This window comes from Microcaecilia unicolor, chromosome 1, assembly GCF_901765095.1.
Source record: "Microcaecilia unicolor chromosome 1, aMicUni1.1, whole genome shotgun sequence".
Taxonomy (NCBI): domain Eukaryota; kingdom Metazoa; phylum Chordata; class Amphibia; order Gymnophiona; family Siphonopidae; genus Microcaecilia; species Microcaecilia unicolor.
The window spans coordinates 769,247,340-769,389,116 of record NC_044031.1 but is presented as its reverse complement, the minus strand read 5'-3'; the positions used below and the strand labels follow the sequence as shown (position 1 = coordinate 769,389,116).

Genomic DNA, 141,777 nt, shown 5'->3' with positions numbered 1-141,777 from the left:
AGCTACAATCATTTTTAAGCTGTTTTAGTGATATTTAATTTTATTCCATGATATGTATCTAGATATGGGAAGCTTTAAAATACAAAAAAAAATAATTATATATATATATATAGTCATCCACCTTTTAATGCATTGCCTATCCAACTGGAACAGACTTAGACTTTTTTTTTTACAGATAGACCAAACATAAGCAGCCCATTATTTCTAATAATCTTTTTGCTATTGTTTTTAAGAGCCTTTGCAGTTGCTTTGGGTGAGCTAAAATGGCAGCAAGATCCACCTACTGCCTGCAAATTCCACCTTCTGGCTTCAGCCCACACCAAGGAGGCTGAATAAAACAGGAGACAAGTGACGTCAACATGTTGAAACCAATTAGGTCTATCTGTGTTTCCCCTTCCACACACAGCTGTCATCGCCATACACTCAAAATAAAGAAAACCTATAAGCTGCTGCATCCATGTTGTCGTTCTTTATTGTTGGTAGCATTTTTATTTCATCTCTCTTATATTTTCAAACATGCTGGATTGTGCAGTATACAGATGTACACAGAGGAAGTATAATAACGGAATAACTGTTCATAGGTAGAGCAGTAACTTGTTATAAATCATAATCAGTGTGTCATAAATGTCATAAATAAGTAAATAAATAGAAACTTGTTATGCTGCATGCATTTGGCTATGTTATTCTCTGACCACAAAAGAAGATTAGATAGGAATCAGGAAGAGAAAATGTCTTTTATTACTCACCAGCACAGGATCAGATATCAGTAGCAAGTTGTGGAAAATAATAGCAAACGTACAAAATCTAACATTAGTAGCTTTGGTAATTATATAAAGAACAGCTAAAAAGAGACGAGGAAGAGAGATTGGGGCCAACGACAAGAAATATCACTGGTTCTAAGTTTATATAAAAGTCAGATGACAAAGAGAAGGGAAATAAAATAAAATATAAAGAGAAAGATGAAAAGTTGTCTGTTGTTGTAAATAAATAGTTCTTACCAAGAGTAAAAAAAGGAAAAAGTGTATTTCCTGGAAAATTCGCCCCTAAGCAAGGACAACACCCTTAGGACAAAAAACTCTCTTGCCAGAGGCTCATTCCAAGGGACTCTTTGTCTGCAGCGTACTTTTATAGTACTGTGATGCCCAATCACCTCTCCCCTACCCTGAACCAATCATAGGTTGGAGGAGCTGGTTCTAGGGACACCCTAGCACACGGTTTATTTGTGCAGACAGGGGTGTGCTGGTAAATTGTTAACAGGGGGCTCTCTCTCACCAGCAAAGTAAAAGAGAATTCAGGAGGGGCCCAAGCCCACATTTTGGGATCCATTTGTTAAAGTAGCCATGGAGAACCGGCTCCCAAAATTCTTAAAAACTTAATAAACGGCTCTCAAGACCCTGTGAGAGCCTGCTCCAGCACACCACTGTCAGTGCAGAGATTTTTTTCTCCTGGTAAAGGGACACTAAAACAGACATCATGTTATGAGAATCAGCTGCTCAACATTAGAGTTTGTACTGTTTTAAATAGCTCTGACTGTTGCACTGTTGTTGTTAAACGCTCGCATATTATTAGAAATACTATGGAAAAAAATGTTAATTTGGCTAAAATGTCTGTTCCTGATTACTCTTCTCCTCTTGATGCCCCTTCTTTCTAATCTTCTTCCCTCTGTTCGAGGTATCCTTCTTGGGCTCTTTGTTTTTCTAGCTTTTCTCCTTATTCTCTTTTGCTTTCTCCCGTCTCCTCTCTCTGTGTAAGAAATTGTTCTCTACACCTCTTACTACCAAAATTATGCTTAATTACATTTCTGCCCCAAATTATTCTACCTCCTCACTTCCTGTTCCCTCTTGCCACTCCCACTCCCTACCACCCTTTCCTGCTGAAGAACCTACCATCTCCTAGTCTCTGGTTTTGTCTCCCTGTTCCCTTTACTGGGAGCCAAGAGGGAAGATGTTCTGGAAATTTCTGGCCTCTTCATTTGGTTTTACTTTTTCTGTGTGTTTCTGCTAGCTTCTACGATCAGTTACATGCAGGAATGTTTACCTAACCTCAAACTCTGATAAGATCCCCGTTGTTATGGCAGCCCAATAACTTTTTCAGTTACGAGATTGCAAGGACCCTATTGCAAGTCTCCAGCATACTGAAGGGCCTATGATTGGTTCAGGGTAGGGGAGAGGGGATTGGGCATCACAGTACTATAAAAGTACGCTGCAGACAAAGAGTCCCTTGGAATGAGCCTCTCGCAAGAGAGTTTTTTGTCCTAAGGGCGTTGTCCTTGCTTAGGGGCGAATTTTCCAGGAAATACACTTTTTCCTTTTTTTACTCTTGGTAAGAACTATTTATTTACAACAACAGACAACTTTTCATCTTTCTCTTTATATTTTATTTCCCTTCTCTTTGTCATCTGACTTTTATATAAACTTAGAACCAGTGATATTTCTTGTCGTTGGCCCCAATCTCTCTTCCTCGTCTCTTTTTAGCTGTTCTTTATATAATTACCAAAGCTACTAATGTTAGATTTTGTACGTTTGCTATTATTTTCCACAACTTGCTACTGATATCTGATCCTGTGCTGGTGAGTAATAAAAGACATTTTCTCTTCCTGATTCCTATCTAATCTTCTTTTGTAGTCAGAGAATAACATAGCCAAATGCACGCAGCATAACAAGTTTCTATTTATTTACTTATTTATGACATTTATATCACACATTAAACATGAATTAGGTTGAAACCTGGGAGCATTTACATATTTTGTTTTCCTGTGCCTAGATCAAAAGAAAAAGATGGCATGTGGGAACTTGCTCCTTTTGTTTTGTGGATTGCAGTGGTATATTATAAAAAATGCACTTGATATTTGTTATTACTACTATTTAGAAACATAGAAACATGACATTGACAGCAGATAAAGGCAAAGTGGCCCATTCAGTCTGCCCATCCCCCGTAATCACTAACTCTTCCTTTTCCTAAGGGATCCCATTTGCTTGTCCCATGCTTTTTTAAATTCTGACACAGTCCTTGTCTCCACAACCTCCACCTGGAGGCCATTCAACGCTTCCACTACCCTTTCTGTGAACGGATACTTTCTTAGATTCTTCCTAAGCCTATTTCCTCTTAACGTCATCATATGCCCCCTTATTCCAGAGTTTTCCTTCATTTGAAAAAGGCTCACTTCCTGTACACTGCTGTCCCTGAGATATTTAAACGTCTCTATCATATCTCCTCTCTCCCTCCTCTCTTCCAGCATAAACATGTTGAAATTCATAAGCCTGTCCCTATATTTTTATGTCCAAGACCGCTTACCAATTTTGTAGCCACCCTCTGGACCAATTCCATCCTGTTTATATCTTTCTGTATATGTGATCTCCAGAACTGCACACAGTACTCTAAATGGGGCCTCACCAGAGACTTATACAAGGGGCACTATCACCTCTTTGTTCCTGCTGGTCATCCCTCTCCTTGTGCACCAAAGCATCCCTCTGGCTATGAACTTTGCTTTTTCTACCTGTTTGGAAACTTTAAGGTCATCAGACACAATAACCCCCCAAGTCCAGCTCTTCCTTTGTACACAGAAGCACTTCACCCCCTATATTGTACCGTTCCCTCAAATTCTTGTGACCCTAGTGCATGACTCTGCATTTTTTAGCATTAAATCTTAGTTGCCAAATATCGGACCCTTCCTCAAGCTTCGCAAGGTCTTTCCTCATGTCATCCACACTCTCGGGGTGGGGGGGTGTCCACCTTATTACACAGTTTGGTATCATCCACAAAGAGATAAATGTTACCAGACAGCCCTTCTGCAATATCAGTCACAAAGATGTTAAAAAGAGCCAGTCCCAGGACGAATCCCTATGGAATTTTTCACCGATAACATCCCTATCTCCAGAGCATGCGCCATTTACTACCACCCTCTGTTTCCTTCCATTCCACCAATTTTTAACCCAGTCAGTTACTCTAGGTCCTATACCAAGGGCACTCAGTTTATTTATGAGTCGCCTGTGCAGAACCGTATCAAAGGCTTTACTGATATCTAAGTACACCACATCTATTGCCCCTCCCACATCCAACCATTTATTTATAACATTTATACCCCGCTCTTTCCCGCTCAACAGCAGGTTCAGTGCAGCTTACAAGGTATGGTACAAAGTATCACAGAGATGACACAAGTATGGTACAAAGTATCACAGAGATATCACGAAGTATGGTACAAAGAATTAAGAGATGATCAGTTATAAAGAGTAGGGCAGTAGGGAGAGATAAGGGGGAGAGGATTGGAGTATGGGTAGTGCTAGTGTTGTGGATTAAGTTCGAGAATTAAGTTGGGTTGTTTGGGTAAGCTTGTCTGAAGAGATAAGTTTTCAGCAGCTTTCGGAAGGGTAGGTGTTAATTGGTTGTTCAGATGTGTCGAGGTATTGCGTTCCAGAGTTGGCTGCCTATAACGGAGAAGTTGGATGCATAGTAGGTTTTGTATTTGAGGCCTTTGCAATTGGGAAGATGAAGATTGAGATATGTACGAGAAGATTTGAACACGTTCCTGGCTGGAAGATCGATCAAGTTGGTCATGTAGCTTGGAGATTCACCATGGAGGATCTTGTGGATCATTGTGTGGGCTTTGAAGTTTATGCGTTCCTTGATTGGGAGCCTACCGACCCAACATAAATGCCTCAACTCTGCAACACATCAACACCTAAGATCGTATTGGACATTATCTAACCCTTCCTATCTTCAGCCCCTAATGTGCCTGAATCTTACCTACCCTATTCCACCCTAACATCTAATTGTATTTGTTCCTCTACCGTACTTGGCGAATGCCTTTGCGGTACTATGTAAGCCACATTGAGCCTGCAAATAGGTGGGAAAATGTGGGATACAAATGTAATAAATAAATAAATAAATAAAGATTTCCAGTTTTGACACAGTATAAGTCATGACACATGAGCCCCAGTGACAGGAAAGTTTAATTCTACATCCATTTAATTTAAATATATTAAAATGTCAATATATCCCATCATCTCTATAACACCAGGCTTCTCAAAGCAGATTACGATAATTAAGATGAACCATCAGGAAATCCTCACTGAAAATTGGTCATCAGTATAAAGAACAGTGTAGAAAAATGAGCACAAAATACAGAGGTTATAATTGCTGTTTCTCTACCAGCTACTATAATTTTTGAAGCTGTTTTAGTGAGAGAAACAGAAACATGATGGCAGATAAAGGCCATATGACCCATCCAGTCTGCCCATCCTCTGTAACCCCTAATTCTTCCTGTTCCTAAGCGATCCCACATGCTTATCCCATACCTTTTTAAATTCTGGAAGTCCTCGACTCCACCACCTCCACCGGGAGGCTATTTCACGCCTCCACCACCCTTTCTGTGAAATACTACTTCCTTAGGTTACTCCTAAGCCTATTCCCTCTTAACTTTGTCGTATGCCCCCTCATTCCAGAGCTCTCCTTCATTTGAAAAAGGCTCTCTTCCTGTACATAAATGCCCTTGAGATATTTAAATGTTTCTATCATGTCTCCTCTCTCCCTTCTCTCTTCCAGCATATACATGTTGAGGTTCCTAAGCCTGTCCCTACAATTTTTGCATTCAAGACCGCTTACTAATTTCGTAGCCGCCCTCTGGACCGACTCCATCCTGTTTATATCTTTCTGTAGGTGCGGTCTACAGAATGCACGCAGTACTCCAAATGAGGCCTCACCAGAGACTTATACACTGGCACTATTACCTCCTTTTTCCTGCTGGTCATGCCTCTCTTTATGCACCCAAGCATCCTTCTGGCTTTGGCCGTCGCTTTTTCTACCAGTTTTAAAGCTTTAAGGTCATCAGACACAATCACCCCCAAGTCCCGCTCTTCCTTCGCACACTGAAGCACTACACCCCCTATACTGTACCATTCCCTCGGATTTTTGCGACCCAGTTGCATGGCCCTGCATTTTTTGGGAGTTGCCAAATATCGGTCCATTCTTCTAGCTTCACTAGGTCCTTCCTCATGTCATTCACATGTCATTCCATATTTATTTAATAATATTTATATCTAGATATACTTAGTTGGATCAAGGGTTTCCTAACCACTAGAACATATCAAGTGAAATCAAGCTCAAACATATCACCACCGTGGAAAGCACACTGCGGAGTACCTCAAGGATTACCACTATCACAGATCCTTTTCAACCTAATGATAACCCCACTAGACAAAATCCTTATCCAAACAAGGCCTTAACCCTTTAATCTATGCAGACGATGTCACAATATGCATTCCTTACAAGCATGATCTGACAGAAATCAACAACGAAATCAAGCTACTACTACTACTTATCATTTCTATAGCGCTACTACATGTACGCAGCGCTGTATACTTGAACATGAAGAGACAGTCCCTGCTCGACAGAGCTTACAATCTAATTAGGACAGACAAATAGGACAAACAAGAGATAAGGGAATATTAAAGTGAGGATGATAAAACAAGGGTTATGAACAAGTAAATAAGGGTTAGGAGTTAAAAGAGCATCAAAAAGGTGGGCTTGAACATCATGGACTCATGGGCAAATGCATTTCAATTAAAACTCAACACAGAAAAAACACACTGTCTTATCCTCTCATCCCAATACAACATGAACAAACCCACAAACATAGACACACCAGATTACACCCTCCCTATCTCAGACAGCCTGAAAATTCTCGGTTACAGTCGACCATAACCTCACACTAGAGAACCAAGTGAAATCTACAACAAAGAAAATGTTCCATTCAATGTGGAAACTCAAACATGTGAAATCATTCTTCCCGAGGGAAATATTTTGCAACTTGATACAATCAATGGTACTAAGCCATGCTGACTACTGCAATGGAATTTATGCAGGCTGCAAAGAACAAATCATAAAGAAACTTCAGACCGCTCAAAACATGGCAGTCAGGCTTATATTTGGAAAAATGTGATTCGAAAGCGCGAAACCCCTCCGAGAAAAACTGCACTGGCTCCCAATTAAAGAACATATTGCTTTCAAAATCTCCACCCTGGTTATTTATTTATATATTTGTTGCATTTATACCCCGCTCTTTCCTGCTCGATAGCAGGCTCAGTGCGGCTTACATAGTATGGAATTACATAGTATCACAGAAAGAACACATCTGTAGCAATAGTAGAGGTATGATGTGGTTGTAAGGTAATAGGTTGAGATAGGTGAAATGGGCAGGGGATGTAGGCGAAGCCCCGGGATACATGACAGAGCAGAGCTCATAGACCTACCAACCAGAAACACAACAGGATCTGAGACAGCATGGGCATAATTATACATATATAAGAAATTATATTAAGTGTTAATTCTATTTAGGGTTTTAAAGTTTGGTGGTTAAATTCTCAGTTCTGTACAGTAAAGTGAAGGAATGCCAGATGGTTCAGATTATTTTGAAAGTCTGGCTTTAGCTAAGCTAAAGGTTAAAAAGGTCAAAGACAGAAACTTCTTTCACCCCTTGTGAGTGATGGAATGCTAGCTAGCACATCTGTATACCATTATGAGCCAGGCATATTGCAGGCAATTTAAAAGGATTAGGCTGAAATGCTGTTTAGTTAGAAGAAAAGAATTAGATTTTAGAAGTGCTTAATATGTAGATATTCCTGATATTTAGAATATGTCTTATAAGGGATACTGATTCTGCTTATTTTAGAATATGTTTATTCTGGGTAGTTAATATGTAGAATACCTTTTTAAATCTAATGTTTGTTCAACTCTTTGCCTTACGTTCTGAGTAGGGCTGCAGTGAAAAGGTCAGCATATGGTTTGAGTTTTCTGCAGTTCTGGCTGGTTTAATGTATGGAGCTGATAGGTGAAAAGGGTCAAGAAAAGTCTTGATTAATTATAGGTAAATGTAGGAATGGTCCTGAAAGTAATAACAAACTATAGCTGTATGCCATTAAGTAAGACTGGCCCTTGACCCTTAATGAATGCCAGAGTTGAGTGGTAGTTAGTATGAAGTTGACTAGGAATATGAGAATGTCCCTTAGTCCCTAAATGAATTCAGTTTAAGCTATAGCTGAGAAATTAATCATAATGAAAATGTAAGAGATGGGAGCCACAATGTCTAGTGTGAGAGGCCCCAGGTCATAGGTCAGTTTGAGAAATATCAAACCTATGTAACTGATATTTTTAAAGTAATGATTGGCTGAGGCAAGGTAACCAATCTATTCTTTACCATCTGGAAAGTAAGGGGGAGCTAGAGAGGGGGATAGCACTGTATTTAAGTGGGAGCAGAAGCAGCTTACGTCAGAAGGAACAGACAGAAGAAGGAGAGCTGAAGGAAGACAGACAGCAGCAGAAGAGAAGCAGCTGAGACAGAAGCCATAACATCCAGAGAGCTGAGAGAGAGAGAAGAGAGCTAGAACTGATGTCCTACTCTGTTTGCTGGCAAATAAAGAAGATTTCTCCCTCATTCTGGTGTGTGCTGCTTGACTCCTGAAGTACCACAGATTCTGCTAACAATAGGGGTAATTCATGCATCAATTCCTGCAACAATTCTTGGTGTCAGAAGTGGGATTCGAACCCACGCCTCCAACTGACTGAGGAACATTCGCCGGGTATGTATTCTGTATTCTGTATTGTAATCCTAGCTAGGAAACTGTAAACCAGCCCCTCACAAATTGAGGGAAGGGGAGTCTGATCAACTCTCAGCGAAGGCCTTAGTAGCTTTTAGTCTAGTGGAGATTAGAAGCGAAACCGCTTGAGCTTATCTGTATCTGAGAAATTTGAAATTGTTGGGTGGGATTTTCTGTATGGAATGTGTGATGCTTGAATGTTAAAAGAGTGGGGACCCCTTACTGCACTCTCAAAAACTCCCTCCCTTTTGTGTGTTGTAACTGTAAGCATTATGGGAGGGAAATCGTCTAGACAAATTGATACTCCCCTAGATTGTATGCTTAAGAATTTCAAGAAAGGATTTTTAATTAATGATTATGGACAGACTTTAAGCTCAAGTACTCTAAGAACCTTGTGTGAAGTTGAGTGGCCATCTATGGGAGTGGGGTGGCCCCCTAGTGGCAGCTTAGATATTGAAGTAATCCGGAAGGTCTACAGCATAATTGTAGGAGAACCAGAATATCTTGAACAACTCCCCTATATAGATTCCTGGGACAGCCTTGTGACTGACCCTCCCTCTTGGTTGAAAACTTATATGGGATCCCCAGTAAAATTCATGTTAGGCCGTGTTCAAAGAAAGATTAGAAAATCTAAATTGGAAGAGGGAAAGAGCCCTAGGAAGCCTACCACCCAATCGGTGGCTTCCGCCCCTACCCTGCCCGAGAAACCCATACTCTCTGATGACCCCTCAGATCTTGAGCCACCACCTTATGGCCATTGTTGGGGTTCCGTGCCACCCCCAGAGATCCACGCCGCCCAGCCCAAGCTTCTCCAGCACAGGCTTCTCCGGATAGCTCCTCTTCTGTGCAAAACCCGCCACATCCTAGGTTGGACTTTTCATCCGGCCTCTACCCTTCTGTGCCACATCCTTCCCTGCTAACCTCCGAAGACCCACTTTGGGCTCCACTCCCTGACTCCTCAACTCCTGACAGCCCAGCCTCTCCTTCTAGTACCCCTACCCACTCATTAGGGGCCCGGCATCCCTTTCAATGGACTGAATCACCTGTGACCACCTCTCAGTCTATGAGTACCCCTCCCCATCCCTCAGGGGTTCAACACACCTCCACTGAATGGGTTAGACCTGTTGCAATCACCTTTGAGCATGATAGGAGGGTAGCTCCTAGCTCTACCTCAGGTTCCATTCCTACCTCCTCGAGAGTTCTGCCCCTGCACCAGGTAACCACCACTCGACCGGATCCTAATAATGAGGGTCAGGTTATACAGGCACAGGCCTACCAGTATGTACCCTTCACAACCACCGATCTCCTGAATTGGAAGACGCATTACCCCTCTTATACTGAAAAGCCTCAGGCAGTGGTGGACCTAGTGGCTAGCATTATGGCCACCCATAACCCAACCTGGACTGATTGTCAACAACTTCTCCTGACCCTCTTCACAACTGAGGAGAGGCGGAAGATTTTACAAAATGCTGAGGCCATCACGCGAGCGTGTGCTCGTGCTCCCGAGAGGACACCGGACCTAGAGGAATGGGTTAGAACTCGGTTCCCTCGTGCAGCTCCAGCTTGGGATCCAAATAATGAGCAGCACTATGAACTGTTGTCTGGCTATTGCCGGGACTTGCTGGAAGGTATGAGGAAAGGCATAAAGAGGCCCATTAATCTGGCAAAGGTCTCTGAAATTCTTCAAGGGGCAACTGAATCCCCTGGGGCCTTTTTAGAGCGACTAATTGAAGCCTACAGAACATACACCCCATTTGACCCTGAGGCACTAGAAAACCAGAGAATGGTGAATAGTGCATTGGTGGCCCAGAGTATGCCAGATATCCGGAAGAAGTTGCAGCGTCAGGAGGGATTCGCAGGGATGAATACCACCCAGCTAATTGAGATCGCAACCAAGGTTTTCATTAATAGGGATCAGGAGGTGCGCCGAGAGGCCGACCGGAAGATGCAGAAGAAGGCCGACCTTTTAGCGGCAGCCATTACTAATTCCACCCTTAATCGAGGTCGACCTCTAGCTAATGGGAAGCCAAAGTGGGACCCTGGACCGCCAGCCAGGCCCCGAGATTCCTTCAATCAATCCCGGCCAAGGGGGGAGAATCCCAGACCAAGATTGGAGAGGGACCAGTGTGCCTATTGCAAGGAAAGAGGGCACTGGAAAGATGAATGCCCCCAGAGGCGCCAGGGACTGAGAAGGGGACCAGGAGATCGAGGAAGCCGAGGCCGAGTTCGAGAGGGAAGATATGAGCCTCCTGAATCTGACATCATTGGGATAGCCGAGATGGCAGAATGGGACGAATAGGACAGACCGGGTTCCTACAAACTGGGCTCCCAGGAACCTATGGTCAAGTTAACTATAGGGAGCCGCTCAATTCCATTCATGATTGATACAGGAGCTGAACATTCTGTTGTGACGGAGCGATTAGCGCCTGTGTCTGAAAAAACTGTCCGAGTGGTGGGAGCCACGGGGGTGCAGAACCGGAGGCCCTTTCTGACGACCCGTAGATGCCAATTAGGCTCACACACAGTCACTCATGAATTCCTCTATATGCCAGACTGTCCAATCCCTTTGTTAGGTCGAGACCTGCTGTCCAAGCTTAGGGCCCAAATTTCCTTTGACTCTGATGGCCAGACTTCAGTCTCCTTTCGGCCCCCGATATCCAGCCCTAAGGGTATATTGAGTTTCTGCTGCCCCCTTGAAGAAGAATGGCGGCTGCATCAGTCGCATGGCCAAGTTGACCTACCCCTGGCAGACAGCTTTCAGGTCAGTGGGGTATGGGCAGAAGATAATCCCCCAGGGTTGGCCCGAAATATTCCTCCTGTCCATGTAGATTTACTTCCAAGTGCCCGGCCAATCCATCTTCGCCAATACCCAATTCCCCGAAAGGCTCTGGAAGGGATTCAAGCACATCTGAATCGTTTGTTATCCCATGGAATTATTCGACCTTGTCAGTCTCCATGGAATACGCCACTGTTGCCAGTTCAGAAGCCAGGGACTGAGGACTACCGGCCAGTCCAAGACTTACGAGTGGTCAACAAATCCACTATTTCATTACACCCTGTAGTGCCTAATCCATATGTCTTGCTGGGATTGATACCTTCTGGAGCTACCCATTTCACGACACTAGACTTAAAAGATGCCTTCTTTTGTATTCGGGTGGCCCCCGCCAGTCAACTGCTTTTTGCCTTTCAATGGGAAAACCCAGTAACAGGAAGGAAGCTTCAGTATACATGGACCCGCCTGCCACAGGGGTTCAAGAACTCCCCCACCATTTTTGGGACAGCCCTAGGACAAGACCTTAAGACTTTTAAATCTGAGCCTTCCAGGCGAGTTTTACTCCAGTATGTAGATGACCTCCTGATTGCAGCAGTGACTCAGGAAGAGTGTTTTGAGGCTACCAGAGAATTGCTGGAGCTACTCTTGGATGCAGGCTATAAGGTCTCACGCTCAAAGGCCCAACTTTGTCAGTCAGAAGTGAAGTATCTGGGCTTTTGCATTTCCCAGGGAAGTTGGAGACTGGATGTCAATAGGAAGCAAGCAGTTGCTGCAATTCCCCAACCCAAGTCCAGAAGGGAAGTTAGGGAATTTCTGGGAGCAGCCGGATTCTGCAGAATTTGGATTCCAAATTTTGCATTGATGGCGAAACCCCTTTACCAGGCCACAAAGGGGGGTGAAAAGGAACCATTTGAATGGGGACCTACTGCTCAACAATCCTTCATTGCTATAAAGAAAGCCCTACTCCAAGCCCCTGCGTTAGGCCTTCCTGATGTGGAGAAACCTTTCTCATTGTATGTCCACGAGCGACAGGGGGTTGCTCTGGGTGTGCTAACCCAGATGATGGGATCCTGGCAGAGGCCTGTTGCATACCTGTCTAAACAGCTGGATGGAGTGGCTAAAGGATGGCCAGCCTGCATGAGGGCCATTGCAGCAACAGCCTTACTGGTCCAGGAAGCTGATAAGTTGACCTTGGGGCAAGAACTGGTTGTTAAAGTCCCCCACGCAGTTCTCACCCTCATGGAGTATAAGGGTAATCATTGGTTTACAAATAACCGTATGGTTAAGTACCAAGCTAGCTTGTGTGAGAATCCACGGATACACCTGGAAACAGTGGCTACATTCAATCCTCCTACTCTTTTGCCAGCATCTGAGGGACCACCGGATCATGACTGTATCCAAACCATGGATGAAGTGTACTCCAGTCGACCAGATCTTAAAGATGTTCCTTGGAGGGACGCAGATGTAATTTATTTCACAGATGGAAGCAGTTACGTGGAGAACTCCAAGCGATTGGCAGGCTATGCTGTGGTGACAGAGGACAAGGTGATAGAAGCAAGAGCCCTGCCCCAAGGAACTTCAGCCCAGAAAGCAGAACTTGTGGCCCTCATACGAGCTCTGGAGCTAGCAGCAGGACTGGTAACCAACATTTATACTGATTACAAGTATGCCTTCACAACTCTACATGCTCATGGAGCTTTGTATAAGGAAAAGGGACTCATAAATGCCGCAGGCCAACCTGTTAAGTATGGACCTGAAATACTTCAGCTGCTAGAGGCTGTTTGGGCCCCTAAAAAGGTAGCTGTCATTCACTGCAGGGGACACCAAAGGATAGATACTCCAGTGGCCCGAGGGAATCGCCATGCTGATCGAGTGGCCAAGGAAGCTGCTCGAGGACCCTTAGCAAGTACTGTGACCCCCCTGTTCCAAATTCGACTGCAAGAATGGACGCCTATGTACACCCAAATGGAAGAGAAATGGGCTCAAGAGGAAGGTGCAGTAAGGAGACCTGATGGCTGGTTACATCTCCCTGATACCAGAGTTCTGGTGCCACGCCACCTAGCTTGGCCTGTAGTGTCTCAAGCTCATGATCTGTCACACTTAGGGAAAACAGCACTAGCCCGCCTACTCAGTCGAGTAGTGGTGCTGGAAGGATTGGATAGTCTGGTTGCCACTGCCTCTGCCCGATGTACTCTCTGTGCCCAGAATAATGCTCGTCAGGGACCCCGTATTCCACCAGGAGTTCAGTCTAGAGGACTAACACCCTTTGAGTCTCTAGTTATAGACTTCACAGAAATGCCCAGGAGCGGTAGGCTCCGATACCTCTTGGTCATGGTCTGTACCTTTTCTGGGTGGGTGGAAGCATATCCTACAGTCACTGAGAAAGCCACAGAAGTAGCTCGAGCCCTCCTTAGGGATGTCATCCCCAGGTATGGACTGCCCCTTGCCATAGGTTCAGATAATGGTCCCGCCTTTGTTGAAGCTACACTTCAGGCCCTGTCCCGCGCATTGCGCATTACCTGGAAATTGCATTGTGCCTACCGTCCCCAGAGTTCAGGGCAGGTTGAGCGGGCAAACAGAACCTTGAAAAATAGCCTAGCAAAGATTTGTCAGGAAACCCAACTGAAATGGCCACAGGCACTGCCATTAGCCCTCTTCCGCCTCCGATGCACCCCAACTAAAGGAACAGCCCTCTCTCCCTTTGAAATTGTGTATGGGAAGCCCCCAGCCATTTTGCAGGGAATTAAGGGAGACATAGGGATTTTAGGGTCTGCCCAGGTGCAGGAGCAGGTAGCCCTCTTGGGCAAGATAATTTCTGAGCTTCAGTCTTACAGTGGTGGAAATAAGTATTTGATCCCTTGCTGATTTTGTAAGTTTGCCCACTGACAAAGACATGAGCAGCCCATAATTGAAGGGTAGGTTATTGGTAACAGTGAGAGATAGCACATCACAAATTAAATCCGGAAAATCACATTGTGGAAAGTATATGAATTTATTTGCATTCTGCAGAGGGAAATAAGTATTTAATCCCTCTGGCAAACAAGACCTAATACTTGGTGGCAAAACCCTTGTTGGCAAGCACAGCGGTCAGACGTCTTCTGTAGTTGATGATGAGGTTTGCACACATGTCAGGAGGAATTTTGGTCCACTCCTCTTTGCAGATCATCTCTAAATCATTAAGAGTTCTGGGCTGTCGCTTGGCAACTCGCAGCTTCAGCTCCCTCCATAAGTTTTCAATGGGATTAAGGTCTGGTGACTGGCTAGGCCACTCCATGACCCTAATGTGCTTCTTCCTGAGCCACTCCTTTGTTGCCTTGGCTGTATGTTTTGGGTCATTGTCGTGCTGGAAGACCCAGCCACGACCCATTTTTAAGGCCCTGGCAGAGGGAAGGAGGTTGTCACTCAGAATTGTACGGTACATGGCCCCATCCATTCTCCCATTGATGCGGTGAAGTAGTCCTGTGCCCTTAGCAGAGAAACACCCCCAAAACATAACATTTCCACCTCCATGCTTGACAGTGGGGACGGTGTTCTTTGGGTCATAGGCAGCATTTCTCTTCCTCCAAACACGGCGAGTTGAGTTCATGCCAAAGAGCTCAATTTTTGTCTCATCTGACCACAGCACCTTCTCCCAATCACTCTCGGCATCATCCAGGTGTTCACTGGCAAACTTCAGACGGGCCGTCACATGTGCCTTCCGGAGCAGGGGGACCTTGCGGGCACTGCAGGATTGCAATCCGTTATGTCGTAATGTGTTACCAATGGTTTTCGTGGTGACAGTGGTCCCAGCTGCCTTGAGATCATTGACAAGTTCCCCCCTTGTAGTTGTAGGCTGATTTCTAACCTTCCTCATGATCAAGGATACCCCACGAAGTGAGATTTTGCGTGGAGCCCCAGATCTTTGTCGATTGACAGTCATTTTGTACTTCTTCCATTTTCTTACTATGGCACCAACAGTTGTCTCCTTCTCGCCCAGCGTCTTACTGATGGTTTTGTAGCCCATTCCAGCCTTGTGCAGGTGTATGATCTTGTCCCTGACATCCTTAGATAGCTCCTTGCTCTTGGCCATTTTGTAGAGGTTAGAGTCTGACTGATTCACTGAGTCTGTGGACAGGTGTCTTTCATACAGGTGACCATTGCCGACAGCTGTCTGTCATGCAGGTAACGAGTTGATTTGGAGCATCTACCTGGTCTGTAGGGGCCAGATCTCTTACTGGTTGGTGGGGGATCAAATACTTATTTCCCTCTGCAGAATGCAAATAAATTCATATACTTTCCACAATGTGATTTTCCGGATTTAATTTGTGATGTGCTATCTCTCACTGTTACCAATAACCTACCCTTCAATTATGGGCTGCTCATGTCTTTGTCAGTGGGCAAACTTACAAAATCAGCAAGGGATCAAATACTTATTTCCACCACTGTATGTGAGAGAAATAAACCCTGTCCCCTTCCAGGCTCAGGTACATTCCTTCCTGCCAGGGGATAGAGTTTGGGTGAAAGACTGGAGGCTCCAGCCTTTGGGGCCCCGATGGAAAGGACCTTTTACTGTTTTGCTTTCTACCCCTACAGCTGTGAAGGTCGCAGGGATAACTCCATGGGTCCATTGGTCTCGAATCAAGTCTGCTGACCAGACTGAGCCCAGCACGGATCAGACGGAGCCTAGACAGTGGAGAGCAGAAAGTGATCCAGCGGAGCCATTGAAGTTGCGCTTGACCCGAACCAAAGAATCTACTAGCTGAAAAGAAGGGTCAACTGCATACTGCAGGAGCTGCTGAACTTCGGCTTCACACTGAGACTCTTTCTTGCCCTGATTCTGGCTTTCTTGGAATTTGAGAGCTTGATCCTTGTCAGTTGAGGGTCTATCCCAACTGGTATAAGAACTCAAAGACTGAGAACATTATATTAGAGTAATCTGTGATTAGCACAGACTGTTGAAATATTATTGCTTAATTAGTTTGCTGTATTTGTTTTAGATTAGGAAGAAAGAAAATGTTAGTAGTTTGGATGCTTTTGTTGTTTTCTACTCCTTGCCTCCTTTTTCCTAATACCCCAACTCGCTCCAATCTTTGGTTACACTCTGTCCAGGAACTAATTAGCCAGGCAAAGATTACTTCCCCTTGTATTGTGTGTTCCCGATTTTCTCCTTATACTACAGATGTCCCAGCTGTTCCTGTCCCTGTGCAGCTCCCAGCTCTTATACCTCCCTACTTTTCGAGTTCAGGCCCTTGGAGCCAGGATTATACTTGGTGGTCCTTTTATAATGCTACCTCCCCCTCTGAATCTTCTCTAAGGCCAGTCTTTACGTCTCCCTATCCAGCTTCTGGAGTGTTTTGTTTAACAAGAAGCATCTCAACTGTTCTTCCCATTCCCTGTAACTATACTAATGTTCTCCCAGAAAAAGGGGAATCTGTGTGGGTAGTCTCTCCAGGTACTCCTATGTGCCCTACTACCATACCTGCAGATTATGACCAAGGTGATTATCTGGCTCCTAACCGTACTACTGAGAAGACTATAGTGTCCCGGCCTATTTTCTACTTTCATAAGTCCCCGGGGTATGAAAGGGTTGCAACATATGAGCAGTCTGTCACAATTGGGGATTGGCACCTATGGTGTACAAAGTCTCCATTTCTTCTTAGTTCCCCCTGGGATAGGGGCTCGCATTATGGGCATCCTAATGTCCATCCTGTGCCAACATTTATTGGGAACTTTCCTCGCCCTCTCCTTGGTCATTACTGGCTCTGTGATAATGTCCTCCACATGATTCTTCCCCCCACATATGATTTTTGTGTATTGGTAACCTTGAATTATTTTCCTAAAGTTATTCCTCTCCTCAGGCCACCATCCCCGCACCGCTCTAAGCGAGAGGCCTTGTCCTTACCTTCCTCCGTTGCCACAGAGGATGAGGCAATTGAATTAGCCCTCCAGTATATTAACTCTACTTATCCTCTGACTAAAAAGAGACTTGTAGCCCTTTCTGCCACGGCCTGGATTCCAATTGGGGGTCCGGTAGCGGGTATTACTGAACTAGGCATGGCTACCCGGAGACTTCAGTCTCTACTCCATGTTTTAGTTCATGAGCTGAACGTGGTAGTCAATGCATTGCAGGATCAAATTAATGAATTAAGTATAGTTTCTCGGTATAACCGTATGGGTCTTGACTATCTCTTTGCAGCCCAGGGTGGCCTCTGCACAGTGCTAAATTCTTCAGAGTGCTGTACTATTGTCATAAATAGGACGCATGTAGTTAGGCATGCCATGGATAAAGTCCTACAGTTGGCCAGCCTTAATGTGGAGGATTACCGAGGAGGATTAGACCTTACCTCCTGGTGGTGGTCATTGACCTCCTGGATACGTCCCTTGTTCATTTCCCTAATAGTCTTAGTTTTAGCAGGGTTGTTGTTTTGTTTCCTGGCCTCATGTGCTTCGGCAGTATGCCGTCGGACCTTAACAAGTAGGGTAATGGTGATTCACAAGCCTATTCCTAGTTAGGATCACTATAATCTCCAGAGTTTGAGTTGTGAGACTTATCTCTGCATAAGCTGATTTTAGTCTCAAAGGGGGGAATGAGACAGCATGGACATAATTATTCATATATAAGAAATTATATTAAGTGTTAATTCTGTTTAGGGTTTAAAAGTTTGGTGGTTAAATTCTCAGTTCTGTACAGTAAAGTGAAGGAATGCCAGATGGTTCAGATTATTTTGAAAGTCTGGCTTTAGCTAAGCTAAAGGTTAAAAGGTCAAAGACAGAAACTTCTTTCACCCCTTGTGAGTGATGGAATGCTAGCTAGCACATCTGTATACATTATGAGCCAGGCATATTGCAGGCAATTTAAAAGGATTAGGCTGAAATGCTGTTTAGTTAGAAGAAAAGAATTAGATTTTAGAAGTGCTTAATATGTAGATATTCCTGATATTTAGAATATGTCTTATAAGGGATACTGATTCTGCTTATTTTAGAATATGTTTATTCTGGGTAGTTAATATGTAGAATACCTTTTTAAATCTAATGTTTGTTCAACTCTTTGCCTTACGTTCTGAGTAGGGCTGCAGTGAAAAGGTCAGCATATGGTTTGAGTTTTCTGCAGTTCTGGCTGGTTTAATGTAAGGAGCTGATAGGTGAAAAGGGTCAAGAAAAGTCTTGATTAATTATAGGTAAATGTAGGAATGGTCCTGAAAGTAATAACAAACTATAGCTGTATGCCATTAAGTAAGACTGGCCCTTGACCCCTTAATGAATGCCAGAGTTGAGTTGGTAGTTAGTATGAAGTTGACTAGGAATATGAGAATGTCCCTTAGTCCCTAAATGAATTCAGTTTAAGCTATAGCTGAGAAATTAATCATAATGAAAATGTAAGAGATGGGAGCCACAATGTCTAGTGTGAGAGGCCCCAGGTCATAGGTCAGTTTGAGAAATATCAAACCTATGTAACTGATATTTTTAAAGTAATGATTGGCTGAGGCAAGGTAACCAATCTATTCTTTACCATCTGGAAAGTAAGGGGGGGCTAGAGAGGGGGATAGCACTGTATTTAAGTGGGAGCAGAAGCAGCTTACGTCAGAAGGAACAGACAGAAGAAGGAGAGCTGAAGGAAGACAGACAGCAGCAGAAGAGAAGCAGCTGAGACAGAAGCCATAACATCCAGAGAGCTGAGAGAGAGAGAAGAGAGCTAGAACTGATGTCCTACTCTGTTTGCTGGCAAATAAAGAAGATTTCTCCCTCATTCTGGTGTGTGCTGCTTGACTCCTGAAGTACCACAGATTCTGCTAACAATAGGGGTAATTCATGCATCAATTCCTGCAACAGATCAACATGAACATACATAAATCTCCACTACCCAAGCTGCAAAGGACTCAAATACAAATCAACCTATGCATCCAGCTTTTCCTACATAAGCACACAACTATGGACCGCGTTACCAAAAGCTGTGAAAACAACTTATGATCACCTAAACTTCCGGAAATCATTCAAAAAGGCATACCCTACCGATCCAACTTAAATGCCTGAACCCTGCAACACAATCAAAACTAAAGAGCGTAATGGACAACACATCTCTCCAACTCTATGATTCCCTATTGTGTCTGTTACACATGAACCTTATTCTACCACAATATCACTTTCTATTTGTTCATACCGAAATTGGCGAATGCCTTTACGGTACTATGTAAGCCACATTGAGCCTGCAAATAGGTGGGAAAATGTGGGATACAAATGTAACAAATAAATAAATAGATATGGAAGCTTTCAAATAAATTAAAAAGCTTCCCAATAAGGAAAAAAAACCCTTTTCTCCTCCATCTTGCCTATCCAATTGAAACAGCTTTAGACTTGTTCTAGATGGACCAGGAATAGGCAGTCCTTCTAATCTTTTACTATTGATTTCTTGCTTTTTGCTATTGTTTTGGGTGAAGTAAAATGGCGTCAAGCTCCGCCCATTGGCTTCAGGCCGTATAATGGACTAGATAGGAACACCCCGTCTCCTGTTTTTTCGTCAACCTCTTCCGCCTTGGCCCTCACTAACCTACTCGGCCTTAGCGCTGTTTGGGTGAAGTAAAATGGCGTCAAGCTCCGCCCATTGGCTTCAGGCCGTATAATGGACTAGATAGGAACACCCCGTCTCCTGTTTTTCGTCAGCCTCTTCCGCCTTGGCCCCCACTAACCTACTCGGCCTTAGCGCATCCGCACTAGCGCGTCAGGCAAGGGAAATAGGCGGGCCTGCGCGTTGACGTAGCCACGTTCGTGGCGTTGCGTCGCGGCGGCGGTTAGAATGCGGAGACGGTCGGCTGCAGCCGCGGCGCAGAGCTCGGTATAAATGGCGCCGAAGCCTGAGCCCAGGCCTAAGTTTCAAGAGGGTAAGTGCGCTGGAAACTGAGGAGAAGGGAAGGGCGCGGGGACGGGTCCTACCGGTGGGCGACACGCTCGCTACGGCCTTCACCATTGAGCAGCATCAGGGCCACACCCCTTCCCACGACCTGCATAATATCCCCTCCCCACACCGACCACTGCCAGGAAGGAATAGCACTGACCTCTTTTACAGCACTCTTACACACAGAGAGACTGTGGACTTACGTAGGAGACACTCTTCTCCCTAGAGAGACTGTGGACTTACGTATGAGACACTCTCCTCCCTAGAGAGACTGTGAACGAACACATGAGACACTCCTCTTCCTAAGAGAGACTGTGGACTTACGTATGAGACACTCCTCTTCCTAAGAGAGACTGTGAACTTACGTAGGAGACACTCTCCTCCCTAGAGAGACTGTGAACGAACACATGAGACACTCCTCTTCCTAAGAGAGACTGTGGACTTACGTATGAGACACTCCTCTTCCTAAGAGAGACTGTGGACTTACGTAGGAGACACTCTCCTCCCTAGAGAGACTGTGGACTTACGTAGGAGACACTCTCCTCCCTAGAGAGACTGTGGACTTACGTAGGAGACACTCTCCTCCCTAGAGAGACTGCAAACGAACACATGAGACTCTTCTCCCTAGAGAGACTGTGGACTTACGTATGAGACACTCTCCTCCCTAGAGAGACTGTGGACTTACGTATGAGACACTCCTCTTCCTAAGAGAGACTGTGAACTTACGTAGGAGACACTCTCCTCCCTAGAGAGACTGTGGACTTACGTAGGAGACACTCTCCTCCCTAGAGAGACTGTGGACTTACGTAGGAGACACTCTCCTCCCTAGAGAGACTGTGGACTTACGTAGGAGACACTCTCCTCCCTAGAGAGACTGTGGACTTACGTAGGAGACACTCTCCTCCCTAGAGAGACTGAACGAACACATGAGACACTCTCCTCCCTAGAGAGACTGTGGACTTACGTATGAGACACTCCTCTTCCTAAGAGAGACTGTGAACTTACGTATGAGACACTCCCCTCCCCAGAGAGACTGCAAACGAACACATGAGACTCTTCTCCCTAGAGAGACTGTGGACTTACGTATGAGACACTCTCCTCCCTAGAGAGACTGTGGACTTACGTATGAGACACTCCTCTTCCTAAGAGAGACTGTGAACTTACGTAGGAGACACTCTCCTCCCTAGAGAGACTGTGGACTTACGTAGGAGACACTCTCCTCCCTAGAGAGACTGTGGACTTACGTAGGAGACACTCTCCTCCCTAGAGAGACTGTGGACTTACGTAGGAGACACTCTCCTCCCTAGAGAGACTGAACGAACACATGAGACACTCTCCTCCCTAGAGAGACTGTGGACTTACGTAGGAGACACTCCTCTTCCTAAGAGAGACTGTGAACTTATGTAGGAGACACTCTCCTCCCTAGAGAGACTGTGAACGAACACATGAGACACTCCTCTTCCTAAGAGAGACTGTGGACTTACGTATGAGACACTCCTCTTCCTAAGAGAGACTGTGGACTTACGTATGAGACACTCCTCTTCCTAAGAGAGACTGTGAACTTACGTATGAGACACTCCTCCCTAGAGAGACTGCAAACGAACACATGAGACACTCTCCTCCCTAGAGAGACTGTGGACTTACGTATGAGACACTCCTCTTCCTAAGAGAGACTGTGGACTTACGTAGGAGACACTCCTCTTCCTAAGAGAGACTGTGGACTTACGTATGAGACACTCTCCTCCCTAAGAGAGACTGTGAACTTACGTATGAGACACTCTCCTCCCTAGAGAGACTGCAAACGAACACATGAGACACTCTCCTCCCTAGAGAGACTGTGGACTTACGTAGGAGACACTCCTCTTCCTAAGAGAGACTGTGGACTTACGTAGGAGACACTCTTCTCCCTAAGAGAGACTGCGAACAAACACATGAGACTCCTCTCCCTAGAGAGACTGTGGACTTACGTAGGAGACACTCCTCTTCCTAAGAGAGACTGTGGACTTACGTATGAGACACTCCTCTTCCTAAGAGAGACTGTGAACTTACGTATGAGACACTCTCCTCCCTAGAGAGACTGTGGACTTACGTATGAGACACTCTTCTCCCTAAGAGAGACTGTGAACTTACGTATGAGACACTCTTACACCCAGAGAGACTGTGGACTTACGTAGGAGACACTCCTCTTCCTAAGAGAGACTGTGGACTTACGTATGAGACACTCCTCTTCCTAAGAGAGACTGTGAACTTACGTATGAGACACTCTCCTCCCTAGAGAGACTGTGGACTTACGTATGAGACACTCTTCTCCCTAAGAGAGACTGTGAACTTACGTATGAGACACTCTTACACCCAGAGAGACTGTGGACTTACGTAGGAGACACTCCTCTTCCTAAGAGAGACTGTGGACTTACGTATGAGACACTCCTCTTCCTAAGAGAGACTGTGAACTTACGTATGAGACACTCTCCTCCCTAGAGAGACTGTGGACTTACGTATGAGACACTCTTCTCCCTAAGAGAGACTGTGAACTTACGTATGAGACACTCTTACACCCAGAGAGACTGTGGACTTACGTATGAGACACTCTTCTCCCTAAGAGAGACTGTGAACTTACGTATGAGACACTCTCCTCCCTAGAGAGACTGTGGACTTACGTATGAGACACTCTTACACCCAGAGAGACTGTGGACTTACGTATGAGACACTCTTCTCCCTAAGAGAGACTGTGGACTTACGTATGAGACACTCTCCTCCCTAGAGAGACTGTGGACTTACGTATGAGACACTCCTCTTCCTAAGAGAGACTGTGGACTTACGTATGAGACACTCCTCTTCCTAAGAGAGACTGTGAACTTACGTATGAGACACTCTCCTCCCTAGAGAGACTGTGGACTTACGTATGAGACACTCTTCTCCCTAAGAGAGACTGTGAACTTACGTATGAGACACTCTTACACCCAGAGAGACTGTGGACTTACGTAGGAGACACTCCTCTTCCTAAGAGAGACTGTGGACTTACGTATGAGACACTCCTCTTCCTAAGAGAGACTGTGAACTTACGTATGAGACACTCTCCTCCCTAGAGAGACTGTGGACTTACGTATGAGACACTCTTCTCCCTAAGAGAGACTGTGAACTTACGTATGAGACACTCTTACACCCAGAGAGACTGTGGACTTACGTATGAGACACTCTTCTCCCTAAGAGAGACTGTGAACTTACGTATGAGACACTCTCCTCCCTAGAGAGACTGTGGACTTACGTATGAGACACTCTTACACCCAGAGAGACTGTGGACTTACGTATGAGACACTCTCCTCCCTAGAGAGACTGTGAACGAACACATGAGACACTCTCCTCCCTAGAGAGACTGTGGACTTACGTATGAGACACTCTCCTCCCTAGAGAGACTGTGGACTTACGTAGGAGACACTCCTCTTCCTAAGAGAGACTGTGAACTTACGTAGGAGACACTCTTCTCCCTAAGAGAGACTGTGAACTTACGTAGGAGACACTCTCCTCCCTAGAGAGACTGTGAACGAACACATAAGACACTCTCCTCCCTAGAGAGACTGTGGACTTACGTATGAGACACTCTTCTCCCTAAGAGAGACTGTGAACTTACGTATGAGACACTCTTACACCCAGAGAGACTGTGGACTTACGTATGAGACACTCTTCTCCCTAAGAGAGACTGTGAACTTACGTATGAGACACTCTCCTCCCTAGAGAGACTGTGGACTTACGTAGGAGACACTCTCCTCCCTAGAGAGACTGCAAACGAACACATGAGACACTCTCCTCCCTAGAGAGACTGTGGACTTACGTAGGAGACACTCCTCTTTCTAAGAGAGACTGTGGACTTACGTATGAGACACTCTTCTCCCTAAGAGAGACTGTGAACTTACGTAGGAGACACTCTCCTCCCTAGAGAGACTGTGAACGAACACATGAGACACTCTCCTCCCTAGAGAGACTGTGGACTTACGTATGAGACACTCCTCTTCCTAAGAGAGACTGTGGACTTACGTATGAGACACTCTTCTCCCTAAGAGAGACTGTGAACTTACGTATGAGACACTCTCCTCCCTAGAGAGACTGTGAACGAACACATGAGACACTCTCCTCCCTAGAGAGACTGTGGACTTACGTATGAGACACTCCTCTTCCTAAGAGAGACTGTGGACTTACGTATGAGACACTCTTCTCCCTAAGAGAGACTGTGAACTTACGTATGAGACACTCTCCTCCCTAGAGAGACTGTGAACGAACACATGAGACACTCCTCTTCCTAAGAGAGACTGTGGACTTACGTATGAGACACTCCTCTTCCTAAGAGAGACTGTGAACTTACGTAGGAGACACTCTTCTCCCTAAGAGAGACTGTGAACTTACGTAGGAGACACTCTCCTCCCTAGAGAGACTGTGAACGAACACATAAGACACTCTCCTCCCTAGAGAGACTGTGGACTTACGTATGAGACACTCTTCTCCCTAAGAGAGACTGTGACTTACGTATGAGACACTCTTACACCCAGAGAGACTGTGGACTTACGTATGAGACACTCTTCTCCCTAAGAGAGACTGTGAACTTACGTATGAGACACTCTCCTCCCTAGAGAGACTGTGGACTTACGTAGGAGACACTCTCCTCCCTAGAGAGACTGCAAACAAACACATGAGACACTCTCCTCCCTAGAGAGACTGTGGACTTACGTATGAGACACTCTCCTCCCTAGAGAGACTGTGGACTTACGTAGGAGACACTCCTCTTCCTAAGAGAGACTGTGAACTTACGTAGGAGACACTCCTCTTCCTAAGAGAGACTGTGAACTTACGTAGGAGACACTCTTCTCCCTAAGAGAGACTGTGAACGAACACATAAGACACTCTCCTCCCTAGAGAGACTGTGAACGAACACATAAGACACTCTCCTCCCTAGAGAGACTGTGGACTTACGTATGAGACACTCTTCTCCCTAAGAGAGACTGTGAACTTACGTATGAGACACTCTTACACCCAGAGAGACTGTGGACTTACGTATGAGACACTCTTCTTCCTAAGAGAGACTGTGAACTTACGTATGAGACACTCTCCTCCCTAGAGAGACTGTGGACTTACGTAGGAGACACTCTCCTCCCTAGAGAGACTGCAAACGAACACATGAGACACTCTCCTCCCTAGAGAGACTGTGGACTTACGTATGAGACACTCTCCTCCCTAGAGAGACTGTGGACTTACGTAGGAGACACTCCTCTTCCTAAGAGAGACTGTGAACTTACGTAGGAGACACTCTCCTCCCTAGAGAGACTGTGAACGAACACATGAGACACTCTCCTCCCTAAAGAGACTGTGGACTTACGTATGAGACACTCTTCTCCCTAAGAGAGACTGTGAACTTACGTATGAGACACTCTTACACCCAGAGAGACTGTGGACTTACGTATGAGACACTCCTCTTCCTAAGAGAGACTGTGGACTTACGTATGAGACACTCTTCTCCCTAGAGAGACTGCGAACAAACACATGAGACTCCTCTCCCTAGAGAGACTGTGGACTTACGTATGAGACACTCTTCTCCCTAAGAGAGACTGTGAACTTACGTATGAGACACTCTTACACCCAGAGAGACTGTGGACTTACGTATGAGACACTCTCCTCCCTAGAGAGACTGTGGACTTACGTATGAGACACTCTTCTCCCTAAGAGAGACTGTGAACTTACGTATGAGACACTCTTACACCCAGAGAGACTGTGGACTTACGTATGAGACACTCTTCTCCCTAAGAGAGACTGTGAACTTACGTATGAGACACTCTCCTCCCTAGAGAGACTGTGAACGAACACATGAGACACTCTCCTCCCTAGAGAGACTGTGAACGAACACATGAGACACTCTCCTCCCTAGAGAGACTGTGGACTTACGTAGGAGACACTCCTCTTCCTAAGAGAGACTGTGGACTTACGTATGAGACACTCTTCTCCCTAAGAGAGACTGTGAACTTACGTATGAGACACTCTCCTCCCTAGAGAGACTGTGAACGAACACATGAGACACTCTCCTCCCTAGAGAGACTGTGGACTTACGTATGAGACACTCCTCTTCCTAAGAGAGACTGTGGACTTACGTAGGAGACACTCCTCTTCCTAAGAGAGACTGTGGACTTACGTATGAGACACTCTCCTCCCTAAGAGAGACTGTGAACTTACGTATGAGACACTCTCCTCCCTAGAGAGACTGTGAACGAACACATGAGACACTCTCCTCCCTAGAGAGACTGTGGACTTACGTATGAGACACTCTTCTCCCTAAGAGAGACTGTGAACTTACGTATGAGACACTCTCCTCCCTAGAGAGACTGTGGACTTACGTAGGAGACACTCTCCTCCCTAGAGAGACTGTGGACTTACGTAGGAGACACTCCTCTTCCTAAGAGAGACTGTGGACTTACGTATGAGACACTCTCCTCCCTAGAGAGAGTGTGAACTTACGTATGAGACACTCTCCTCCCTAGAGAGACTGTGAACGAACACATGAGACACTCTCCTCCCTAGAGAGACTGTGGACTTACGTATGAGACACTTTTCTCCCTAAGAGAGACTGTGAACTTACGTATGAGACACTCTCCTCCCTAGAGAGACTGTGGACTTACGTAGGAGACACTCTCCTCCCTAGAGAGACTGTGGACTTACGTAGGAGACACTCCTCTTCCTAAGAGAGACTGTGGACTTACGTATGAGACACTCTCCTCCCTAGAGAGACTGTGAACGAACACATGAGACACTCTCCTCCCTAGAGAGACTGTGAACGAACACATGAGACACTCTCCTCCCTAGAGAGACTGTGGACTTACGTATGAGACACTCTTCTCCCTAAGAGAGACTGTGAACTTACGTATGAGACACTCTCCTCCCTAGAGAGACTGTGGACTTACGTAGGAGACACTCCTCTTCCTAAGAGAGACTGTGGACTTACGTATGAGACACTCTCCTCCCTAGAGAGACTGTGGACTTACGTAGGAGACACTCTCCTCCCTAGAGAGACTGTGAACGAACACATGAGACACTCTCCTCCCTAGAGAGACTGTGGACTTACGTATGAGACACTCTTCTCCCTAAGAGAGACTGTGAACTTACGTATGAGACACTCTCCTCCCTAGAGAGACTGTGGACTTACGTAGGAGACACTCTCCTCCCTAGAGAGACTGTGGACTTACGTATGAGACACTCTTCTCCCTAAGAGAGACTGCGAACGAACACATGAGACTCCTCTCCCTAGAGAGACTGTGAACTTACGTAGGAGACACTCTCCTCCCTAGAGAGACTGTGAACGAACACATGAGACTCCTCTCCCTAGAGAGACTGTGGACTTACGTATGAGACACTCTCCTCCCTAGAGAGACTGTGAACTTACGTAGGAGACACTCTCCTCCCTAGAGAGACTGTGAACTTACGTAGGAGACACTCTCCTCCCTAGAGAGACTGCGAACGAACACATGAGACTCCTCTCCCTAGAGAGACTGTGAACTTATGTAGGAGACACTCTCCTCCCTAGAGAGACTGTGAACGAACACATGAGACACTCTCCTCCCTAGAGAGACTGTGGACTTACGTAGGAGACACTCTCCTCCCTAGAGAGACTGTGGACTTACGTAGGAGACACTCCTCTTCCTAAGAGAGACTGTGAATGAACACATGAGAGACTGTGAACGTACATATGAGACACTCCTCTTCCTAAGAGAGACTGTGAACGAACACATGAGAGACTCCCCTCCCTAGAGAGACTGTAAATGTGCATATGAGAAACTCCCCTCCCCAGAGAGACTGTAAACATGCATAGGAGAGGCTCCCCTCCCTAGAGAGACTGTAAATGTACATATGAGAGACCCCTCCCTAGAGAGACTGTAAACTTACATATGAGAGACCCCTCCCTAGAGAGACTGTAAACAAGCATATTAGAGACTCCTCTTCCTATAGTCTAAATGTACATAGGAGAGACTCCCCTCCCTAGAGAGACTGTGAACGTACATAGGAGAGACTCCCCTCCCTAGAGAGACTGTAAAAGTTCATATCAGAGACTCCCTCCCTAGAGAGACTGAACGTACATAGGAGAGACTCCCCTCCCTAGAGAGACTGTAAACGTGCATATGAGAGACTCCCCTCCCTAGAGAGACTGTGAACGTGCATATGAGAGACTCCCCTCCCTAGAGAGACTGTAAACGTGCATGAGAGACTCCCCTCCTTAGAGAGACTGTAAACGTACATATGAGAGACCCCTCCCTAGAGAGACTGTAAACAAGCATATGAGAGACTTCTCTTCCTATAGTCTAAACGTACATAGGAGAGACTCCCCTCCCTACAGAGACTGTAAACGTGCATATGAGAGACTCTCCTCCCTAGAGAGACTGTAAACATACATATGAGAGTCTCCCCGCCCTAAAGAAACTGTGAACATACATAGAGACTCCTCTCCCTAGAGAAACTGTAAAAATGCATATGAGAGACTCCTCTTCCTATAGAGAGTCTAAATGTACATAGGAGAGACTCCCCTCCCTAGAGAGACTGTAAACTACTACTACTACTTGACATTTCTAAAGCACTACTAGGGTTACGCAGCGCTGTACAATTTAACATAGAAGGACAGTCCCTGCTCCACATGCACATGAGAGACTCTCCTCCCTAGAGAGACTGTAAACGTACATGTCAGGATTGCGAGAGGTCAGAATTATTGCTGGAAATACTTATATTAATATGAAACCAGCTTGACAATATTAAACCAGCTTTAACCTCTGAGAACTTCCCCCTCCCCTTCAGGAATCTGAGGATGGCAAAATGGAACAAATGGTGTTGAGCTGCCTGCTAGCCCTGTGTTTAATTACTCTTGATCAGCGTACCTTTTGTTCCATTTTGCCATCCTCAGATTCCTGAAGGGGAAGTTCTCAGAGGTCAGAAGCTGGTTTTTAATATTATGTCAAGCTGGTTTCATATTAATATAAGTATGTCCAGCAATAATTTTGACCTCCCGCAGTCCTGACAGTACACAGGAGAGACTCCCCTCCCTAAAGAAACTGTGAACATACATAGAGACTTTCCTCTCTAGAGAGACTGTAAATATGAGAGACTCTCCTCCCTAGAGAGACTATAAACGTACATAGGAGAGACTCCCCTCTCTAGAGAGACTGTAAACGTACATATGAGAGACTCCTCTCCCTAAAGAAACTGTGAATATACATAAGAGAGACTCCCCTCCCTAGAGAGACTGTAAACATGCATATGAGAGATTCCTCTTCCTATAGAGAGTGTAAATGTACATAGGAGAGACTGTAAATGTACATAGGAGAGACTCCCCTCCCTAGAGAGACTGTAAATGTACATATGAGAGACTCCCCTCCCTAGAGACTGTAAATGTACATATGAGAGACGACTCTTCCTAGAGAGAGTGTAAACGTACCTATGAGACTCCCCTCCCTAGAGAGACTGTAGACATGCATATGAGAGACTCCTCTTCCTATAGAGAGTCTAAACGTACATATGAGAGACCCCCCCTCCCTTGAGAGACTGTAAAAATGCATATGAGAGACTTCTCTTCCTATAGAGAGTCTAAATGTACATATGAGAGACTCCCCTCCCTAGAGAGAGTGTAAGCGTACCTATGAGAGATTCCCCTCCCTAAGGAGACTCTGAACGTGTATAGGAGAGACTCCCTTCTCTAGAGAGAGTGTAAACGTACATATGAGGGACTCCCCTTCTTAGGAAGACTGTAAACTATATATGAGAGACTCCCCTCCTATATAGGCTATAAACTACATGTGAGAGACTCCCTAGGAAGACTGTAAACGTACATTTGAGAGACTCCCCTCCCTAAGCAGGCTGTAAATGTACATATGAGACAGTTCCCTACCTAGGAACACTGTAAACGTACATATGAGAGACACCCCTTCCTACGTAGTCTAAACTACATATGAGAGACTCCCTAGGCAGGCTATAAACTACATTTGAGAGACTCCCCTTCCTAGGAAGACTGTAAACGTACATATGAGAGAGTCCCCTTCCAAGGCCGAGACTCCCTTTCCTAGGTCAGACTGAAAACGTAGTTATGAGACAGTTCCTTCCCTAGGCAGGCTGTACACATACATATGAGAGACAGTCCCCCCTAGGTAGGCTGTACACGTATATACGAGACAGTCTCCTCCGTAGGTAGGCTGTAGCAGACTGTAAATATACATACGAGATAGTCCCCTCTAGGCACACTGTGCACATGTTGTAGACATATAAGAGACATGCCCCTAGGCAGGCTGTATACATACTATAGACATATAATAGAGAGTCTCCTCCCTAAGCAGTCTGTGCACATACATGCAGGAGACAGTTGCTTCCCTGGGAAACTGTCTAGTCTGGTTACACAGAAAATTGGAAAAAACCCCCATTTTTTTAGCATGTGTGTACTGCCCTGAATGTGGTTAAAATCGAAAAAGCTAACATCAAAGCCAGTATTCAAGACTGAAACATAATCTTTTCCTTTCTCTTGGCATTTCCTGCTTTCTTCCTTCTTTCTTCAGAATTTGTACAACCTCCTGCCCCTGCGCACCCCCCCCCCCCCACAAGCCTAACAGCATCAAGATAATCTACCATAGCCCAAACAGGCAAGACACCTGACTCACTGTTCCAGCCAAGCTGCTCTGCTCTTTCAAGATTAGTCTGTTTTAAAGCTTCAGAGAAAGAGTAGATTTTCAAGAGATTCTGACACAAGTTACAAATATAATGATAGAATTAGATTGGCCTGATCATTTATTAAATTTCAAGAAAGGAACTTTATTCTGTAAGTAAATATTGGAAGAAGCCTGAGTACAGTTAATTAAATCTGGGATCTAGGTGGGTACAATATCTAAAGTACTTTGGGGAAGGCAATGTAACTTCAAAATACTTATTAGCAGCCATGAAAACAATGAGACTTATCCACTATGTAGGAGCTACTCCTTACCTTACCTCCTTACCACAGTAATTATGAGATTTGTTCACACAGTTCAAGGCCATGTAGCTGGTAGTACCAGTAAATTAGCTTTTGTGGGGGGTTTTTTGTTAGGGGTTTTTTTTTGCCTTTCATTATAGCTGATATCTTTCTTTTGTATTTAGCTAATTTCCTTTTCATTGGTATAGAGAAGGATGATGAAAATGATAAAAGGGAAGGGAAGATTTCCCTATGAGGAAAGCCTGAAGCGGCTAGGGCTCTTCAGCTTGGAGAAAAGGCGGCTGAGGGGGAGATATGATAGAGGTCTATAAAATAATGAGTGGAGTTGAACGGGTAGATGTGAAGCGTCTGTTCACGCTTTCTAAAAATACTAGGACTAGGAGGCATACGATGAAGCTACAATGTAGTAAATTTAAAATGAATCAGAGAAACGTTTTCTTCACACAACGTGTAATTAAACTCCGGAATTCATTGCCAGAGAATGTAGTAAAAGCAGCAGGGTTTAAAAAAGGTTTGGATGGCTTCCTAAAGGAAAAGTTCATAGACCATTATTAAAATGGACTTGGGGAAAATCCACTGCTTATTTCTAGGATAAGCAGCATAAAATGTATTGTATTTTGCCAGGTAATTGTGACCTGGATTGGCCACTGTTAGAAACAGGATGTTGGGCTTGATGGACCTTCGGTCTGTCCCAGTATGGCAATACTTATTTACTGTGTACTTATTGGTAGCTCAAGCCAAGGTGCATTTAAAGCTTGTCTCCAGAATGCTTACCAAGATTGTACCTCAGGCAGTGGAGGATGAAGTTAATTGGCCAGGATTACAAGAAACATCAGCAGGATTCAAACCCTGGCTTCCTTGGTTCTTAATCTGCTGCTTTAATGGCTCAGCTGGTCTTCTCTCCAGTCCTTGAGGGCTACCAACAAGTCAGGTTTTCAGGATATCCCTGAGAGAGTCCCATGCCTATGATCCCATTGTGTGCATATCTCTCATGTTTATTAATTTGTGATACCCTGAAAACCTGGCTGGTCAGGCCTCGAACTATGAGTGAATACGACAGCCTTAGAATAGTTATTGCAGCTTGAATAAATGATTTATTCACTGCTCTGCTGGAAGTACTTGAGACTAGGGAGCTCATTTTCTTTCTTTTTTTTTTTTTTAGGGAGCTCATTTTCAAAGCACTTAGACTTATACGGTCTGTGGCAGAGCTGGTGGTGGAAGGCGGGACTGGTGGTTGGGAGGCAAGGATAGGGCTGGCCAGACTTATACAGTCTGTGCCAGAGCTGGTGGTGGGAAGCGGGGTTGGGGGTTCTGAGGCGGGGATAGGGCTGGCCAGACTTATATGGTCTGTGCCCTGAAGAGGACAGTACAAATAAAAAAGTAGCACATATGAATTTATCTTCTTGGGCAGACTTGATGGACCGTGCAGGTCTTTTTCTGCCGTCATCTACTATGTTACTATGAGGCATATTTTCAAAGCACTTTGGGAGGCTAAGTTCCATAGGTTTCTATGTAACTTTGTAAGTCTAAGTGCTTTGAAAATATGCTTCCACATAGAGTATGTTTTACAGTCACATTTGCTTTAGCAACTTACCTTGTATTTGATGGTTTCCTTGGTTAGGAGATTAATTTATTTTATGCCAGCAATTCTCAGTAACAGTGATAGCTTCTTCTCCATAGCAGTGTAAACTACTTTCACGGGTGTAACATGATGTTTATGATGTTGAGTAAATTAAATCCATTGCCTGGAACAAAAATTATTTTCTTAATACTGTATACATACTGCAGTTTTCAGTATGATTTACCAGAAGTGTAAGATGGATGGGGGTGAGCGATTGCTGCCTTCTGAGGGAAATTTCCCAGATTGAATTCATTCTCCTGCCTGTGAGGCCTCCTTTTGAGCAGGTTGGTTTCCTGGGGTGCCACCAGGAGACCCGAGTATGTGCAAATCAGGAGCGCTGCACAGCTCCCAACCTGCCTCTTGAGTTTGAGAGTGAGTGTAACCTGAGGAGGGCCAACCCTTTGGAATGGGCATGGCCTCATGGGACCCCATTCAGGGTGCCACGCACCCCATCACCTCATTCCTTCACAATGTTTTTCTAGGGTAACCAGCATTTTCCAAAACAGGGAAGATAGGGTATTCTGATAGGTTGCAAAAGAGACCATAGCAGATTAGATGTCCTTAAATATAAATCAGACAAAAGATTGCAAATTAACAGTGTTAATTACATGAAGAAGACACTGAGCAAGATGTAAATAGGAACAACAAACAGTTTGAAATGTCTATATGCGAATGTCAGAAGCCTAAGAAATAAGATGGGAGAGTTAAAATATATTGCACTAGATGAAAAATTAGATATAATAGGCATCTCTGAGACCTAAGAGGAGAGGCTAAAGCAGCTAGGGCTGTTCAGCTTGGAGAAAACACAGCTGAGAAGAGCTATGATAGAGGTCTATAAAATAGTGAGTGGAGTGGAATGGCTTGTTTACCGTGTCCAAAAATACAAGGACTAGGGAGCACATGATGAAGCTACAAAGTAATAAATTTGAAAATGAATCGGAGAAAATAGTTCTTCATTCAACATGTAATTAAACTCTGGAATTCGTTGCCAGAGAGTGTAGTAAAAGCAGTTAGCTTAGCAGGGTTTAAAAAAAGGTTTGGATGGCTTCCTGACGGAAAAGTCCATAGACCATTATTAAAGTGGTCTTGGGGAAAATCCACTGCTTATTTCTAGGATAAGCAGCATAAAATGTATTGTACTGTTTTGGGATCTTGCCAGGTACTTGTGACCTGGATTGGCCACTGTTGGAAACAGAATTCTTGGGCTGGGCTTGATGGACCTTCGGTGTGTCCCAGTATGGCAATATTTATGTACTTATGTACTGTATTATCTCTGGCATTAGAGTAAGTGGTACAATGGCATCTTATTGAGCCTCCCTCCTGAAACCATTTCATCACGTAGGGCCTGATGCTCAAAACTATGCCAGCATTAATATGTGGTTAATGCATGTTATTGTGCGCCAAATGCTCAAATGGTTTTATTACAAGTGTTAATTTATGCCAGACTGCATTAAAATGCATGTTAATGGCAGTCATTATCCACCACACAGCCATACTAAAAAAAGAAGTTTTTCATACACATTTAGCATGGGAAACCTTTTGCCAGGTCCAGGGTAGCATAGAAGGGTTGGTTGAGAGGATAGGTGTCTAGTGCTACTCCTTCTGTCCCTCGAAACCGACCACCCTGCCTTGGACTGCTTTGTGCAGCAGCCCTGACCTACCCAAACACCCCCCCATACCCAGCTTAAAAATTCAGCCCCCCCTCAACCTGATCCCTCTTTTTTCCACAAACATTAAAAAAAAAACAACCTTCTGATCTAGTGGACCCCTAACACTCCTCTTGACCCCACCCATGTTTAAAAGGAAAAAAGCCCTGGTGATCTAGTGGACCCCTCCCCCTAGTGTTAAAAAAGCCAGAGTGGTCTAGTGAACCCCCTCCCCTAGTGTAAAAAAGCCCTGGTGAGAGGCATGTGACATCATGACTGGAGGAAGTCGCTGAAGAGAACTGCTCCGGCTCCCTGCGGATCCTCTGGCACTAAATAATATTCTAAGCCTCACGAACGCTACTCCGGAGAGAGGGAAGTCATTGTTAAACACCTTGGGAACAGGTGAGGTGACCGGTGGCGAGATATGGTGACGCGAAGTGTGCATAAAGATAAAGTCCGGGGCAGGCCTGTAGAGGACAAGATGGCGGCGCCTTCGAGCCCAGCGGGACACACAGTGTCTTTTTTTTTTTTTAATAAGAATTCAAATTTACAAGCAATAAATAACTTGCCAGAAATACAGAGAAAGTAATACACAAGAATTATTTAAATCAGGTAATTCTATACTCTTCCTTAGACCACAAAATAGGGAGAGTGAAACAAGACAATGAGATCAAACACACACAGTATCTTCCACGTGGATTGCGGAAATCACCGCGAAGATGTCTTCGGTAATGGAAGACCTACTAGAGCGTAAACTGGCGCCTATAGATACGAAGTTGGAGAGGTTACATACCCAGCTAGAAGATCTGGCGTGGGACTATGCAGCTTGTTTGACGCGCACGAGTGAGGTGGAAGACAGTGGAGGAAGAGACACAGACCTTAATTAAGAATCAGCTAATGGCACTGGAAGCAAAGGACTTAAAAAATAGGTCCCGCTGAAATAATCTCCGTTTAGTTGGCTTGCCAGAATCTATTTGTCAGGTTCTCAGGTTCAGAGCCCGCGGGGCCGGGCTCTGGAGCAAACGTGAGCCCTTGGGCTGCTGCCGAGGAGCGACAGCAGCAGGCAAAGCCCACCAACCAACACTGGGCAAGCACACCGGCAGGGACTGCAGGCACTGCCCAGCGAACCGGAACACATGGACTGGAATCCCCCGGACTGGAGGACACAGGACTGGAACCCCCCCAGACTGGAACACTGGACTGGAATTCCCCGGACTGGAGGACACAGGACTGGAGCACACCAGACTGGTCCACACAGCTTCACCTGCACTTAGCTACTAAGCCCCCCAGGAGTTGAGCTCCTGGGTTCGAGTAGCCGGCAGGACTTACTGGATACCAGATGACACAGGGACCAGGACTGGAAACAGAAGTACTCCTAAACCTAAACTGATCTACGTGCTCCCAAGCCCTAAACCAGCAGGAGTGTTCCTAACAGTAAACTGACAAAAGGACTTCCTAAGCCCTATACTAAACAGGAGCTCCTAAGCCCTGCTCAAGAAAGGGACTTCCTAAGCCCTAAACTAACAGAGCAGGGAACTAAACACAAAGCTAACACAGGTGCTACTAAGCACCAAGCTACAAGCAGAGCTCTACACTAACAAGCTACCTAAGCACTGCTCTAGCAAGCTAGATACAAAACTAACAAGGTGCTTCCTAAGCACTACTCTGGCAAGCAACCAGAAGAGCTCCTAGCACTAAAAGGGAAGACAGGGGAGCCACAAGGAAAAAGCAGGGAAGCTAACACATAAGCCAAAAGTGCTTCTAAAGCACCAAACACCATCAGCAAAGACTGCAATGCTCCCAATAGCACAAACACCAGAAGTACTTCTAACAGCAAACTCTGCAGTGTTCCTAACAACACCAAACCCTGAAGTACTTCTATCAGCAACAGAGCTTCCAAAGCCCTACACACAGCAATGCTTCCAAAACCAAGAGGGAAAAGCAGGAGAACCATAAGGGAAAAGCAGGAAAGCTAAACACACAGTCACCAGTGCACACTGCACTAACACTAACCTGGCCCTTAGCAAAAGCAAGCAGGGAAACTAGACACACAGTCAGAAGTGCACACTGCACCACCCTACCTAAAGCAAACACCACCGTTGCAAAGGCTCTGAAGGAAACAACACCACTTCCTTATCAAGGCCCTCCCTGATGATGTCACACTCCCTAGCCCCAGGCAACAGCACACTGAACCAGAGAGGCCCAACCCACACCAATGCAAAACCGTGAAGCACTTGAAGCCAGTACACCCAAAGAGAGGTAGAGTTAACTCAGTCCACTCACACAGCTGTGGTAAAGTGAAACAATTAGAGTCATGCTGCTGGAAGCTGCCAGCACAGAGAGACAGAGCCAGCTCAGAAAGGACAGACAAAAGAAACAGAAGCCAGCTAAGAAGCTGACCCTCAGGAAAGAGGTAAGTTTGAGAGGGGTTCTGACCCCAATCATAACACTATTAAGGACAATGAGCTAGTTGGTTGCTTAGAGCGCTGGCTTTCAACAGAACTTCATCTCCCAGACTTCTCGGGGCCATTGCGGATAGACCCAGCTCATCGGATGGGTCCCCGGAGAGACGAGCAGGCGAGACCTAGGGTGGTCATGATTCGTGTTCTAAACAATGTACATAAGCAGGCAATTTTGCAAGAGCTGAGAATGGGTAAAACGTTGATCTTTGAAAATCATACTGTGAAATGCTTTCAGGATTACTCCGCAGGGGTGGTGGCAAAGCGGAAAAGATTTACCCCTTTATGCTTGAAACTACACTTGCTTAAAGTTCGTTTCATCCTTCTTTACCCTGCCACCCTGAAGATTACCCATAGTGGACATACCTGAGCCTTTCATGTGGTGGAAGACACTCAGGCGTTTTTAGTGCGTATAGAGGGAGAGAGAACACCTGGGACAGCGACGGAGATTACTAAGTGATGATGGACTGGTTTATATGAATCATACATACCTGTCAGAACTAAAGAAAGGATTCTGCTTTATACTCTGGAGACTTGTACATTTGAATATGGTCCATGAGGAAAATAATGTAAGCGGGAGATAGCAGATTTAGAATCTGCAGTGAACTTGTGTGTGTTTTTTATATACTCTCTATACTTTTAGACTTAACAATGACTGATGGATTGCAATGCTAGATTTGCTGGAAACCCAGGAAGCCATAGACACTGGGGACTAAATGGAGTATTGATCTACAGAGACATCAGTGGTTTAATTTTGGCTTCCCCCTGTTGAATGGGGACCTGGGGAGCTGCGTAGACTCCCTAAGGTTTGACAGGGAGGGAGGAAGAGCATTGGTGTGGTTTTGCGGGCCTCTACCGGGCTTCCCTCCCTTTGAATACAATTAGACTGAACATGGAGCCTTTGAATTTGGGGAAAAAGGGAATTTCCTGCATCGGTGCTTTATTTGAGATTACCTGCTAAGGTAGCCAATACATTATTTGAAGTTCAAAGAGTGGGCTAACGGGCACCTGTAGTATATACAGATTTTTTTTCTCTTGTTTTGGAGAGGCTGTTCAGGACTGTGGGGTTTGAAGATTTAATACCTGTTATGATGTTGGGGGGGTTCTGCAAGGAAGACGTTATAAGTGCTAGTTCCTGTGGGGGGGGAACGAGGTCTTCTGGGTTTGAGGGAAAGGGGGGAGTATGGGTTGAGGACGGTTTGGTTTGTTGCGATGGGTTAAGGGGTATAATAGAACTGGACAGCTGGAGGTATGACAAGAAGAGCATGATTGGAAGCTGTGGGCTGGCTTGGGGACTGGGAGGCTGGGGTACTGGGGGGGATGCTCGCTGGGACATCCCTTCTGGAATTCAGATATTGATTGGGCATACAATGATATTTGATGTAACTTAATGTAATGGTGAAAGTGGTTACATGGAATGTAGGGGGGATAAATTCTCCATTCCATATCATCAAGCTGATCAATCCATAGACTGGTGGGTTGTGTCCATCTACCAGCAGGTGGAGATAGAGAGCAAACTTTTGCCTCCCTATATGTGGTCATGTGCTGCCGGAAACTCCTCAGTATGTTCTCTATCTCAGCAGGTGGTGGTCACACACAGCAGCAGCTCTGGCTAGGCCTCCAAGCCTAATTTTTAGGTTTTGTTGAGTGCCTGGGGTTGAGGGCTCTTTTGAGCAAGTGCAAACCTGGTGGTGCCAGGTCCCTCCTTTTCTCCCCCCTCCCGCTGGCTCCGTTAAAAAAAAAAAAAAAAAAATTTTGAGCGTCCTTAAAGGCGTTTATTTCGACGTTTATTTAAGCGTCTATTGCAGCTACTCACTGGGACACCAGGTCGTTACAACTCGGAGCGGACAGCAGGTAATTTTTACCTTTTTATAGCGGGCAGGGGGTTCCCCGATTCTTCTCCTCGTGGCATATGGCGTCGGAGGGCGAGGGCGCAAAGGGTCGCTCCCCGGGTCGCTTGAGCGCTTCTAGAGGGGATGCGGGGGTCTTCAAGCCTGATTCGCCCTTGTTGGGTGACAGTTTCGTGACCGATGAATGTCCCGGTCCTTCCTCCGGCGTGGCGGTTTTTCCCGCCATAAACGCCCATCCCCCGCTCCTCGCCTCCGCCATCTTGGCCGGCCACGCGGCTCGGACGGCTTCTTCTTGGGCCGCCCTTGAGGTTGGAGACATTAATGCCATGAACGCCCTTAATTTGGGCGACGGCACAGAAGCGGCTAAAGTTAAGAGCCGTTCTTCCCGCGCGGCTCCTTCGCGGAGTTTCGCGCCGGACGCCATTTTGGATGCGCAGCATGTCTCTCCCCCGCTATAGCGAGCGCCGGTTGAGGGTGCGTCTAGGGCTGTTGCCCAGACTGCGGAAGTGCACAGTCTGGGGGGTTTCTCCCCCGAGTTTGTTTTGCTGCTGCATCAGGCCTTCCTCATGCACAACGCTGCCCCTGCTCCCTCGTCTGGTAAAGAGGTTGAGGTTCCCAGAGGTAAACGCCCTCGGGTTGATTCCCAGGCCTTGGAGGAATTTGTCTCCTCCGATGTAGATGAGGGCAGCGTGTCTGAGGTCTCCAAACGGTCCTTTGCGGATTCCTTGGAGGAGACTGATCCCCGCTCGGATGGAGCGGATGACCCCTCTGCAGCGCGGCTTTTTAGCCCAGAGGATTTGCCCAACCTGTTGTTACAGGCCATGGACACTTTGAAGATTTCCTCTCCGGAGGACGTCTCTCCCTCAGCCCCTGTTGGCTCTGCCATTATGCTGGGGACGAAGCGCCCGCCTAGAACCTTCCACGTGCATGATGCCATGCACACCTTAATTTCGGCTCAATGGGATGTCCCAGAAGCGAGCCTTAAAGTGGCTAGGGCTATGTCCCGCCTCTATCCTTTGGCTGTGAGTGAACGTGAGGCCTATCTGTGGCCTACCGTGGATTCTTTAATCACTGCGGTGACTAAGAAAACGGCGTTGCCGGGGGAAGGTGGCACAGCCCTAAAGGACGCCCAAGACAGAAGATTGGAGGCGGCCTTAAGGTCGTCCTTTGAGGCGGCTGCTTTAAGTTTGCAGGCCTCAGTTTGCGGCTCCTATGTGGCCAGGGCGTGCCTGACTATGGTGCAGCGGGCTTCCCCCTCGGATCATTCCTTGAGGGCTGATTGGCCGGCCCTGGAATCGGGCTTAGCCTATTTGGCAGACTTGCTGTATGATGTCTTGAGGGCCTCAGCGAAAGGCATGGCTCAGACAATCTCTGCGCGGCGGTGGCTTTGGCTGAAACATTGGTCTGCTGACCACGCCTCTAAATCCCGCCTGGCTAGGTTGCCTTTTAAAGGCAAGCTGCTCTTTGGGGTCGAGCTGGACAAAATCGTGACCGATCTCGGCACGTCTAAGGGCAAGAAATTACCAGAGGTCAGGGCTCGGGCTAGTACTCGTCCCGGTACCTTCAGAGGACGGTTGCAGGAAGCCCGTCGGTACCGCCCGGGCAAGTCGGGCTCTGCCCCCTCTTCCTTCAAGAGGAATTTCTCCCCCAAGCAGCATTCCTTTCGCAGAGACCGCCGTCCCGGAGGTGCTCCCTCCGGTCCTCCCCCAGGGTCTCGTACCCAATGACGGGGTCTTGGTCCACGCCCCAGTGCAGATTGGAGGACGGCTGTCCTCGTTTCTGGGCGAGTGGACCACAATAACTTCAGACGCGTGGGTGCTGGAAGTCATCAGAGACGGCTACAAACTAGAGTTCTGCCGACCCTTAAAAGACGGGTTTGTACTCTCTCCCTGCAAGTCTCCGGTCAAAGCTGTGGCAGTGCAGCAGACCTTGGGCAATCTGATCCGCCTGGGCGCGGTCGTTCCGGTGCCAGGAAGTCAGCTTGGCAAGGGACGTTACTCCATTTACTTTGTGGTACCAAAGAAAGGAGGTTCTGTCCGGCCTATCCTCGACCTCAAAGGGGTCAATCGGGCCTTGAAAGTGCGGCACTTTCGCATGGAGACTCTCCGCTCTGTTATAGCGGCAGTGAAGGCAGGAGAGTTCCTGGCATCCTTGGACATCAAGGAAGCGTACCTGCATATTCCCATCTGGCCTCCTCATCAACGCTTTCTGCGTTTTGCAGTCCTGGGACGACACTTCCAGTTCAGAGCCCTCCCGTTCGGGTTGGCTACTGCTCCGCGGACCTTTTCCAAAGTAATGGTGGTCATCGCGGCCTTCCTACGAAAGGAAGGGGTACAAGTCCATCCTTATCTGGACGACTGGTTGATCCGAGCCCCCTCTTATGCAGAGTGCGGCAAAGCTGTGGACCGGGTAGTTGCTCTTTTGAGCTCCCTGGGATGGATCATCAACTGGGAGAAGAGCCAGCTGCGCCCGACTCAGTCCCTGGAGTACCTGGGAGTTCGATTCGACACCCAAGTGGGCAGAGTGTTCCTGCCAGACAATTGGATTGTCAAACTTCAGGCTCAGGTGGACCAGTTCCTAGTAGCCTCTCCCCTTCGGGCTTGGGACTATGTGCAGCTGTTGGGCTCTATGACGGCCACGATGGAAGTTGTGCCTTGGGCCAGGGCTCATATGAGACCGCTTCAACACTCTTTGCTGCAGCGCTGGACTCCGATGTCGGAGGATTATGCTGTGCGCCTTCCCTTGGACCCAGCAGTGCGCAAGGCGCTGAGCTGGTGGATGCAGACAGACAAGTTGTCTGCGGGAATGCCTCTGGTGACCCCAGAGTGGATTGTCGTCACGACGGACGCCTCGTTGTCGGGCTGGGGAGCCCACTGCTTGGGAAGGACAGCGCAGGGGCTCTGGTCTCCTGCAGAGGCAAAGTGGTCTATCAACCTCCTGGAACTCAGAGCCATTCGGTTGGCGCTTTTGGAGTTCATCCCGGTACTGGTGTTGAAGCCTGTACGGGTCCTGTCGGACAATGCCACGGCTGTGGCCTATGTCAACCGCCAGGGAGGTACCAAGAGCGCCCCTCTAGCCAAGGAGGCTATGAATCTTTGCCAGTGGGCGGAAGTGAACCTGGAGCAGCTTTCAGCGGCCCACATTGCCGGTGTCATGAATGTCAAGGCGGACTTTCTCAGTCGCCATACCTTGGAGCCCGGAGAGTGGCAGCTATCTGCTCAGGCGTTCTTGGACATCACGAAGCGCTGGGGCCAGCCGAGCCTAGATCTGATGGCGTCATCGGCCAATTGCCAAGTGCCGCGTTTTTTCAGCAGAGGACGGGACCCTCGATCCCTGGGAGTAGATGCTCTTCTCCAACAGTGGCCGACACAAGAGCTTCTCTATGTGTTCCCGCCCTGGCCCATGTTGGGCAGGGTGCTAGACCGGGTGGCAAAGCATCCCGGCAGGGTAATCCTGGTGGGTCCGGATTGGCCCAGGCGTCCCTGGTATGCGGACTTGATCAGGCTCTCAGTCGACGATCCTCTGCGGCTGTCAGTGGAGCAGGGCCTGTTACATCAGGGTCCCGTGGTGATGGAGGATCCCTCCCCCTTTGGTCTTACGGCCTGGCTATTGAGCGGCAGCGTCTGAGGAAGAAGGGCTTCTCAGACAAGGTCATCGCCACTATGCTGAGAGCGAGGAAGCGCTCTACTTCTACTGCTTACGCCAGGGTTTGGCGTATCTTTGCAGCGTGGTGTGAAGCAGGCTCACTTTCTCCCTTCATTGCTCCAATTTCTTCAGTGTTGGCGTTCCTGCAAGAAGGTCTGGAGAAAGGCCTGTCGCTCAGTTCCTTTAAAGTCCAGGTAGCGGCTCTGGCTTGCTTCAGGGGCCGCCTGAAGGGTGCTTCCCTGGCTTCGCAGCCAGATGTGGTGCGCTTTCTCAAGGGAGTTAATCACCTGCACCCTCCTCTGCACTCAGTGGTGCCTGCGTGGAATCTCAACCTGGTACTAAGAGCATTGCAGAAGCCGCCTTTTGAACCCTTGTCGAGGGCATCTCTGAAAGACCTGACGTTGAAAGCAGTCTTTTTGGTGGCTATCACTTCAGCCAGAAGAGTTTCCGAGCTCCAGGCGCTCTCATGTCGAGAGCCTTTTCTGCAGTTCACTGAGGCAGGAGTGACTATTCGCACAGTGCCTTCCTTCCTGCCCAAGATTGTTTCTCGCTTCCATGTGAATCAGCAGCTCTGTCTCCCTTCCTTTCGTAGGGAGGACTACCCAGAGGAGTACTCTGCTCTTAAATATCTGGATGTGAGACGAGTCATCATCAGATACTTGGAAGTGACCAATGATTTCCGGAAATCGGATCATCTGTTTGTCCTGTTTGCAGGTCCTCGTAAGGGTCTGCAGGCTGCTAAGCCTACAGTGGCAAGATGGGTCAAGGAAGCCATTGCAGCGGCTTATGTGGCCGCGGGGAAGGTGCCGCCTATCCAGCTGAAGGCTCACTCCATGAGAGCTCAAGCGGCCTCTATGGCAGAAGCCGGATCCGTCTCCTTGGAAGAGATATGCAAGGCGGCAACTTGGGCTTCGGCTCATACATTCTCCAAGCATTACCGTTTGACTGTGGCTGCACGGGCGGAGGCCCGGTTTGGAGCTTCAGTGTTGAGGTCAGGGATTTCAATGTCCCGCCCTGGGTGAGTACTGCTTCGGTACATCCCACCAGTCTATGGATTGATCAGCTTGATGATATGGAAGGTAAAATTATGTATAATCATACCTGATAATTTTCTTTCCATTAATCATAGCTGATCAATCCATAGCCCCTCCCAGATATCTGTACTGTTTTTATTCTGGTTGCATTTCAGGTTCAAGTTTAGTCTTCAGTTACTTCAGAAAGACTTCGTGTTCAAGTTTTTTCACTTGGATTCTTCAAGAGTTAAGACGAGTTTGTGTTACAGTGAGCTGCTGCATTCCTCTCCCCTCCGTTTTACGGGGCTGGATTGAGACTTAAAATTCTGCCGGCACTCCCTCCCGCTTCGTGCGGCTGTAGGGCAGCTTTGTACCCCTCCCGCTTCGGCGGTGTTAGGGTCAGTCAGCTCCTCCCGCGGTTGCAGGATAAGCCAGATCCCCCCGCATCGGCGGATGTGGTGTCCCTCCCCCGCTCCGCGGGGATGAGCTGGACGGATTCCCCTCCCCCACTTGTGTGGGGATGAGCTGGGTTAATTCCCCTCCCCCGTTTCGGCGGTGGTGAGCTGGGCAGAGTGTCCCTTCGTGGGTGTAATTCTCTAAGTGCTGAGTCCTGCGGATGGAGCTTTGATATCGACATACTGAGGAGTTTCCGGCAGCACATGACCACATATAGGGAGGCAAAAGTTTGCTCTCTATCTCCACCTGCTGGTAGATGGACACAACCCACCAGTCTATGGATTGATCAGCTATGATTAATGGAAAGAAAATTATCAGGTATGATTATACATAATTTTACCTTAAAGAGGTCCAAGATACTGCAGCATTTGCATAGACATGGGGTGGACATTGCTTTACTTCAGGAGACTCATCTTAATAACTTGGAACATGCTAAGTTTCAAACCTGGTGGGTTGGGCAGTGTGTGGCGGCCCTGGCCCAGAAGAAGAAAGGCGGGGTTGCTATTCTGGTTAAAAAAGGAATGGCAGGTACAGTCAAACCATTGGCAGTGGACCCACAGGGCAGGTATCTGCTGGTGGAGGCAGTCGTTAATCATCGGAAAGTGCTTATATGCAATATATACGCCCCTAATCAGTATGAAAAACAGTTTTATCAAAAGTTGTATAATCTCCTGATAAGATTTCAGCATATGGAGCTGATAGTGGGAGGTGATTTTAATGCAGTTTGGGATCCCTTTTTGGATCGATCGCTGCCCAGGCAATCTTCGCCCTACCATCTTAACGCGGGTCTGTTTCACTTGAGCCAGCTGTTAGACTTAGTGGATATTTGGCGAGTATTACACCCTTTGGACAGGGATTATACACACTGCTCGAGAGCGCATTTGACCCAGTCGCGAATAGATTATCTGTTGATCTCGAGGAGATTATTTGGTGAAGTCTCCAAGGTAGAAATTGGACCATACATTATTTCAGATCATGCCTTGGTGTGGATGGACTGGAGGGCTAACACTAGAGATACGGGCCTTAGGCATTGGATGTTTCCTTTGGACTTGTATAAGGATGTAGAACAGAGTAAAACTAATAGATGCCTGGAAAAGTTATGCACTGCAGAATGCAGAACATGAGGGAGACCCTATCCTGTTTTGGGAAGCAGCGAAAGCAGTGCTGCAGGGAGAAATTATTAGCTACTCACATCATGTTAAAGTTAGGGATAGAGACATTTTGAGACTGAGCTCACAGTTGTGCCGGGCACGGAAGCAGTTTGGCTCCACACGTGCGGAGGCTCATAAACAATGGATGATAGAATTACAGACGTCTTTAAATGAGCTTTTACATAGCCAGGCATTGAAGTCCCAGTTATACTATCGTTACCAGTTACATCACTATGGTAACAAGGCAGGAGGTTTAATGGCAAGACTTATTCGCCCTAAAGAGGACGAGCGCAGAGTTCTTACACTTAATGATGGTAAAGGAGGTCGGTTAAGGTTAGATGAAGAGATCTGTAAGGCTTTTAGGGATTATTATTGTACTCTTTGCTCTGCTCCGCAGGAAGAAGGCCTTCCCAGCCAGATGTACTTGGGGAATTTAAATTCACCTTCTTTCACGCAGTCGGCTGTTGCATGCCTTAACGCCCCAATTCAGGAAGAAGAAGTGGTGCTGGTTATAGCAAGGAGCCCCTTACAAAAAAAACACAGGCCCTGACGGCCTTCGAATGGAATTTTATGTTAATGGGTGCAAAAATAGGAGCCCCGATCACGAGGTGTTTGAATAAAATTGTGGACTAAGCGCGAATGTCACCTACTCTTGCGTCGGCGAAAATCATAGTTTTACCTAAACCCGGGAAAGACCTGGTGGAATTGGCTTCCTATCGGCCTATATCCTTGTTAAATTATGAAGCAAAGGTGCTGGCTAAGATAATGACTAACAGAATGGGGCGTTATTTACCTGGTTTAGTGCATGAATCCCAAGTTGGCTTTGTAGGTGGGCGATCAGTGGCAAAACATTTGAGACGAATTTTGACATCTTTAGAATTTGGTCGGCAGCTGCAGTCATTACTGATCAGCTTTGACACGGAAAAGGCCTTTGACCGGGTGCACTGGGATTTTCTTTTTGCCACACTGGAAGCATACGGGTTTGCAGGGCGGTTTGGCAAAGCATTGTACTCTAATCCTAAAGCCATGATTTGGGTTAATGGACTGGAATCTGAAAGCTTTCTGATACAGAGAGGAACAAGGCATGGATGTCCTTTGTCGCCACTTCTTTTTGTGTTGACTTTGGACCCTCTTGATCATGGAAAATCCCCTGATTCAGGGTGTTCAATTAGGCCATTGTTGTTTCAAGATTGCAGCCTACGCAGATGACCTTTTGGTACATCTCACAAGCCCGCAAGCCTCCCTTCAGGAGTTATTAGAGACTTTCCGGGAGTATGGAGATTATGCGGGTTTCTGGTTGAACTTGGCAAATTCGAAGGCGTTGGCTTCGTCCACGCGATTGCGAGCAGATTGGGGACGAGACTTTCCCTTTCGGTGGGCGGATAATTCTTTTAAATATCTGGGTATTTGGCTGTCTATGGATGTGATGGCATTGTATACACTCAATATCTCTGAGCTGCTTGATGCCACTAAGAAGAGCCTGGATGGATGGATGGATGACCCTTCCTTTGTCGCTGGTGAGTAGGATCAATTTGATAAGGATGGTTCTAGTTCCAAGATGGCTATATGTCCTACAAACGTTGCCTTTGAGAATTAGACAACCAGATTTAAAAAGACTTAACAGGATGCTTAGTCATTTTTGTTGGGCTGGCAAAAAAAACAAAGCTTAGGCAGGCTCTGCTGCTGGGTAGCGGGAATCAGGGAGGTGTAGGGTTTCCTAATTTGTAAGTGTACAACCAAGCTTGTCTTTTACGACATTTGGGGGATTGGTTTGGCCAGTCCGGGAAATACACACCTATAGATATGGAACGGGCGTATTATGCCCCATATGAACTATTCTCCCTGTTGCATCTTAAGCCAGATCAGGTACCCACATATCTTAGAGATAGCGTATTGTTAAAGCCAATGAGGGAGGTGTGGAAAATGTTAGTTGGGAAACTGGGGGGGGGGGGGGGGGACCCACATGCTTACTGTGAGGGAGAACATCTTGTTTCAGGCGGGGATGGACAATTCTACGTTTGTCAGTTGGGAACGGACAGGGATCGTGACACTTGAGCAATTAGTGGTGGGTGAGGGAGATATTATCTCGTTTGAGGATTTACAGCTCCGTGTGGGAGCGACCTGGGGGAATCGATTCGTTTATGCCCAGATCAAGCTTTATATAGCTTCACTGGATAGATCATTGCTGGGGATACATTTGGGGACCTGTGTTCGCAATTTTTTTTAGAAAACTTTGAATGAAGAGCTTACAGTTTCAGGCATTCATAAATCATTGATTAAGAGGACATTGTGTAAGGATTATGCTAGTATTAAAAATAGTTGGGCATGGGATATTGGAGTCCCTTTGGAGGACTGGGACGTGGCAGTTTCTTTGAGGGGCATTACAACCCTTGCGACTGATGAAAGATTGAGGGAATGTGGCTACAGAGTGATTCTACGTGCATATATGACCAAGGCTCAGTTGGCACATGTGGGAGGGCAAGGGAGCTCAGCATGTTCCAAGTGTGGGCAGAGTACTCACTCCTTTTATCATGCTATGTGGGCTTGCCCTGGGGTACGAAATTTTTGGACTCAAGTTAGAAGATTTTTAATTCACTTAGTGGGCTGTACGATCCAAGGGACAGAGGCTCAATTATTGTTAGACAAACCCAAGGCTTTTCGCCCCATGTCTAGGCAGGCCAGTGTTTTGTGTCGTAAATTGAGTTTAGTAGCACGGAAAACAGTATTGCAGTACTGGACTTCACCGGATCCTCCCACTTTTTGGCATTGGAGCATTCAGATACACCTTTTGGTCACGTGGGAGGCAAGGTTGGCGAGGGGCTCCCCGGGATGCAAGAAGACATTTTTTCAGATTTGGGACCCTTATTTCCAGTCTCTCAGTCTTTGGAGTCGCAGCTTAATAGTGAACAAAGTATAGAGTTAAGATCTTCATGAGCAAAAAGTTGTTGTCCAGTTTGGTTTGTAGCTTTCGCTATAGATGATTGGGACATTAAGGGAGGGGGGGTTTCCTCCACTTTCTATCTCAGTTTCTATCTCAGTTGATAACACCCTCATCCTCCCCGTCTCATCTGCCCGCAACCTCGGAGTCATCTTTGTCTCCTCTCTCTCCTTCTCTGTGCATATCCAGCAGATAGCTAAGACCTGTCGCTTCTTCCTCTTTAACATCAGCAAAATTCGCCCTTTCCTCTCTGAACACACCACCCGAACTCTCGTCCACGCTCTCATTACCTCTCGCCTTGACTACTGCAACTTACTCCTCACCGGCCTCCCACTTAGCCATCTATCCCCCCTTCAATCTGTTCAGAACTCTGCTGCACGTCTCATATTCCGCCAGAACCGATATACTCATATCACCCCTCTCCTCAGGTCACTTCACTGGCTTCCGATCAGATACCGCATTCAATTCAAGCTTCTCCTTCTTACCTACAAATGCACTCAGTCTGCTGCCCCTCACTATCTTTCTACCCTCATCTCCCCTTACGTTCCCGCCTGTAACCTCCGTTCACAGGATAAATCCCTCCTCTCAGTACCCTTCTCCACCACCGCCAACTCCAGGCTCCGCTCATTCTGCCTCGCCTCACCCTATGCTTGGAACAATCTTCCTGAACCCTTACGCCAAGCCCCCTCCCTGCCCGTCTTCAAGTCTTTGCTTAAAGCCCACCTCTTCAATGCTGCGTTCGGCACCTAACCCTTACCGTTCAGTGAATCCAGACTGCCCCAATTTGACTGCCCCTATCGGACCGACCGTTCACTTGTCTATTAGATTGTAAGCTCTTTGAGCAGGGACTGTCTCTCTTTGTTAAATTGTACAGCGCTGCGTAACCCTAGTAGCGCTCTAGAAATGTTAAGTAGTAGTAGTAGGGGTTTATGAGTATTTGGGAGGCCCCTTTAGTGGGAAGAGGTTTGTAAGGGGTGAGTAGGAGGGGTATCTCTCGGGGTACGGAAGGGTTGTTAAACCTGTTGAAGCGAGACCTTTGGGGAGGTACTGTTAATGGTACGTGTTGGGTGTAGAATGGTGTAATATGTTAGCATTTAAGTTGGGATCTAACCAATAAAGTTACATCAAGTAATAGGATTTATGTAATATTAAAGTTTTATCAGCATGACATTTGCAACTCGCCTGTTGTTGCAGGAATGGGTTTGTACATTCCACAACTAGAAAGGGGGGGGGGGGATGATGAAAGGATAAAGGTTTGATGACGGTTTATACTATTCAAGCTTCACTGGACACGGTTTAAGTTCGACTGTTGTGTATTGTTCGACTGATGCAATTGTTACCTTTGTACTGTCTTCAATAAAAAACGTTGAAACATAAAAAAAGCCCTGGTGCTCTAGTAGACCCCTCCCCCTAGTGTTAAAAAGAGCCCTGGTGATCTAGTAGACCCCTCCCCCTAGTGTTAAGAAAAGCCCAGATGATCTAGTGGACCCCCTTTCCCCATGGTGTTAAAAAAGCCCTGGTGATCTAGTAGACACCTTCCCCTAGTGTTAAAAAAAGCCCTGGTGGTCTAGTGGACCCCCCTCTCCTAGTGTTAAAAAATAAAGCTCAGGTGATGTAGTGGATCCCTCCCCTTAGTGTTATAAAAAAAGCCCAGGTGATCTAGTTGACCCCTTCCCCTAGTGTTAAAAAAAGCCCTGGTGGTCTAGTGAACCCCCTCCTCTAGTGTTAAAAAAAGCCTGGGTGGTCTAGTAGACCCCTCCTCCTAGTGTAAAATAAAAAAGCCCTGGTGATCTAGTAAACCCCTCCCCTTAGTGTTAAAAAAAAGTCCTGGTGATCTAGTAAACCACTCCCCTTAGTGTTAAAAAAAGGCCCTGGTGGTCTAGTGGACCCCCCTCCCCTAGTGTTAAAAAATAAAGCTCAGGTGATCTAGTGGATCCCTCCCCTAATGTTGAAAAAAAGCCCTGGTGGTCTAATGAACCCCTCCTCTAGTGTTAAAAAAAAAAGCCCTGGTGGTCTAGTGGACCCCTTCCCCTAGTGTTAAAAAATAAAGCTCAGGTGATCTAGTGGATCCCTCCCCTAATGTTAAAAAAAAGCCCTGGTGGTCTAATGAACTCCTCCTCTAGTGTTAAAAAAAAGCCCTGGTGGTCTAGTGAACCCTCTCCCCTAGTGTTAACTACTACTACTACTTAGCATTTCTATAGCGCTGCCAGGGTTACGCAGCGCTGCACAAGTTTAAACATGGGGAAGGACAGTCCCTGCTCAAGAGAGCTTACAATCTAAAGGTGACAAACTATGTAGTCAGTGTAGGTATCATGAATGGGGAAGGTGGTTAGGCGCCAAAAGCAAGGGAGAAGAGATGGGCTTTGAGTAAGGACTTGAAAATGGGCAGGGAGGGTGCATGGCGTATGGGCTCGGGAAGTCTGTTCCAGGCATAAGGTGATGCGAGGCAGAAGGGGCGGAGTCTGGAGTTAGCGGTGGTGGAGAAGGGTACAGATAGGAGTGATTTGTTCTGAGAGCGGAGGTTACGGGTGGGAACATACGGGGAGAGGAGGGTAGAGAGGTAATGGGGGGGGCTGCAGATTGAGTGCACTTGAAGGTCAATAGGAGAAGCTTGAACTGAATACGGTAGCGGATCGGGAGCCAGTGAAGCGACTTGAGGAGAGGGGTGATATGAGAGTATCGGGGCACGCGGTAGATAAGACGTGCGGCGGAATTTTGGACAGATTGAAGGGGGGGATAGGTGGCTAAGCGGGAGGCCAGCGAGGAGAAGGTTGCAATAGTCAAGACGAGAGGTAACGAGTGAGTGGACGAGGGTTCGGGTGGTTTGTTCAGAGAGGAATGGGCGAATTTTGCTAATATAGAGGAAGAAGCGACAGGTCTTAGCTGTCTGCTGGATATGGGCAGAGAAGGAGAGGGAGGAGTCGAAAATGACTCCTAGATTGCGGGCTGAAGAGGCGGGGAGGATGAGGGCGTTGTCAACAGAGACGGAAAGTGGGGGAAGAGGAGAAGAGGGTTTGGGTGGAAAGACAAGGAGCTCAGTCTTTGCCATGTTCAGTTTCAGATGCCGGTTGGACATCCAGGCAGCGATGTCTGAGAGGCAGGCCGAAACTTTGGCTCTGGTGATCTAGTGGACCCCTCCCCCCCAGTGTTAAAAAAAATCCCTGGTGATCTAGTGGACCCCTTCCCCTAGTGTTAAAAGAGAGTCATGTTGCCCCTCTCTTAGTGTTAAAAAGAAATGCCCTGTTGGTCTAGTGAATCACCATGTCTCATCTCCCCAAAATACCTGATAGTCTAATGGGACCCCCACCCACTCCAAGCCTAGGGGCACTGCTGTTGTGCAGATGGTGCCTAGAGGCAGCAGCGAGAGGACATCTCTCCTGTCTTCTTCAAGGTATGGGGGCCGGAGGTGGATGGGAGTCCCACTAGACTACCAGGGATTTTTATGGGACTTAGAGGAGGAAGGGGGTGCTGGAGTTCTATGAGACTTCCAGGTCTTTTTTTGTTAACATTAGGGGAAAGGGGTTTGTGTTGTGAGGGGGGCCAGGGGTCCACTAGACCACCCAGGATTTTTTTTTTTTTTAAATATCTAGGGGCAAGGAGGTGTCAGGTATGTGATGTTTGGGTGGGTGCTGCTAGATACCAGGGATATGTTTGGGATGGGTGGGAAGAGGTGTGTCGGGTTGGGGGTAAGGGGCTGATGCATGGCACAGCATGCATGTAGATTGTTTTGTTTGTTTTTAAATGTCAGCTTTCCTGTGAGTGCCTGAACCAATCTCCACTCAGGCACTGACAAGAAAGTTGACATTTAGTGCTGAGCCGTGTGATTTTAATGCGGCATTTATTTGCATTCTCGTTACTTTAAGCATGCCGCAGTAAAGTTTTTATGTGCACTTTTCTCAGTAGAGTGAAGACTCTACCTTGAACCTTTCAGGTGTTCTCCCCTTACTATGTTGCAGAGAACCTTAGGTGTTATGGTAGATATGAAGAAACTGAATTTTCTGTTGAACATAAGAAAAACCATGCTGACTCGGACCAAGGTCCATCAAGCCCAGTATCCAGTTCTGTCACAACTACCTTGCAGATCCCAAAAATTGCTAATTTCCAGGGGTGAGCAATGGGTCTCCCAAATCTACCTGCTTAATAATTCTTTTAGGGCTCCTTTTAGGAAGTGGCACTACCGATTAGCTTGCGCTGAATGCGAAGAAGCGCATCCGAATTGAATGGTTTTTTTCGCCTTGAGCACATGCTAATCAGTAATGCCGCTTCCTAAAAGGAGCCTGTAATGACCTTTTCCTCCAGAAACTTGCCCAAACTTCTTTTGTATTGCACTATTTTAGTCACCTTGATTGCATCTGGCAGTAGATTCCACTGCACGAAAAAAGAACTTTCAACAGCATTTCAGTCTGCTGGCCGTTAATTAATGGGGCGTCCTTTTGTTTTTGTGTTTGAGATAAGTTTGTGTTATTGAAGGTGTTTGTTATTTACAAGCCTTTCAAAATGAACAATCAGATACTACTTGTACAGCAAAACTGATGTGAGCAAGAAAAATTATTTTGAATAACAGGAAATTCTGACAAAGGATCTACCTTCCCATAACTAACTAATCTCTCAATTCCAGTTCAAGCCCACAATAAAAGGAGCCAATAGCAGTTAAAGAGAAATAAATAAATAAATTAAAGGAAAAATAAAGAAGAAAACGGAGGGGGGTGGGGGCGAGCGTTATAATTTATCTGATGCCCCTCAGTCCTTTAGCAACTAGAAAAAGTGTCCCAAAAACATATTTAACAGACTGGCAGATAATAATACACGTACAGGGGAATTTTAGGTAAAACAAAGCACCTAACTGAAGTACTTCTGGTCTTAACAAGAAAAAACTGTGTCGTTTCTGAGTTTCTTGTCATATATCAGGAAATACACAGTAGACACTTTAGCTAAATTTAAAATATCGTTTTAGAATCTTATCCCTGTCGATGCTTTTACCCAAAGTCATGATCAGTGTAGCAGATAATTGTCCAGAATGAATATCTGCTTCTTGAGTAGACTTCAAAGAATCTGCAATAATGTTGGCTAACTTCACCTGACCTCTCCTTCTCTTAGATGTATGGAATTGCGGTATCTCATCTTGAGCCAACTGAAGAACTTCCAAAAAATATTGTTCCACCATTTCCTTTGTAGAAGTCTTTTTATCCCTGGGAACATTCACAACTCGTTCGTTTACATTTCTGATATAATTTTCAGTGTTCTCTAATTTCATATTAGAAGTCTGCTTAGCTTGAACCTGCTGTAAAGTCTGCTGCATGGTAGTTATTTTTTCCTCTTCAGATTTAATTTTAGCGATATTTGTCTCACATTGTCCCAGTCTGTTCCCTAAGGGGTCCTTGCACAAAGCCGTGGCAAAACGTGGCCTTCGGTAGTGTGGTCACGTGTTTTTGGCACTTGCCGGGCCAGTTTTTACTGCATCTGGGAAAAGGGCTTTTTTTCAATGTGCCGGGAAAAGGGCCTGTGGTAAATTTGAAACCAGTGCATGCCTATATATGGCCTCAGCCCTTACCGCCACCCATCGATCTGGCAGTAAGGGCTCACGTGCTACACGTGCGGTGACCAGTCGACACACACCAACTGCTGATTAATGCTCTAAATGCGGCACACGGTAGAAAATAAATAATTTGTCCTGGCGGTATGGGCGTGCTCCAAATCCAAAATTACCACCAGGGTGACATGCTAGCCTGGCAATAGTCTAGCTTTGGCGATCGCTGCACGTGCATAAAGCCTACTGCACCTTTCTAAATGGGCCCCTAAATTAGCTGTTTTGAGAATTTAAATTTTGAATAACTGGGAGAATAACCTTGGCCTAATCTGAAAGAGCGTGCCATCTCATGTTTTATTGGTTGACTCAGAAGAATCTCTGGCAAAAAAGAAGCTGACATGCCTTCAGCAGCCAACGGCCTCAATTTCTCCCCAGCTGCTTCAGAGTCGCAGAACACACGCCCTCCTTTAGTTCACCATTGCTCTTATCTTGGCACAATTCCCAGCATAATTCTGCACCAGCAGTGCCTCTTGACCAGGAAGAATTCCTCCTCTGCCTAATTCATGTGAACATTCTTGCTCAGGACTCCGATGGTTCCCGATTGGTGGAATTACTTCATGTGGCTGGGGAGGAGGGGTCTTCCGATCTGGGCTTAGAGATGGCTCGGCACCAAGGGAGCTGTCCATCTGTCCAAAAGGGAGAGATCCCAGCGGGGTGCTTTGCACCAGATTCGTTGTGTTTGCTCCCTCGCAAATCACAAATCGATCAATTGGACCCAATGTGGGGGTAAATGTAGGCTGCACAGAATGGCTGGCCTGTTTGCCCCTCCATTTCAACATTGTAAGCCACAAAACTTATCAAAGCGGTTAGCGTCTTACTTCTGGCGCCATACTGGATCCTCATTGAAGATGTTTTGACTGTTCACTCCACTTATGATTTTTTTCAACTTTAACACATCCCCTCTCATGTTTCCGCCAAGTTGAAGAGCCCCAACCTGTGCAGTCTTTCTTAATAAGGTAATTTATTCTGTCCCTTTTATAATTGTTGTCATCCTTCTCTTTATTCTTTCTAGTTCTGTTTTGTACTTTGTGAGATGGAGTGACCAAAACACTCTAGGTTACAGTTGTACCAGGGACCTGTACAGAGAGATGATATTCTTCATTTTGTTTTCTATTCCCTTTTAAATTATCACGATTTGTGTTTTTAGCAGTGATGGCACACTGGACTGAAAATGCCATATTGTCTACAGTGACTCTTAAGATTTTTTCTCTCAGATGGTGACTCCTAACTCAGAACCCATCATTTTGCACAAGTGTTGAGACTGTTGTTTTCTAGGAACCAGCAATAGAGGACTTTTGCTGGCTCCTTGTGTCCCTCCTGTGATGCACTGTTTCCGACTTCAGAAATGGGCCTGTGGGGGGTTGGATGGGCCACCTGGGTTGCATAATAGATTCCCTGCATTGACGTATCCAGGGCCCATGGCCAGTGTTTCCACCAAGACCTTGTTGGAAGCCATGGTTCTTTCTCCTGCAGCAGGAACGGTCTGTCTCAGGGATTGGAGATGTGGGGGGGACCTGATGGAGGCCCAAACCCTTTTTGGCTTCAGAGCTTGACATAAGATGATCAAGCAAGCCCTGCAGATGGAGGCTGGGTCCCCACCTGGCAGGGGGGTCCCTCAGGTCCAGAGGGCTCTGGCTGGAGCCCTTCTGCACGGGCCAAGCAACATAGGGTATACCAGGCTGAGTGGATTGGAGTGCCTTCCTGAGGAGTTGGAGTATCAGCATTATTAGTTTATTTATTAGGATTTATTAATTGCCTTTTTGAAACAACATTTCACCCAAGGCGGAGTTGAGGGGGGGGGGGATTGTTTGTGTTGCATATATGAAAGGTTGCTAAAGAAAGAATTTAAAACAAAAAGAAGAAGTTGAACATTGGTGACAATTACAGTAGTAAAAATAATCAAATAACAGTACTTAGTATGACATAGTATGCTACTTAAATTGTCAACAATACATATAAAACATCTTTAATGGACAGTATAGGGTGTAAGCAAAGGTGGAACATATAGACAGATAAGATGGAGTAACAGAAGTTAGAAACTAAGGGGACTAATTTAAAGAGTTGCACGTGAATATAATCTCAGCTAGGGTAGGAAGTGAATAACCTATTTCAATGGAATCTGTCATTGAGTAGGCCAATCTAGTCCTGCCTGAATGCATCATTTATTTGGATTTGCGTACACCTTTTCTGTAGTAGCTCAAGATGAGTTACATTCAGGTACACTGTGTATTTAAATTTTCAAAGCTCTACCAACCTAAGTATGTTTATCAGGGCACAACCATGCATAATTTTATTTATTTACTAGTGGAACCATGCCCGTTTCCTCAACAATGAAATGGGCCCTAGGAAGGCTGTCATGTAAGCTTTTTTTTCTCTCTCCCCTGCCCTCCCCTCCATGTCCAACGATTCTTTCCTCCCCTCCATGTCCAGCGATTCTCCTCTTCCCTACCCTCCCATCTGTGTCCAGCGATTCTCCTCTTCCCTGCCTTCCCATTCGTCTCCCGCGATTCTCTCCTCTACTGTCCTCTCATCCCATCCATGTCCATCAATTCTCCTCTGCCCTCCCCTTCCCTTCCTTCCTCCCCTCAATGTCCCGTGATTCTCTCCTCTACTGTCCTCCCATCCCATCTCCTCTGCCCTGCCCTCTCCTTCCCTTCCTCCCTCCCTCCCCTCGCGATTCTTTCCTCCACTCGATTTGTACCTGAACGTTCTCTGCCTGACTGGCACTGGCTTCCCTTCCCTCTCACTGTTCCTCCCTCTGACATCATTACGTTTTGATGCGAGGGTGGGGCAATGAGTGGTTATGGATGTTACGAACCCAGGCATCCAGACGTAGAATGTTGGAGGTGCAAATTATTATATAGGATTGTTAGGATTTATTTACCACCTTTTTAAAGAAATTCACTCAAGGCGATGTACAGTAAGAATAAATCAAACATGAGCAACAGGAATTACAGCAGTAAAAATATTCAAATACAAAGTATGGCATAATATACTACTTATGTCAACACAATATGTAATAGAGCATTTTAATTGACAGTGTAGGGTATAAGCAAAGATAAAACAGGGATAAGAGAGTAAGGTGACTAATTTAAAGAAAGGTGTACATGAGGTCAGAGAGATGGTTACATATATCTGCTCGGGTAGGAGTGGAACAATAAAAAATTAACACTGCTCTAAACTGGCAAGCAGTGTAATTGAATAAGAAGTGGGATTTCTAATATTTCCCTTAAATATCAACCTTGATGTATTTTGTAGCTGTTTCAGCCTTGATAGCTATTTTACAGGTAACACCAAATATCCCTCATTCTGTAACTTGATGCCTACTATTTATGCGTGTCAGAGGAACCGCTAATTGGCATTTACGTGTGTTAAGTACTAGGCGCTGTTATGAGTGGGCCAAATGATTACATTGCATGCCACGTTTCGGTGCGCAAACTTACACTAGCCATTGACCTGTTGTAAATAGGCATGCTTAAATTTAGGCACATCAATGCAGCTTTGCACTAGGTGCATGGAAGGCATTCTAGGATTATGGCACCTACATCTTGGAGCCCCATAAGAAATTCCAGTAGTCCAGCTAGGACTGAATTAAAGCCTGCACTAAAATTCTCATGTTCCTCTGATAGGCATGTCCTTATGTGCCTCAAGAAAGCAGAATCAAGAATAACATCCAGCACTTTCAATGATAATACCAATGAGATAGAAATCCCTGTAAGATTGGGATTCACTTGGAACACAATTATATGAAAGTGTTTTTTTCAGAATTCAGTTTAAGCTCAACTTCCTTAGTGTCGGCAGTAGATACATCCAGAGACTTGTGGGTTGTGTCCACCTATCAGCAGGTGGAGATAGAGAGCACTGAATTGCACTGTCTTATAGGATGGAATACTCCTTGGTCATTGCTGGTAGAGACAGAGAGCTCTGAATTGCACTGTCCTGTAGGATGGAATGCTCCTTAGTCAGTCAGTATTCTCTGTCTCCAGCAGGCGGATTGATGGTCTCTCTCACACAAACTCCTGGTCTCATCTGTTAGCAGCTCCTGTTCTGAGTCTCTCAGTTCAGTTGAGCTAGGGGTGTGCTGCTGAGCGGTGCTGCCTTTAGGAGGTACACCTGGTCACCCCTCCATTCTTCTTCCTCACTGCAGTGATCAATTGGATTTGTCTCATGCAAAAAAGAAAAGAAAAAAAGCATTAAAACTATGTGTGGCTTCTGTAGAGATGCTGGTGCCCATAATATCAGGGCTGGAGGTGGAGAAGGTAGCTATGTGTCTCTAGCGGGCTCAGACAGCTCAAGACAGAGAGCCATGTGGATCAGCAGGCAGTCCTCCCCAGGTGAGTGTTTAATTTCTGTGCAGTTTCCTTTTTTTCTGGTTCTGTGCTGACTGCAGCAGTAGGTGCATGATGCTGCTGCTTTCCAAGGCTTGAGAGCACAGTTGTGTCTGTCTGCGGACTGTGTGGGCTCTCTTCAGTTTGCAGTGATCGTATTCGGGTTGGCCTGACCATTTTCCCGCACAAACGAAGTGCGGGATGGTCCCTTTCATGTTACTGACTGGGCTTTGACAGCCATCTTGTCAGTGTTCGAGCTGGGGTGCCTTGTTTTTTTCCGACGTCTGTTTGCCAGTTCAGCTGGTCTGGGACCATCTCCGGGAGGGGAGTGCCCTGTTCCCGTTTTTCTGCCTGCTTCAGTGTCACACTGTTTAAAAATAAACAAGCAAACAAGGGAACAGGTCCCGGACAGTATTGTTAACTGCAGATAAGGGAGCCTTGGGGGTTGTCTCTGTCTCCTCCCTATCACACAGCGGAGTCTAGGTTTATTGAGTCCGGCTCAGTTCTCACTTGCTCCTATTTTGTCACGTCTGCTGCGAGAGGCTTGGTCAGGGCAGACGGGGTCTTTCCGGCGGCAGGAGAGCTTAGAGAAAGGGGACCTCCTCCTGCATGAGCCTGGTGTTACCCAGCCACTCAGGAGTTTTTACAGCGCAGTCACCTGGGTGTTTCCCCAAGGCCCTTCCTCTGCTTGCAGCCGCCTGTTTCCTTTCCGATGCTAGGGTCAGATTGGGCTCAGAGGTGGTTCCGTCACATCTTTGTTCCATATTTGCCTCTGGGCTGGGGCTTAGCCACCGCAGTCTCCTGACTAATTATCTGATTCCTGGCATTCCTGGAACGACGCACATGCAGATGTGATGTATGCCAGACTAGTTTGTTTATATGGTCCTGTGGCTTGCGTCTCTCTGATAGGTTGTTAGGGTCTTATAGACAGAGTGCCCTGGGATGCAGTCTCAATGCTGCACCTTTGACTTTGTCAGCTTGTAATGGCATCTCTTATGGTATAAGAGGCCGCAGCTCCTGTACTTTGATGCACCTATGCGCCAGCCAGCATGAGATGCTTTCTGCTTAGTTTTGGCAGTCTCATGAGCATCAGAGCAGCTCCAAGTTTCAGTGACAAATTGACCAAACCAACCATGTTACGCACAGGGTCTTCCAGTCTCAATTCTCGGTTCTTTCATAAAACCGACAGGGCAAACATGCTTCTCAGTATATGAGAGGCTGCCTTTATAACAGGAGCACATGTTGTCTAGTTTTTCAGGGCAACATATGTTTGATTGATCTGGGTCTAGCTCATGCCTTTTTTGCTGCTTGGCTGCATATGCGTACAGCATTCTTTCCCTTTTGGGACTTCTGACTACTGTTCTGTAAGGACAAGTGTAAGTGACACAGGACTCCTCTCAGTACATGATGTTTGGAAAAAATAAAAAAACTCAAACTGTACAAAAACCAATCCGCATGCAGCTGGACTGCATTTCCTCGTGGGGCTTCCTTGATGGCAGCAGTCACCTCAGGCCCTCTGCGGGTCAGAAGTGTCTGGTGGTCGAAAAATTCTGGACGGGGGGGGGGGGGGGGGCGGAGCAAGATGGCGGCGGTACCATCAGTCTGCATCGGTAACTAGCTCTACGCTGCTGGAGATTGAAATTACTCTTGGGGTTTTTCCTTTTAAAGATTTTTTCTCTTTTATACCTGTATGATGCTGCACACCAAGAGAAAGGGGACCGTTAGACCGGTGGCCCAGTCGGCGCTAACATCAACGCCCGCCCAGCAGAAGCTTGACCAGTTCCTGATGCGACACTCCACTGTTCAGCAGATTGGAGGTCCTGCTGATATTACGGCGCTAGGAGACGCCGAAATCTTGGGTATAGACTAGAGAGCTGCACGGCTTCCGTCCCCGCGGGAATCCCGCGGAACCCGCGGGATTCCCGCGGGGACGGAGGCAGTTCCTGCGGGGTTCCCGCGGGGATGGAAGCAGTTCTGCGGGGTTCCCGCGGGGACGGAGGCAGTTCCTGCGGGGTTCCCGTGGGGATGGAACCAGTTCTGTGGGCTTCCCGTGGAAGTGTAAGCTGCACCTGCACCAGCCTCTCATCTACCGAATTCCAATTTATTTGAGTGCTGTCTCCTCCTCCTCCTCCTCTTCTTCCTTGCTTTAACAGCATAAATGTGGAAAGTCTTCCATTAAGGAGGTGGTAGAGTCACAAATGATGACGGAATTCAAAAAGGCGTGGGATGAACACAGAGGATCCCTAATTAGAAAATGGAAGTTATATAAAAGCTAACCTTAAATGGCTGCATGTGTGTGGATGTGTCAAGTGACACTTAGATGGTGACTCTGGCTGTGATGAATTAGAGCTGATACCTGGCAGACTTGTATGTTCTGTGTCTCATACATGGCAATCTGGTGTAGGATGGGCTGGAAAGGGCTTAGACAGCAACTTCAGTGGCTGGAACATGAGGACAGTGCTGGACAGACTTTTACGGTCTGCGTCCCACAAATGAGAACATGAATAGGCTGGAGTGGGCTTCGATGGCAACTCCAGCAGTTGGAACATAAGGATGGGGCCAGATAGACTTCTGTGGTCTTTGTTCCAGAAACACGAAAGAAAGACCATAATCAAGTATATAATATCACACTCGTTGATTTAATGATGAATTGATCATGAGTGTGAATATTGGCAGAGTGGATGGACCGTTCAGGTCTATTTGCTGTCACTTACTATGTTACTATTAATCCTCTTTGCTCCCAGGCTGGTGCACAGACCTCAGCTCTGACACAGGCACAAGAATCAGATGTCACCTGACCTACTGGCGCGTGCATGTGGAGGCCTCTCAGCACACACTGCCAGTGAATCAGAGACAAATCTTACATGTGTGCACCAGAGTGTTCCAAGTTCCAGCTTCCATTCCTTCCTTGCCTACAGTGCTGTGGCTCAAATCCAGAAAGAGACTGAGGGAGCTGACTGGAACTTTCTTTTATGTACTATTAAATTCTTACGGGGATGGGTGGGGATGGGTTAAATTCTTACGGGGACGGGTGGGGACGGGTTGGGATGGTTTAAATTTTTGCGGGGATGGGTGGGGATGGGTAAGATTCCAGTGGGGATGGGTGGGGACGGGTAAGATTCCAGCAGGGACGGGCGGGGATGGGTTGGATTTCTGTCCCCGTGCAACCCTCTAGTATAGACACGTCGTTGTCTCCTCCAACTCTTTGCCCACCTTTGCAACCGGCGACGCTCGACTTCGAGGGTGGATCGCCGACATCGGAAGTCGGAGTAAGCGCCCCACCGTTGGGCCAGAAAGTCGGTTTGTTTGCCGGGGCTTCCCTGCCATCGGAGCCAGAGGGCATCATTGCTCTACAGGAGAGACCAACAACATCTAAGGCCTCGAATGCAAAGGTAACGCTGGAGACGATATGGGAGGTGCTCCAGCGTTTGGATAATACGATGAAGACTTCAACTAGCAAGATTGATTTACTGACTGAAAAGGTACAGAATTTAAATACTGCATTTACTACAATGAAAACTGAAGTCAATGAACAAATAAATCTTTTGAATATTGATTCCACCAAAATGAAAGAAACAACTGTTAAGCTGATACAGGACAATACATTAATTCACAACAGGCTTGAATACTTTGAAAACTTCAACCGAAGATTGAATCTTCGATTGTTAAATTTTCCTAGGATATCAGTGTATTCACCTATGGATATTTTTAAAAGATATTTGGTGGAAAATTTATTTGGTGGAAAATTTAAAGTTTACCTCTGATAATTTTCCACCTTTGAACAAAATTTATTATTTACCATCAAAAAGAACAAACGATGAGCCACAGATTCCGCAAAGTGATTTAAATGTTTCAGAACTTTTGGAAACTTCTTTGACCTCTATAACTGATAGGCAAACCCTTTTGGTATCATTTGTGTTTCAACAGGACTTGGAGCTAGTGAGGAAACTGGCTCTAAGAAATTTGCAAAACCCCTTTTATGGGGGAAAAATCTGGGTTTTCCCAGACATCACTAAAGCTACACAAATAAAAAGAAATGAATTTTTGCTGTTTTGACATTGGGGGCTTCCTTTAATTTAAACTATCCGTGTAAATGCATTATAAAATATATGGATGTAAAATATGTTTTCTTTATACCGGATCACTTAAAACAATTTATTGCACAAAAAAATATTACGAAAACTGTTTGAAGCCAATCTGTATTAAATCTAGGGAAAGTAATGAAGATATACAATGGTAATATCCGTTAAGCCTTACTTTATTATATTACTATTACTTGTAATCTCTTCTCCTGAGTTATCGGCATACTCCCCCCGTTATGGTGGTCTAAGATAAGATGCTTTTTCTTTAATTTCTTGTAAGAAATTTTCTTTGTAAGTCAATTAATCTGTTTTTATTGCTCAAGTATAAAAGCTTGTAAAATGTTTAAAAGGATAAATAAAAGATTTAAAAAAAAAAGAAGTGTCTGGTGGTCACCCAGATGCGGGCAACGAGCCTGGCTTCCGCTTTCAGGGCAATCTGGAGGCAGGGCTTTGAATGGCTGTGACACATTGCACTCCATTTCTATACTCAGCTTCCTTTTATGCTTTTCCATGGTAGCTTGGCTCTCGGGTACGATACCCTGATGCTGGATTGGCCTATGGCTTCTCGGGCACTTGCATTACTTTTCATTGTATTGGCCAGCTTGCACTCCTTGTAGAGGTGCATCCAGGGAGTGGGCACAGAGATCCAGAGGTTGCTGATTCAGTCCCTTTACAGCTTGCTGTCAATAGGGAACTATGATGCAAACAGGCGGATTCTGGTGCTCTGGCTGGCAGTGACTCTCAGCCTTGCTAACTAGTGCCAATTGTCATCCATGCCGGCCAGTTCTAGGGCATGACCTCCCCAGCCTCTTTGTGACTCAGCAGCAAGACAGTTCTTGCTTAGGTGTCACTTCAGCAGCTCAAGCTCCCAGTTGGCAAGCTTCCTCTTGGGGGTAAGCTTTTATTCAGGGAAGATCTGGTTTGATTGGTTATGGCTCTAGAGACTCCAAGCCTTGGAAGTTGCATAGCCTGCCTCAAGCTCCTGTTATTCCTCTCAGTTTCATCTTTGCGGTGGTGAGCCCAAGTGCTCCACACCAGACAAATCTAACCTTCAGGGTTCCCTCTTCAACTCAAGCTAACCACTGTTCGGGCTGTCAGGACAGATTTGGCTTCAACTTCCAGGCCTCCCAGGGCCTTCCCTGCCTCCAAGGATGGGGTCTTGGTTGTCTCCCCTGGTTTCAGTATAGCAGATCACCTCTGCAGGTTCCATCAGGTTACGAGCTGATGAGACAGGGAGGATGAGAGTGTTATCCATAGAGACAGAGAATGGGGGAAGAGGAGAGGTTGGTTTAGGGGGAAAGATAAGAAGCTCAGTCTTAGTCATGTTTAGTTTCAGATGGCGGTGAGACATCCAGGAAGCAATGTCCGACAGGCAGGCTGATACTTCTGCCTGGATCCCTGCTTAAATTTCTGGTGTGGAGAGGTAGATCTGGGAGTCATCAGCGTAAGGTGATACTGAAAACTATGGGATGAGATCTGAGTGCCAAGTGAAGAAGTATAGATGGAGAAAAGAAGAGGTCCCAGGACAGATTCCTGAGGTACACCAACTGATAGTGGGATAGAAATGGAGGAGGATCCACCAGAGTATACACTAAAAATACGATGGGAGAGATAAGAAGCCCTGAAATCCAAGTGAGGACAGTGTTTCAAGGAGTAGGCGGTGATCAGTGTCAAAAGCAGCAGATAGATCAAGAAGGATGAGGATAGAATAGAGGCCTTTGGATTTGGCCAGGAACAGGTAATTGGAGACTTTAGCAATCGCTGATTCAGTTGGATGAAGATTTCTCTGGTTTTACACCTTGGAGGCCATTATCCTTTTATGTTCATTTCATTCAGCATTTCTACATTTTTGTTTCAGGTCCTGGTGGTGGTGACAGCCTTTTTTTGCAAGCATCAGTGGCAGGCTCGGCCATACCGACCCTTTGGCTGATTTTGCGACTCTTACCTGGATAGCTGTTTTTCTTCGATTTGTAGGTGTTGAATTTTATTTCTCTAAGAGGCGGTTGTTTCCACAGCACATCTTGGAGTGTCTGGGAGTGCTATTTTATATTTAATGTGCTGCTGGAGAGCAGTCATGTCTTCCCATTGCTGTCCAGCAGCACATTCACACCCAAGTCAAGTTCTACTTTCCCTTCCAGATCCTGGAGTCTGGGAATTTGCTCAAGGCCTGAGTGCAATGTCCTCTGTCTTTTGGCCTCTATCTTCAACATGCTTCCAGCTGCCAGATTCCACAGCAGACCACTTCTGTAGTTCCTGCTCAACTCTTAGGCTTCTCTGTTAGTCTCCCTCTACGGGACCCTCCAGCTCAGCTGCAGCTGTTAGTTCCAGCGCTCCATTCTGTAGACATTTCGGAATTATCTCTCTCTCGGTGGGCAGTTTTCTGCAGCTACTGTGTTGCTAGGGAGTGCTGTAGCTGGGTGCTACAGATTTCAGAATTCTTCCAGGACTTCGACAGTTGACACCTTCTAGTGTTGCCAGATGTAGAGTTGATGGTGGCATCTTTGGCGGATTTCTTGTATGTCTTGTTTCGGCAGCATCCAAGCAGGAGTATTTGGTGGCTCCAGCCTGTCCTGGGCTATGCTGGCGCCACTGGGCGACTGTTCCAGCCTAGCATGGTGCTTCCTTATGCTCCCTTTTACAAGCAAACTGTTATTTGAGGGCTTAGCAAAGTCGGCGAATACTCTCGGTGGCTAATCAACTCAGCATCTTTTACTGCCGAGGCTGAACGCTCTGGCTGTTGGGTTCTGCTCAACCTCATTCTAAAGATACCAGGTGCTATCGTCCGGGGCGGCCTAGTTTTAATCCCAGTGCTGGGGATCAGTCCTAGCGAGATTTTGGAGCTTGTGCCTTCATCCTGTGCTGCCAGGGTGTCGGGGCACTACATCCACTTCTCATTTTCAGAGGGGTCTGCTTTTGTTCTCAGTTGGCCTTTAATTCTTCCTGCTAGCTAGACGTTCTCTGTGTTCTTTGGCACTATTGAACAGTGACCACAAGTACTGTTGGTCATATCATTAGTTCATGCTTAGCTCAGGACCTCTAAACCTCATAGGGCTTCTGCGACCCTGCTAGCTGGGTCAAGGAGGCTATCACGTCCACGTAATTGATAGCGGGTTAAGTATTTTCGGCCAGATTCTGGGCATCTGTCTGAACTGTACCCATTTTTGGGACAGTACCATCTGTTTTTCTTAGAGAAAATGTAGGGCAGCGGTCTTGTCTTCCTTGCATACTTTCTCCAGACCCTACCCTTTGGGTATCTCTGTTCGGTCGGCTGCCTCTTTTGTAGTATCAGTACTGTCCGCAGGAGTTTTCGTACATAATGACTGCTTTGCTACATCCCGCAAGTTTCTGGATTCATCCGCTGACGCTAAGGAACAAAACATTATGTATTACCTGATAATTTTCTTTCCTTTAGTCGCAGCAGATGAATCCAGAGTCCCCACCCTGTTTGATTTTTGGCGGTTCCTATTGGTTATGGCTGTATTTCTCCATTGTTACTTTTTAGCGGGATGGTTGTAATCAATTTACATCTTCGCAGTTTTTGGCTTATCAAGTTTCCCTGTGAGGAAGGAGAAATATTATAATTCTGTTTCCTTCTGCTTTGTTATGAGAAATACTGACTGACCAAGGAACATTCCAACCTATAAGACAATGCAAATTCAGCACTCTCTATCTCCACCAGCTGGTAGATGGACACAACCACAACTCTCTGGATTCATGCTGCGACTAAAGGAAAGAAAATTATCAGGTAAGACACAATTTTTCATTAAGATGGTGGACACCTATGAAAACATCTGTTGCCATAACACTTGTTTTAATAAAAAGGAGTATGTTTGTGCCAAGGTTTCCTGAAAAGGGATGAGCACCACTATATCCACATGCATGTAACACTTAGCACCTGCATGCCCTCCCCAAAATCGAGACAGAGGGGAACCTAGAAACACCCCACAACTGATTGTTCTTTCATATTGGATGTGTAGAGTATGTTGTGTAGCTATCCATAAAAACAAACTCCTACTTTTATTCATTTTGAATTGTGTTTTTTAGACAGCAGAGCAATTTTTGCAAGTCACTGTGTAAACCCTGAACCTGTGAGCTAACTGGAAGAGGAGTCCCATCCATAATTAAATGGACATTTTGTGCTGGACTACACCTCCCCTCAGACTGGCTAACATTATCACGTAGCCAGGTAGAAACTGCTGTCAAATATTGGTTAATTCTCTGTACAGTTGTCATTTAATTTGTATAATTCATACTTCTCAACTCTTGCAGCTCACCAGTCAGACTGAGGACTTCTGCTTCTGATCTGTTTGTTTTTCTCACAGGTAGAAATCAAAACTCTCCCCCTGCTTTTGAAGGACATTTTACACCATCGCCAAGTTTTTTTTTAGTAAGGACACACCAGATTTTTCCCTGCTAGGGTTGAGAAGTATGTGGATTTAAGTTATTTTGCATTTGGGTGTCTCAGGCTGGAAGCTTGGTGGTGGGAAAGACTCATTCCTATGGGAAGTGTTGATGAAATATTTTAGCAAGAACATACAATCATGAAAATGCACATCCTGAGGATAGAGACAAGCAGGTGAAGCAGTAACAGAAGAGGGCATTGTACCTGCAGAATGAAAGTATGAAAGGTAGCTTCTTGCTCTGTTGCTCGTTTGTTAGATAGTAAGTCAAGAGATCTGGTCTATGTTCATATAAAGACTATTTTGGGTAGGGCCGTGTACGTGCAGTTTATCAGAGCCTACGAGCTCTTCTGAGCTTACCCACATAGAAACGGAGAATTGGGTGACCCATAAGGACTGGAAGATCTGTCTAGTCTGCCCAGTTCCTTTCCTGACCTCCGGCTTTCCCTTTATAGGGCATAGAGTAGAGCGCTGCCAGCATGGGAAGAGGGAAGCTCTTTTAGTAGTTCACTGAACATGTGTAACCTGAAAGCTGTAGAGCTCTTACTCGCTCCTTACATGTCACTGGAGTATGATTGGGTAGGCAGGCCGGCAATGTACTGGAGTAAGCTTACATAGATGGCCTTATAAAAAAAAGTGTTTTGTTTTTTTAACTATTCTGTGCAAATGGAAAAAAAACTTCAATGAAAGTAGCTCAGATATGTCTCAGTAAGAACACGTGAAATACAGTTAAAACAGTCAAGAGCATTTCTCTGAATTGAATATGGAGCAGTGTATGCAAATGTTTCAACTCTTTGCTGCTGGAGTTAATTTTTCCAATTTTTAATTGTTTATAAATCCTGCTGTTGGGATTTGATGTTTATTTTTCCCGAATTTGCAGCCTTTCAAGAGGACTACAGAGCATTTGAATTCTAGGGCAAAACGTATGCTGAGAATGATTTGTATTTAAAGTAGTTAGGAGCTGAGATACTCCATTTATTAGCTCAGTTTGGCAGAGGATTCATCAGCATGTTGGTTCTGAATAGTAGGGGTGCATAAAATGTTTGGTCTGCTAGTTCCCTCCTACTTTGGATTTCCAGTTCATTCATGAACCTCCATTGACAGCTACTCTGGGGATTTATCCCTAAGCCTGCCAAGTAGATGTTGCTGTGACATAATAATTGTAACACAACCTCACAGGCATGAGGAGTGGATCCTGTGCTCAGAAATCAAATATGCCATTGCCAATTAAGTTATGCGGGCACTAGTCGAGGCAGAATGCAGGCCGATGCTAGTGAGAAGCGCTGCCTGATATTAGGGGTTTTGTTTCATAGCAATATTTCCAGGAAAGACAGTAAGGATACTAAAGGATCCTCCTCTTCTGAAGAGTCAGTGATCACACTGTATCCTAGTTCATGCTCTGTGCAGCTGGAATAGGTTGCTTGTGTCCGTGCCACTTTCTTTCCCAGCTCATGCTGTACTTGTGCTGCTGAGTTTTATGCTCCTGATGATCCCAGCTTGCACTCTCTGCTTGTACTGCTGAAGTAGGTCGCTGGTGTCTTATGCCTGTGCTTACAAAGTATATCAGTGTCTTGGAAGCTACGCTTTGAAACATCAGGAAAGGAATTGCACCACAGCCCCTGTCTTTAAATTCCAGTGCCAACAAGTTTGAAAAGGCTGTCTCAGTTTCTCTGTTCTGCCTTAGCTTTTCAGTGGAAGTGTGTGTATTTCCTTTCAGCTCAACAGATTTAACTGAAAGCACCTTTTCACCTTCTCTTGCAGGTGAGCGTGTGCTGTGTTTCCACGGACCTCTCCTTTATGAAGCTAAGGTATAATTTTCTCTTTGACTCTTTCAGTTGAAAGTGGTGGTAGGAGTGAGAGAGCAGCTACTGTGCAATGCTTCCTGTAATATTCTGTATCAGGCTAGGGGCACAGTTTTCTTCCACTTGTGAATGTTGGGGTGCTTTTTATACCGGCAAAGCTCGTTCTCCTTCATGGAGCTTGGAATGCATCATCTCTGTGATATGCCCATACTTTTTTGGACAGGATAGGAAAGAATGCGTTCTTTAGCATGTGGTTTAGTATATAATTCAGTCTTACATATACATCCTTTTCTGATTTAGTGGCTCAGTTCATTGTCATTGATGTGGAATAAAGACTTGAGAACTGCCGTGTTGTCATTTTCATCAAATTTTTCATCGATAAGCGAGATTGAGTCAGGAACACTTGAGTTCACAGTTCTGAGCATGTGCGGCCTTTCCAAAGCGTGATAGTCTCCTCAGCTTCTTGGTTTGTTTTTCCTGCTCTAGTGAACAGTATGAATCAAAGCTTTCCCAACAAAACATTTACATTTAGTAGTTGACCGATTATAGATTTGTTTATGGTGGACATGGACAGTGGTTGGAATAGAGTGATGTGACACAAAAGAAATGGACACTGAAGTTGATTTTATTTTAGAAGATGAATATACAAGTGATAAGATGTTTCGGAAGAGGAGGCTTATATGACTGACATTATGAACATTGGTCTGGACTAAGTAGGGATTTTATCTTGTGAAGGTCTTTTCAACTGTTAGATTCATGTATAATTTCATGTATAATTGCTTATAAATTCCAGCTTGACAATTGAAAATGATTAAGGACGGCTGAGTTATTTTAATGTTTGTCCTACTCTTTTCACTGATTTTTGAGCATTTTGCTGCTTTGGTGAACAACAAGGAGGAACAGGCTCTCTGCCTCTGGATTGAGAGACAGCAAAAATTGGTGAATATACCATAGCCAACCATATAAACATTCAAGGGACTTATATCCCCGGAGTTCAAAACCAAATAGCTGACAAGCTTAGCAGACTCCTTCAACACACTGCTTCTCAACTCCATTTTCTAAGAATGGGAAAACATCTCAGATCATCCTTTTTGCCAGCAGAAAAACACCAAGGGGTTGATACTCAACATGGTTTACGTGTGCAGGAGATGATCTTGCCAACTAAAACCACACTGAGGCAGTTGTTGATGATCAGCAGTTCTTAACCGAACAGTGCTGCTGAATATCGGCTCTAGCCACCTCAGCAAAATCTGTCAGTGCCGTGGAGGGGTCAGGGCAGACCCAGAAGTTATGCGGGCACTAGCAGTATTCATGCTGGTACCCACATACCTAATCTGGCAGATAGGGCCACATGAAATGCAGTTTTATATTTGCCCAATTAAATATTCGAGTACCGGCTGGCACCCGTGTAACTTCAGGTTCGCAGAAGACCTGGATATTCAATGCTGGTGCCTGGATGTGGCCCATAATTAAATATCCAGGTCTAATTTAGCCGGTGGCAGTTAGCGCAAACTTTTGCTCTGTCCTTCTGTCCCCACGGACCTGCCAATCCCCTACATTGCAAAAATTCTTCACTAGTTTCAGCAGAGGGCCAGCACCATGATTCTTATTGTACCCTACAGGCTTCAGCAGAACTGGTTTTCACTTTCAAGCGGTTGGCTCTTATACCTCCACGAAGCTCAATCTATTTCCGACACTGATAAGTCAAGAAGGAGAGCTCTTCTTCATCCTAACTTGAAGTCTGTGGCCCTCAGAAGCTGGAAATTAAATAATCTCAATGTTTGGTTTACCGCAACCTGTTCAGGATATTTTGTAGCTGCCAGGAGACTATCTACTAGATGTAGCTACTCTTTCAAATGGAATTGATTTGCTACTTGGTGTTATGCTAATGGTCACAATCCTGCAAAGTGTCTACCTGCTGTTTTTCAGTATATGTATCTGCACTTCTGTTATCAGTGAGACCTTCAAACATACTCAGTAAGAAAGTAAAACCCCGGTGCGCACTCTGCCTACCATGCTCCAGTAGATAACCTCCCAGCTTCCCACTGTACTTTGTCATATTTCATGAAGTGACATCTCCATTTCAAGTCTCCTGTACAGAAGCTCCCCTCTTCATTCCTTCAGACCTTGACTGGTACTAATTTCATTAATGAAACCATCATTTGAGCCATTAGAGTCCTCTTCTTTGAATTTCTTCATCTAGGATGTGCTCTTTCATTGCAGTAACCTTGGCTAGAAGGGTGAGCAAGCTTCAATTATTGGTAACCTATGAACTCTTGACAAGGTTGCTTTTTTTAACACACCCTAAATTCTTGCCAAAGGCAGCATCACCATTCCATATCAATGAAAATAGTAGTACTTTCTTACATTTTTCCAAAATCATTTAAAACAGCAATTTCCCCTATTGCGTTGTATATGACACACTGAATGGTTTCTGATCTTGAAAAAGCAATATTACCCAAAGGGAACCTGAGTAGACACATAACATTCATTCATTTATTTAAAACTTGATAGCTGATTGCAGTGATTGCTATCAAACACTTCCCTGTAATTTGCCGTTGAGGAATCTTAGCCCACTCTCTTTGCTTCACTGCTTTAATTCAGACCCATTCTTTGGTTACCGAGCATGACCTGCTTGTTTCAGGTCTTTCCACAGCATCTCTGTTGGGTTCAAGTCAGGACTTTGACTAGGCCAATCCAGAACTTTAATTTTGTTTCTCCTCATTCATTCAGATGTAGACTTGCTTTTGTGTTTTGGATCATTGTCTTGCTGTTTAACCCAATTATACTTCCGCTTCAGCTCATGGACAGATGACCAGACATTCTCCTTCAGAATTTTCTAGGACAGTGCATAATTCACAGTTCCTTCAATAATGGCAAGTTTTCCAGGTCCTGAGGTAGGAAAGCATCCTCATACTATCACACTACCCACCACCATTTTGACAGTGGCTATGATGATCTTACTGTGGAATGCTGTGTTTGCTTTATGCCAGTTCTAATGGGGACCTGTGTTATCCAAAGAGTTCCACTTTTGACTCATCTGTCCATAGTGCAAAAGGCTTAGATATCCAGTTGTGTTTGTTACAAATTTGAGACAAGCATTGATGTTACTCTTGGATAGTGGCAGTTCCTGCCTTGCTAATCTCCCTCAGATCCAAGTTTTGCCCAGTCTCTTTCTTATTTTGGAGTCATGAACACAGACCTTAGCTGAGGCTTGCAGTGCTTTGGCTGCTCTTCTGGGATATATTGTGATTTTCCAGATGAGTCGTTGCTGCACCCGGAGTAATTTTGGCAGACCAGCCACTCCTAGGAGATTCACCTCTGTTCCAAGTCTTCTCCAATTGGAGCTAAAGGCTCTCACTGTGGTTCAGTGGAATCCCAGAGCTTTAGAAATGGCTTTGTAACCCTTTCCAGGCTGATATGAGAAATATCTCTTCTGGAATTCCCTTTGATCATGTCATAACGTTCTTGTTAAAATGTTGTGGTGGCCTGCTTCACTTTCAAATTATATATATAGAGAGGTTTACATACAACAGGGCTGCCTTGGATTTAGTTTGCCTGTGTTCAATTGGCTGAATCTAATTATGAATTAAATATGGTCAGTTGGTTGAGTAATTAAAGGAGCAGTTATTTTTTCATATGGATGATATGAGTGTTGGATAACTTTGTTCTTTAAATGAAGTAATATTTTTAAAATTTATGTATTTACTCAGCTTCCCTTTGTCTAATATTGCATTTTGATTAAAGATCAGAAACCATTCAGTGTGACATATATACAGTAATAAGGGAAATCAGGAGGGAGGTACGTAAATATTTTTTCACATCCCTGTAAAAACCCACTGAGAAAGCCCTTCACAGTGTGAATTGTAAGCACACTCTCGCGTTCTACCGTAAAAGAACTGAGTCAGTCGGAAAGTCTATGCAGTTGTTTATTTCCTTTCGATCCCAACAGGACTGGCACACCAGTCACACAAAGAACACTGGCGAACTGGCTAGCTTTGTGCATTCGACTCTTTCAACAAGTAGATGCTCCTTTCAGATATAGAGCGAAGTCACATCAGTTCAGAGCTACTGCAGCCTCTGTAACCTTGCTAAAGTCTGCATAGCTTTAGAGACTGACCGAATGTCAGTTTCAGCACCAAAACCAGCCCAAAAACTCTCCCACCCCCACCCACTATTGCTGCCATACACAGCCTCAGTTTTGCTCCTGCTTATACCAGCTCCAGTCCCAAGATGGCTGCCAAGACCTTCAGCGACAGTCTCACAAGACTGCGGCTGAAGGCCATGGTGGCCATTTTGTAACTCACTGTGAATTGCCCTTGAACTGGGTAGGCCTCTAGATGACCAGGGCACCTGAGGTAAGCTGGGGGGAGGTGGGAAGGCTGGATGTGTTGAGTGGCATGGGGTGGGGCCTGGCCGGTTTCATTTTTGGCTTCAGTTTTTGCTGAAACCGAGCGGCCAATTTCAGTTGCGGATTTGTTTTCAGCTGAAACTGAAGATCCTGGGTTTGGTTGGGCTCTACATAGCTTGTTACCATCTATCTGCAAAGCAATGCTCTCTTCATGTCTTTACTTTGCATACTGCCTGAATCAAGCTTCAGCAGCAGACAGTACCTTCAGTGAAGCTGTTCTGGCCATCTGCTACTACTACTACTCATCATTTCTATAGCGCTGCTAGACGTACGCAGCGCTGTGCATCTGAACATGAAGAGACAGTCCCTGCTCGACAGAGCTTACAGTCTAATTAGGACAGACAAACAGGACAAACAAGAGATAAGGGAATATTAAAGTGAGGATGATGAAATAAGGGTTCTTGCCTTTTGACCTAACAACTGTTGCATTCTGTCGGTGTGGGCTCTTCTTAAAACTGTGAAAAGTACAGAGAGTCCGAGTAGCCCTAAGCTTGGGAGTCACCCACTTGTGTGCCTGACTCAGTTCTGTTTGTTGATGGAAAAAGCAATGTTGCTCACAGGCAACTGTGTTCTGTGAATCAGTCCTGTTTAATCTACCTCTGTCAAACTGTTGCACAACACTCAGTGTTTCAATCATGATACCATCTGAGCACTGGCTTCCTTTCTCTGTATGCCTCAAACATAAGAATCTCACCCTCGTATTTAAAGGACTGTTCCATAATGCTCCAGATTCTGTCCAACCTACTCCACTGCTCCCAAATGCTGCTTCTGTCCTTGCTGTTTCAGCTCGCATATGGTGAAGATAGCTGATTCTCCTCTGCCTCCTTGACCTGTACTTGTTGCAATGTCCATACCTGTTCACTCTCTGCTATATTTCCCTTCCATTTGCTTAGCAGCTGAAATAAATAAAATCAGACACACAGTCTCTCTCTCTCCTTCCCAGGAGTTGCCTAATTCATTGAGTTTTGCAACTGGCTGAGGAGACCTGCTGCACATGCTTCAAACTATGAAGTTTTGAGCTATGGTAAATCTGTTCTGCCCTTGTGCCATTGGATAATGTCACCCACCCTAATCCTTTGGAAAACATCTGTTACACATGAGCAACATTACTGTGTGGCATAGTGCAGAGTTTTCCTTAGTAATGAAGGTGCAGGTTGGCCTTAGACCAGAAGCTGCACGAAAGACTGTGATTCTGAAGAAGACAGGCCTATTAAAAAGAATTCATTTAGTTCTAATAAGACATTTTTTACTGCTTTTTATATTTCAGGGCGGTGCAAAAACATCAGTAGACTCAGACATATGAAATCCTTATCAACCCCATTACTTAAAATCACCTCCCAAATCTGCAAAAGAATTACCTAATATGTCATATCACATCTCTTCACCTCAACCTAGACTACATCCAGATGCGTAGGAATTAATTCTGTATCTTAAGATTTCAGAATATAGCTGGGCCGTGGCTGTCATGTACTGTTAAGCCAGGGCTGACCAATAATAAGAGTGTAACCCCCTTACAACCCTAGTGTCAGAATTTTAACAGTACTTTACAATTGCCAGGGAGATCTGGGGATCGCTGCCTCTTACCACTGGCAACTGGGAGTGAGCAATAATGAATGAAGCTCCCCATTAGCATTTGCTGGCTACTTGCAAGTGGTCTGCATTGGCTTCTCTCACTGACCCAGAATGGCACCTCTTTTCTTCTATAAATGTCTTAGTATCTGTGATTTATGCTTAAATCAAGTCTTGACAGTGCTTTTTTCCATGAATACTTGTTTGGTCTCTGAAATGTTTCCCTGCTTTTTTCTGTAGTGTGTAAAGGTTGCCATAAAGGACAAACAAGTGAAGTACTTCATCCATTACAGTGGGTGGAATAAAAAGTGAGTATTTGGTATGTTTTTCAGCTATTAAGGTCTGATCTTATGGAACTGGTTCGGTCACTGATGATCAAGAGGTAAATGGGTTGGGTAGTGGAAGAGTTTACAGACAAAACATCGTTGGCGGAGTTTTAATAACATGTGAGAAGCTTTTAAAGAACCAAGAAACAGATGATGTCCTGATCAGACTCTCTTAACCCTAAAGAAGACCTAACTCTAGAGAGCATCTTGCAGTGACATTGCTTCACCTTCTAGCAGTGTCTTCAGTTAGCTTTTGTGCACAGAACAAATGAAGACAGGACCTAGTGGTCTCCAGCTGCATGTACTACAACAGGGCTCGACAAATCAGAAATCTGCTTCTGGCACCTGGGATTTTCAGCTGCCAGAGCTGTGGTCTTTTGAGCCACACGGAGCAAGAACTCTCAAGCTGATCTTGCGAGATATACAAATAGTTTAGTGATGCAACAAGCTCCTGCTCTTGCCGCTGCAGACAGTAGGGTGAATGGTTCTGAGAACCAGCTAGGGGAAGGAAGGAGGCTGACTGGTGTGGAGGGGAGCTAAGCGTGAGGCCTCGTTGACTGCTGACTGGTGTGTGCAGGGGGTAAAGGCTGGGGGGAATTGGAACTGGAGCGGAGTGGGCTCAGGGCCAGGTGGATTGGGCGTACTGGTATGGCTGGAGGGGGCCGATGGCTTGTGGAGATAAGGGCTTGTAGGGGTACAGATAGGGGTTGGGGGTGGGCTGGATGGCATACTGGGGTACAGGCTGGAGGAGGCTGACACTTGTGGGGGTTAAGGGCTGGGGAATAGCTGACTGGCTTTGGGGGGGGGGGGTTAGGGGTGAGATGTTGGGGCTGACTGGTTTATATGCTGGGGAATGGACTGACTTCAAGGATAAAAGCTGTTTTTTATTTTTTTTTGGGGGGGGATTGGCATGCAGGAGTAGGAGCTGGAAAGGACTGGCTGGCTTGTAGGGGTAAAAGCTGTGGGGGTTGATTGACTTGTGGGAGTAGGAGTTGTGGAATTTCTGGGTTGGTAGCTGGCTTGGGGGGATGGCTCTTTGGGGGACACCTGCCTTGCTAGGTCTTGAGATCCAGCTGGAGTGGGAGGAACTAGGTTCCTGGATGTTGAGGGCTAGCTGGAAAGAGAGGTTAAGGTGCTCGATTTCAGGAAGGAGGGAGATAGTGGGATAAGGAAAAGAGAGGTGGGATGGAGGTGGGGGGGGGGGGGGGAGAGAGAGACACTGGGTAACGATAGGGTGGGGGGGGGGGGAGTGAGACTGGGTGGGGAGGGGAACTGTTAGTTGTATATTTTTGCCATTGACCTGTATCAAGAATCTGTTTTTACTAAGCTTTCATTTTCTCACTTAGTAAATAAAACCCTAAAGGAGGAGCTGGAACTGATGAGGTCCCCAGTCCCAAACTTCAGTGATCACAGCAGGGATGGGGAGTAGAGGTTTTAGCCTGTGGTTCCTAAATCTAAAGAAAATGTCTGGAGGCCTCACAGCAGCCAGACTCCAGGGTTTGGTGTGAGGATTTGCAGCCAGGACTAAGAGCATGGTTAACACTCTGAGCTGCAGGCTGTTCAGGAACCCTTGAGTGAGCTGTTTTTACCGTTCCTTCATATAAGGGATGCTTAACATCTTTCTGTAGTCTGATGTACAAAGATCTTAACCTGTTTCCAACAAAACAATTCAGGAGATATCACAGGAAGCTAAGTTTTGCTTCTGATGGGTGGAGTGTCATATACCTAAAATGTAAAAAGAATTGATTTGACAGCTTATTAGTTAGCTTAGTACCTGCTGGCACATTGGAGTTGAGAAAGAATGGGCACAGTGTCATTCACAGACTGCCTTTGATAAGGTACTGGAGTCATGATTTCTTAAGGGAGTTAGTCCAGTAATACACCACGGTTAAGAGAAGGTCTTTTTCAGTCTGTTATTTACAGGTAGAGCAGAAACCACTAATAAACTCATAGCAAGTGACAAAATGCATTTCTACTAACTACTACTACTACTACAAGTTTGGGTGGCTGGTGGACGTGAGGATCGCCTGGTGACTTGCCTGCCTGGTGCGAAGGTGGCGGACCTCACGCGTCACCTAGATAGGATTTTATATAGTGCTGGGGAGGAGACGGCTGTCTTGGTACATGTGGGTACTAATGACATAGGAAAATGTGGGAGAGAGGTTCTGGAAGCAAAATTTAGGCTCTTAGGTAGAAAGCTGAAATCCAGATCCTCCAGGGTAGCATTTTCTGAAATGCTACCTGTGCCACGCGCAGGGCCCAAGAGACAGGCAGAGCTCCAGAGTCTCAATGCGTGGATGAGACGATGGTGCAGGGAGGAGGGCTTTAGATTTGTTAGGAACTGGGCAACATTCTGGGGAAGGGGGAGCCTATTCCGAAAAGATGGGCTCCATCTTAACCAGAGTGGGACCAGGCTGCTGGCATCGGCGTTTAAGAAGGAGATAGAGCAGCTTTTAAACTAGAAATGGGGGGAAGGCCGACAGTCGCTCAAAAGAGCATGGTTCGGGATAAGGTATCTTTCAAAGATATCACCATAACAGGGAAGATAGAGTATCCTGATAGTGAGGTTGCAAAAGAGATTGTAGTAGATCGGGTATCTTTAAATAACAATAAAAATCAGACAAAAGATTGCCAATTAATACTGTCAAGTACTAAGCATGATGTACTTAGGAACAACAAACATAGTTTGAAATGTCTATATGCGAATGCCAGGAGCCTAAGAAATAAGATGGGGGAGTTGGAATATATTGCACTAAATGAAAAATTAGATATAATAGGCATCTCTGAGACCTGGTGGAAGGAGGATAACCAGTGGGACACTGTCATACCGGGGTACAAATTATATCGTAGTGATAGGGTGAATCGGATTGGTGGAGGGGTAGCATTGTATATTAACGAGAGCCTTGAATCAAATAGATTGAAAATTCTGCAGGAAACAAAACACTCCTTGGAATCACTGTGGATTGAAATTCCATGTGCAAAGGGGAAAAGGATAGTGATAGGAGTGTACTACCGTCCGCCTGGCCAGGACGAACAGACGGATGCGGAAATGTTAAAGGAAATCAGGGACGCAAACAAACTGGGCAACACAATAATAATGGGGGATTTCAATTACCCGCATATAGACTGGGTTAATGTAACATCTGTACACGCAAGGGACATAAGATTTCTTGATGAAATCAAGGACAGCTTCATGGAACAGCTAGTTCAGGAGCCGACAAGAGAAGGAAAAATACTAGACTTAGTCCTTAGTGGTGCTCATGATCTAGTGCAGGGGGTAACGATACGAGGGCCGCTTGATAACAGTGATCATAATATGATCGGTTTTGATATTGGCATTGAAGGAAGTGAAACTAGGAAATCAAGTACGCTAGCGTTTAACTATAGAAAAGGTGATTACGACAAAATGAGAAAAATGGTGAAAAAAAGACTGAAAGGAGCAGCTCGCAGAGTAAAAAACTTGCATCAGGCGTGGATGCTGTTTAAAAACACCATCCTGGAGGTTCAGGACAAATATATTCCACGTATTAGAAAAAAGGGAAAAAAGACTAAACGTCAGCCGGCGTGGCTAAACAGTAAGATAAAGGAAATCATTAGAGCCAAAAAACAATCCTTCAGAAAGTGGAGAAGAGAACCAACTGAAAGTAACAGGATAGATCATAAGGAATGCCAAGCCAAATGCAAAGCGGAGATAAGGAGGGCAAAAAAGGACTTTGAGAAGAAATTAGCGTTGGAAGCAAAAATACATAGTAAAAATTTTTTTAGATACATTAAAAGCAGGAAACCGGCCAAAGAGTCGGTTGGGCCGCTGGACGAAAATGGTGTTAAAGGGGCGATCAAGGAGGACAAAGCCGTAGCGGAGAAATTAAATGAATTCTTTGCTTCGGTCTTCACCGAGGAGGATTTGGGGGGGACACCGGTGCCGGAAAGAATATTTGAAGCGGGGGAGTCGGAGAAACTAAACAAATTCTCTGTAACCTTGGAGGATGTAATGGGTCAGTTCAGCAAGCTGAAGAGTAGTAAATCACCGGGACCTGATGGTATTCATCCCAGAGTATTAATAGAACTAAAAAATGAACTTGCGGAGCTACTGTTAGAAATATGCAATCTGTCCCTAAAATCGAGTGTAGTACCGGAAGACTGGAGGGTAGCCAATGTTACTCCGATTTTTAAGAAGGGTTCCAGAGGAGATCCGGGAAATTATAGACCGGTGAGTCTGACGTCGGTGCCGGGCAAGATGGTGGAGGCTATTATTAAGAATAAAATTGCAGAGCATATACAAAAACATGGACTGATGAGACAAAGTCAGCACGGATTTAGTGAAGGGAAGTCTTGCCTCACCAATCTAATGCATTTTTTTGAGGGGGTAAGCAAACATGTGGACAATGGGGAGCCGGTTGATATTGTATATCTGAATTTTCAGAAGGCGTTTGACAAAGTGCCGCACGAAAGACTCCTGAAGAAATTGCAGAGTCATGGAATCGGAGGTAGGGTATTATTATGGATTAAGAACTGGTTGAAAGATAGGAAGCAGAGAGTAGGATTGCGTGGCCAGTATTCTCAGTGGAGGAGGGTAGTTAGTGGGGTCCCGCAGGGGTCTGTGCTGGGTCCGTTGCTTTTTAATGTATTTATAAATGACCTAGAGATGGGAATAACTAGTGAGGTAATTAAATTCGCCGATGACACAAAATTATTCAGGGTCGTCAAGTCGCAGGAGGAATGTGAACGATTACAGGAGGACCTTGCGAGACTGGGAGAATGGGCGTGCAAGTGGCAGATGAAGTTCAATGTTGACAAGTGCAAAGTGATGCATGTGGGTAAGAGGAACCCGAATTATAGCTACGTCTTGCAAGGTTCCGCGTTAGGAGTTACGGATCAAGAAAGGGATCTGGGTGTCGTCGTCGATGATACGCTGAAACCTTCTGCTCAGTGTGCTGCTGCGGCTAGGAAAGCGAATAGAATGTTGGGTGTTATTAGGAAGGGTATGGAGTCCAGGTGTGCGGATGTTATAATGCCGTTGTATCGCTCCATGGTGCGACCGCACCTGGAGTATTGTGTTCAGTACTGGTCTCCGTATCTCAAAAAAGATATAGTAGAATTGGAAAAGGTACAGCGAAGGGCGACGAAAATGATAGTGGGGATGGGACGACTTTCCTATGAAGAGAGGCTGAGAAGGCTAGGGCTTTTCAGCTTGGAGAAGAGACGGCTGAGGGGAGATATGATAGAAGTGTATAAAATAATGAGTGGAATGGATCGGGTGGATGTGAAGCGACTGTTCACGCTATCCAAAAATACTAGGACTAGAGGGCATGAGTTGAAGCTACAGTGTGGTAAATTTAAAACGAATCGGAGAAAATTTTTCTTCACCCAACGTGTAATTAGACTCTGGAATTCGTTGCCGGAGAACGTGGTACGGGCGGTTAGCTTGACGGAGTTTAAAAAGGGGTTAGATAGATTCCTAAAGGACAAGTCCATAGACCGCTATTAAATGGACTTGGAAAAATTCCGCATTTTTAGGTATATAACTTGTCTGGAATGTTTTTACGTTTGGGGAGCGTGCCAGGTGCCCTTGACCTGGATTGGCCACTGTCGGTGACAGGATGCTGGGCTAGATGGACCTTTGGTCTTTCCCAGTATGGCACTACTTATGTACTTATGTACTTATGTACTAATCATTTCTATAGTACTACTAGTCATATGCAGCACTGTACACATTATATACAAGTACTTTCTCTGTCCCTAGGGGGCTCACAATCAAATTTTTTAGCATTTGGTGCAATGGAAGGTTAAGTGACTTGCCCAAGGTCACAAGGAGCCGCAGTGGGAATCAAACCCAGGTTGCCAGAATCAAAGCCTGCTGCACTAACCATGAGGCCCTGGCAGCTTACGTGGTGATGGAGAGTATGACTGAAATAAAATAAATCTGGGGAGAATATCACATGCCTGGAGTCAGGATTCATTGAATAGATTACATGTAATGTGATATGTTGGATATGGTTGTTCTCTGTTTTACCTAATCTTTTTAATATGCTACATTTGTTTTATTGAGGTCCCTTTCTGGGCTAGGAAGGCAGTCTATAAATATTTGACGTTAAATAAAGCAGATGCAAACATACAGAATATCACAGCAGGTCAAGCTGGGTTTTCCTGCAGAACTCCTAGCACTTTTCTCAGGTCATGTGATGATACTCCCTAATGCTAAAGAAAATGGGCATCAGCAGTGTGTAGGCGAAGGAGAGGTATTTCCCTGCCTAAGCTGGTTTTTCTCTGCATAAGATGAGTGGTTCCTTCAAACAGGTAGTTACTCCCCAGTTCTTCTACTGCTGCTCCGCCTGAAACTAGTTCAGTGCAAGCTAAGGCACCACAGCTGTAAAATAGCCTGGAATGTCTGTTGTATTTCTGTGACCTTTGTAGCTTTGGACAAAGCTTGTGAGAGAGTATGTGCAAGAGATGGGAGCAACTCAGCATGTTTGTATCACTGCTGAATGTCTCTATTCCTGCACTGATAGCTTTTCTTCTTTTCAGCTGGGATGAGTGGGTTCCAGAGAGCAGAGTACTCAAGTACGTGGACATCAATCTGCAAAAACAGAAAGAACTCCAGAAGGCTAATCAGTGAGTACTTTTGTGATGCATGAGACTGTTTCCCCCACGCTACTTTCTTTTGCCCTGTCTGGCTTTCTCAAGAGGACAAGTTCATTAACTCTCGGGTATCTTCACAGGTATATTTACAGGTAGAGCAGACACCACTAATAAACTCATAGCAAGTGACAAAACGCATTTCTACTGTTACTAATCATTTGTATAGCGCTACTAGTCATACGCAGCACTGTTCACATTATATACAGGTACTTTCTCAGTCCCTAGGGGGCTCAAATCTAAGTTTTTTTCACCTGGGGCAATGGAGGGTTAAGTGACTTGCCCAAGGTCACAAGGAGCTGTTGTGCCCACTTCCATTGGTGAGCAGCATGAATGTGTTTTCATATTTGGTTCTGCTGGGTACAACTCCAACTCTGTAGATTGTGCCAGTCTTAAAACCAGCAGCTATCATAGCACATAATTTTTTACAACCCACCAGTAACACAGTAAATGATGGCAGATAACCCACATAATCCATCCAGTCTGCCCAACAAAGGCAAAGCTGAACGTGCCGCTCTATTCAGGTTATAGTCATTCATGCTTAAACACTGGTTGGTAATCGGCCATCACACCAACCACATATAGGTGTCACGAAACGCCTAGCCACCCGCCTGGGGTTACCCCACAGCCACTTAGAGGGTCTATCCCCAGCATAGCTCAGGTCTGCCTGCACCTGCTGCTCGTGCTCTACACTAGCACCCTCCTCCTACCGACTGGGTTATAACTGGGTGAGTCTCCCACTCTCAAATTGGCTCCAGTGATTTCTAGGTTACTGGAGCCACACTCCCAGTGATTCCACAGTTCCCAGAAAGCACTCACAGACCCAACACACAAGTTACCAAGATTATTTATCAATCCAGACAAAGAGGCGATAAACTGAAACTGTTTATTGTCTTAAAAATTGAACAGTGTACAAAAAAATATGCAATCAGCAAACAATAACAGGTAACTGAAAAATGAATCAATTATAACACTAACTAAACATTTCTTTACTTTCTAAAAAGTACCTGGGGAGATCAGGACATATAGCTGCTCACCAGCTATCAAGTATAACTGTTGTACAGGGCTTCAGCAAAGAGCTTTCTCTCTTCTCCCAGGCTGAAACTGGAGCAAAAGCCAGTACACTTCAAATGAAAATGAGCTCCTGGACCAATCAGAGCCCAGTCAACAAATAAAAAAATAAAAAAAAAAACTGGTTACATCACTATAGGCATTTCCTTTATCTGACAGCTAACTAAAAGAAAGAAAGTTCAGTTCTTTGTAACAGCTTAAAACATAACATGCACCACCTGCTGGCCAAAATAGAGAAATGGACTCCAAGAATTAATAAATGCAGTTTTAGAGGCAGATGCAGCAACCAAGCGTAAAAAAATCTAAATCGTTAAAGTCCCTAACGATTTTAAAATAACGAAGAAAAAAGTCACACATGCTGAGATCGGTATTGAAACGTACAATGTATCAAAGAATCACAATACACATCGTTAATCGGCCCCCAAATCATACGCAGAGCAGCCAAGCGTTACGTTAGCTGCTCTGCGCATGCCACAAACAGTCAAAACACAGTCAAAACACAAGCACATGGCTCCCAAATCAAAACAAAAATTAAAAAAAAAGGGTCGGGAGGGGGCAAAGGCGCTGGTCAGGAGCGTCCTGTATGGCCGTCCTTGCCCCCCCCACCCCCACCCGTGGTCGCCGTTCCCCCCGCCCCACTTCCCCCTGCATTCTAAATTAAAAAGCAAGAAGAAAAGCAAACGTTCCTTTAGCAGCCCCGGCCCCCCTCCCTTCCTCACTACTCTGTCTCCCCTCAGCTCCGCCTCCCGACATCCTCCGCCCTGTGCCCCGCCCCCTCTTGGGGCCGTCGCCGCCATTCCCCTCCTCCATCGGGCCCCCCTCCCTCTTACCGGGCCCGTGCAGCGCCTCTGTCCGAAGGCGCTGCACGGGCAAGAAGAAAGCTGATGCCTGCCTTCGCCCAGCTTCTGTCGCGTGTCTCTCTCCTCCTGGGCCCGCCCCTGTCTGACGTCGGTAACCTACGTAGGTAACTGACGTCAGACAGGGGCGGGCGCAGGAGGAGAGAGACGCGCGACAGATGCTGGGCGAAGGCAGGCATCAGCTTTCTTCTTGCCCGTGCAGCGCCTTCGGACAGAGGAGAGAGGCGCTGCACGGGCCCGGTAAGAGGGAGGGGGGCCCGATGGAGGAGGGGAATGGCGGCGACGACCCCAAGAGGGGGCGGGGCACAGGGCGGAGGATGTCGGGAGGCGGAGCTGAGGGGAGACAGAGTAGTGAGGAAGGGAGGGGGGCTGGGGCTGGTAGAATTTTGCTTTTTCGGGGGGGGGGGAGCGGCGGAAAGTGGGGAGCAGCGGGGGGGGGGGGGGCAAGGCCGTCCATACAGGACGCTCCTGATGAGCGCCCTTGCCCCCTCCCGATCCTTTTTTTATTTTTTTTATTTGATGAGTTTTCTGACGTCCTTTGGACCAATCACAGCGCTTTTAGCTCTGATAATGCGCTGGGATTGGCTCAAAGTTTGTTTATTTTTTCACTTAATGATTTTTCCTGGCACAGAGCTGTCCTAACGAGAGGTCCAGACCTCTCGTTAGATTTCCTGCCTTTTTCCTGCGTAAAGGCAATCGTAAAAGGTTAGTGCATGTCGTTTCAATGGGGTTTTCACACTAATTGCTCATCTCCATTCCGTTTTCGTTAGCTGCTGGCTTCCTCGGTAAAAGCCCTTTGATGCATGCAACGGATCAAATTTTCCTCGTTGGAGGGTCATTAAAGGCTCATTTAGCTTTAGTGCATCTGCCTCTTAAAGGCTTAAAACACAGTTAGGTAGTTAAATATGATGCAGTCTTGGGAGAATATTTTATAACCAGAAGTATTGCCTGCAGTATTTAACTTGCTAATCTCAACAGTAAAATGTTTCCCCTCCCCTTTGAGATCCATAGTATCCTTACTCGAAACTTATGATAATAAAGTGATATACAGTACACAGACTGGATCTTCATCTGTCTTTTGCTGTTTGCAGGACTCAGTGCATAGAAGTCTGTCCTGCACTGGCCTTGGATCCCTAATCCACACTTGTGTTTTGCCATTTGCAGTACTTGGACCGTAGAAGTCTGTCCAGCACTGGTCTTGGTTCCTTAATCCACATCTGTCTTTTGTATGGCACACAAACTGTAGAAGTCCGTCCAGTAGGAGGCAGGCTTCACTTTTTCAGAGAGGTGTGGCAAGCAATCATGACAGATGAGTACTTAAAATCTTATCTCAGAGTTCCATGCTAAATTCACATACTTTCTCCACCTTCTTCACCCTGCCCCCTTCAGCCACTTCAAACCATCTCTGCCATCAGCTCACTGTGCTGAAACAGAGGCTACAGTGCCTATCAGAGGTTCACACAATCAAAGAGATACCTCTTCTGGAAAGGGCCATGGCTTCTATTCCAGGTATTTTCCAATCCTCAAGAGGTAAGTGGATTCTGGCCCATATTGGATCTGGGAAAAACTCAACAACTATTTATTTTTAACAATTATCTTTATTCCGGTTGCCAACATGAAGAACAAGTCGAACTAGTTATACAATCCAATATGAAAATACAGAAAATAAATATGCAAAACAGCATTATTAAACGTTAGTGAGTAATGATTTGGCTTGCAGTGGATTCTGGTCTCCAAGCCACAGGAATATTAACAAGCCAATCAAACATACATATCAGTAAACAATAAATACTCTAACCAAATAGGCCGACCACGTCATACATACAAACAAAAAAAAATAGATGTAATATCAGGGAGAAGCTGGCATCCTCCCTGTACCACCTGAACAGCCACCCGTCAGAGAGGGCTGGAATTGAGAAGCTTCCATTCCCTCCCTGAAGCCCATCCACCCTTGTGTCTGCAGAAACCTAAAAAAAAATATACAGTAAATATAACCTTGAATTTGATATTTTCTCCCCCACCCCTTGCAGAAAGTATCCCTTCCCAAATCCCCTATGCCCAAAACCCTCACCCTGTCCTCCACCCACTTCCCCCTTATCCCATCCCCAATTCCCACTAGTCCTTAAAGAGGACCGGCACATGTAGACGCTATGTCCCCTTTCTTTTCCTACCAAAAAAAAAAAAAAATATCCCAATACTCCTCCCATCACACATTAAATATGATTCCTTGATGGTAACATCCAACTAGTTAACAATAAAGATATGGTCTTAGCCAGTGTAACAGATATTTCTCCGAGGACAAGCAGGCTGCTTGTTATCACATGTGGGTCGACGTCTGCGTCGGCCCAGGAATTGGCATTTTGCCAGCAAAATAAAAGCAAAGTTTTGCTAGAGTCTTCTAGCGTGCGAATCGCACACACCACGCATGCGCAGACGACTTCCCGCCCGTCGTGTGAGTGTGCTTCCTCAGTTCTTTTTTGTCCGCGACGAGGTGACAGGATTTTTTTCTGCTGTCCTCGTTCTTGGCCCAGAAGCAGAGTCTGACAACTATTTCTTTTATTATTTTAGTCATTTTCTTAAAAAGAAAAAGAAAAATTTCCCAGTAGTTACTTTTAGAGTTTTTTCCCTCTAATTTAAGTTTACTTTCTTTTCGATGTGGCCGGCCTTTAGACCGCATGGTCGGGTTTTCTCCCTTTTTGTGCCCTTCTCTTTTTTGGCACAATCGCGTCGTTTGATTTCACAGAAGCCGTTTTTCCTTCCATGTCATCAAAGACACCCATTGGCTTCAAGCGTTGTACGTGGTGCAACCGGACTATCTCAGGTACCAATACCCATGCCTGGTGTATCCAGTGCCTTGGGCCCGACCATAGCCCAGCTGCTTGTAGTCTGTGTCTTCATATGACGAAGCGGACCCAAGCGTCTCGAGAAGCCCAATGAGAAAACCTTTTTGGGGCTCAGTCCGGTCCATCGACATCGGTGCCGAGGTCGGCAGCGTCAGTGTCAACATCGACAGGAGCATCGACGTCGGAAAGAAAGGTACTGGCTGCTGAGAGACCAACTTGCGCTGGGAGCAGTGAGGCGTCGAGTGGATCTCCACCTTCCTTGAGGCCTCCTGTTATGCAGGCCTCCTGGGACCGACCTTCGTTGGACCCGGCCCCAAGGAGACATGATGATTCCACATCCTCCTTATTGGTACCGAGGAGTCTCGATGACGGTCGTCAAGCGAAGGCGAAGAAGCACTGTCATCGTTCTCTTTCGACACACAGTACCGGGAGCTCCGGGGCATCGAGAAAGTCGGCACCCGAGAAGCGTCTGTGCTGAGAGGATCGCTCCCCCTCGAGACAGGAGATGCCAATGCGTTGGTCTCCTAGCAGCCCAGTATCTGCTCCCGAGCCTCCACGGATTCTGACACTGCCTGTTCCACCGATGCCGCAGCCTTCTCCGATGGTGGCCCTCGACGAGTGCATCCGGCCTTGTTTCCAGAACTTCTGGAGGGACTGCTACGACAATGAACTTCGGTGTCGGAGGTGCTTGCGCCTTCTGTACCTGCTGCTGCAGCGGTGTCTGGCCCTTCGCCTGTGGCGAGGTCCCTGACAGCGATGCCGCTTGCGGCACCCACGTCGGCTGCCACCCAGGTCAACTCCCCTTCGACGTTGGTGGAGGGAGCTTCGCCACAGTCGGATCGGGCATCGGCCTCTCGACATCGTCTAGAGGACATCGTTCCTCGGCATCGAGGCAGGTTCAGTGTTGAAGCACCTTGACTTAGGTTCTATCTGATACTGAGCAGGAGCATTCGAGGGAGTCAGAAGAGGATCCCAGGTACTTCTCTCCTGATGAGTCCTTGAGATTCCCTCTGATCCTTCCCCTCCACCAAAAAGGAGACTATCTCCACCGGAGAGTCTGTCCTTTTCCTCTTTTGTCCAGGAAATTGCTACAGCTATTCCCTTCCCTGTGGAGGTTGAGGATGAGCCCAGGACTGAGATGCTCGAGGTCCTGGATTATTCTTCTTCACCTAAAAAGGCTGTGACAGTTCCTTTGCATAAGGTCCTTTTGCGAAACTGGTCAGCCATTCTGTCTGGCCTCGTGGTCTCGAAGAAAGCTGAATCCCAGTATCGGATCCACTGTGAACCTGGATTGATGAGGTCTCAGTTACCCCACAATTCCATGGTGGTGGACACCGCCCTCAAGAGAGCCAGGAGTACTAGAGATTATGCTTCGGCGCCCCCAGGCAGAGAGGCTTGAACTCTTGACTCTTTTGGGAGGAAGACGTACCAGGCTGCTGTGCTCGCCGCCAAGATCCAGTCTTACCAGCTCTTCACGAGCGTGCACTTGCGGGACTCGATACGGCAACTGTCGAGCTTGGTTGATGTGCTCCCTACGGAGCTGGCCGAGCCTTTTCGCCAGGTGGTTAAGCAGCAGAAGGTGTGTCGAAAGTTCCTGGCCAGGGGTATTTTTGACACTTTTGACATGGCATCCAGGGTTGCTGCTCAAGGTATAGTGATGCGCAGACTCTCACGGCTGCGTGTCTCTGACCTGGATCATTCTGTCCAGCAGCGAATGGCAGATGTTCCTTGCCGGAAGGATAATCTTTTTGGTGAAAAAGTAGAGGATCTAGTTGATTAGATCAAGAAGCATAATGATGCTATGGATTCTCTCTCCCACCGGACGTCTTCTGCTACTGCCTCCTCATCTAGGAGTTTTTTTGGCGGGAGGAGTAGTGCTCCCTATTCCTATTCTAGGCGTAGGTACACTCCTGCTTCTTGGCAGCCTGCCCAGGCTCAACCCCAGCATGCTCGTTCTCGTCAACAGCATGCACCTAAGGCCTCTGCGGCTCCCCAGCAAAAGCAAGGGGCGAGCTTTTGACTGGCTCCAGTTAAGCATAGCCGCAATAAAAGTGTCTGTACCGGACGACTTACCGGTTGAAGGGAGGTTGATATTTTTTCACCAACGGTGGCCTCATATAACCTCCGACTGGTGGGTTCTTCAAATAGTCTGGTTAGGATACACTCTCAATCTGGAATCTGAACCTCCAAATTGCCCACTGGGAGCTCAGTCCTACAGCTCCCAGCACAAGCAGGTACTTGCAGAGGAGCTCTCCGCCCTTCTACAGGCCCAAGCGGTGGAACCCGTTCCATCAAGGGAAGAAGGGCTGGGATTCTATTCCAGGTACTTCCTTGTGCAGAAGAAAACAGGGGGGATGCATCCTATCCTAGACCTAAGGGGCCTGAACAAATTTCTACTTCAAGAGAAGTTCAGGATGGTTTCCCTGGGCACCCTTCTTCCCATGATTCAAGAGAACGATTAGCTATGCTCTCTGGACTTAAAGGACATATCTCTGGACATATCTCAATCCTTCCAGCTCACAGGACTTATCTTCGATTTCGGCTGGGAACTCAACACTTTCAGTACTGTGTATTGCCTTTTGGTCTGGCGTCTGCGCCCAGATTGTTTACAAAGTATCTGGCGGTAGTAGCAGCGTCGCTTAGCAGACTGGGAGTGCATGTGTTCCCCTATCTCGACGATTGGCTGGTGAAGAGCACCTTGGAAGCAGGCGCTCTACAGTCCACGCGAATGACTATTCAGGTGCTAGAGCTACTGGGTTTCGTGATCAATTACTCCAAGTCCCATCTCATCCCAGTACAGAAGTTGGAATTCATTGGGGCTCTGTTGAACACAAAGACAGCTCGAGCTTATCTTCCTGACGCAAGGGCAGGCAACCTCCTGTCCCTGGTGTCCATGGTTCGAGTGTCTCAACAGATCACAGCTCGGCAGATGTTTTCTGGGGCACATGGCCTCCACAGTTCATGTAACTCCCATGGCACGTCTACATATGAGATCAGCTCAATGGACCCTAGCTTCCCAGTGGTATCAAGCTGCGGGGGATCTAGAGGATGTAATTCAACTGCCCACTTACTTTCGGAATTCCCTTCAGTGGTGGATGATTCGATCCAATTTGACCTTGGGACGTCCATTCGAAATTCCTCAGTCACAAAAAGTGCTGACAACGGATGCATCCCTCCTGGGGTGGGGAGCTCATGTAGATGGGCTTCACACTCAAGGGGCTTGGTCCTTTCAGGAAAAGGATCTTCAGATCAACCTCCTGGAACTGCGAGCGATTTGGAACGCTCTAAAGGCTTTCAGAGATAGGCTGTCAAACCAAATCATTTTAATTCAGACAATCAGGTTGCTATGTATTACACCAACAAGCAGAGGGGCACTGGATCTTGCCCTCTGTGTCAGGAAGCAGTTCAGATGTGGCTTTGGGCGCACCGTCACGGCATGCTTCTATAGGTGTAAACAACAGTCTGGCCGACAGACTGAGCAGAATAATGCAACCTCACGAGTGGTCACTGAACATGGGAGTAATCCGCAAGATCTTCCAAGCGTGGGGCACCCCCTCGGTGGATTTATTTTATTTATTTTTGTTACATTTGTACCCCGCACTTTCCCACTCATGGCAGGCGCAATGCGGCTTACATGGGGCAAAGGAGGGTTAAGTGACTTGCCCAGAATCACAAGGAGCTGCCTGTGCCTGAAGTGGGAATCGAACTCAGTTCCTCAGTTCCCCAGGACCAAAGTCCACCACCCTAACCACTAGGCCACTCCTGGATCTTTTTGCCACTCAAATAAATCACAAGGTCCCTCAGTTCTGTTCCAGGCTTCAGGCCCACAACAGACTAGCGTCAGATGCCTCTCTCCTACATTGGGGAACAGGCCTGTATGCGTATCCTCCCATACCTCTAGTAGGGAAGACTTTGCTGAAACTCAAGCAAGACCGCGGAACCATGATTCTGATTGCGCCCTCTTGGCCTCGTCAGATTTGGTTCCCTCTTCTTCTGGAGTTGTCCTCCAAGAAACCGTGGAGATTGGACTGTTTTCCGTCCGTCATCACCCAGAATGAGGGGTTGCTTCTACATCCCAACCTCCAATCTCTGGCTCTCACGGCCTGGATGTTGTTAGGTCTTTCAGAGGGTGTCTCCCGAGTCTTGCTTGCTTCCAGGAAAGATTCCACGAAAAAGTGTTATTCTTTCAAATGGAGGAGGTTTGTCATCTGGTGTGACAGCAAGGCTCTTGATCATTTTTCTTGTCCTACACGGACCGTGCTTGAATACCTTCTACACTGATCAGAGTCTGGTCTTAAGACCAACTCCGTAAGGGTTAGTGCGATTAGTGCTTATCATCACCGTGTAGAGGGTAAGCCTATCTCTGGAAAGCCTTTAGTAGTTCGCTTCATGAGAGGTTTGCTTTTGTCAAAGCCCCCAGTTAAACCTCCACCGGTGTCATGTGATCTCAACATCGTTCTCACCCAGCTGATGAAAGCTCCTTTTGAGCCACTGAAGTTTTGCCATCTGAAGTACTTGACCTGGAAGGTCATTTTCTTGGTGGCTGTACAGCTCGTAGGGTCAGTGAGCTTCAGGCCTTAGTAGTGCATGCAACTTATATTAAGTTTCATCACATCAGAGTAGTCCTCCGCACTCACCCTAAGTTCTCACCGAAGGTGGTGTCGGAGTTCCATCTGAACCAGTCAATTGTCTTGCCAACATTTTTTCCCCATCCTCATACCCACCCTGGCGAAAGCAGTTTGCATACCCTGAACTGCAAGAAATCATTGGCCTTTTACGTGGAGCGGATGAAGTCCGCCCAGTTGTTTGTTTCTTTCGACCCCAACAGGAGGGGAGTCGCCATCAGAAAACGCACAATCTCCAATTGGCTAGCAGATTGCATTTTCCTTCACTTACGCCCAAGCTGGGCTGACTCTGGAGGGCCATGTCACGGGTCACAATGTTAGAGCCATGGCTGCGTCAGTGGCTCATTTAAAGTGAGCCTCCATTGAGGAGATTTGCAAGGCTGCAATGTGGTCATCAGTCTACATATTCACATCTCACTACTGCCTTCAGCAGGATACCCGACGTGACAGTCGGTTTGGGCAGTCGGTGCTACAGAATCTGTTCAGGGTTTAGAATCCAACTCCACCCCACTAGACCTATTTTGTTCTGTTCCAGGCTGCACTCTCAGTTAGTTGTTTATGGTTTCAGGTCAATCTAAGTTACGTCTTCACCGTTGCGAGGCCCAATTGACCAAGGTTCGTTGTTTTGAGTGAGCCTGGTTGCTAGGGATATCCCACATGTGAGAACAAGCAGCCTGCTTGTCCTCGGAGAAAGCAAAGATACTTACCTATAGCAGGTATTCTCCGAGGACAGCAGGCTGATTGTTCTCACAAACCCGCCCACCTCCCCTTTGGAGTTGTTGTTTATTTGTATTTATGCTCAACCTTCACCCCCACAGCGAATTTTCCATTCAGAGATGTCGCCCACTTCCAATGATAAAAACATAAAAGCACCTCCACCAAACCCAATCCCCATTTCCTTCTTGCCCCATAACCCCCTCCCGCTTACCAGCCCCCTCAAAATCCCAACCCAAATACTTTTTCGCATTCCTCTTCTCAGATCATGTATAATGCCATCCAGCCAATAGCCATGTACAACCCCTCTTAGATCTCTGAACAGCATACTGGGCAAATGAAATCTAGCACCCTTCATAGTCCACTATCTATCACATCCAGACATCATCCCTACTGGTTCTCATACAAGTGGACGAGAGAGTTATAGATTCATACCTACCCACTCACACCATCCTAATCACAATCACTCAGAGCATTCATACATTACCCAAAACCAAGCCCTGGCACACAAAAGAAGCAGAGCTGGTGCAGGGTAACCTTTATTAGATACAGGAATAACATTATTTGCAAACAACAGCATACTGACTACGGCATAAAATCCCATCTCGATAGCAAGAAGAGTGAAAAGCAAAATAATGTCTGACAATCCCTGTAAACACTTGGAGAGCACCACACATTATAAATAGTACGATGTAAAGTTATTAAAAGAAGCAAGCTGTAAGTGAACAATACAGCTCTTAGTAAGTGAGAAGCAAATAGATTTCCTGTTCCCGCCCAAATGTAAAATAATCTCTTGCCGATCAAGTAAGCTTGTTATAGAAATATATGTAGGAGCAGTCAGTGTCAGTCTCTCCGTATCAAAACTGTGCCATCAAGATTCATGGGCTCTCTGTTCTGTTTGCTGCATCTGACAACCATGCTTGCACCTGCTCAGAAGCCAGCTCCGGAGTATCAAAGAAATTTACTTTGTCTCCATACACAGCTTGAAGCCTGGCAGGATATTGTAGTGTCCAAGAAAGCACAAAGGCAGACAGTCTGCAAACTCCAAGATGGAAAACGAACAGAGCAGATCGTTTAACAGGCAAAAAATGATTTATTAATGGAAAAATTGCACAATATGTATACACACAAACAGCCCGACACAGGCCGTGTTTCACCCAACAGGGCTGCTTCAGGGGCTACACAACACACTTTTACTGTGAAGTGTGATGAATATATGTTGAATGTGCTGGTGTTAAATATAGAGAAGTTCACTTTGATTTGGAAAAAAACAGCTGGATCAGGGATGCCGAAAACCAGAATGCTGACTCCGAGTCAATCCAACAGTCACATATCTCTGATCGCGCGATCAGAGATATGTGACTGTTGGATTGACTCGGAGTCAGCATTCTGGTTTCGGCATCCCTGATCCAGCTGTTTTTTTCCAAATCAAAGTGAACTTCTCTATATTTAACACCAGCACATTCAACATATATTCATCACACTTCACAGTAAAAGTGTGTTGTGTAGCCCCTGAAGCAGCCCTGTTGGGCGAAACACGGCCAGGATATTGTAGTGTACAACGAATGTTATTTGTCCACCAAAAGTTTATAAATTGGCATATAGGCTTTTCATTTTGTCATTACCGATGAGGAATATGAGGAATAATCCTGAATAAATATGCGGTGGTTATCGAAGGTAAGATCTTTCCTCTGCCGAAATTGCCGCAAGATAATGCTCCCTATGTGCAAAGTTAAGGAAGTAAGCCCACAATCCTAACATTATTCTGGCGGGATCTATAGATCATCCAGTTTTTATTCATGAACGGCCACCAACCCCTACGGGCGCAACAGCTCAGACTGAAGGGCCTTTGTGGTCTCTTCCATTCCACATACACGAGTCTCAAGCTCTTCCACGCTTCCATTAAAATCCGCTACAGACTGAATGAGCCCACAAGTTGCTTCTTAATGGGGCTAAGTGTGTCATCCAGAGCACTCAGCATTATTTCTTTAATTTGACCCAGGAGTTGCTTGCTCACCTTGCCAGAGGGCCCATCTGATGCCATCTTAAAATCCACTTGTGCTGTAGGCTGCACTTTGTCTTTATCTTTTAGCCTTTTTAGATAAAAATTGTCCATAAAGTAGTATCAATGGTGATTTTTCCTGAAGCTTCAAGGAAAAATCACCAATGATAGCTTTAGGGGTTGATATTGCAGCAATTAGCCAGAAGCTAAGGGAAGAGGCTGCTCCTCAGCTCATCACATGATCCTCTCCTCAACAACTTTTTAAAAAAAAGGAAACTTTTAAGATGAACTCCTTGGTAACTGTTTTACCGCTTATTTGCTAGATTGGTTAGCTTCTCTGGACCTAAAGAATGCCTGCACTCATATCTTCACCATCATTCAAAGTACCTTGGATTCACTTTTGAAACTCAACTCTACTAGTTCCAAGTATTGCCTTTCCACCTCTTCTGCACAGAGTTTTCACTAAATGCATAACAGTGGCTGTCACATACCTTCAAAAACAGGGAGTTTTCATATTCAGTTATCTGGTTAATTTGTTCTGAGAGATAATTATTAGGAATGGAGCACAAAATCAAGAATGTTATAATGCATTTGTATCGCTCCATGGTACGACCACATCTCAGGTATTGTGTGCAATTCTGTTCACCGCATCTAGAAAAGGTTCAGAGAAGGACTATCAAGATGATGAAGGGGAATGGGTGATTCTCCAAGGACAAGCAGGCTGATATTCTCATATGTGGGTGATGTCACGTTGGCCCCCGGAAGATTTTAGTAAAAAATCGCAGAAGTCTCTTCTGGAGTGTTCTACCGCGCGAGGCGCCTGTACTGCGCATGCGCGAACACGATTTCCCACCCGTCGCGCGCTCAAGCTCCTCAGTTCTCTCTTTTCCGCGTCTGAGGAGACACGGAGTTCTGTAACCAGCGCTTTGCGTCCTCTAGGCCTCAGGAATGAAAGTTCTTTTCTCTTCTCTGCGAAGTTTGTTTTTACCCTTTTTTGAGGGTTCGTTAAAAAAAAACACATTTTAGTTCCTTTATTTCTTAGTTTTTTCGTTTTCTAAGAGGTGGCCTCTTGTAACCTCCGACGGGTGAGTTCTTCAAATAGTCCGGTTAGGATACACCCTAAATCTGGAATCCAAACCTCCAAATTGCCCACCGAGAGCTCAGTCCTTCAGCTCTCAGCACAGGCAAGTGCTTGCAGAGGAACTCTCCGCCCTTCTCAGCGCCAATGCGGTCGAGCCCATTCCACCAGGGCAAGAAGGGCTGGGAAAAGAAAACAGGGAGGATGCGTCCCATCCTAGACCTAAGGGGCCTGAACAAATATCTGGTTCGAGAAAAGTTCAGGATGCTTTCCCTGGTCACCCTTCTCCCCATGATTCAGGAAAACGATTGGCTATGCTCTCTGGATTTAAAGGATGCATAGAGGCATATTTTCAAAGCACTTAGCCTTCCAAAGTTCCATAGAAACGTATGGAACTTTGGAAGGCTAAGTGCTTTGAAAATGAGCCCCTTACTCTCACATTTCGATACTTCCAGCTCACAGGAAGTATCTGCGGTTTCGGCTGGGAACGCAGCACTTTCAGTACTGTGTGCTGCCTTTTGGCTTGGCGTCTGTGCCCAGGGTATTTACCAAGTGCCTGGCAGTTGTTGCAGCATCCCTACGCAGACTGGGAGTGCATGTGTTCCCTTATCTCGACGATTGGCTGGTGAAGAGCACCTCCCAGGCAGGAGCTTTACAGTCCATGCGGATGACTATTCAAGTGCTGGAACTACTAGGGTTTGTAATCAATTACCCAAAGTCCCATCTCAACCCGGTTCAAAAATTGGAATTCATAGGGGCTCTGTTGTGCACGAAGACAGCTTATGCCTATCTTCCCGAGCCAAGAGCGGACAACCTTCTGTCTCTGGTCTCCAGGGTTCAAGCGTCTCAGCAGATCACAGCTTGGCAGATGTTGAGACTTCTGGGGCACATGGCTTCCACAGTTCATGTAACTCCCATGGCACGTCTACACATGAGATCAGCTCAGTGGATCCTAGCTTCCCAGTGGTATCAAGCTACAGGGAATCTAGAGGATGTGATCCAGCTGTCCACCGACTTTCGGAATTCCCTGCAGTGGTGGACAATTCGATCCAATCTGGTTTTGGGGCGCCCATTCCAAATTCCTCAGCCACAAAAAGTGCTGATGACGGATGCATCCCTCCTAGGGTGGAGAGCGCATGTAGATGGGCTTCATACTCAAGGAGCTTGGTCCCTTCAGGAAAAGCGTCTTCAGATCAACCTCCTGGAGTTGCGAGCGATCTGGAATGCCCTAAAGGCTTTCAGAGATCGGCTGTCCAACCAAATTATTCAAATTCAGACAGACAACCAGGTTGCCATGTACTACGTCAACAAGCAGGGGAGCACCGGATCTCGCCCTCTGTGTCAGGAAGCCGTCCAGATGTGGCTGTGGGCTCGCCAATACGGCATGTTTCTCCAAGCCATTTATCTAGCCGGCGTAAACAACAGTCTGGCTGATGGGTTGAGCAGGATAATGCAACCTCAGGAGTGGTCTCTCAACAGGGCTGTTGTCCGCAAGATCTTCCGAGCGTGGGGCACCCCCTCGGTGGATCTTTTTGCCACTCAGATCAATCACACGGTCCCTCAGTTCTGTTCCAGACTACAGGCCCACGGCAGGCTAGCGTCGTATGCCTTTCTCCTTCATTGGGGGACAGGCCTTCTATACGCGTATCCTCCCATACCTCTGGTGGGGAAGACTTTGCTGAAACTCAAGCAAGACCGAGGAACCATAATTCTGATAGCGCCCTTTTGGCCCCGTCAGATCTGGTTCCCTCTTCTTCTGGAGTTATCTTCCGAAGAACCATGGAGATTGGAGTGTTTTCCAACCCTCATTACTCAGAATGAGGGGGCGCTTCTACATCCCAACCTCCAGTCTCTGGCTCTCATGGCCTGGATGTTGAGAGCTTAGAATTCGCTTCCTTGGGTCTTTCTGAGGGTGTCTCCTGAATCTTGCTTGCTTCCAGGAAAGATTCCACTAAAAGGTGCTACTCCTTTAAATGGAAGAGATTTGCCGTCTGGTATGACAGCAGGGCCCTAGATCCTTTTTCTTGTCCTCCTCAGACCGTGCTTGAATACCTTCTACACTTATCAGAGTCGGGTCTCAAGACCAACTCAGTAAGAGTTCACCTTAGTGCGATTAATGCTTATCATCAATGTGTAGAAGGTCAGCCTATCTCTGGACAGCCTTTAGTTGTTCGCTTCATGAGAGGTTTGCTTTTGTTAAAGCCCCCTGTCAAACCTCCTCCAGTGTCATGGGATCTCGATGTCGTTCTAACCCAGCTGATGAAACCCCCTTTCGAGCCACTGAATTCCTGCCATCTGAAGTACTTGACCTGGAAGGTCATTTTCTTGGTGGCTGTTACTTCAGCTCGTAGGGTCAGTGAGCTTCAGGCTCTAGTGGTTCATGCTCGTCATCTTAAATTTCATCATAACAGAGTAGTCCTCCGCACGCACCCTAAGTTCCTGCCAAAGGTGGTGTCGGAGTTCTATCTGAACCAGTCGATTGTCTTGCCAACATTCTTTCCCCATCCTCATACCCGTCCTGGCGAAAGCAAGCTGCACACTTTGGACTGCAAAAGAGCATTGGCCTTTTACGTGGAGCGGACAAGCCCCCACAGACAGTCCGCCCAGTTGTTTATTTCAAGCACCTGACCTGAACATGTATACCCTGGAGGAAAGAAGGAACAGGGGTGATATGATACAGACGTTCAAACTAACCTTTTCTGGAGATGGGAAGGCGGTAGAACTAGAGGGCACGATACGAGATTGAAGGGGGGCAGACTCAAGAAAAATGTCAGGAAGTATTTTTTCACGGAGAGTGATGGATGCTTGGAATTCTCTCCCGCGGGAGGTGGTGGAGAGGAAAACGGTAACGGAATTCAAACATGCGTGGGATAAACATAAAGGAATCCTGTTCCGAGAGAATGGATCCTCAGAAGCTTAGCTGAGATTAGGTGGCAGAGCCGGTGGTGGGAGGCGGGGCTGGTGGTTGGGAGGCGAGGATATTGCTGGGCAGACTTATACGGTCTGTGCCCTGAAAATGACAGATACAAATCAAGGTAAGGTATACACAAAAAGTAGCTATATGAGTCTATCTTGTTGGGCAGACTGGATGGACCGTGCAGGTCTTTTTCTGCTGTCATCTACTATGTTACTGTGTTATTTCTTTTAATCCCAACAAGAGGGGAGTTGCTGTCGGGAAACACACCACATCTAATTGGCTAGCAGATTGCATTTCCTTCACTTACGCCCAAGCTGGGCTGACTTTAGATGGCCATGTCACAGCTCATAATGTTAGAGCCATGGCTGCGTCAGTGGCTCATCTGAGGTCAGCCACTATTGAAGAGATCTGCAAGGCTGCGATGTGGTCATCAGTCCACACATTCACATCTCACTACTGCCTTCAGCAGGACAGTCGACGCGACAGTCGGTTTGGGCAGTCGGTACTGCAGAATCTGTTTGGGGTTTAGAATCCAACTCCAACCCTCCTAGGCCCACTTTTATTCTGTCCCAGGCTGCACTCTCAGCTGTTTTTTGTTTCAGGTCAGTCTTTATGTCCTCGCCGTTGTGAGGTCCAATTGACCAATGGTTATTGTTTTGAGTGAGCCTGGGGGCTAGGGATACCCCACACGTGAGAATATCAGCCTGCTTGTCCTCGGAGAAAGCGAAGTTTCTTACCTGAAGCAGGTATTCTCCAAGGACAGCAGGCTGGATATTCTCACAATCCCTCCCTCCTCCCCTTTGGAGTTGATTTCTTTTCATCTATTGGATTCAACTGAGGAGCGTGACTGCGCGACGGGCAGGAAATCGTGTTCACGCATGCGCAGTACGGGCGCCTTGCGCGGTAGAACGCTCCAGAAGAGACTTCTGCGATTTTTTACTAAAATCCTCCGGGGGCCAACGTGACGTCACCCACACGTGAGAATATCCAGCCTGCTGTCTTCGGAGAATACGTGCTTCAGGTAAGAAATATCGCTTTTTCTATGAGGAAAAGCTAAAGAGGCTAGGGCTTTTCAGCTTGGAGAAGAGACAACTGAGGGGAGATACAATAGAGATTCACAAAATCCTGAGTGAAGTGGAACGGGAAGACGTGAATCGCTTATTTACTCTTTCCAAAAATACAAAGATTAAGGGGCACTCAGTGAAGCTACGAAATGGTAAAATTTTTAAACTGTCTTTATTTTCATAAATGTTAACATAGAAAGCACCAGGATAGTAAATACAGTTGTTAACCCCTCCCCACTTTCATCGGTTAAGTAGCAAGTTTAAAACAAATGAGAGAAAATATTTCTTCACTCAAGGAGTCTTTTACTAAAGATTAGCTCGAGTTATCTGCAGCAGGTCCCATTTTATTCTATGGGCCCTGCCACAGATAACTCGAGCTAATCTTTAGTAAAAGACCCCCTCAGTGTGTAATTAAGTTCTGGAATTTGTTGCTGAGAATTTGATAAAAGCAGTTAGCTTAGCAGGGTTTAAAAAAGGTTTCTAAAAGTCCATAAACCATTATTAAGCTGGACGTGGGAAAATACACTGCTTATTCCTGGGATAAGCAGTATAAAATCTGTTTTACTCTCTTAGGATCTTGCCAGCTACAGGGGGATGGAAGATGCACATCCTCCACATTCTGTCATAGGGGTTGGGAAGGAGTTGCAGATCCTACACACATCATGGGGAAAGGAATGGAGGGAAGAGACCCTACCTATGTTATCCCAAGAGGGGTGAGAGAATGGATCTTTTCTGCCCCAGAAGCTCTTGCTTGTAAGCTGTGGATTATCAAAAATGGTGGCTTCCTACTTAGGGTGGGCCTAATTGCATACATAGTTATAGAAAGGATCGCTGTCTCCTGAGAGCAGATATAATTGTGCATGTTGGTTTTAAAGGGAGCAGTATGCAGAGGGGAAGATGAGAGGTGCAGCTCCAGGAAAGAAGACATCTGCTCTGCAACAGAAGAATGTAGAAGTGTAAGATATTTCTCTTCTCCTCTTACCTCTCCCACTCTGTTAAATGTGTCATCCCTTTTCTGCCTGAGATGGAATTGAAATGTGTGGAGTGGGATTGTTCTTTCACTTCCATATATTTCACTCCCCTCATCCTTGGATCTGTGTGGCATTCAGTGAAGAATGTGCTTAGATGCTGCTTTTCCCGCATCAGTGATTAGGTTGGTGGTAGAGCTAAATTTCCCTGGAGTGGTGGCTGCCTGATTTCTGCTCCACTCAAGTGCTTTTGACTTGCTATATGTATACTATTTTTTATTCCAAGTAATATGATTCATGGATTGGGAGGAGGGGGGAATAAGATACAATCTCAGAGCATTAAAATGAGCCAAATTCATAAATGTCTGAAGGAAAACCATGGTTGGTACCTTTGTTCCTTGGGCTTTGTGATCTGATGATGCTGGGCGAAGCTGTGCTGTGTCTGTGCTGCATAAGATCAGTGTCCCACTATCACCTCTGTACTCTGGGCACTGCCAAAATGACTTCAGGAATCACATTATGCTTTTCTTTCTCTGCAGAAAAACAAAAAAGAACAAACAGAAAGGTAAAAAATTTTCTTGACATTATGCATTTGTGTAACTCTTTGAGGTTTATGGAAGAAATCTGCTGAGTGCAAGAGTTCACGGAGTTGGATGTGAGTGTGGACAAATGGGTACTAAAAACATAGCAGTTAGTGCGGTCAGATGAATGTGGACAGAGGTTAATGGACAGAAGGCGGACCAAACTGATGTTGAGCACAGATTTTATGGATGGTCTCTCAGCAGCTCCTGGAGTAGGAGAAAGTAGCAGTACAAGTGAGACACCACAGCCTCCACGGAAGAAGAGGGCTCGGGTAGATCCCACCGTTGAAAGCGTAAGTATCCTTAGCCATCGAGAATGGGCAAGATTGTGGCCCTCAAGGGTTGCTTTCACTTTGGAACGCACTCCGTGGAGATCTGCGTAAGAGACGAGTGTGTTTATAGAAGAGTGAATAGTTGGGGGGCTTTTATGTTTATTCTGTGATTTGTATATACCACCTTCTGCAACAGGATCAATACAAGATGCCCTAGGCAAACCTTAAACATTGTGTCCCCAATAGAACCTCTCCCAGAATAATCTGTATAAATGGGTAGTTTTGAAAACTGCTCACTCTCCCTGCTCGTAGAAGTATTTCATGTTTGTGTTTCATGGTCAGGACCTGCTTTGCCTTGACCGCAGTTGCTCTTTACCCTTCCCCACCCCAAAAAATACTGCTTAGGTTACTGTCCACTTATCATTTCTATAACACTACTAGACATACGCAGCGCTGTACACTTGAACATGAAGAGACAGTCCCTGCTCAACAGAGCTTACAATCCCAGATATCATACTGGTTTATGTTCTTAATCAAACATATACAGAACAAGTAGACAGAAACAAAAAAAAGTGCAATAGAAAATGAAAGGCAGCATGCCCACCACACTCAGCACCAACCCTACGTGCCAAACAATCAAATCCCAAATGCCTCTTGAGAAGAAATTAAGTTTTCAAACCAGCCTTAAATTTAGGCAAGGAAAACTACCCATAAATAATGAGCAATAGAGTTCCATAACAGTCGTGCAAGAGACTAGAAGACTGCTATGTAACTAAGAGCCAATCAGTTGGGATCAAAGGCATTAATGCATCATGCAAGTAGACTGGCAGAGCAGATGCAGTGTTAAAAGGTTTTGAAATTGATTCTCCTTTCTGCAGTGGTATCTCTGTTTCCTGAGGTACATCTGTAGCCATTAGCCCTGCTTGACAATCTTTCTCTTATTATCTGTTCCACACAGGAGGAAACATTTATGAACAGAGTTGAAGTGAAGGTTAAGATTCCAGAAGAGCTCAAACCGTGGCTCGTAGATGACTGGGACTTGATCACCAGGCAAAAACAGGTGCCAGTCTACTCTACTATTTTATATATATTCCAGTTCTGTGAATGGTAGACATTACCTTTGGCCTTTACTGGGACTGATGGTCAAATCTATTCAAGATACGCACTGCTGTCAGTGCACTCGGAACTGCACAGGATCACTCTCATAACGGAGTGCCTCATTCCACAAATTTGGGTTTTAGCCCAAAACTCACCCAGGTGATAGCTGTGTCCAGTGTGAAGTTGGCTATCCTGTTTGCTGACTTATTTGTACAAATCCCATAGATTTCATGAGCATAAGAAGGCTCCTGAGGGTTGCACTATAAATGCCTGGGTGGCTTTGGACCCTGAGTCTGCCCTAGTTTTGTGGGCTGGCTGGCTGTAGGGAGAGCTGCTGCAAAGAAGGAGGGTTACCTGTGAATCTGCCTGTCTTCTCTCTAGCTCTTTTATCTTCCTGCCAAGAAGAACGTGGATTCTGTTTTGGATGATTATGCAAATTACAAGAAGTCCCGCGGAAACACTGATAACAAGTATGTAGCCTGTTGTGATGGAGGGTGAGTGAGATAGTTGACCTTTATTGTCAGTGGACCTGTTGTGTGGCTGCCGAAAATGAACATACAGGGTTAAATATTCAGCCGCTGCTGGCTTTATGCCATGTCTGGGCTCCAGCATTAAATATGTAGGTATGTGCAGATGGAATGCACTTAACTGCATAGTTGCCAATATTCAGTCAGCCCTTAACTGGTGAAGTTAAACCACCCAAAGATAGTACCACAGACCGCTACTAAATGGACTTGGGAAAAATCCACAATTTCGGGAATAACATGTATAAAATGTTTGTACGTTTGGGTAGCTTGCCAGGTGCCCTTGACCTGGATTGGCCGCTGTCGGGGACAGGATGCTGGGCTCCATGGACCTTTGGTCTTTTCCTAGTATGACATTACTTATGCACACAAACAGCAGTCCTATTTCAGCAGTTAACCAGTTAAGGCTGAATATTGGCAATTATTTAATTATTTATGATATTTTTACCCCGCATTAGCCCGAGAGTGACTCAGATTTAATGTGGCTTACATAGCAAACAACTAAATGAAAACTACATTGTAAGAATATATAAACAGATTATAAATCAAATGCAACGTTTCATAAGAGTAGAAGGATAAAGAAGAAGATGAAACCATAATGAGATTAATAAATATGTGAAGGTAAAAGGATACAGGTACAGTAGATTAACAATTATCTGGTTAAGTGCCGACTCCGCCCCCAAATTGCTGACAAAATAGCTGATTTTCAGCAAGTACAGCTGGGCACCATTTAAGCAGGTAGGATCCTCTCCTGCCCGGTTAAATGCTTTTACTTATCAGCCCCCATATAATTAAAAGAAACCCTGGCCTCCTGTCCGGAGTTGCATCTGTTTCATCTCTTTGATTTGATTGAATGACCAAAGAATTAGACTGGGGGCATGCAGTGATTGTGGTGAATAGCCTGGGGAGGATCCGAAAGCATAGCAGCAGGCAATGGTGGTAAAGAAAGGCCTGTGTGAGAGAGGTTTCAGAAGGGCTCTTAAGAAAGATAGTGGGATTCCAGATAGAATAACAAAATCAGGAATTTGCTAAAAAGGCAAGGGGAATAATCAAGTGTTAAGCACTAATTGAAAACCTGGGATAAGCACAGAGGATTCTTAGCTTTGGGAGAGTGAGGAGTAAAACTTAGGACAGTGGTCCCCAAACCTGTCCTCGGAGCTCTCTCAGCCATTCAGTTGAAGATCCAGTTCTTGAAGGGATTAAAAGAAACAACAACTCCTAAGGTCTTCCTGGTACATTAAGCAATTCAGGTTCTGATTCTGGAGTGGGGGGGGGGGGGGGGGGGGGGATACTCCTAAAGCAGGTCTCAGGAAGAATTATGTTTAAGTAGCCTAAGGTGGATGCTTCACTTACTGCTGTTAGGAAGAAGACCACTATTCCAGTGGAAGATCGTACATTGGATACCTGATTTGGTGTTGGTGTACATATTACCTTTTGGGAACATCGGTTCCGGTGGGAGTTTATCTCTGGCATATCACTGGTGTGTGTTGTTTTTTTTTTACACACAACACTAATGCTCTAGACTATACTATTGAGATTTTCTTCAGGGCCTTGGATCCTCTCCGGATTGCCAGAAGACGGCATACTTGCGTGTTTTTGGAGCTCAGGTGGTACTTGACAGTCTGTTGGATTTTGGACCCTTTGAACTCTTTTTCACTGCTAGCGCTTCGCTGCCTTAATTGTTTATTACCTGATGGGGTCAGGGCTGTTTGTGCTTGTTCATATTATATCTTCTTGGGGGAGGGGGGGGCTTTTGTGGACCATCAAGAGAGCGTGCTGCTTGCTGCACGTCTGCCCTGTTCTTGGCATAAAATGCGGAGATCCGAGGACTATCCTCCTTGGTCATTGGAGAAAGTCTAGTTTGCACCCTTATTATCTGTTATATTCTTCTGCTGATAAGCTTCCTTCTGATTTCAAGCAACATGTCCTTCTGAAACCTATGCAATTTATTTGGAATACTTTACATCAAGATCCTGCTCAGACAGATCTGTTACCGCTTGTTGGAAATCTAGACTTCTCTCCCGCTGACCAACTGCGAAGCTACAAAAGATGCCTAGCCAAAACCAAGACAGCCATACACCCGGCAGAAGTCTTAATAAGATCATAAATAGGAACTGCTACATAAGCAAAACTCACCCCTAAATAAAAAGGCTCTCTAGGCAACTCCAGCTCCTCCTCATGCATCCCTTCATGAATCTGTAGAATACAAAGGAGACAATCCCTGGAAACACAGGCACTACAGATAAGCTGCCTGATGCCCAAATGTTCAAACCTTAAGCGCTTGCTTCAAAAGGGTCTAACATTTACTATCTTGTATATCCTATATAATAAAACGCACCTCCAACGTTCTGAAGCCGAGAAAGTGAAGCCTTCAAGCCTCTAAACATTTGTGCGCTGTGTAAGGCTCTATGTCCTGAATTGACGTCACGTAGTTCCGGGTATGTCAGCTGCAGCACTGACCAACCACACGACAGCAGAACGAGGCCCTGCCCCTGCTGCCCTTGCTGCAACGCCACACCCCCCCAGGTCGCCACCGCCGCCGCTCAACCCTTCACCCCCCCCCCACGGTCGCCATCCCTCCATCCCCCCTGAGGTCGCCCCTCCACCCCCCCAGGGTCGCCACCATTCCCCACCCCCCGAGTTCGCAGCCCAGGCCCAAGAACTAATTAACACAACAAATGCTTTAAAAAGCAAACGCGGCACCGCAGGCAGCCATCAGGCATTGGCTGTTGGCTCTGCGGCGCTCCTCTTGCCTCTCACGTCGCTGCCCCTGGAGCAGACCCCGGAGGAGTTGCAGCGACATGAGAGGCGAGAGGAGCGGCTGCAGAGCTGACAGCCAATGCTGATGGCTGCCTGCGGTGAGAGGCTGCTGAAAGAAAGAGGGGACACATTGGGAGGGGGTGCTGAGACCAGAGAGGGAAGGGGGAGGGGTCCTGAGACCAGAGAGGGAGGGGGGAAGGTATCTCTGTCACACACATACTCTCTCACTCAGGGGGGGATGCACTAAAGTCGTCGTTAGAGCCGTTCCGTACCGAATTTCATAGCGAATCGGTAGGGAACGGCTATGCATCAAGGAAAGGGAATGCAAATGAGCTACTCGTTGTAGCTCACTTGCATTCTCTAATCCTTCGTAAAACCGTCGGATAATCGGCCAGTAGAGCATGCGCAGAGCAGCCAAGCGTTATGCTGGCTGCTCTGCGCATGCCAAGGATGTAAAAAAAACCCACGTCCTTCATGGACGGCCTTGCCCCCCCCCCTCCCCCCTGCGTTGAAATCAGAATTTTAAGCAGCCCCGGCCCCCCTCCCTTCCTTCCTTGAAATGACAGCTTCCCCGCCATCTGCCGCCCCCCCCATGACCCCGCCGCCACCCCTGAGGTCGTCGCCGCTGCCGCTCCCCCACTCCACCCGCCCCCCTCCTTCTGCCACCGAGCCCTAACTTCGCCTCTCACCTCCATGTGAAGGCGCTGCACCAGCAACAACAGCTGATTGCCTCTCCGGACTTCCCTCCTTTCCTCCCTGGCCCGCCCTCAGACAAATCCCCAACCTTACCATAATAAAGTCCAAGAGACTGGTTTTCTTATAATCTCCCAGAACCTTCCAATCTCAGAGGGGATTTAAACTAAGTACCCCTACCCTTAACCCATGTCCCACTAGACCTCCTCCTCCAACCACTCATGAATGTAATCTGTTTATGTGGAAAAACTTGTTTATTAGCAAAACAGATAAATAATCATAATAAACACACAGCATGAATTTTCATTCCATTTTCCATTATCTCCCCTCCCCCCCAAATATATCATCACTCAACATCCCCTCACCTCTTCCTTAACCCTCCTCTGAAGCTTATCCATCCCCCTACCCATCCCCCTTATTGTTATACTTTTTTATGATGACAATGGAAACAAACAACAAAGAGTACAGTACTTAAACCAAGCAAAAATGCTAATGTCTGAATAATGGAGCCAAATATAGCCCTGCTTCATCCATTTTTGTCCTAATAAGAATTGAAACCCATCTGCCTTCCCGACCTTCCCTCCAGCCCAACCAAAAATAAAGAACAAAACCGTTAGATATGTGCAAAAAAAAAAAAAGGAACCTTATTGCTAATAAACATAACTCCACTTGTTCATATGATACCCGTAGCCAAGGCATGCAACATGGAGAGTCTGTACTCTTATGATCCTCTACCTAAGAAAATTCAGGTTATATAGAATATTAATTTATTTAAAAAAGGAAAGAAGTTAAATGTGTGGCTCAAAGCTCCAGTAAGAGCAATGCAATGCATGAATTCATGGATTCTATTCCTCCAATGCCAATAGTGTGGTACTGTAGGCTTAATCCAATTCTGCAAGATATACTTCTTCTCAGCTATACAAGCCTTCGCCACCCAAGTTACCTGAGATTTAGTCCGAATCCCCACCCAAAGATTTTCAACTCTCTATTCCCCCTACTTGAAGTCAAATTATGGAACTCTCTACCTATTCCTGTCAACAGAAAACAGCTACCTCAACTTCAGGAAGAGGCTAAAAACCTTTCTCTTCCCATAGACTGCTTCATAGTAATCCATCATGACTTCTACTTCCTAGTATCATCCATTATCTTTTCCTTTAATGTTGTTAGTCTCATTCATTATACCAGTGGTTTCTAATTTTTTCATACCTCACACTAACACTACCTGCTTTTGTCTTACCTAGAATGTAAACCGCACTGAACCCTGGAAAGAGGATATTGGTGGTATACAAGAATTGAATTGAATTGACCCAACAAAATACCACTCAGGAGAAAGATTGTGATGTAGTATACGCTCCATGTAACGAATCAAAGCCCTCCAAAAGGTGCACCTTACCCCATGGCATGAAGTCTAGATTGTGAAACATAGTCCTGAAAGAGTACCCAATATTGACATTCCAGAAGTTCCGCATCAAATACCCACAGTTGGACATGGCGAATGCATCTCAATATGTTTCGAGAGCAAGGCTGATAGCGCAAGTCAGCCAACCAACGACTGGCTAAGACCCCAAGATCGTGGGGAGGACAAGCAGGGAGCAAACGTCAGTGTAACAAAGAAATTGAAAGAGGATCACCTGACGGTACCTCAGAAAAGTCCTGTAATCTAGTAACAAGAGCTCTACAAAGGTGTGATGAATCTAAGGATGCAATATAATGAGGAAGTTGTTGGTAGGCATAAAGGTTGCAAAGTTCTCCTCCCATGGAAATAATTCAGCTGCTAAACAAAGAAAGCCAGTTGAGGAAAGAAAGTGATTCAATTGACATAAACCTCTTTGCACACAAGTGAATATCGTACGATTATCAGAACCTGGAGAAAAATCCAAATTCCCCTGAACTGGTAAGAAACCACTACAGTGAGGACTACCACAACCGAGCAAGGTCTCGCCATACTGCCTGAATGGGTTTAATCAACACGCTCATACGCAGGTGAGACAGTAAAATCGAAGCCTTAGCATGCAATACATAGAGTAGGGGAGAGCAAAAAGCAGATTCTGTAGACTCTGGGGTATAATGGACTTCCTAAGTAAGCCAATCACACAAATGCCGCAACATGCAGGCCATATTATGTAGCTTGAAATCTGGTAGCCCCAAGCCTCCTCTACGCCAGTTACCCATCAAAAATTTAAATTTGATCTTCGGTTTCTTGCCCCCCTTCCCCCCCAAAGCAAAAACAGAAAACTAGCCTGTGGAGAGAATGCTTTAGAGGTAATACAGGGGAAGGGTTTGCAAATAATACAGCCACTTAGGGAAAATAACCATGGTAAAAAGATTTATATGCCCCATCAAGGATAGTGGGAGATTAGACCATTGTTGCAATTTATTGGCAGTAAAAGAAAAGAGGTGAGATATGTTAGTATGATACATTTTATAGGGAACTGCACATAGTGATTCCCCAAATTGGTGAAACAATTAGAGGCAGTCTGTAAACTACAATCAGAGACCCATACCTCTCTCCAATACACCCATCCTTTTTCAGTGCCTCTCATCTTCTTCAATCTTCCAGGTCATTCACATTGTGTCTCAAACTTCCCCCAAACTTCATCCCCTTTTTTTGCCCCTCTTCTCTTATCCATTTCACACCTTCACTCATTCCCCCAACCCATCAACATACCCCCACTCATACTTACCAATGCCAAGTACGAGCATCCCTCAAAATTCCCATACCATCTGTGCTATCTATAATTCCCTGCTCTGCTCCCCAACACACTCTCATTCAATCACCAAGTCCTATCCATCTTCTGAACCGTCCCCCTTCTCCCCTAGTCCCATCCATTTTTGTACTGTATTTATTTGTTACATTTGTATCCCACATTTCCCCACCTATTTGTAGGTCTCCTGTCCATTTGACATTTCTTCTTTCTTCATGTCTACCATCATTCCCTCTGTGTTCTTATCTGTCATGTCCAGCACCTCCCCTCTGTCTCCCTGTCCCTTTTTCCCTCATATTCAGTATCTGCCCTCTGTCATCATCCCTACCCCGTCCAGTTTCTCTTCTCCCCTTTCTCCGCCCCCCCCCCCCCCCAGCCAATCCTTTCTCTCCCCTGACCCTCCCCATGGTACCACATCGCGCTCTCTCTGACTTCATCATCTTTCCTACTCTTCTCCCATCTCATCTTTCTCTTTTCCCTCTGGTCAACTTCTCCCATTCCAGCATCTCTCCCTTTCTCCTCATGGGTTCAGCTTCTCTTCCCCTCTCTTCGTCCGAGCTCCTCTTTCATGTTCCTCTTCTCCCTCTCTGTGGTCTGGTGACACCTTTCTCCCTACCCCCATGCAATGTGGCATCTCTTTTACCTTCCCTCCCCATCTCCCTCCTTTTCTAGCACTACTCCCAGTTTCCCCATCTCCTCCCTTTCCAGCATTACCCCTTGTGTCCCCATCTTCCCTCTCTTTCAAACATAACACCCCTCCCCAGGTCCTCATCATCTCCCTATTCTAGCACTGTCCCCCCATGTCCCCGTCTCCCTCCGTTTCTAGCATAATCCCTGTGTCTCCATCTTCTTCCTTTTCCAGCATTGTCCCTGTATCTTTATCTCTCCCCGCCTTTTCCAGTAGTGTCTCTCTGTGTCTCTATCTCCCTCTCTTGCCAGCATAACCCCCCATGTCCCCCACCATTTTCAAGTAGTGTCCCTCTGTGTCCCTATCTCTCCCACCATCTTCCAGTAGTGTCTCTATCTTCCCCTTTTCAAGTACCTCCTTCTTCTTTCAACCACATCCTTTTCTTCAACCACACACCCCCTTCCTAGTCCAGTGCCTGCTTCATTCAACCTACCTCCCTGAGTCCAGCAGCACCGCTTTCTGTTCTACCAATTTTGCAGTATTGACTTTCACTGTTTCTCTCCCCTCCCACTGTGGAAATGGCACTCCTCCCTCCCTGAGTGCAACACCGCTTTCTGTTGTCCCCCCACCCCCACCCCCCGGACCATCAAACCTGCTTTGTTTAGCAGCCCTTGCAGCGTATAACATGCTGCCTGAGCTGGCTTCGGATCCTTCCCTCTGCATGTCCCACCCTGCACTTGTGGATTTAGAAAGTTGTGTCAGAGAGGCGGGACACGCAGAGGGAAGGATCTGACGTCAGCTCAGGCAGCATGTTACACCATAGACGGTCGGTGGCCCAACTGTTTGGGGAGGCTAAAGTGGGCGGGGTTAGGGGGTGGGGCCAGGGGTGGAGCTTAAATCCATAATTGTCTGATAACACACAAAAAATAAATAAAAATAAAAGTCACAATTAATACCTTTTATTAAATTTAGATATTAGATATGTATATGTCAAAGAATAAAGTGGTTGCTCAAAGCATATTCTAAGCACAATCGCTCAACTTCAAAACACTATGCACAACTTTGTGCAAAAACACACTCAGAACCTTACTGTACCATAAATATTACACTGGGCAGAACCTAATACACCAATATACCACCCATACGGAAAATGCAGACCGTCAACAATATGAAACAAGGGATCATAATATCACAATTCTCATGTAGAGTCACAAAGCATCATGTTTAATGTGGGATAAAATGCCATAAATAAGTAAATAATATAAACTTTAATGTTGAGGCACCTGATTCTCAAAGTGGACATATTCCAAACACTATAATGAAAATAAAATGATCTTTCTACCTTTGTTGTTTGGTTGTCCGATTCTGCTGCTATCTGTTCCAGTGCAGGTCAGGAAGTCATCCTCCTTAAATATCTCCCTGGCAACCCAAAATGATGTGCTCAAAAAAAATCATTGATTGTGATTGATATAGTAACACCCCTACAACGGATGTAGTGGAGTATTACAATAGAGGGCCCCTGTCCAAACCAGGACAGTCATAGAGATGAGCTTTAGCTTGATGAAAAGCTGCTTCCAGGGGAGGGGTATAGCCCAGCCAACATATATCAAATAGTCATGGTTAGTATGAGCATGCTCTATAATGTGGCAAAATGCGCAGACTACCCCTTCCTGAGGCAGAGGAAGTTCAAGAGCAGACCAAAGGAGAATGTCAAACCACCTATACAGAAAGAGCTAGCCCATCTCTACCAGCTTGCCCAGACAGCAAGCAACAAACTCATACAGAGGCATTTCCAATGAAGTTATGTGCATGTATTTCTCCCCAATGGTAAACTGACTACTCTTCCCCCCTTCCCTTTCCCCATCTCCTACAATTCTTCATATTTCTACCCTCCACCCTCTGCAAACCCTGGTTCAGTCAACTCAGCACCTACCTCAGTCTCTCTCCTCTCTCCAGAAAAATCCAATGCACTGCGCCTACGTGCCACTGTCAATTTTTTCTGGCAGGAAGTGGGAGGGAACATCACAAGAGACACACTGTCTCTCTTGTTCTTCCCTAAGTGAGGCCCCTCCCGCGCGTTCCCGCCTATGCGGAGGGACGGGAGCGAGCGCTCATAGGGAAGGCTCAGCTGAGTCCTGACTGGCTGCCTGAGGGCGAGGCGAAGAAGCACTGCAGCAGAGCCAGAGGCACAGGACCGTCCGCGGCGCTGGTGTGAGAGCCCGAGTGCGGTAAACCCCGGGCAGGCAGAACTCAACAACTACTGGGCCTGTGCTGATGATGGGATGGGCCGGGCGTGTGGTCGCGGCGTCGGCGTCGGTCCAAAACAGATCCTGGCTGCGGCTGCCTGGGCCGACCGAGGCGGGCGGAACTGGTCCGGTCATGTGCTGTGGGCGTCGTCGCGTGGGCGTCGCGTGACATCATCAGGATCCGATCATTCAGCTAAGCCTCCCCAAGCCTCTGATGCCGGGCGCCTATGTGTTACACGCTGTAGGGGCTGCTAACTGAAGCAGGTTTGATGCTCCGGTGGGAGGGAGAGGGACAACAGAAAGCACTGTTGTACTCAGGGAGGGAGGAGTGCTGTTTCCACAGTGGGAGGGGAGAGAAAGAGTGAAAGTCAATACTGCAAAAAAAAAAAAAATTTTAATCCCCTATTGACAACAGCTGTCATTGGCCCAAGAATGCTATAATACCTCTGTAACGCTCCATGGTACGACCTCACCTTGAGTGCTGTGTTCAGTTCTGGTTGCCGTATCTCAAAAAAGTTATATAGCAGAATTAGAAAACGTTCAAAGAAGAGCGACCAAATAATAAAGAGGCTGGAACTCCTCCCATATGAGGAAAAGCTAAAGAGGTTAGGGCTCTTCAGCTTGGAAAAGAGAAAGCTGATGGGGAAATATGACTGAAGCCTACAAAATCCTGATGGACTAGAACGGGTAAAAGTGAATCGATTTTTCACTCTTTGAAAAAGTTCAACACCAGGGGACAGTCAGTGAAATTACATGGAAATACTTGTAAAACAAATTGGAGGAAATACTTTTTCACTCAAAAAATAGGATCTGGAACGCGTTGCTGGAGGATGTGGTAACAGCAGGTTAGCATTGGTTAGCATATCTGGATTTAAAAAAGGTTTGGACAAGTTCCTGGAGGAAAAGTCCATATTCTGCTATTGAGATGGACATGAGGGAAGCCACTGCTTGCCTTGGGATTGGTAGCATGGAGATGTTACTACTAATTGGGTTTCTACCAGGTAGTTGTGTGGGAGACTAATCACACTTACCCAGCCCCAGGAAGGGAGCGGGCAATGACGGAAGGTAATAAGATGACGGAAAGTAGAAATTTAGCACTCTGGAATGGATGCATCACAACCGATCTCTTACAGATTCGAATTCTTAGTCCTAGATAACACTGAAAGAGTAGGACACAAGAAAAGTAGAAAAGCTGGTTTATTAGCAGCTCTCGTGTGAACTGTCCAAGATAACACCAGCTTGCTTTATGCTTATGGAAGAGGTTTTTATACCCTTTCCTCTGGTTCGATGCCATGCAGACTAGAAAACAAAGTCTATGTTTTTCTAGTATTGGTGTCGTTTTGGGGGACCAAACAACTATTTCTTTCTGATCATGAAGTTCCCCCGGCTCGTAAACAGGATTGTTAATGAAAGTTACTTTGCCTTGGTCAGGCCTTGATGTGTCAGCAATGTGCCTGAGGTCTGCGAACAGACCTTTGCATAGGAACTGACACTTACCTAAGTCTGTTACAAGAAAGCATGTGGCGCTAAAAGGCAGGACTGCGTCGAGTCATTTTTTTGTTTTTCTTCAACAAACCACCTGTTTTGGAACTACACTGGTCTGTCCCCTTCTCGTTTTCGTTGCTATCTAAATTTGGGAACTGCAGCTCTTGAGTTTTTTCTCCTTTGATCCTTTGAAAAAGGTGAACTCTTAAGGATCTTTCTCTCAAGACTCTTGTTTCTGGTAGCTGTAGAATTTAGAACTTCAGGCCCCATTTTGTAGGGACCTCTTTTCACATTTCGTGAAAGCTGGGGTTTCCCTTCACAGAGCCTTTCTTCTGAAAGTTTCAGATTATTCTCTCCCTTCTTTTAAGAATGAGAGAATTTTTGAGAGGAATTTAAAATTCTTCATTTTTTTTAGATGTCCACAGAGCTCTCATGAGGTATTTGGAAGTTACTAATGAGTTAGAAAGTCATGGATTTTCTTTTTGCTGGCGCCAATAGAGGCACAGTACTGTCAAAAGCCACTATTGCCTTATAGCTTAATGAAACCATTTCTTCTGCTTAAATCCTAAAGGGTAAATTACCTCCTAATGTTTGAGAGCTCACTGAACCAAAGGAGTTGCAGTTTCCTGGGCTGAGCTTCATGTTATTTTGCCAGACGATATTTGCTGGGCAGCAACTTGGTTCTCTCTTCATACATTTGCTAACCATATCAGTTTGATGTGGTCACCAGGAGAGTTGCAACTTTTGGGGCTTCAATGATTAAAGCAGAAGTTTTGTTTTCCTGCCAGCATTAAAAGGTACTTTGTTACATCACATTGATTCTGGACTAGTCTGTGTGGACAAATAGGAAGAGAAGTTTTTTTGCCTACTGCAAATTTTCTCAAGTTCCACTAGACCAGTCCAGACTTCCATGCTAGTATTCTATTTGTTGCTTTTCTGCTGAAAAGTTATTTTGCTCTTTTGATGTTTGTTGGATTCTTCCTTTTAAAGGACAAAATAAGGAGAGTTGTTTTCATTGCTTTGTTATTTTAAAAAAATGATGAGCTTGAGCTGCATGTTGCCCTTTATAAGGCAAAGCTTGCAAGCAATTGATCTCTGTCTCCATCTGCTGGTTGATGGGAACAACATATTGGTTCTGGACTGGTCTGATCGAACTTGAGGAAGAGAATTAGGAATAAATTTTCCCATAGCTGTGGGAGAGTGGGGGCAAAGCTTGGGAGAAGCACAGGTGATTCTTGGCTTTGAGAAGGGTAAGGAGTAAAGGGTAAAGCCTAGGTATGGGGAACTGAGGTCTAAAACCAGATATGAGTATACAGGATCCTTAGTTGTGTGGGGTGAGTGACGGGTAAGGTGTGGGAGGACGGAGGGGCAAAGCCTGGGATAAGCAAAGAAGATCCTTAACTGTGAGGGGTAAAGGCTTGGATATGCACAGAGGATCCTTGACTGCCGGGGGGGGGGGGGGGGGGGGGAGAGAAAGGAGATGGGATTTGATATACTGCCTTTCTTTGGTTACAGTCAAAGTGGTTTACATATTATATACTACTACTTATCATTTCTATAGCGCTACTGGACGTACGCCACTCTGTACACTGGACATGAAGAGACAGTCCCTGCTCGACAGAGCTTACAATCTAATTAGGACAGACAAACAGGACAAATAAGGGAATTACTAAGGTGGGAATGATAAAACATGGGCTCTGAACAAGTGAGTAAGGCTTAGGAGTTAAAAGCTGCTTTTAACTCCTAACCCTTAATCACTTTTTAATTCCTATTTTGTACCTGGGGCTGTGGAGGGTTAAGTGGGTTGTCCAGAGTCATAAGGAACTGCAATGAGAATAGATCCCAGTTCCCACTAGGTTAGTCCTCCACTCCTTTTTGATGTGCACAGATGATCTGTAGCGACGGGGAAATGAGGGGTAAAACTGGGATAGGCAGCTATAAATTGAGAGAAACTCAATGTTGTTGCATGGGAGTTGAGCAGATGTGTGGGGAAAGTCCTCGAGCTGTGACTATTAATTTTTTCTTATATGCATTGATAGAGCGTCTGCTGGAAGCCATTTTTATGTGACTTATGTGTGTGTAAAGCAATGCTGGCCAAAGTCACTTCCAAATGAGAGCCTATGTGGAATAACTTCTCATCCTTACTTGAGGATGTTAGCAGAAGTCTTGGTGGCACTGAGCCCTTGCTGATCATTTGACTAGAGTGACATCTAGGAGCACTGAGCTGGGGACTAGCTTTTCAAGCCAGATGGGGCCTGCCAGCATTTATGCTTTCTTTAAACATCTTGTTTTTGTTTCTTCCCACCCCTTTCACTGTGTATCAGAGAATATGCAGTGAATGAGGTTGTCGCAGGGATAAAGGAATACTTTAACGTCATGCTGGGTACGCAGCTGCTTTACAAATTTGAAAGACCGCAGTATGCTGAAATCCTGGCAGATCATCCAGATGCCCCCATGTCCCAGATCTATGGAGCACCACACCTCCTCCGTTTATTTGGTCAGTACTGGTTCACCTGCGCCTTTTATGTATTGTCTGTCTGTGCTTGTCTCTTTTCTGTGCAGTGCCTGTTTGTTCCTGTCATCTTCCCTGTTGTGACACTTTCCATTGATGCTGTGCCAGTGGCTTATGGCTCTTTCCCTCCTTGCCCGTCTTTTGTGGCATGAATTGCCCTGTTTCCTGGACTTCATGTTATGTCAAGCAGCTGTACAGCATCTGGTATGGATCCTGCTGCCTGTACTGAATGCATTATTGAGATAAGTGAGAGAGGTGGGAAGAGACTATGACACCAGATTGAGGAGATACTGTGTTCTCCAGTGTGTGTGTCTCCCTTATCTCATACTCTGATAAAAGAAGTCTGACGTGTCTTTTGCAACCAATCGGCTTTATTACCAGTTGCAAAGCGACCATGGCAGCAGCTTGTACACGTGGAGGGGCATTTTTGATATCACATCTAAATCAAACTTTGGATGTTTTGCTCAAAACATCCAGAATCCAAGTGGCGAATTTAACGATTTTCAAAACAGCAAAATCTGTCTTTTTTTTTTAATTTGTCAACAATGGACACTTGCTAGATGTTTTTGTGCTCTGTACATTTATCTTTTTGGTCCATTTTGAAAACGTAGAAAAACAAACCATTGGGATGTAGGAGTAGCCAGCGTTCTTAGTAGACTGGCCACACAGACATCCCAGCAGAGCAACGGAGCACCCTAGGGGGCACTGCAGTGGACTTCACATAAAGAGGTCCCAGGTACACATCTCACAATTACCCCCTTATATTGTATGGTGAACCCTCCAAAACCCACCAAAAACCTATTGTATCCAACTGTACACCACTACAGTAGCCCTTATGTCTGCAGCTGCCACTTATATCTGGGTACAGTAGGTTTTTGGTGGGTTTTGGGGGACTGACACTTTCCACCACAAGTGTAACAGTTAGAGTGGGATATGGGCCTGGGTCCTTTTCCCTACAGTGCACTGCACTGACTACTTGGCTACTCCAGTAGGACTGCGCATAACATCTGCAGCTGTCATAGAGGCAGGTATGTACTGTTTCTTTCAGATCTGTAGGGGGGGGGATAGGGTTAGTGACCATTGGGGGGGAGTAAGGGGGTGTTATTCCTTTATTCCTTCAGTGGTCATCTGGTCATTTAGGGCACTTTTGTAGCTTAGTCGTTATTAAAACAGATCTCGCTCAAAACATCTTAGTTTGTGTTTTTTTCCATTATGGCAGAAAAATGTCCCAAGTTCTTGGAACGCCCTAATCCCACCCCTAATGCACCCCTGACAAGCCCCCTTGTGATTTGGATGCATTGCAGACAAACTACATAGAAAATCATCTTTAAAATGTTTTTCAAAAATAGCGACTTGAATGATTTTGCAAGCAAAACATCCAAATGCTGCTTTATGCCACTTTTTAAAACATTTCTCTCTTTTGAAAATGAGCCCCTAAGTCATTGAAGGGAGTGCTGTACCCCCCCCCCCCCCCCCCACCACACACACACACACAGACAGACAGACTGAAAGAGAGGTCAAGGGTGGAGTGGGGCTTCAGAGGAAGGGAAGTAAAGCTTTTTGGGAAACATGTTGACTAATCTAATGAAGGGAGAAATTTAACTGAGGGAGGAACTGAGAGGGTTGGATCAGGAAGGGGACAAAGGAATGAGGATTGAGAAGATGTAGGGAAGAAATGTCTAGAGATTGAGCAGGGGACAGTGTAAAGAGCGCCTTGGTTAATGGAGTACTCCGTGAAGTGTCTCTTCCAGTTTTCAGAGGAAATGGACTGCATGTCTGCTTCATCATCACGTTTTTCAGCTCTTACACACTGTCCCCTTCTGACGGACAGTCTTCTAAGATGGGTAGTCAGCAAGCATTTGTAGTGACTGGTGGGGGAGGGAATCCTCCATGCCTGAAGTAGACGTGTGCCCAGTAGACTCCAGATTTGTACCAGAAATTCTGCTACCCCCACCCTCTGCTACAGTAATGCATCCCTCTGCCCCTGCTCTTACCCTCATGCCTGGATCCAGCTTGTGACTTTTTCAAATGTTTGGGTTTCCTCTTTACTTGTTTTTCTCCTTAATGCCCTCTTCTTCCCTTCCCTCCAGCCTTTGTGGGCAGAAAGGAGCCTATCCTTTAATTGCTGCAGGCTAATTCAAGATTCATAAATGAAAAGGAACAAAATAACTTGCGTGCTTTGCCGGAGACATTTTGGGGTCTGACTCCCACTATCCCCGGAAGCAAACGCTGTGTTTCATACAAGTTTTAGCAGATAAGTAGTCGCTAGTTATATAGTCCTTAACACATTGTAAGCTTTATTAGAAAATTGTTATGAATTTTGTTTCTATATAGTTTCTTTTTATAATTTCCTAGTTTTTCCAACAAAGTGTGAATAAAAGTTCTTAAAAGTTTTTTGAGGTTTTGGTGTCGGTTGGCAAGTGATTAATACTATACAGTAGGCTCAAGGGTTTGTGGTAGCTGTGCTCCTCCGTTTCTTTTCCCTCTTTTTGCTTCAGATGTACTTTTCTTTGCCCAACATCGCAAGTTCTTTTGTTCCTTTTTCATTTATGATTGTTTCTGCGGAACATTAGTTGGCATTCCTCATTGAGGATTGTTTCACTTTATTTTTCCTTTAATGATAATTCAAGACTCATACCAGAAATCCTAAAACTACAGTCACCTTTCTCTCACCTGCTGGTCTGCATCCTCATGGCTCCCTTCTCTTTTACCCCCTTATATAACATCATGGCTCCTGTCATGGTGCCAACACCTCTGCTTTCCTCTTGTGTGTTTGCTGTGGCTGTGCAGTTCAGTCAGCTGTTTGAACCATGCAGGCCTGTTTCAGCAAAGTATCATGTGGTTTAAACAGCTATTCAGAAGAGGACAGGAGAAGCACCAGCAGGGGGGCAAGATTCCCCAGGCCCAGCTTCCCAGGGGGCCCCTCACTGGGGTCTGTCTCTCTCCTGCTCCTTCTGTATGTCGGGACCCGGGTGATTGCATTAACGCGATAACCTGGGTCCCGACACACAGTCGCATCAAGAGTGACAGACTGAGGAAGGAGAAGAGAAGATGTAGGGGGGAGGACAGCGACTGCCCTGGGCCCGGCTCTGTCTCTTGGCAGCTCTGGGCATCAGCACCATGTCAGTAGGATTCATTGTGTTAGAATCTAGGAACCAGGCATGAGAGGGGCAGGGAAACATGATGCTGCTGTTGCCCCTCTGATGTAATGTACAACCAGTGAAAAGTAATAAATCTCTGCTTCCACAGAGAGACAGATCTTTCAGATTTACGTCTGGGTATGAGGCAGATACCGGGACTCCCTGGAAGGGCTTGTCATGTAGCATGTAGGCTAGGAGCAGGGAAAGCCTGCAGGTGACGCTCTGTTTTTCTGTCTTTTCCCGCAACAGTGCGAATTGGCGCTATGTTGGCCTACACACCCCTGGACGAGAAGAGCCTTGCTTTATTACTCAACTACCTGCATGATTTTCTGAAGTGAGTACAATGCCAGTGCCTCCCTTCTAAGTTTCCTGTCTTGAATTAAACTGCTGACTATTTGGGCTGCAGGTGTCTCTGTCCTTGTGCTTGTTTAAACAATTGGCATATAAATTGGGTAAAAAAAATTGCAATATAGCTGTAACAGTTATATATATATCTATCTCCAAACAACTATGACCATATCAAAAATCGTATTTAAAACAATTGGGATATATCCACTTGGACTATAACCTTGTTAACAAATTGAATGTTTATGGAGTGATGAGCCAGGTAGATATGTTGTATTAGTTGAGATAAATCCAAGTTTTTGATATGGTCATGATTGTTTGGATATAGATATATGTCCTTGTGTTTGGGGAAGCCCAGAAAGGAGCCAGTGGCGTTCACCAAAGGGTAGTAGCAGAGTGGATAGTAAAACCTTGAGAAGCCACTCTTGCTGGGTAAGGTTTCCTTGCCCCTTGGAAGAGATGTGGGGAGGTGCCATACACTTAATTCCTATTCACACTGCCTTTCCTTCACTCAGATATCTTGCGAAGAATGCATCTGCACTGTTCAGTTCCAGTGATTATGAAGTGGCTCCACCAGAATACCACAGGAAAGCAGTATAGCATCACACCACGACAGAGCATGGTGGGATCCCCGTCTCTCTTATCTGTAGAATGCCTCAGACTCCCAGAGAGTGGATGTGTCGGAGAAGTGCTTCCGCTGGTCTGTTCCAGAACCGGCGGGTGGTATCAGGCAGCAGTGATGTGGGAAGATGTTATCGCTGGACAGGACCACTGCCAGCTATATCTATAACTTGGACGTGAAATGTGAAGGCCAAGTCCCCTCCCCTGCCCTGGATTAATACCCACAGAAACTTAACCAGCCAGCTCCTTGTAACTACCAAGTTGGTCCCTTGTGCTTGACGTCTGCATGATCTGTGAACCCCTGTCTTGGTAGACAGCTCGCGTTGAAGTTTTTAGTTGTGTGTACGCTCCCGCTGCATGCTTGGGCAGTGAGAGCCTTTCATCCTGGGAAAGATGACTTCTCCAGAGTCCGCCACGTTCAAAATAAAATCTTATGATGATGTTCCAGCCTCTGGTAGCCTGTGTTGAACCTGCACTACCACTGGTCATCTCTGAACACAAAGGAAAATTGTAGATGATCTATCTGGATTCCTGCTTTTCACAAAGATTATGAAAGCAGGTAGCAAGCACACAGTCTTTTCAGTCTTTGCCCATTCTCCTACGTATTGCAATTCCGCAGACTGCATGGGATATTTGGCTTTTACCCCATGCTAGAGATTTTCTGTGCTTATTCCAGGTTCTACCTCTTACTCTCCACAGCTAAGGATCCTCTGTGCTTATCCCAGGCTTTACCCTTCACTCCCTCTCCCTCCCCTCACAGCTAAGAATCCTCTGTGTTTATCCCAGGCTTTACCCTTCACTCCCTCTCCCTCCCCCCACAGCTAAGGATCCTCTGTGCTTATCCCAGGCTCTCTTGAAGTAACTTCCTATTTTTCTTGCCACAGCCTCTGCTGAGAGGCCATTCCATGTGTCTGTTGCTCTTCTAGTAGAGAAATGCTGTTTAGTGTTACTGCTGAGTGTACCCACGTGGAGCATTCTTTCCTCTGGAAAAGGTTTGCTGCCCGTGCTTGATTATGGCCTTTGGAGGATAATTTTCAAGAGCCATTTATCCATGTCTGAAAATTATCCACCCTTTACAGAGTTCTACAAATTTGATAATTTTGTACACCACAACCAGCAGAGTGATCTCAGCAAAAAAGGAAATCAGATAAATACGCCAAAACAGAATAACTTAACACTGTACAACACAAAGTTAAAAACATATCCAGACAAAAATGTTCATAATAAATCTTCATTAAAGAACCTTGTAGTCTTGTAATTCTTTCTTTTCATACCTGAAAATAATAACAACTTTTCTAAAAAATCTATCATTCCAACATCAAACCATCATGAACATAGCTGAAAATCACAATTTGTTAAATAGATTTTAATAGCATGTGTGAAGGCCTTGCTCTCAATTTTGAATGCTGAAGATCTGTTATTTGCTGCTTGGCTCTCAATATTGTAGATGGATGAAGCTGACTATGTTTCTTATGGATGACCTTGCGTTTCTTTATCTGGGATCACATTTAGTTTGTGATTGCAGGGCAATTCATCAACGTGAGCTATCATTGAGATGTGTTATTTTACTGTTAACCCCAGTTAGTAGTAACTAGGGGGCCCTTTTACTAAGCAGTGGTAGGCTGTACACGCGTGCAGTGCATGCCCAAATGGGACTACCACCAGGCCAGTGCCGCCCCCCCTGGTGGTAATTTCAGATTTGGCAACACCGCCCATAACGCCTGGATAATTATTTATGTATTTCCTCCCACGCGTGAAGGCAACGAAACATTGTGTGAAAAGGCGGTGGCCGTAGCTTGCAGGTTGTTAGGCTGTATAGAGAGAGATGTGACCAGCAGAAGAAAGGGGGTGTTGATGCCCCTGTGTAAGTCACTGGTGAGGCCCCACCTGGAGTATTTTGTTCAGTTTTGGAGGCCATATCTTGCTAAGGATGTAAAAAGAATTGAAGTGGTGCAAAGAAAAGCTACAAGAATGGTATGGGATTTGTGTTTCAAGACGTATGAGGAGAGACCTGCTGACCTGAACATGTATACCCTGGAGGAAAGGAGAAATAGGGGTGATATGATACAGACGTTCAAATATTTGACAGGTATTAATCCGCAAACAGACCTTTTCCGGAGATGGGAAGGCAGTAGAACTAGGGGACATGAAATGAGATTGAAGGGGGGCAGACTTAAGAAAAATGTCAGGAAGTACTTCTTCATGGAGAGAGTGGTGGACACTTGGAATGCCCTCCCGCGGGAGGTGGTGGTGGAGATTAAAATGGTAACAGAATTCAAAAATGCATGGGATAAACATAAAGGAATTCTGTTCAGAAGGAAGGGATCTTAAGAAGTTTAGCGGAGATTGGGTGGCAGAGCCAGTAGGGGGGGGGGGGGAGGCTGGTAGTTGGGAGGTGGGGCTAGTGCTGGGCAGACTTCTATGGTCTGTGCCGTGAGGATGGCAGATACTAATCAAGGTCAGGTGTACACAAAAGGTAGCACATATGAGTTTATCTTGTTGGGCAGACGAGATGGACCGTGCAGGTCTTTCTCTGCCATCATCTACTATGTTACTATGAGGGGCATAATTGAACGGGGCCCATCTCTGTATTATCGAAACAAGATGGGCGGCCATCTTTCGTTTCAATAATACAGTCGGGGACGGCCAAATCTCAGCATTTGGGTCAACCTTAGGGATGGCCACCCTTGGTTTTCGCCAATAATGTAAATCAAAGATGGCCATCTCAAAAACGGCCAAATCCAAGCCATTTGGTCATGGGAGGAGCCAGCATTTGTAGTGCACTGGTCCCCCTCACATGCCAGGACACCAGCCGGGCACCCTAGGGGGCACTGCAGTGGACTTCAGAAATTGCTCCCAGGTGCATAGCTCCCTTACCTTGGGTGCTGAGCCCCCAACCCCCCCCCCTCCCAGGTCCGCCTGCCTGAAGTACACTGCACCCACTACAACTGCTCCAGGGACCTGTATACTGCTGCGATGGACCTGAGTATGGCATTTGAGGCTGGCAAAAAAAGTATTTTTAACCTGTTTTTTATGGTGGGAGGGGGTTAGTTACCACTGGGGGAGTAAGGGGAGGTCATCCCCGATTCCCTCCAGTGGTCATCTGCTCAGTTTGAGCATCTTGTCACGGCTTGGTCATGAAAAAAATGGACCAAGTAAAATCAGCCAAGTGCTCGTCAGGGCCGACCTTCTTTTTTCCATTATCGGCCGAGAACGCCCGTCTCCTAGTCCCGCCTTTGCTATCCTGGCAACACGCCCCCGTGAACTTTGGGCGTCCCCGTGACGGAAAGCCGTCGAGGGTGTCAAAAAATCGGCTTTCCATTATCTCCCAATTTGTGTCGAAAGATGGGCGCCCTTCTCCTTCGAAATCCAAATTCTTCAAAATCAATTCAATAGCCTTTACAAGCAGATTTAAAGTTAAATAGACCTTCAAACTGCTAGTCTTGTAGCCATATCGTAGCTTCACTATAGCGTATAGACTCAGCATTATGTCATCAATCCAATTTAAACACCATGGCAATTCCAATGTGTACATTTTACTTGTTTGGGATAACTGGGGGATACAAATGTCATAAATAAAAATAAAACAACATTTTCCTGTCAACACCTCGTGTTGTAAGGATCCAGTCTCTCAAAATTATACCAGCACAAGCTCAAGGGTATAAGCCCAACATGATTAGATTTCGAACAGCAATACTCTGCTTTAGGGAGAAATCTCCAGCCATAACGTCCCATACGCAAATTTATGTTTTAATATTGGTTTTCAATACAATACAATCATGAAACAATAACTAGATAGGAGTAATAGTAAGCAATTACAGAAAATAGGTAAAAGAAGAGAAAAAGGAAACCTACGTTGCATGCAAACGCCATAGGCGCCTAAGTAACAATAGCTAATGACATTTAGCACAGCAAGTTACATTAGGAGTTGTTGAAGTAAGATACAATAGGAGACCATTTCTCTTCATGCAGGGCAAATTTAAATTATTTTTTTGCGAGATATGTTTTGTATTTATAAGCTTGGAGCAAGAGATTCCACCATTCATAGTAACATAGTAGATGACGGCAGAAAAAGACCTGCACGGTCCATCTAGTCTGCCCAAGATAAACTCATATGTGTATACCTTACCTTGATTTGTACCTGTCTTTTCCAGGGCACAGACCGTACAAGTCTGCCCAGCAGTATTTCCTCCCGCCTCCCAACCACCAGTCCCGCCTCCCATCACCGGGCTCTGGCATGGACCATAGAAGTCTGCCCTCCACTATCCTCGCCTCCCAACCACCAACCTCTCTTCCCCACCTGCTCCGCCACCCAATTCGGCTAGCTTCTGAGGATCCATTCCTTCTGCATAGGATTCCTTTATGCATATCCCAAGCATGTTTGAACTCCGTTAACCGTTTTCATCTCTACCACCTCCCACGGGAGGGCATTCCAGCGTCCACCACCCTCATCCGTGAAAAAATACTTCCTGACATCTTTTCCTGCGTCTGCCCCCCTTCATCTCATTTCATGTCCTCTCGTTCTAACCGCCTTCCCATCTCCGGAAAAGATTCGTTTGTGGATTAATACCTTTCAAAATATTTTGAACGTCTGTATCATATCACCCCTGTTCCTCCTTTTCCCTCCAGGGTGTACATGTTCAGGTCAGCAAGCCTCTCTTCATACGTCTTGGAACGTAAATCCCATACCATCCTCGTAGCTTTTTCTTTGCACCGCTTCCATTTTTTTAACATCCTTCGCAAGATACGGCCTCCAAAACTGAACACAATACTCCAGGTGGGGCCTCACCAACGTCTTATACAGGGGCATTAAAACCTCCTTTCTTCTGCTGGTCACACCTCTCTCTATACAGCCTAGCAACCTTCTCGCTATGGTCACCGCCTTGTCGCACTGTTTCATCGCCTTCAGGTCCTCAGATACTATCACCCCAAGATCCCTCTCCCCGTCCGTGTCTATTCTTGGTATGTGACTTGAGCCAATAGTATTAATAATTACACATTCATTAGGCTTTAAACTAGTCTGGAAGCATTGGTCTTTAAGTATCAAATACTTAAGATATTGAACTTGGGAGGTGGAAAACATCTACCAATAGTGACCAAATGTCTTTCCAGTAGTTTTGAATACATGTACATTCAAAGATAAGGTGTTTATTTCATTTTTTTGTTACATTTGTACCCCACACTTTCCCACTCATGGCAGGCTCAACGCGGCTTACATGTGGCAATAGAGGGTTAAGTGACTTGCCCAGAGTCACAAGGAGCTGCCTGCTGTGCCTGAAGTGGGAATTGAACTCAGTTCCCCAGGACCAAAGTCCACCACCCTAACCACTAGGCCACTCCTCCACTCAAGGTTGTCGGGCTGAGACTGGCAAGACCAGCAAAAGCTTGAAGTTGCGGGGTCGATCGCATGCAGTTTAAGAGGCATCCACATTGCCCTATGCATGAAGAAGAAGAGAGATTGTAATGTCGACGAGGATTTGGAGCATTTGAGCAAGGGTCTCCAAGTCCGCTCCCACAAGGTATCTGAGATAGACTCCTGAATATCTTCTTCCCAGCGTTTACGCAGGCCTGTGCATCTAGTGAGGGAGTTTTGTAACATAAGCTTGTAAATATGAGAGGCAACATGACCCGTGTGCTGAAGCCGAAGATTAATGGGTGGCAATTTCAGGTGTTTGCGGCATATGCTGATTTTGAAGTTTGCTCTTTTTAAGCATGGAGCTAAGCTGCAACCATTGATAACATTGGGAGTCTGCTAATGGAAATTCCTCTTTCAAGGGAGGGAGGGTTAAAGTTGGGGAAAGGGATATAATGATGAAGAAGTAATATGTAAATGTGCAGTTGGCTGTTTACCAGAATGTATTTGATAAAATTTCAATAAAAAATAAATAAATAAAATAAATTCCTCTTTCATGTCCGAGAAGGATTTCCACGTTTGGCTAATGAGATCAAAAAAATCTTTAAGGGCCCATATTCCTATGCGCTGCCACTGAGCCCAAGAAACCTGTTTCTTGTCGATTTTAAACCTAGGATTATTCCAAATGGATATAAGCAAGGTTACAGACCACGGGGTAGGTAAAGATTTGTCAAAGGAAGACAATAACTTATGGGTAGTACTAATGATTGGGTTGGCCATGAGCAAATTTATAGTGGCTCTTACAATTTTCCACATGTCTACTAGCCTATTTTATCCCTTAAAACAACAGCAACAAAAAAAGTGGCTTCAATCAGGAGACAAAGTTGCCCAATCATAGCAAGTCAACTCTTCGTTTAAACCCTTTAGGCGGACAGTCGCTAAAGTAGAAATCCAAAAATGTTCATGGATATTAAATAAATGATCCTGATCACCTTCCAGAATAGTTGGAGGCACAGAGTCAATGATATGTCACTTCAAGTTCTGGGAGGCTCATTGTGGTGTCCCTCAAGGCTCACCTCTCTCCCTTCCTATTCAACATTTTGATGCAGTCTGTAGGGGTTTGTTCCAGAGAAGGGTAATATTCAGTTGTATGTTTATGTGATGACATTACTGGGTTTGTTCTGCTCCCTAAGATTAAATGTGATATTCAGTTTAAATTATTACATTGCATGGAATTGGGTTACTTCTCATGAACTGAAATTGAATAAAACTAAGACAAAATTTATTTGGATTGGGAAACCAGATTTGCGGGATATGAACCTGGCTTTTCGGTTTTCAGATTTTAATTATAAATGGAAACGTTCTTCCTGAATCTTCTGGGTGGAAAAGGACAGTTTTCTTACATTGATAAATCAAGTAGATAAGATTATTATAAACTCATTTATACTTCAGAAAAAAATTGAGAGCACTTAGGCTGGCTTCATGCAAAATCATTATATGGTCATGAATATAGTATACTTAAAATACTGATTTCTATAGGGAAGGTGCATAAAAATCATAAAACCTCATTTATGGTCAGCTTCGACACAGAAAAGGTTTTTGACCAAGTCAGATGGGATTTCATGTTTACAGTTCTTGCTCATTATGGTATTGAGGGGCACCTGCCAGGCTATTCAGGCTTTGTATACTGGTTCTCAGGCTTGCGTTATGGTTAACGGACGGATCTCAAAGGACTTTTGCATTTATTGAGGCTCTAGACAAAGCTGTCCCTTGTCCCCTCTTTTGTTTGTCTTGATGTTGGATCATTTCTTGCAGGAGGTTCAGTTTGGGCCTCACCACTTTAAAATAGCTGCGTTTGCCAATTATTTTTTGGTCCATCTTACTGCTGTTCACAATTCCATGGATTCCTTGTTGGAGAGCTTTAAGGAGTATGGGGTCTCAAAATTAACTATCAAAAGTCAGAGGCACTAGCTATAGGGGATGGACTGGAATGAGAGCTTCATTGGGCCCAGGGGTCTTTTCAGTACTTGGAGATCCTGTTGCCTTTGGGCCCTGGCCATCTACATTCCTTTAATCTCCACTGGTTATTTGATGAGACAAAGGGAAATGGGACTTGATATACTCCCTTTCTGTGGTTTTGCAACTACATCCAAAGCAGTTTACATAGTATATACAGGTACTTATTTGTACCAAGGGCAATGGAGGGTTAAGTGACTTGCCCAGAGTCACAAGGAGCTGCAGTGGGAACTGGGCTTCTGTTTCTGTGAGTCTGACGTCCTGCACAGGACGTCAGACTCACAGAAACAGAAGCCTGCGCGGCCGTGTTGCTGATCTGCAAGGGCAGGCTTCTACATGGAATGTTGCTAGTGGAATAGCAACATTCCATCTGGAATCTCAAATAGTAGCAACATTCCATCTAGAATCTTAAGTAGAGGAGTGTGGTAGCCGTGTTAGTCCACTCTTAAGGTTATCAATAGAAATCAAACAAAATAAAACATGGAAAAGAAAATAAGATGATACCTTTTTTATTGGACATAACTTAATACATTTCTTGATTAGCTTTCGAAGGTTGCCCTTCTTCGTCAGATCGGAAATAAGCAAATGTGCTAGCTGACAGTGTATATAAGTGAAAACATTCAAACATTACTATGACAGTCTGACAGAGTGGGAGGATGGGGGTGGGTCGGAGGTATGCATGGGGACATCAAAGCATATAATTGATATTCTAACAGGATGGGTGAGGGGTGGGGTGATCAACAGAGAAATACAGCTTTATGGTTTATAATGGGCTAGGAACCCCAGATCCTTGTTAAGTCCTTTCTGTTGGGTGTTAAAATATTCAATCATTCTGACTTCAAAGGTCTTACGTTCTTGTATGGTTTTAAAGTTACCTTTCAGGATTCTCACTGTGAAGTCACTGGTACAGTGTCCTGGTCCTGTAAAATGCTAACCAACAGGGGTGGGAACCCTACTGGCACCAGTATTGTTCATGTGATGTCTATGTAAATTGAATCTTGTCTTAAGCATCTGGCCTGTTTCTCCAATATAGCATCCTTCGTTACATTTTTTACACTGAATGATATATACCACATTGGAAGATGAGCAAGTGAAAATAGTAGCAACAGAATCTCAATAGTAGCAACATTCCATCTAGAACCTCCAATAGTAGCAACATTCCGTGTAGAATCTCAAATAGTAGCAACAGTTGGGGGGGGGGGGGGGGGGGGGGAGCCTGAGTTGCGGTTGTCTTCTTTTTGGTAACTGGAAAGCAGGGGGATTAGGCCTGTCTGATATATAACCAGGCTTATCTGGCTCACCACTTGAAAGATTGGTTGGTGGGTACTCGAGATTACACCCCTCGGGACATGGAGACTGATTTGTTTCATCCCTGGCATCCTATCTTCTTCATGCTCCCATTGGGCTTTTGCCTAAGGAAATTAGATCTTGCTGCCTGTTGAAACCCCTTAGGGAGCTTTTGAAATATGGGGAGGGAATGCCACTAGAACTGCTTTATTATCTATGTGTGGTAATAGTGGCTTTCACCCTGGTTGGGAAAATGGCAGGTCTTGTACTTGGTGAACATTTTCTGTCTCCAGAGAGGGGACTGCAGTCTTACGCTTTCCTGCCTCCATGGTTGAAAGTCCATGGCAGGGTTTTGCTTACTGTCAATTGTCTCCAGTGCGGTTTTTTTTTTTCTAGCAAAAAAAGTGCCAGTAGTCAAATGCCAGGCCACCCTTAAGGGGTGGGGTGATCACTGGACCCACCCCACAATAGCCAGAATCTATGACAAGGCAGAATTGGTGTGTAGGGCCTGAGCTCTTTCATTAAAACTTGGGGACCATGGGTCAATTTTAGCAGACAATGGAAAAGGTGCCGGTACTCAGTACCACCAAGTACCCCCTCAAAAAAAAGCCCTGATTGTCTCACTATATCCGTTCTTTAAATCTTTTGCCCATAACTGTGTGGTTGGGCAACAAATTTCTTGCTTTTTGTCTGGCATTTGGAGGATTGCTTGACCATCTCTGGTCTACATAGGGCCTTCCAGTCCTTTGACCTGGCTATGGACTATGGCCTCCTCCAACAGGCGTGGGTGAGAGAGGGGGCTCATCTTCTGGGGCTGCTCAATTTTCCCAGATTGGTGAAGCATATTCCTCTGGTGGCTCATAGTGCAGAATAACATGAATGCCATCGCGCTTATATTTCCCCTCATTGAGCCTTTAGGGACAGGATTATCGCTTCTCCAGCTTGTGCAAAGTGTGACTCTGAGGGTGGTACTTTGATGTTTTTTGGGCCTGTCCTGAAGTGGCATCCTTTTGGGAGGGTATAGCTGCATATCTTAGTAGTCTGTCAGGCTCTCACCTCACCCTCTCTTTTACGAATTGGATTTTGCATTGTGGGGGTGATGTGGGCACTGAGGGTAGAGGCCCTAGATTGTTCCTTTGCAAGGCAGCAATGGTGGGGAAAAATCTATCTTCCATCAATAGGTCACCTTGGAGAGTCCCTCCCACTGGCAATGGAGAAATCAGCTACATTCCCTTATGTTGTGGGAGGCTTGAAAAGCTCACCTCACATATAAGCATTCTAAATGCTTTCTGGCTATCTGGTCTCCTTATGTTCAGTCCCTTAATCCAAGAGTTTAAAGTCAAGTTCTAAACAGGTTACATCTTGCTTTTTTCCTATGCCTTTGTTTCTTTTGTTTCTTTCTTCTTTCTCTTGTGGTTGCAGCACTCTGGGATTCTGGAAAAGGGGGGGGGGGGGGTTGGTTGGGGTCCAAGGGTACGGTGGAGTTGGGTGGGCCTTTAGCAGATAGAGGGATGTATGAGTCAGGGTGGGTTTGGAAGGAAGGCTATAAGAATCCAAGCCTTCCCTTTTGGTGGTGGGTGCTAATGTGTTAAAAATTGTATACTTGATGTTTCTCAATAATATGTTTGTCTTTTTTTTCTTGCCTTTTAATTATGGTGCATTATGATTGTTGCTTGGATGGATTATTGTATTCTTGCCACTTTATGTAAATTTCTCAATAAAATAGATTTGAAATGATAAAAAGGTCCACAGGAGGGAGAGATGTCAGGAGTTGTCAGCTGGCGGAGCTTGGGATCCCTGCCAGCCATATCATAGATGTGCAGCTACTGGGTAGAGCCTGTACCCAACCAGGCTCACCTGTGGCCTACACCACTGTCTCAGATTCCCTGTGTCTAATATTACATGTTGTTTAAAGATTATAAACCATTCAGTGTGACGTACATGCAATAACAAGGGAAATCAGGAGGGGGGAACTTTTTTTCACATCACTGTGTATCATACTGTATTGATTATTTTTTTCTCTCATTTGTATCTTTGCTTTTCTGACTACTTTACCAGATATTGTTGCAGATCTATATGTAACATGCTCTAATGTTGTGGGAGTGAAGAAGTGCTCACAATTCCCCCAAGGGGCAGAAAGGCTCATTCGGGGGAGCTATCTTGCTTTGTTGTCACCATAAGCCCATAGTATGGCTTTGAATTATTTTCAATCTAGGGAAGCCGATATAGTTTTACAGATGATTCTTATAGTCTACAATAACCACCAAGTTAGATGCAGATTGCAGAATCAAGTAGTACAGGCAATTTCCAGATAATTACAACTTACATTCTCCGAGGACAAGCAGGCTGCTTGTTCTCACTGATGGGTGACGTCCATGACAGCCCCTTCAATCGGAATCTTCACTAGCAAATTCCTTTGCTAGCCCTCGCGCGCCCGCGCGCACCGCGCATGCGCGGCCGTCTTCCCGCCCGAAACCGGCTCGAGCCAGCCAGTCTTCTTTTGTCCGCACTCGGTACGGTCGTGTTTCACCGTGTCGAGCCCCGGAAAGTCGACCTCGTGCGTCCAAATTTATTTTGACGTGTTTTTTTCTTCAGAAAAGTCTTTAAAAGTGTCGGGAAGTGCTCCGGAAACCCCCCCCCCCCGGGTTTCGTGTCAACCCCTTCCCGTACTTCCAGCTTTTGCCCCGATAAGTTTCTTTCGTCGTCGGGGTAGGCCTCTTTTCGGCCTCGGTCGAGATTTTCTCCCTTAAAAATTTTTGGTGCTCTTTTTCCGTCATTTCGGATTTTGATTTCGCCGGCGCGATTTTTCCGCCCATGACATCGAAGCCTTCCAGCGGCTTCAAGAAGTGCACCCAGTGCGCTCGGATAATCTCGCTCACTGATCGACACTCGTCGTGTCTTCAGTGTCTGGGGGCCGAGCACCGCCCTCAGAACTGTAGTCTGTGTTCCCTGCTTCAAAGGCGGACTCAGGTAGCGAGATTAGCCCAGTGGAACGTGTTGTTCTCGGGCTCTTCGTTGGCATCGGCACCGGGATCTTCGAGTGCATCGACGTCGTCAGCGTCCAGACCATCTTCCTCGGCCGCCACTGCATCGAGTGCATCGAGGCATCGGGCCTCTGCATCGGCGCCAAGGTATCGGGCGACTGCATCGACGTCGGTGGTACCGGGACCTCGTCTGCTGATGTCGTCGGACGGTGGTGCATCGTCAGGAGTGCAGGTGAGGGCTGTCCATTCCCCTGCTGGTGGCGGTGAGCCTTCGGGTGGGTCTCCTCCTACCCTGAGGGCTCCTGCGGTACAGCCCCCCCGAGACCGACCTCCTTCGGCCTCGGCCCCGAGGAAGCGACGGCTGGATTCTACGTCCTCGTCGGTGCCGGGGAGCTCCGGTGACATGCTTCGGAAGAAGTCGAAGAAGCATCGACACCGGTCGCCTCCCCGCGTCGGCACCGAGAGCTCTGGGTCGCCGAGGGAGTCGGCACCCAGCAGGCATCGGCACCGAGAGGACCGCTCACCCTCTGTTCAGGAGGTGTCGATGCGCTCCACTCTGGACAGCCCGGAACAGCCTCCTCGCCCGGAACAGGTTCTGACGTCGACGCCTGCATCGACCTCTTTGCCTTTCTCAGCAGCCGCTCTGAACGAGAGCCTCCGGGCCGTTCTCCCAGAGATTCTGGGAGAGCTGTTGCGCCCTACCCCTCCGGTACCGGCGGTGCTTGCTCCTCCGGTACCGTCGAGCGTGGCGCCGGCTGGCCCATCACCCGGGGTGAGGTCCCCGACGTCGGTACCGCGTGCGGTGCCGACTGCGGCCACCTCCCAGGAGGGCTCCCCGACTACATCGGCGGAGGGAGCTTCGACGATGCGGGCGAGGGAGTCTACCTCTCGACGCCCCCATCGTGGACGTGGCTCCACCAAGTCGAGCCGGGCGAGGTTGCAGACACAGGTTCGGGAACTTGTGTCTGACACCGAGGGTGAGGCCTCGTGGGAGGAAGACCCCAGATATTTCTCTGACGAGGAGTCTGAGGGTCTTCCTTCTGATCCCACTCCCTCTCCTGAAAGACAGCTTTCTCCTCCTGAGAGTCTGTCTTTCGCTTCCTTTGTCCGGGAGATGTCTACGGCCATCCCCTTCCCGGTGGTTGTGGAGGACGAGCCCAGGGCTGAAATGTTTGAGCTCCTGGACTATCCTTCTCCACCTAAGGAAGCGTCCACTGTTCCCTTGCACCATGTCCTAAAAAAGACATTGCTTGCGAACTGGACCAAGCCACTAAGTAATCCCCACATTCCCAAGAAGATCGAGTCCCAGTACCGGATCCATGGGGACCCAGAGCTGATGCGCACCCAGTTGCCTCATGACTCTGGAGTTGTGGATTTGGCCCTAAAGAAGGCTAAGAGTTCTAGGGAGCATGCTTCGGCGCCCCCGGGCAAAGACTCTAGAACCTTAGACTCCTTTGGGAGGAAGGCCTACCATTCTTCTATGCTCGTGGCCAAAATCCAGTCTTACCAGCTCTACACGAGCATACACATGCGGAACAATGTGCGGCAGTTGGCGGGCTTGGTTGATGCTCTTCCCCCTGAGCAAGCCAAGCCTTTTCAGGAGGTGGTCAGGCAGCTGAAGGCGTGCAGAAAATTCCTGGCCAGAGGGGTGTATGACACCTTTGATGTTGCGTCCAGGGCCGCTGCTCAAGGTGTGGTGATGCGCAGGCTCTCATGGCTGCGTGCCTCCGACCTGGAGAATAGACTCCAGCAGCGGATTGCGGACTCGCCTTGCCGTGCGGACAATATTTTTGGAGAGAAGGTCGAACAGGTGGTAGAGCATCTCCACCAGCGGGACACCGCATTCGACAAGTTCTCCCGCCGGCAGCCTTCAGCCTCTACCTCTACAGGTAGAAGATTTTTGGGGGGAAGGAGGACTGTTCCCTACTCTTCTAGCAAGCGTAGGTACAATCCTCCTTCTCGACAGCCTGCGGCCCAGGCTAAGCCCCAGCGCGCTCGCTCTCGTCAGCAGCGTGCGCCTCAGCAAGGCCCCGCGGCTCCCCAGCAAAAGCAAGGGGCGAGCTTTTGACTGGCTCCAGCAGAGCATAGCCGACATCCAAGTATCAGTGCCGGGCGACCTGCCGGTCGGGGGGGAGGTTGAAAGCTTTTCACCAAAGGTGGCCTCTCATAACCTCCGATCAGTGGGTTCTGCAAATAGTCCGGCAAGGATACACCCTCAATTTGGCCTTAAAACCTCCAAATTGTCCACCGGGAGCTCAATCTTACAGCTTCCAGCACAAGCAGGTACTTGCAGAGGAACTCTCCGCCCTTCTCAGCGTCAATGCGGTCGAGCCCGTGCCATCCGGGCAAGAAGGGCTGGGATTCTATTCCAGGTACTTCCTTGTGGAAAAGAAAACAGGGGGGATGCGTCCCATCCTAGACCTAAGGGCCCTGAACAAATATCTCGTAAAAGAAAAGTTCAGGATGCTTTCCCTGGGCACCCTTCTTCCCATGATTCAGGAAAACGATTGGCTATGCTCTCTGGACTTGAAGGATGCCTACACACACATCCCGATACTGCCAGCTCACAGACAGTATCTGCGATTTCAGCTGGGCACACGTCACTTCCAGTACTGTGTGCTACCCTTTGGGCTCGCCTCTGCGCCCAGGGTGTTCACAAAGTGCTTGGCTGTAGTAGCAGCAGCACTTCGCAGGCTGGGGGTGCACGTGTTCCCATATCTCGACGATTGGCTGGTGAAGAACACGTCCGAGGCAGGAGCCCTGCAGTCCATGCAGATGACTATTCGCCTCCTGGAGCTACTGGGGTTTGTGATAAATTATCCAAAGTCCCATCTTCTCCCAGTGCAGAGACTCGAATTCATAGGAGCTCTGCTGGATTCTCGGACGGCTCGCGCCTATCTCCCAGAGGCGAGAGCCAACAACTTGTTGTCCCTCGTCTCGCGGGTGCGAGCATCCCAGCAGATCACAGCTCGGCAGATGTTGAGATTGCTGGGCCACATGGCCTCCACAGTTCATGTGACTCCCATGGCCCGCCTTCACATGAGATCTGCTCAGTGGACCCTAGCTTCCCAGTGGTTCCAGGCTGCTGGGGATCTAGAAGACGTAATCCACCTGTCCACGAGTTTTCTCGAATCCCTGTATTGGTGGACGATTTGGTCCAATTTGACTCTGGGACGTCCTTTCCAAATTCCTCAGCCACAAAAAGTGCTGACAACGGATGCGTCTCTCCTGGGATGGGGAGCTCATGTCGATGGGCTTCACACCCAAGGAAGTTGGTCCCTCCAGGAACGCGATCTACAGATCAATCTTCTGGAGTTGCGAGCGATCTGGAACGGTCTGAAGGCTTTCAGAGATCGGCTGTCCCACCAAATTATCCAAATTCAGACAGACAACCAGGTTGCCATGTACTACGTCAACAAGCAGGGGGGCACCGGATCTCGCCCCCTGTGTCAGGAAGCCGTCAGCATGTGGCTCTGGGCTCGCCGACACGGCATGGTACTCCAAGCCACATATCTGGCAGGCATAAACAACAGTCTGGCCGACAGGTTGAGCAGGATTATGCAACCTCACGAGTGGTCGCCTCAATTCCCGGAGTGGTGCGCCAGATCTTCCAAGCGTGGGGCACCCCCTTGGTGGATTCTCTTCGCATCTCGAGCAAACCACAAAGTCCCTCAATTCTGTTCCAGGCTTCAGGCCCCCGGCAGACGGCATCGGATGCCTTCCTCCTGCATTGGGGGGAGGGCCTGCTGTATGCTTATCCTCCCATTCCTCTGGTGGGGAAGACTTTGTTGAAACTCAAGCAAGACCGAGGCACCATGATTCTGATTGCTCCTTTTTGGCCGCGTCAGATCTGGTTCCCCCTTCTTCTGGAGTTATCCTCCGAAGAACCCTGGAGATTGGAGTGTTTTCCAACCCTCATCACGTAGGCGAAGGGGCTCTTCTGCATCCAGCCTTCCGGTCCCTGGCTCTCACGGCCTGGATGTTGAGAGCGTAGACTTTGCCTCTTTGGGTCTGTCGGAGGGTGTCTCCCGCATCTTGCTTGCTTCCAGGAAAGATTCCACTAAGAGGAGTTACTTCTTTTTATGGAGGAGGTTTGCCGTCTGGTGTGACAGCAAGGCCTTAGATCCTCGCTCTTGTCCTACACAGACCCTGCTTGAATACCTTCTGCACTTGTCTGAGTCTGGTCTTAAGACCAACTCTGTAAGGGTTCACCTTAGAGCGATTAGTGCATACCATTACCGTGTGGAAGGTAAGCCGATCTCAGGACAGCCTTTAGTTGTTCGCTTCATGAGAGGTTTGCTGTTGTCAAAGCCCCCTATCAAGCCTCCTACAGTGTCATGGGATCTCAATGTCGTTCTCACCCAGCTGATGAAACCTCCTTTTGAGCCACTGAACTCCTGCCATCTGAAGTACTTGACCTGGAAGGTCATTTTCTTGGTGGCAGTTACTTCAGCTCGTAGAGTCAGTGAGCTTCAGGCCCTGGTAGCCCAGGCCCCTTACACCAAATTTCATCATAACAGAGTAGTCCTCCGCACTCACCCTAAGTTCTTGCCAAAGGTCGTGTCGGAGTTCCATCTGAACAGTCAATTGTCTTGCCAACATTCTTTCCCCGTCCTCATTCCTGCCCTGCTGAACGTCAGCTGCACACATTGGACTGCAAGAGAGCATTGGCCTTCTACCTGGAGCGGACACAGCCCAACAGACAGTCCGCCCAATTGTTTGTTTCTTTTGATCCCAATAGGAGGGGAGCGGCTGTGGGGAAACGCACCATATCCAATTGGTTAGCAGATTGCATTTCCTTCACTTACGCCCAGGCGGGGCTGGCTCTTGAGGGTCATGTCACGGCTCATAATGTTAGAGCCATGGCTGCGTCGGTAGCCCACTTGAAGTCAGCCTCCATTGAAGAAATTTGCAAAGCTGCGACGTGGTCATCTGTCCACACATTCACATCTCATTACTGCCTGCAGCAGGATACCCGACGCGACAGTCGGTTCGGGCAGTCAGTTCTTCAGAACCTGTTTGGGCTTTAGGATCCAACTCCACCCCCCGAGGGCCCTGTTTGTTCTGTTCCAGGCTACACTCTCAGTTAGTTGGTAAATTTTTTAGGTCAATCTCAGTTATGTCCTCGCCGTTGCGAGGCCCAATTGACCATGGTTGTTGTTTTGAGTGAGCCTGGGGGCTAGGGATACCCCATCAGTGAGAACAAGCAGCCTGCTTGTCCTCGGAGAAAGCGAATGCTACATACCTGTAGAAGGTATTCTCCGAGGACAGCAGGCTGATTGTTCTCACAAACCCGCCCGCCTCCCCTTTGGAGTTGTGTCTTCCCTTGTATTGTCTTGCTACATACTGGACTGGCCGGCTCGAGCCGGTTTCGGGCGGGAAGACGGCCGCGCGAGGGCTAGCAAAGGACTTTGCTAGTGAAGATTCCGATTGAAGGGGCTGCCGTGGACGTCACCCATCAGTGAGAACAATCAGCCTGCTGTCCTCGGAGAATACCTTCTACAGGTATGTAGCATTCGCTATAAGTTCCATACAAGAGTTAACGTAAGAGACATTTCTTAAATACAAATGTTTTAAGAATTTCCTAAATTAACCATAGTGAGTTAAAATTCTTAGCTGGACTGGCAGAGTGTTCCACAGGGCAGATGTGCATGCAAATGAATGCGCTAACAAGATGTCAGCAATTATTGACATTATTTGTCACTAATTTAGATTTATACAGGCATCCATAATATTGCAGGCTTCTATTGTCTCACATGCTACACAAAAGGGGTGTAGCCATGGGAGGAGCATTGGCAGGTCAGGGGCATTCTCAACATTTAGGCACAGTATTGTAGAATACCAGGGTCAGGACTGATACAAAAGGGTGTGGCCATGGGCGGGGCATGACCAGACACTAGTACTACTATTACTAATCATAGAAACTACCACCAATCATTTCTATAGCACTACTAGACATATGAAGCGCTGTACACATTCTATAAAGGTACTTCCTCTGTCCCTAGGGGACTCACAATCTAAGTTTTTTTGTACCTGGGGCATTGGAGGGTTAAGGGAATTGCCCAGGGTCACAAAGAGCTACAGTGAGAATCAAACCCAGATGACCAGGATCAAAGCCTGTTGCACTAACCATTAGGCTACTCCCAACATTTACACCCAGTGCTATATAGAATACCGAGTCAGAATTTACATAAAAGGGGTGTGGTCATGGGAGGGGCATTCCTAACATCTAGGACCATTGTTGTAGAATGCCAAGGTCAGGATTTACATAAGAGGTGTGGTCATGGGAGGGGCATGGGCAGTCAGGGGCGTTCCTGATATGTAGGCCCAGTGTTATATCAGGGGTCAGAATTTACTCCAGGTTTCAGCAAGTGTAAGTTCTCAGACCCACAGTTGGGTGTGGGAATCTGCACTAAGTGTTATTCTATAAAGGGTGGTCAACCCGGAGCACCAGTGGATTTTTCCTGGCCTCTAAATAGAAGCAACATTTACTGAATCTGGTTCTATATATTTATCCATGTTATAGGCAGAGATTATTACGTTTGGTAAAGGAATACACTGCAAATATCTTTTATTACAATGTTATCAGAGAAGTTTAATACAAAACATGGTAGGCCGTGTGCATCTGATAGTAAACAAAAAAATAGATTTGTTCGGTACTTCTGTCGCAACCTACACATTACAGCGAGAGAGAGCTTCGGAGAGAATTATTAAGCGACATTATGAAATTAGTCTGCGCTAAATGCCAAAAACCCATTCTATACCTCTGGACTTTTAGCATTTGGCAGGCGCTAATTCCCTTTACACACGTTAAGGCCATAACACTGCTGAATTACTACTACTACTACTACTACTTAACATTTCTAGAGCGCTACTAGGGTTACGCAGCGCTGTACAAATTAACAATTAAGGACGGTCCCTGCTCGGAAGAGCTTACAATCTAAAGGACGAAATGTCAAGTTGGGGTAGGTAAGTTTTCCTGAGAAGAGGTGAAGTGGTTAGGTGCCGAAGTTTTCCTGAGAAGAGGTGAAGTGGTTAGGTGCCGAAGGCGATATTGAAGAGGTGGGCTTTGAGCATTGATTTGAAGATGGGTAGGGAGGGGGCACGGCGTATGGGCTCAGGGAGTTTGTTCCAGGCGTGGGGTGAGGCGAGACAGAAGGGGCGGAGCCTGGAGTTGGAGGTGGTGGAGAAGGGTACTGAAAGGAGGGATTTGTCTTGAGAGCGGAGATTACGGGTAGGGACGTAAGGGGAGATGAGGGTAGAGAGGTACGGGGGGCCGCAGATCGAGTGCATTTGTAGGTGAGTAAGAGAAGCTTGAACTGTATGCGGTATCCGATTGGGAGCCAGTGAAGTGACTTGAGGAGAGGGGTGACATGAGTATATCGGTTAAGGCGGAAGATAAGACATGCGGCAGAGTTCTGGATGGACTGAAGGGGAGATAGATGGCTACGTGGGAGGCCGGTCAGGAGTAGGTTGCAGTAGTCAAGGCGAGAGGTAATGAGAGAGTGGATGAGAGTTCGGGTGGTGTGCTCGGAGAGGAAGGGGCGAATTTTGCTAATGTAGAGGAAGAAGCGACAGGTCTTGGCTATCTGCTGGATGTGCGCAGAAAAGGAGAGGGAGGAGTCGAAGATGACACCAAGGTTGCGGGCAGATGAGACGGGGACGATGAGGGTGTTATCAACTGAGGTAGAGAGTGAAGGGAGAGGGGAAGTGGGTTTGGGTGGGAAAACAATAAGTTCAGTCTTAGACATATTCAGTTTCAGGTGGCGGTTGGACATCCAGGCAGCAATGTCGGATAAGCAGGCCGAGACTTTGGCCTGGGTATCCGCAGTGATTTGTGGTGTGGAGAGATAAAGCTGGGTGTCGTCGGCATAAAGATGATAGTGGAAGCCATGAGAAGAAATCAGGGAGCCTAGGGAAGAGGTGTAGATTGAGAAAAGAAGGGGCCCAAGGACAGATCCCTGAGGAACTCCAACAGAGAGCGGGATAGGGGAGGAGGACGCACCATGAGAGTGTACTCTGAAGGTACGATGGGAGAGATAAGAGGAGAACCAGGAGAGGACAGAGCCCTGGAACCCAAAGGAGGACAGTGTGTCAAGAAGTAGGTTGTGATTGACAGTGTCAAAGGCGGCGGAGAGGTCGAGGAGGATGAGGATGGAGTAGTGACCTTTGGATTTGGCGAGGAATAGGTCATTGCAGACTTTAGATAGTGCTGTTTCTGTTGAGTGTAGGGGGCGAAAGCCGGATTGAAGCGGATCAAGGATGGCATGAGAGGAGAGAAAATCAATACAGCGGCTGTGAACGGCGCGTTCAAGTAACTTGGAGAGGAAGGGTAGGAGGGAAATGGGGCGGTAGTTGGAGGGACAGGTAGGGTCAAGTGATGGTTTTTTGAGGAGTGGAGTGACCACAGCATGCTTGAAGGTGTCTGGGACCGATGCAGTGGCGAGAGAGAGGTTAAGGATATAACAGATGGTGGGGGTGATGGTAGGAGTGATGGTGTTGAGTAGGTTGGTGGGGATGGGGTCAGAGGAACAAGTGGTGGCTTTTGAGGAGGAGAGGAGATGGGTGATTTCCTCTTCGGTGATAGCAGGAAAGGAGGAGAAGGAGGCCTGGGTAGGTTGGATGACAGAGTGAGATATAGGCTGAAGAGGAGGAGAGGGAGTAGTGGAGAATTCGAGGTTGATCTTCTGGACCTTGTCACGGAAGTAGTGGGCTAGAGATTGAGGAGAGAGTGAAGGGGGGGTGGGAGCAGAGGGCACTTTGAGGAGGGAGTTGAGGGTGGCGAATAGACGACGAGGGTTAGAGCTGAGGGAATTGGTCAATTGGATATAGTAGTCCTGCTTAGCGAGGAATAGGGAGGATTGGAAGGAGGATAGCATGAATTTGAAGTGAATGAAGTCAGTAAGGGTGCGAGATTTCCTCCAGAGGCGTTCAGCCGAACGGGCGCAGGAGCGGAGGTATCGGGTGCAAGGGGTCAGCCAGGGCTGGGGATTGGTACGTCTTGTGGGCCGGGAGGTGGACGGTGCAAGGGTGTCAAGAGCAGAGGAAAGAGTGGCATTGTAAGTGGAGACAGCTTTGTCAACGGATGTGGAGGACAAGATGGAAGGGAGGAGATCAGAGATAGTGGAGGATAAGGTGGGGGGGTCGACAGCCTGGAGATTTCTGGATGTAGTAGTTAGTGTTGGGCGAGATTGAGGGGGAGGGTGCTGAAGTGTGAATGTGATAAGGTGGTGGTCGGAGAGGGGAAGAGGTGAAACGCAGAAAGTGGAGGGTGAGCAAGTAGAAGAGAGGAAGAGATCGAGACAGTGGCCAGATTTGTGAGTAGGGGTGGTGGGGCTCAGTTGGAGGTTGAAGGAGGAGGTAAGAGTGAGGAACTGAGAAACATACGAATCGGAAGGGTTGTCAGTGTGGATGTTGAAGTCACCGAGAATGAGGGATGGGGATGAGGGCTCAAGAAAGACGGAGAGCCAGGCATCGAAGTCGGTAAGGAAGGAAGGAAGGGATTTCTCAGGGGGGCGGTAAATGACTGCAACTCTGAGTGGCAGTGGGTGGAATAGACGGATGGAGTGAACTTCAAAGGATGAGAAGCTGTGAGACTGAGGTAAGTGGAGAGGCTGGAAGCTGCAGGCGGGCGAAAGTAGTAGTCCAACGCCGCCACCGCGGCCGACTGGGCGGGGCGAATGGGAGAAAAGATAACCTCCGTGGCATAGGGCTGCGATTGAGGCAGAGTTGTCCAGGGTGAGCCAGGTTTCAGTTAGGGCGAGCAGGTGAAGGGAATGGGAGATGAAGAGATCGTGGGTGAAGGGAAGTTTGTTGCAGATTGAGTGGGCGTTCCATAGGGCACACGAGAAAGGGAGGGAGGAGGGGGGGAGGAGGGGAATAGGGATGAGATTGGAGATATCGCGGGATCGTTTGCATAAATGAGATGAGGATGAGGACAGGTGTGGGGGACCTGGGTTGGGATTGATGTCACCCGCGGATAGCAGGAGAAGGAGCAAGAGAGTGCGGAGAAGGGTGGGTGATGAAGGGTGACGAAGGCGGCGAAGACGGGATGCGCTTAGGAGGAAAGGGGAAGGGTTCATGGCAGGAAGGAGGTGTTGAAGGTTGAGAGCTAGGAAGGAGGAGGAAGACAGTAGGGATGGTGAGGTGGTGGGGGACAGGGGTAGGTAGAGGAGGGTGGAAGAGGATAGGGATGGGTAGTGAGATCGTGTGGAAGACAGCGGTGAGAGGAGGAAAAGATTAGGGAGGGACAGGGCAAGGAATAGAATGTGAATGGGGGCCATGGGTAGTGACTGAGGTGTTCAAAGGGAAGGTAGGTGGGCTGGGGAACAGGCAGGTGAGGGTAAGCAGTCGGGCAGGAAAGTGATGAGCTGGTAGGAAGATGGGCTGGGAGGCAGGGGGTGGTAGACAGTCAGGTGATTGGTGGAAAGTCAATGATTGGCTAGTAGTCAGGTTGAGAGGCAGGCTGGAGTGGTTTGAAGCAGGATCTGGCGGACTAGGACAAGCTGATGCAGACAGACTGGAGTAGGCTGGGACAGGCTGAAGCAGACGGACTGGAACAGGCTGTATCAGGCAGACTGGAGTAAGCTGGCTGGAGCAGAGGGCCTGGATTAGGCGGGCTGGAACAGCAGGAGCAGAAGGCTGGAGAGCTGGATCAGGCTGACTGGAGCAAGCTGGATTAGGCTGGATTAGGCGGGCTGGAACAGCCGGAGCAGGTGGCAGGAACAAGCAGGAAGCGCTGGAACCGACGGAGGCTGGAGTAGATGGACTGGGATGAGAAGGAAGAGCTGGATCCGACGGAGCAGGGACGAGCAGGGGGAGCTGGATCAGGCGGGCTGGAGCAAGCTGGATTAGGCGGGCTGGAACGCGCAGGGGGAAGCTGGATCAGGCTGGAGCAAGCTGGGTTAGGCGGGCTGGAACAGCTGGAGCAGGTGGCTGGAACAAGGAGGAAGATGCTGGATCCGACGGACTGGGACGAGCAGGGCTGGATCAGGTGGAGTGGAACAAGGTGGCAAGCTGGATTAGGCGGGCTGGATCAAGCAGTAGCATGTGGGAAGAAGCTGGAATCGATGGAGCTGGAGTAGGCGGGCTGGATCAAGCTGTAGCATGCAGGAAGAAGCTGGAATCGATGGACTGGTACAGGGTGGTGGAGATGGGCTGGAGCGAGCAGGGAGAAGCTGGAGTGGTACAGGCTGGACGAGCTGGGTCAAGCTGGAGCAGATGGCCGTGACAAGCAGGCAGGTGGACTGGAACAACAAGCATG

The 141,777-nt window shown here is 46.5% G+C and overlaps 1 protein-coding gene across 3 annotated transcripts; it reads left to right on the top strand.

Annotated features, from left to right (window-relative positions):
- Window positions 1–20,095: 20,095 nt before the first annotated feature.
- On the top strand, window positions 20,096–119,316 carry MORF4L1 (mortality factor 4 like 1). Of its 3 annotated transcripts, none has more exons than XM_030189818.1 (12): window positions 20,096–20,219; window positions 68,143–68,189; window positions 74,404–74,471; window positions 81,015–81,101; window positions 99,172–99,252; window positions 99,804–99,829; window positions 100,050–100,138; window positions 101,076–101,177; window positions 101,597–101,685; window positions 114,581–114,753; window positions 118,158–118,242; window positions 118,769–119,316. In XM_030189818.1, exons 1-12 carry the CDS (start codon window positions 20,180–20,182, stop codon window positions 118,851–118,853), a joined length of 972 nt encoding a protein of 323 aa, XP_030045678.1. In that variant the 5' UTR covers window positions 20,096–20,179; the 3' UTR covers window positions 118,854–119,316. The 3 variants fall into 3 exon arrangements, with proteins under 3 accessions (XP_030045678.1, XP_030045677.1, XP_030045679.1); XM_030189817.1 differs by having other exon boundaries at window positions 100,047–100,138; XM_030189819.1 differs by lacking the exon at window positions 68,143–68,189 and having other exon boundaries at window positions 20,144–20,219; window positions 100,047–100,138.
- Window positions 119,317–141,777: the final 22,461 nt, after the last annotated feature.

Excerpts from the sequence above, each read along its gene's own strand:
- MORF4L1 (XM_030189817.1), top strand. The coding sequence starts at position 20,180 with ATGGCGCCGAAGCCTGAGCCCAGGCCTAAGTTTCAAGAGG. Across the intron at positions 99,830-100,046 it reads AAAAAAGAACAAACAGAAAG|CAGCTCCTGGAGTAGGAGAA; the intron begins GTAAAAAATTTT and ends ATGGTCTCTCAG. Across the intron at positions 101,178-101,596 it reads TGATCACCAGGCAAAAACAG|CTCTTTTATCTTCCTGCCAA; the intron begins GTGCCAGTCTAC and ends TCTTCTCTCTAG.